At 41.6% G+C, this 129111-nt stretch overlaps 15 protein-coding genes and 1 long non-coding RNA gene across 29 annotated transcripts in view; 4 read left to right on the forward strand and 12 right to left on the reverse strand.

Moving 5' to 3' along the window:
- LOC120566885 (serine/threonine-protein phosphatase 2A 55 kDa regulatory subunit B gamma isoform) overlaps positions 1-755 on the reverse strand; it is a 34311-nt gene extending 33556 nt beyond the window's left edge. The window contains exon 1 of the mRNA XM_039813562.1: positions 661-755. The gene's annotated coding sequence lies outside the window, so the exon portion shown is untranslated. The remainder of the gene's footprint in view (positions 1-660) is intronic.
- Positions 756-7168: 6413 nt separating this feature from the next.
- On the reverse strand, positions 7169-11718 carry LOC120567342 (zinc finger protein 408-like). 2 transcript variants are annotated; one of them, XM_039814304.1, is made up of 4 exons: positions 10700-11718; positions 10322-10440; positions 10044-10161; positions 7169-9487 (listed from the first exon to the last, which is right to left on the reverse strand). In XM_039814304.1, the coding sequence occupies exons 1-4, from the start codon at positions 11103-11105 to the stop codon at positions 8496-8498; spliced, it is 1635 nt and encodes a 544-aa protein (XP_039670238.1). In that variant the 5' UTR covers positions 11106-11718; the 3' UTR covers positions 7169-8495. The 2 variants fall into 2 exon arrangements, with proteins under 2 accessions (XP_039670238.1, XP_039670237.1); XM_039814303.1 differs by having other exon boundaries at positions 10295-10440.
- Positions 11719-11889: 171 nt separating this feature from the next.
- On the reverse strand, positions 11890-19248 carry LOC120566627 (zinc finger protein 62-like). 2 transcript variants are annotated; one of them, XM_039813178.1, is made up of 5 exons: positions 17854-19248; positions 16312-16733; positions 15979-16106; positions 15178-15241; positions 11890-14202 (listed from the first exon to the last, which is right to left on the reverse strand). In XM_039813178.1, exons 2-5 carry the CDS (start codon positions 16634-16636, stop codon positions 12905-12907), a joined length of 1815 nt encoding a protein of 604 aa, XP_039669112.1. In that variant the 5' UTR covers positions 16637-16733; positions 17854-19248; the 3' UTR covers positions 11890-12904. The 2 variants fall into 2 exon arrangements, with proteins under 2 accessions (XP_039669112.1, XP_039669111.1); XM_039813177.1 differs by lacking the exon at positions 17854-19248 and adding an exon at positions 17644-17847.
- A 150-nt stretch (positions 19249-19398) lies between these two features.
- Positions 19399-21690, reverse strand: mif (macrophage migration inhibitory factor). Its single transcript, XM_039813186.1, has 3 exons — positions 21469-21690; positions 19881-20053; positions 19399-19672 (listed from the first exon to the last, which is right to left on the reverse strand). Exons 1-3 carry the CDS (start codon positions 21574-21576, stop codon positions 19606-19608), a joined length of 348 nt encoding a protein of 115 aa, XP_039669120.1. The 5' UTR covers positions 21577-21690; the 3' UTR covers positions 19399-19605.
- Positions 21691-22902: 1212 nt separating this feature from the next.
- On the forward strand, positions 22903-27135 carry si:dkeyp-121d2.7 (zinc finger protein 263). Of its 3 annotated transcripts, XM_039813181.1 has the most exons (4): positions 22960-23041; positions 24260-24313; positions 25164-25275; positions 25466-27135. In XM_039813181.1, exons 3-4 carry the CDS (start codon positions 25224-25226, stop codon positions 26476-26478), a joined length of 1065 nt encoding a protein of 354 aa, XP_039669115.1. In that variant the 5' UTR covers positions 22960-23041; positions 24260-24313; positions 25164-25223; the 3' UTR covers positions 26479-27135. The 3 variants fall into 3 exon arrangements, with proteins under 3 accessions (XP_039669116.1, XP_039669115.1, XP_039669114.1); XM_039813182.1 differs by lacking the exon at positions 24260-24313 and having other exon boundaries at positions 22903-23041; XM_039813180.1 differs by lacking the exons at positions 22960-23041; positions 24260-24313 and adding an exon at positions 24390-24555.
- A 168-nt stretch (positions 27136-27303) lies between these two features.
- On the reverse strand, positions 27304-29126 carry LOC120566535 (endonuclease domain-containing 1 protein-like). The gene is made up of 3 exons (XM_039813060.1): positions 29002-29126; positions 28604-28922; positions 27304-27976 (listed from the first exon to the last, which is right to left on the reverse strand). Exons 1-3 carry the CDS (start codon positions 29124-29126, stop codon positions 27365-27367), a joined length of 1056 nt encoding a protein of 351 aa, XP_039668994.1. The 3' UTR covers positions 27304-27364.
- Positions 29127-37368: 8242 nt separating this feature from the next.
- Positions 37369-45516, forward strand: LOC120566628 (zinc-binding protein A33-like). Its single transcript, XM_039813179.1, has 6 exons — positions 37369-37893; positions 38705-38800; positions 40847-41080; positions 41328-41350; positions 41984-42099; positions 43742-45516. The coding sequence occupies exons 1-6, from the start codon at positions 37369-37371 to the stop codon at positions 44335-44337; spliced, it is 1590 nt and encodes a 529-aa protein (XP_039669113.1). The 3' UTR covers positions 44338-45516.
- LOC120566633 lies at positions 40590-54751 on the reverse strand. 2 transcript variants are annotated; one of them, XR_005640437.1, is made up of 4 exons: positions 54669-54751; positions 51536-51667; positions 51253-51380; positions 40590-40691 (listed from the first exon to the last, which is right to left on the reverse strand). It is a non-coding gene; the product is annotated as an uncharacterized LOC120566633 (long non-coding RNA). The 2 variants fall into 2 exon arrangements; XR_005640436.1 differs by lacking the exon at positions 40590-40691 and adding an exon at positions 51029-51157.
- cabp2b (calcium binding protein 2b) lies at positions 49583-64459 on the forward strand. 3 transcript variants are annotated; one of them, XM_039813183.1, is made up of 7 exons: positions 49583-49691; positions 50376-50654; positions 61415-61445; positions 61812-61946; positions 62478-62587; positions 63792-63939; positions 64042-64459. In XM_039813183.1, exons 1-7 carry the CDS (start codon positions 49608-49610, stop codon positions 64065-64067), a joined length of 813 nt encoding a protein of 270 aa, XP_039669117.1. In that variant the 5' UTR covers positions 49583-49607; the 3' UTR covers positions 64068-64459. The 3 variants fall into 3 exon arrangements, with proteins under 3 accessions (XP_039669117.1, XP_039669118.1, XP_039669119.1); XM_039813184.1 differs by lacking the exons at positions 49583-49691; positions 50376-50654 and adding exons at positions 56823-57466; positions 58163-58348 and having other exon boundaries at positions 64042-64067; XM_039813185.1 differs by lacking the exons at positions 49583-49691; positions 50376-50654 and adding an exon at positions 56955-57466 and having other exon boundaries at positions 64042-64067.
- A 3110-nt stretch (positions 64460-67569) lies between these two features.
- On the reverse strand, positions 67570-69460 carry crybb1l1 (crystallin, beta B1, like 1). Its single transcript, XM_039813190.1, has 6 exons — positions 69351-69460; positions 69062-69159; positions 68842-68960; positions 68620-68752; positions 68355-68497; positions 67570-68243 (listed from the first exon to the last, which is right to left on the reverse strand). Exons 2-6 carry the CDS (start codon positions 69152-69154, stop codon positions 68072-68074), a joined length of 660 nt encoding a protein of 219 aa, XP_039669124.1. The 5' UTR covers positions 69155-69159; positions 69351-69460; the 3' UTR covers positions 67570-68071.
- A 79-nt stretch (positions 69461-69539) lies between these two features.
- On the reverse strand, positions 69540-78341 carry LOC120566634. 2 transcript variants are annotated; one of them, XM_039813188.1, is made up of 5 exons: positions 78097-78341; positions 76783-77802; positions 76484-76606; positions 74992-75805; positions 69540-69959 (listed from the first exon to the last, which is right to left on the reverse strand). In XM_039813188.1, the coding sequence occupies exons 1-5, from the start codon at positions 78289-78291 to the stop codon at positions 69847-69849; spliced, it is 2265 nt and encodes a 754-aa protein (XP_039669122.1). In that variant the 5' UTR covers positions 78292-78341; the 3' UTR covers positions 69540-69846. The 2 variants fall into 2 exon arrangements, with proteins under 2 accessions (XP_039669122.1, XP_039669123.1); XM_039813189.1 differs by lacking the exon at positions 69540-69959 and adding an exon at positions 71425-71527.
- On the forward strand, positions 70679-73238 carry LOC120566636 (beta-crystallin A1-like). Its single transcript, XM_039813191.1, has 6 exons — positions 70679-70760; positions 71195-71277; positions 71387-71505; positions 71916-72057; positions 72149-72291; positions 72611-73238. The coding sequence occupies exons 2-6, from the start codon at positions 71203-71205 to the stop codon at positions 72756-72758; spliced, it is 627 nt and encodes a 208-aa protein (XP_039669125.1). The 5' UTR covers positions 70679-70760; positions 71195-71202; the 3' UTR covers positions 72759-73238.
- On the reverse strand, positions 78300-87352 carry LOC120566536. The gene is made up of 4 exons (XM_039813061.1): positions 86867-87352; positions 79529-79642; positions 78453-79403; positions 78300-78334 (listed from the first exon to the last, which is right to left on the reverse strand). Exons 1-4 carry the CDS (start codon positions 86985-86987, stop codon positions 78300-78302), a joined length of 1221 nt encoding a protein of 406 aa, XP_039668995.1. The 5' UTR covers positions 86988-87352.
- Positions 87353-87452: 100 nt separating this feature from the next.
- LOC120566637 (catenin delta-1-like) lies at positions 87453-110119 on the reverse strand. Of its 5 annotated transcripts, XM_039813192.1 has the most exons (22): positions 109816-110119; positions 103408-103506; positions 101571-101734; positions 99282-99350; positions 99041-99160; positions 98136-98398; positions 96581-96862; positions 96179-96419; positions 95833-96055; positions 95350-95542; positions 95119-95236; positions 94854-95007; positions 94615-94632; positions 94186-94254; positions 93391-93518; positions 92987-93137; positions 92577-92769; positions 91671-91867; positions 91523-91564; positions 91357-91424; positions 91097-91151; positions 87453-89130 (listed from the first exon to the last, which is right to left on the reverse strand). In XM_039813192.1, the coding sequence occupies exons 3-22, from the start codon at positions 101727-101729 to the stop codon at positions 89072-89074; spliced, it is 2802 nt and encodes a 933-aa protein (XP_039669126.1). In that variant the 5' UTR covers positions 101730-101734; positions 103408-103506; positions 109816-110119; the 3' UTR covers positions 87453-89071. The 5 variants fall into 5 exon arrangements, with proteins under 5 accessions (XP_039669126.1, XP_039669127.1, XP_039669128.1 ...); XM_039813193.1 differs by lacking the exon at positions 94615-94632 and having other exon boundaries at positions 109816-110118; XM_039813194.1 differs by lacking the exon at positions 91097-91151 and having other exon boundaries at positions 109816-110118.
- A 785-nt stretch (positions 110120-110904) lies between these two features.
- Positions 110905-121063, reverse strand: LOC120567254 (zinc finger protein with KRAB and SCAN domains 1-like). 2 transcript variants are annotated; one of them, XM_039814155.1, is made up of 5 exons: positions 120528-121063; positions 120096-120414; positions 114390-114484; positions 114231-114306; positions 110905-113270 (listed from the first exon to the last, which is right to left on the reverse strand). In XM_039814155.1, exons 2-5 carry the CDS (start codon positions 120388-120390, stop codon positions 112480-112482), a joined length of 1257 nt encoding a protein of 418 aa, XP_039670089.1. In that variant the 5' UTR covers positions 120391-120414; positions 120528-121063; the 3' UTR covers positions 110905-112479. The 2 variants fall into 2 exon arrangements, with proteins under 2 accessions (XP_039670089.1, XP_039670088.1); XM_039814154.1 differs by lacking the exon at positions 120528-121063 and having other exon boundaries at positions 120096-120515.
- A 2930-nt stretch (positions 121064-123993) lies between these two features.
- smtnl1 (smoothelin-like 1) overlaps positions 123994-129111 on the reverse strand; it is a 5218-nt gene continuing 100 nt past the window's right edge. The window contains exons 1-5 of the mRNA XM_039812670.1: positions 128760-129111; positions 126364-127028; positions 126163-126277; positions 125884-126035; positions 123994-124894 (exon numbers count right to left, since the gene is read on the reverse strand). The exon at positions 128760-129111 is cut by the window's right edge and continues 100 nt beyond it. Of these exons, the coding sequence (XP_039668604.1) occupies positions 124531-124894; positions 125884-126035; positions 126163-126277; positions 126364-127028; positions 128760-128849 (1386 nt within the window). The 5' untranslated portion in view covers positions 128850-129111 and the 3' untranslated portion in view covers positions 123994-124530. The remainder of the gene's footprint in view (positions 124895-125883; positions 126036-126162; positions 126278-126363; positions 127029-128759) is intronic.

Below are 129111 nucleotides of genomic sequence, written 5' to 3' on the forward strand. Positions count from 1 at the left end.
TACTGATATTATGGAATATATTAATTATGTCACCTGTCCATAACTTTTGGTCAGATTGTCAAAGAACCCCCCCTGACTGTAGTTTTGTTGAAGGTTGTAGCTTACCCCACATCATCTGGCTAACTTTGCCCCATAGTCACCATTTTGGTAAAAACGGCCTAGCTTAGCAATTCAGGCTAACTTTTAGCTTAATGATTCACATGGTTTTATATGTTGACAAATCACCAACATGTACCATACACAACTTTAGACCTAGATAAATTTGCTTTGGCACAACAGCTAGTATACCTGCAATGCAGAAAATTTACTTTAACAAGCAAAAAACAACTTACCTCTTGTCCCATGTGCTTCTCCTCTTCACATCAAAATAAAAATGATGGAGTCCTTCAGAATGTATGCTCACATGACGCCAAATGTGCATAGTTGCCTATAAACAGGGTCAACTTACCCACTGGCTCATCTTACCCCACTCTCCCCTAAACAATTTTGGGGCAGAAACACGCTCCAAAACATGTTAACGTTAGCCGTATAGCATTCTAGGGCTAACGTGCTAGCAAACAGTTGCCTAAACTAGCTAGTTTTCGGCTTACTGTAGCTAACTTTAACGTTCGGCCACATTACTTCTGGACAAATTATGGATATGTTAAGTTAAATATTTACCGATCTTTTAACTCTCGCTTGTCCTCCACCAACCCACGGAAATACAAATATCTGCTTTAGCTTTCTAAATGTTCAACTTTCTTTACCAGCTGCAACTAACGTGATATCTTTATTTGGTGCTTGCAGGTAATGTAGCTAGCTAGCTAGTGTATAAATTAACGTTACACCAAGCTCGTTTACTAAAAAACACCTGCTGCTGATGCTGGATAAAGGGGTTCATTAGGGAAGTGAGACTGAATAATTAAACAATTGCTGAAACAAATTAAAATTTACCCGAGTGTATTTGGGTGGCATCAGATTATTTATTGTATTTGGGATGAAACAACTCTTTCGTAAGTTTTTATTTTTATTGTAAAATATGAAAATGCTCCCAGAAAGGTTTGCACAATAGATACAATTAACTACAAGTGATCAACAGCTGTTCAGAGATTGCACCAAGTTTAAAAATCCATTAATATTTCATTGTCCTAAAATCCAATTTGTATGGTAGAAAAAAATAAGATTTTAGTGAAGGAGGCACAGGAAGTTAGGCCTAGGTAGAAAGACAAGCTCACACCTAACTGTCCTCCCTCTTACGCTATAAATCCTCATAATCTCAGTTATCATTTGAATACAGTTCACGTCATCAACCCGTTGTCTTAATACATCCATTCATCACCCCTGCATGTATGTGGGAGTTCTTGTTCAGGTATATAGCTACAGTTCTGTAAATCGACTTCAGCTTGTCCTTGTTAACCTTGTTAACTCTGTGTGGCACCAGTCTCCGGTCTGTCTCCCGCAGTGACCATGCCATTCAGCCGTGATTGCTTGGCCTCTGGACCGGTCCTGATACCTTGGTGACAGTGGACCGTGACCACCCACAATCCCCAACGTCACATGGACCCGATGCCCTGGAGTGAATCTGAGCTGTATTGTGTCCTCACATAATCTCTTGATGGTGGGACACTGGTGGATAATCTTAATTTGGTTTAACATTTAACCACAACATCCAGGTTTTTATATGTTATGTTTTAAGACACATGTACCACTCTTTAGTTGAGGCAAGGATGTACTGTACTTGCTGGGTCTTGATTTAGTGAAAATAAACACGAATAACAAAAAAGATTAAATACGGCGTGAAAAAAGAGGAGATCTACAGCTGATCTGTAGAATCACTGATGACACATTTTAGTTCACAGATCAGTAATAAAAATTAAATAGCTCTGACCCTTAACATAAACAAAAGGATTGTGGGAACAAAAATGTATGACTGTTTATCCCAGAATTTAAATTAAATGGGTATATGTGCACAGGAGGAACTATAACTAATATGTTTAACTATCACCTCGAAAGTGATTAACAAAAGCAGGCCACCTCAGACAGGTATCCAAAGCCATAAGTCAAACCACATTCATTTTGTCTCAAGATAATACACAATGGGTTTTCCCATGTAGACGTTTCCCAAATGTATAACAGAAATCAATTCTTGTGACCCTCTTTGGAAACAAGGTGTCTTCCAGTCTTTGGGAATCAGATCTTTTGGCTAGTAGGCTACATTTCCTGTCATCACAGCTGATTTTATATAAGAGGGAAGTGATAAGGGAGTATAGTATTAGTATTATATATACATTGGAAAACAGGTGAAAAATAAATCTAACATGCCTAAATTCCCTGCCTATTCTCTTAACAGATTAAAAGTAGAATTTTAGACCCAGCTTGTGATACAGATAAATGAACTTCTGAGAGAGGTAGCGGACTTTGAGACTCCAACATAATTCAGGCCTACAGCCGGTCAATATGATAATGATCACCATCATTCATCAGTACCAATGTTTCCAATCAGACGCAGCAATGCTTCTTAGTGTCTGTTGACCTGGTGCTTCTCTCCTTTCCCACCCCCACTCCAATGTGCAGACACATGGTTGCTTAGCAACCCAAGGGCAGCCTATGGAGAACACACACATTCTTGCAGACACACACACACACACACACAACACACACACACACACACTTGGAAAACCCAGGAACTCTGAAGAAGGATGATCATGTACTCCTACTCCACCCCTCCATCATGCTCTGTGACCCCCAAAATGTGAAGAGAAACAGCCAACCCCACTGCCTGGAGGAGATTCAACCCAGTAAGCGTTGCCCATGACTTCTTCTCAGTGCCTTGGACACACACACACACACATACGAAAAATATGCACAAAGAAGTCCACTGTCTCTGAAGAAAGCTGTCCCTCCACTCAACTGTATGCATAACATACTGCACATACATGCAACATAATATAGTGAAACAATCCCAGTGTCTTTGACAAAAAGCCCTTGTTATCACGTCATATGCACATCCAGAACCTCACTTAATATTTTGTGATTGTGACTGATTATTAATAGATTTAAGACAACAGCCATGAAATCAGCATTTCCAACAGACAAAGAGCTTTAGAAGATGAAAGTTAAAAGCTCAGCAGCCTCTCCCCAGTCTAACAGTATTAGCACATTAAGCGAGTGCTTAAATACATTCAGCAGACGATGGATCAACGCAGTGGCTTGAGCAGGAGACAGCTCTGTAATCCTCTAAGGGGGGGGGGTTCACTACAGCAATGGCAACCAGTATGAAACTGCAGCCCCTGGGGAGTGGTGGGACTGGGTAGATTATGAGCAGCCTTGGGGCGATGCTAAACCTCTTACAGCCCCGGCACACAGAAAGGAGCAGGTAAGTGTACACATGTAAACACACCATAACATGCATGAAAACCCAAACTTAAGCATGCTGTAAAATGGAAAAAATTAAGACAGAGGTGTACTAACATACAAATAAACACCAACAATATCAGGAGTATAATTTGACGGACATACACATACATCTTGAGCTGAGTAGGGGCAAATATTTCCTCTTATTAAATCTGAATGCCATGTTTGGGGGAGGAGAGAGCAAAAACTGGGGTGTCAGGGGGGTAATTTTACTCCTGGAGGATTATGGGATGGTGATGGAATGACTCTTTGGGCCGAGGGCAAGGAGATGGCAGGAGTTTGAAAGTGTGTTTTTTTTTCTGGAAAATTAAAGCAGCAGCCTCAGGGGCAAGAGAAATAAACTGAAACATGGAAGCATAAACGGTAAAGAGCACATTATAGCCTGATCCCTGCTGGAAAACCGCATGATAAAAGTGTGGCCTGGTGATAAACACTAACTAGGATATGGTTTCCTGACAGGGATATAGTGTTATTACATGCCGACTGTGAAAACAAACAGAAAGGTCAGATTTGTACCAAATCAAATTACTGTGGAGCCATTATACTTGGATCAAAGTATTTCACCCAGTGCCAGAAGGCAAAATGTGGGTAAACACCAGAAATATTGTTTTGAGTGTATCTATAAAATTTCGACATACATGTACCTTTTATCACATAAAATCAAAGTACCCATAGTGTGCAGTCCTTCCAGCCTGGTTAACTGTTTATTTGTTGCCTTTACCCCCCGGGGAAAAGCTGCTTAGAGCAGAAAGGAGATTACACATAACCAAATATACAAACAGAAAACACTGCAAAGCCTATTTGACCCCTGCCTATGAATACACACACACACACACACACACACACACACTACACACACACACCTATTTTGAGACCCAAATCTGCATATAGATTTGGGTTTCTATCAGACCCGACGCTTTCATCCCCATATAAATACAGTATTTAGACAGTATATTCAGTTGAATGTACAGTAAGAGCCTGCAGCTTTAAGTGGTGGGGATTCAATCCTCTCACACTAACGCACGCATGCACACAAACACACACACACACACACACACACAGCCCTGTTCTGACCCATAAATCCATAAATATAAAACTTTAGAAGCAAGACAGGTCCATTCCTAGAGCCAATGTAGGTTAGGCCTTTTGATTGTGCACTCAGAAACATTTTATTTTTATATCTGTGTGCCTAAAACCCAGAGGGAGAGACAGACACAGGTGACCTTTGGGGGAGGTCACCGGAGAGGGTCACTGAATGAAATCTCTCAATGCAAACCAAGGACTCAGCAGCCTAGGGAATACATGGCCACATGGCCAAGCCTTGTTTAGCAATTGAGAGAGAGTGTGTGTGTGTGTGTGTGTGTGTGTGTGTGTGTGTGTGTGTGTGTGTGTGTGTGTGTGTGTGTGTGTGTGAAAGGGAGAGACAGGGACAAATGTCTCATCAACCTTCACACATCCCACACGCTCAAAGCATTTTTATGTAGGTGTGAGTAATCGGGCACAAAAACGCAGTCTTCGTTCTGTGTAGAAATACAGCTGGAGCTTAAATGTGGCTTCATCAGTCAATCAAATTCAGTGGGTATTTTCTTAAGTTACAAGTTTAGTCTTATAAGTACAACATGTCCTCTGTTGCATTTCCTTGCTGTGAAAGGATAGTGACACTAAGATAAAATGTCATACTAAAACCACTGTGACTCAGTGTGACACTTGATTTGACTAACTCAGGCTGCTGAAGCCTCACATAACTTCAGCTGAACTTTTTAAATTTGACAGTGCATTATATCCCTCATCACTTAACAATACTAAGACATTTTTCCTCAGTCCCTTTTTATTAGAAAGAAAGAAAAACGCTTTATTCATCATATCACTGAGTTGCTGCCCTGTTAAAGGATAGGTTTACATTTCTTCCAGCTTTTCATAAAACACTATTCTTATGCCCTCATGTATTATAGGTCATCAGTCCCTGCAATTGTTCCTCCTCTCCACATTAGCCCTGAAAACATTCCTCCCTAATGTGGTTTTATTTAACCCTTTAAACCTTGAAAAAAACAATTTTTTTCGACGTTTTTGATGCCTTTCTTTCCACAGTGTAATAGTACATTTTTCTTCTACACATTTTCAGCGCTTATTTCTACGTCCCATATTTTCTGATATAAAACAAAAATTGAAAACGGGTCAATTTGACCCGAAGACAACACAAGGGTTAACCCTCCTGTTGTCCTCGTTTTTCAAAGTTTCTACACAAAAAATATGGGTTTCTTTTAACCAAATTGCCCCAAAACTACAACACGGTTGGTTCAATACAACATTCTTCGCAATATCATTGAATTCCGGATGTTATATTATATTTTACAGCATTTAAAAAAAAATAAAAAAAACGCTTTAAAAACAACTTTTCCTGACTAAACTCTGACAAGTCTTCCTCAGATTTTAACTTAATTGTCAAAATATTTCATATTTTCTCCTTTTAAAAATCATATAAATGAGGTTTATTGACCATGAATTTTGAAAAAATTGTGAATTGTAATTGTAATAACTTGTGGTAATAAGTTGGTTTAAGGGGTGTATATACTGGCGGTTGACTGGGGGAAAAGCATAGAAAACGTTGAATAAAGCAAGAAAAAAATATTAAAGAAACATAAAAAAAACAACACACACTAAAATATAGGAGGGAAATGAGGTCTTCTCTTTGTGCTGATTAAAACAGTAACCCAAGAACTCATATACTCACAATTTGATTTTGCCTTATAAGGACATGTTTACAGACCATGTCCATGAGAGAGATGGCATGATGACATAAGTGCATACATCAGGGAAAAATATTTGAAAATATAGGGCACATGGTAAAACATGCTGACAGCAACACTTTTATCAAAAATCTATTTAGCAACGATGTCCAAAGCTTTCTATAAATCTTTTGTATTTTGACACTGCCCCCTGGTGTCTGGCAAAGAATGGTGCAACAATATTAGATTGTACTGAACCATGCATTAATATTTTAGGCTGACAAGAACAAATACTTTGTAATGACGTATATTATTTAATTTCACTTTGCAAAAACAGAATGGAAAATAAAAGCACAGTTCTTTAACAACACGGTGATGTACTTGTTGCAATAACATGTTTCTATTTTACAACACCGTCAGAATTTAAGTCTGAGCAGATGGGCAGTACATAAGCACAATTTCGAAAGACAAGACGTGCTACCTAACCTCTGCATGCCACTGGTCTAAATCTAGGGCTGGGTACTGATTTCAATACTTTTAAGGTGCCGACCGAATTGCCTCCTAAATATCGAGTATCGAAAAATGCCTCGTCATTCAATGCAAAATTTCAATACCTAAGGAGCAAATCTCATCAGCGTCAGTGAGCCAATAAGCATGCAGCATGTAATGATACTAACTGGCTGCCTAACGTTACACGTCGTAGAGTCCTGCAGGAAAAAATAAATGAAAAAGAAATGAATAGATTACTCTGTAATGTTATAATTTCTTTTTGTTAAAATGGATTTTTATAAAATTGGTATCGAAAAAAAGTATCGTTCAGCAAAAGGTATCGAAATCACACCATCGAAAAAATTTTAAAGGTCCCACGCCATGAAAATTTCACTTGATGAGGTTTTTTAACATTAATATGCGTTCCCCCAGCCTGCCTATGGTCCCCCAGTGGCTAGAAATGGTGATAGGTGTAAACCGAGCTCTGGGTATCCTGCTCTGCCTTTGAGAAAATGAAAGCTCAGATGGGCCGATCTGGAATCTTGCTCCTTATGAGCTCATTTCGGGAAAGAAACTTCAGATACAGTATTAGGGGACCACTGAGGTCTATATAAAAGCATCCAAAGAGCACCATGTCATGGGACCTTTAACAATACCCAGCCCTATCTACATCTAATACCAACTAGACTTTCTTTATTGGCTTTATTAAAAACCTGTATTTGCAGTTCTTTCACTTCAAGTCATGAAAAGGTGCTCAGATCTGTTCAGTGACTTTTCACTTATAAGGGAAGAATATCATTGGAATAGTGTCATCCTGGAGAAAAGTTATTTTCTTTACAACAACAGATTATTCATGGTTGATTATATCCAGCCATTTACAATACAGTTAATACAAAGTTTTCTTTTTCAGAGTGACCTACAATTCTTACATTGAATCATATTTGAAAAAAAAAGGGAAAAAAAAGTCACTCAAATAAAATTTACTTTGACCGTGTATTAATTACATATAACAAAATTTGATGGTGGTTAATCTTACGTTTACCCTATATCAAATTTGAAAAAAACACATATAAAACCAAAACCTTAAAGGGGCTGTAGTCACATTAATATAGCAGCAAACAAATATTTGATGTTGCAACATGTTGATGATGTAGAGATGTAGTGGAGTAAAGGCATCCTGAGCAGAGAATGAAGTCACACTGCCTCCGTGCGTGTTGCAGAGGTCGCAGTAGGCGAATATTTTCAGTCACTGATGGAATATTTTTAGCAACGACAGAACACTCGGAAGGCCATCCGTCATTTTGACAGATTACAACTCTGAGGGCGATCTACGGTAACTTTAATAATTCGAGCCTGCTTGCAACCGGTACTGACGACTTCACTTCACTTGTCTTTTCTCTTCTTCTGGCTACACCAGGCGTGAGAGCAGCACGATAGTGGTGCGTATGTGCCACAGAGATCCGCTCTTCACGTAAAGAAAAGGCTGAGTCTTCTTTTCATATTTTTTTTTACGGTGAAACAGGAGAGCAGAGGATATTAATGATGGTGTACATTTTCAAGAAATCAAGAAAGTCTAACGCAACCACTGGTGTGTAATTCGAGCAGCTCTGTTCTTTGTTTTGATAGCCAGTCCGGCCACACGTGCATGTTAGTGCATGTGGCCGCCAAAGATCGTAGGTATTTCATGTAGGCTATTGGGGGAATGGTCTGTGATTGCCATGTAGAGGCAATTTTTTTTATTATATCATATTTTTGAGTACAGCACCTTTCAATACTTATATACTCTTTTTAGTGTTTAGAAATAAGTTTAGGTGGGACCCACCGAAGTTCCTAAGGTTTATTTTGCAAACAAAATTAAAGTGCAGGGCCATCACTTTTTAAATCTTTTCAAATGGGATTGGGGCCTATGTCAGGCTCCTGCTGATCATCCATGTAGTAGGGATCTCCTTGATGGACTCTGTGATTGTGCACTCTCAGGTTCCCCCTGTGGGCAAATCTTTTCCCGCACTCTGTGCAAGCAAAGGGCCTCTTCCCCATGTGAACATCACGTTGGTGGGCTCTTAAGTTCCCGCTGCGGGCGAATCGTTTACCACATTGAGCGCAGCCAAAAGGGCGTTCCCCTGTATGTGTGCGAGTGTGCACAGTAAGCTCAGAGGGAGTGAGGAAGCTCTTGTCACAAAACTGACATGGATGCAGTCTGACTCCTGTGTGGCGTAAAAGGTGTCTGCGCTGGTGGGAGGGGTAGGTGAAACACTTGGTACAGTATGGACAGGTGTAAGGTCGTCCATTCCCTCCGCCGGGAGCTGGAGGGGGGCTGAGGGTGTTTGTATGTCGCAGCGTGAGCGACTGTGAATTGGACTGTGGTCGGAGAGGGTCTCTATTGACAAACGTTGTGACCCGCCGTGTGTGATTGATGGGGCCTCTCCCCCCCCTGTCATCTCGGGGTCTCCATGGTGATTCGCCAGAGGGGGCTTGGGGGGGCTGAACCTGCCGAGCCCCCCTATGCCCCACACCTTGGCTCTGCACTGAGTTCTGATTGGAGTTGTGGTTCTCAGGCTCCTGGTCCAGGAAAGGAAAAGAGCTATCGTCATCTTCGTTGCTGGTTTCGTCAGAGCCAAAACCTGGTCGAAAGCAGGGTGTGTCTGTGCCAGTGCTGCTGCTAGCTGGATCAGAGCAGCTGTTGCCGTCTGCCTGCAGGTTCTCCAGACCGGACACCCTACCCCGGGTGGTGTCCAACCCCGGTAACCACTCCCCTGGTTGAGCTAGGCTTGGGTCGGGCCTGGGAGAGCAACGCCCGCTCTGGGAGATGGAGAGAAAAGGGGTGGAGGCTTGATTCTGGAGGGATCTGTGGTCTACACTGCCCTGATCCCAATGAGACACTGCAGAGAAATTAAGAAGGAAAAGGACAATAAATGCATTTTCATCTCACCACCTGTAATATAACACCTTTACACTCAAAAGAATTTCAAGGTTATCTACACTACCGGTCAAAAGTTTGGGGTCACTTAGAAATTTCCATTCCACTCCATTATAGACAGAATACCAGCTGAGATCAGTTGCATTGTTTTTTTTAACCAGGGCAGCAGTTTTCAGATTACATTATGTGCTTACATAATTCCAAAAGGGTTCTCCAATGTTTGTTAGCCTTTTAAAATGATATCAGATTAGTAAACAGAATATGCCTTTGTAACACTGGATGAATGCTGATAATGGGCAATGTAGATATTGCATTAAAGATCAGCCACTTCTTTTGCAATTATGCAAGCACATAATGTAATCTGAAAACTGCTGCCCTGATTAAAAAAAACGGTATTCTGTCTGTAATGGAGTGGAATGGAAATTTCTAAGTGAACCTAAACTTTTGGCCGGTAGTGTAGCTCTAGCATTAAAAGGCTAAATAGTCAATAGTTGGAGAAGAATATAGTGACTTCTTACATTTGGCCTTGGCTTGTGTGGCAGACAGGGTATCTCTCTGCCTCTGGTCCCCAGCAGCAATGTTTCCCTCTGGGACTTGGACTGCCACAGACCCCAGGGTAGGGTGTGATCCAGCACGCTATGGAGAACAAGTAAAACTGGTCTGTAAGGCGCGGAAAAGCCAACAGCAAGGCATGTTGCAAATGTCACCTTGTGCTGGCTGTTTTAGAAATCAGAAAAATTTAAATACTTCAGTTTATTAAACAGCCAACTTTTGTAGCAGGAGGACAGGGTATGACCTCATGTTTTACTGAAGCTCCATCCTGGCCTGTGACCTCTTCTTTCAGGCTGCTGAGGCTCTGACTGAGTCTTTCTGCTGGGTCTGAATTAGAAGAAATATCCTTCCCCACATTCAGTCCTGTGGAAAAAAAAAAAGTGTAGGTGGTCAGTAAAGCCTCTGGTGCAAGTTCAATAGTTAGAGTGATGACAAAAAAAGGTTGATCTTAATACAAAATTGGGCTGATCCCTATGCATTAAAGTTATGAATGATGGATTGGTTTGCTATGCAGCCTAGGATACAAGATGATCCTAGACTATTAGCATACTTTATGCACATTTTATTACGTCTTTTTACTCTAATGACCAAACTGAGTTGTCCATGAAATATCCAGTATTACCTGATCCTGTGAGGGTCTGCTGCCTTAAGCTTCCTTCTCTGTCTCCTGATGACATCTCTCCTTCCTCGCACCCTCCAACCTTCGCCTTCTGCCTCCTCTCCGCTTTCTCCAGCTTGCCTCGGAGGATGGAGATCTCCCCTGTTTTCTGCGCTAGCTCCGCCTGCTGTTCACACAGGCTGCTCTCAAAAATCTTGGCGATCTCGCACACAGCGGCTGCCAGAAGCGAGTCCATGACGGTGGCCAGCTGAGCGTGGAAAGCACTCCTAACAGACTCCATTGCCCTTTGTTTCAGGGATAACGGTTTAATGTTAACTGATTGATGTTTAGTTCTATTGTTGGCCTCCGGAGACAGTTGAGGGGCGATGTGGCTAACGTTCCCACTGTAAACCCTCCTCTGCCCTGACATCTACGGACTGCCATGAGATGTTTCCATGCTAAGTAGCTACGCCACTTCCAATAGCCATCTATCGCTGCAATTTGCTTTTATAACCCAATCTCCTTGCGATTAAATATCCTATGTGGCGTTTTTAGATATCTCAATAGAGCTATGGTGTCAAGACTTTTATTGTACGTTAACGTTAAGCTTGCGTTACCTTTACTTAACGTTGCAGTGTTGAAAAACAATGCGGTAATTTATATTGCAGGGACCCAGTTTGCATAGTACAAGAACATAAACATAGTCAACTTCTAGCTAGCTATAAGAAAACAGGTTGCCGTTAAATAGGCAGCGCAGTCCGGGACGATGTTAGCTGACATTAGATTAATTAGCTTTAACGTTAGCTCGCAAGCTAACGTGTAAACAAGGAAGCCAACGAAGCGTAGCCAGTGCTAGCCTGCTAGCACTTAACGGTGTTCATGCAATGGAAACAACCAAATAAGCAGATGGGCAATGGTTCTTGACTCTCGGTGGGCAAATATCTCCACTGGTTAACATTAAATCCATGAAAACCCTTTAGTAACTTTCAAAGATGCGGCGACTCGTCGTCCAGGACTAGAAGCAGGTTGATGTCTGTGATGTGATTGCAAGTCTCGCGATAAGAAAGGGGAAGGTACAGCAGACAAAAAAGAAAAGAAAAATAAGTGTAGATTGTTGTATAGAATAGACATTCAGATTAATCTGTTATTTTCAATGACGAGGAGGTACTATAGTTTACTGCAAGTAAATGCACATAAAAAAATGCAAGACAATGTATAAAGTATGGATTTTATTGGGGAAATGTTGACAATGTACAAGTCTAGCTACACTATAATACTTTATTAAAGAAAATACAGAAGAGTAGGCTTGTAAACCATCTAAATCATTGTCTCCATGTGGATCATTGAATACAACCCCTACAGAATAAAAAACAACAGTTGAAACTGTTGAAACCGTAAAATATGTTCACTTTTGTTCAGGCTTGTTTCAGGACTCAAGCATCAGATAACATAACAACATAACTTTGAAAGTAAGAAGTCCTCAAGAGTTGACTATTCAGACACTCCGGGGTGATCTGAAACATTGTTTGAATGACAGACTTGATACTAAACAGCGCAATCTGTAATTAAGGCAAACAGTAGACAAATACGTGCAGATAACTGAACATTTACCTTCAGTAAATACAAAAACAGGGTTGGTGGTTTTGATATATTGTGTAATGTAAGGTAACAGATTTTCAACAGGTGGAGATTTTATAATACAGCTTCTACCGAGGCCACTCTTTTAGCGTCTATTAGACCATTGCGGCTAATACTGTAGTCAGAGAGCAGATCTGCTTTAAGGCAATATTGCATTTACCTTCAACTGACAGGTTTTCAATGAATCAGCCAAAACACCCTGTTTATCAGTGTCACTATCTCAACATAAAATGACATTAAAACAAATAAATGATAATAGTAGAAAAAGGGTGCTTGGTGGTGAACCTGACCCCTCATTAAATGGATAGAGACACTGTTGTTTTACATTTGGGCTCTTCTTTTAGATTGAAATGACAATGCCAACTACACCGGATTTTGTATTACTTGTTTTACAGTACAGTTTTAGAATTTGTCAGATGGGGAATACTTATATGATTCATATAATTATATTATATAATCTCAAAATAGAAAACAACAGAATATAAGAAGGTTAACTGCAGGGAAAACCCCCACCATCAATCAGTAAGAGCATAAATGACAACATCCAGTGCTTCAATGTCCACAGATAGGCAATGCTAACTGTATACTGGCTTACTTATGGTAACGCTCCATATGGTTCTCAAGGCGTCCCTTATAGAAGAAGCCTTTTCCGCAAACCTTGCAGAGAATGGGCAAGTCACGGCGACACTTAGACACATGCTTATTGTACTTTGCTTGTGAGCGGAATATCTTCTCACACTTCGCACACTGGGTCCCTTCCATAGGCTGACGGCACTTTTTCTTGTGTAAGCTTAGCTGTCCACGAAAGCGAAACACTGCAGGACACCGCTCACATTTGATGGGCTTCTCTCCTGTGTGGGTGCGAAAGTGTTCAATCATCCGGTATTTGCTTTTCGAGACCTTCTGACACAATAAGCAGATGAAACCATCAGGGCAGCGTCTGCCCATGGTTTGCCATCCTGGACTCGGCCTCGTGTCTGAACTGCAATCTCTCTGAACATTGTTATGGTTGATTGCTAGACTTGTGTCTTTCTTTGGAGACCTCAAATCCTCTTGATCGTCTTCAGTATCCTCTAAAGGCTCGGTCGATGCAACGTTTTCATTAGTCTCACTGGAATTCATTTGGTCTTTGTGGATTCTCATGATGTGCTTTTTGAGTGCCTGGTTAACGCGGAATTTCTTTGAGCACATGTCGCAAGGGAATGGCCTCTCGCCAGTATGAACACGCACATGCTCTTTCAGCTTCGAACGTCTATGAAACGTCTTGTTGCAGTATACACAGGAGTTTTTTTTGGTGGACCTGTCTTTCTGGATAGATGATTCACTGATGTTGCTAGAGAAAGGTGGGCTTTCCTTCTCATCGATCAGCTGTTTTTTGCTTGGTGCAGTCGGGTTTTCTTCATCACAGGACTCAAGTTTTGGAGGGTTAGTGGACTCAGCTTGTTTTGCCAACAATTGCTTGAGTTTTTTGCAAGTTTGTTTATGCAACTGAAGAGCACTCGGAAAACGGTATTCTTTTTTGCAACCTCGACACTTCTTGTGCGATCGTACATGCACACTTCGGCCAAACGGTGTATCAAATACCTTCTTACAAAACTTGCAGGAGTAGCTCTTTTCACCACCATTTTTCACCATCTCCTTTTCTCGAGACTCAGTTGCTGCGGTCTTTCTTTTCTCTTTTTTGCTCTTCGTTGTATTTTCTTGCTCTTTTCCGGTTACATTTCTCCCTTTTCCTCTATGACCTGCATTGCCTGTCAGGTCAGTATATTCCTGTTTGATATCTTCAAGTAACTGTCTCATGTCGTTTCTCATTGGTGGACGTCGAGTTCCTCGGCCGCGCATTGGTAAGGTTCTGTCCATGTGTTTGTGCCCCTCGTTTAATGAGGAACCTGTGAAAGAAAAACATAAAATAAAAATAATTGGGACCCAGTAAGAGAACAAAAATTACGTGAATATGAAAAAACAAACAAACAAAAAAACAGTCTATTGTGTAACAAACTGATTTAGGCCAGCTACTGACACATAACAATGGTGGGATGCTCAAGTGAAACTAATGGAGCTTGTTGCCACTGCCATTTTACCTTCCATAATCTCAACATTAACAATAAATAAGCTGAAATATCATCAACGTTGAGCTATGTGTACGTTGTGTAAAACAAAAACAAAAAACGTTCTTGAGGAAGATATTGTGGTGTCAGCCAGGCAGGATTCAGCCCAGACCCCTAATGCATATTCCTTTTAATCCTCCAGGTACACACTATGTATGCAGGTGCTTGTCCGCCAATCCACATATTGGTAAAGAGCAAGTACTGTATATTACTGTACTCTGGATAATCAACAGACCACCCGGAGCGGTTTTGACAAGAACACGTTTCTATTGAGGAGACAGTCCCTATAAAAACTCTTAGTGTTTTCTGTGGATTGAGTAATAGAGACATTTTCTGGAAAGAGATGATGCTGCTTCATTTTTAATGTAATGTTTCACTGCTGTTAGCACCAGAAACAAAATTCTGCTTCTTTGAGGGTGGAGGCAGAAATCTCAGAGATGGACATCTTAAAAACTGGGCGACTACAACCAAAACTATCTGTGTGGATAGAAAACCCACTATTAGTAAGTTTGAACTTTCTGCGTAACTTTGGGGAACCAACCCTTTATATTATATGGATGACAGTAAATTTAGGATTTTACCTGACAAGTTGATATAGAAAGTTACCTAGTATTTAAAGGGGACCCTGGAAATCATAAAATAGCTATCGGTGAATGCAAGTATGTAAATTAGTGAATTACAATAATCATTCTGACGTTATAATTTATCATTTACATCACAAAAAATAAATTAAATATTCAGAAAAATTAAACTCACCTCTCCTGGATCGTCTGAGACCCTCCGTTTGCTGATGAGAGTCATCAATGTCACAGTTAACCACCTTAAATACAGAGGTTTTGTTATGTCTCCACTGATTAGCAATGCAAAGTACAAAGAAAATAGGTGCATACATAGCTGTGTCTGCAAAGGAAGCAATACATGAGATGAACTTCCTTGATGTTCTGAGACTTTCAATTAGTTTGCCTAAATGTGAAGAAATGGGTATGGCAGCTCTTTATAACACAATACAGATTAGGAAAATGCAATATACTGATAGGATTGGAGGCTCTGCAGAGATGTGTTTTTTTAAAGCACAACCCCCTAAAACTAAATTAAAATTAAAAAAAAAATCAAGCTCCCCCAATGAAAGGACTGGTTGTGTTGGTCTGTAAGATTCTGAATCATATCAACAACTATCTGCTTGAGTTCTTGAGTAATATTTTCACTCCATTGCATCTGCTACCAGGATATCCCAGAAAGTTGGGAGTGATTTTTCATGGAGTATAAACAATGTTATTGCGCGCACACACACACACACACACACACACACACACACACACACACACACACACACACACACACACACACACACACACACACACACACACACACACACACACACACTTTTTTGTGTCAAAATCTGATACAACACTAGCATATCTTGTCAACTTCATACAACTGGCTGTGGTGACATTTTTTATGAGTGCCATGTAACTTTTCATGTGTATCAATCAAGGACGCACTGTATTTGATCCAGTCAAAGCACATGGCCTTCATTGGTGGGGTTCAGTTACACACCTCCTGCTTGATGATTGGAATGGGCCACAGTGGAATGGACAGCTTTCGCAGTCTTATGCTGGGACACACGCTTTCTTCTTGCTTGGCCACAGTCTCGCAGCCCAGGGGAGCACACCAGTCGTCAGGTACTGCACAAACCAACACACAAAGACGGTTAAGCTATGCTGAGTTTAAAATTGGGATTCCTTTGACTGAATGCTGTAGAAAGAAATCCACATGCACACAGTTTAAAGGCTTTATTTTTCTTAAGAAACATATTTACTCATAAAAATGTTTTCCACGGTAGAAAGCGGCATATTTTGTCAAGTTATTCACCTCATTTGACCACTATACCTTCAAAATCAATCTCAGGAACATCAGACGTTTGTCCAGGGGCGGTCAGAACATCTTCAGGCTCTCTTTGCGTTTCATTGATCGTAAATGTACTCATGTCCGCCTCTCTGTCACCTCCACACTCACTTTCTTTCAGCTTGAGCTCTGCTCTCTGTAACTTTATTTTGAGGTGAGCAATCTCTTCTCCTTTCTGCGCCAGCTCCTTTTGATGGTCATGTACGCTGTTCTCAAAGATCATCATAATTTCAAACACAGCTCTCCTCAGGACTGAGTCCATGCTTGTGGTCACCTGGGCCCTAAACCCTCTCATCAGATATTCAGACATCTTTGAAGATGGCTGGCAGTTGCGTACAGATGTCCTCAATTGGAAAGTCTTGTGTGATGCTGTACTGGTCCTTTTACTTCCCACTATCACTTACTCCCTAAACAAAGAGATAAGAGATCAGGTCAGGTATTCTTTCAACAGGGTCACTTTAGCAGGGTGGATGTTTGCGGACACAGGGCTCTAAACCCAGGGTAAAAGGGATGCTGCTCTCCTTTCCTATTTATCCACCTAACTGCCTCACAGCCTATGCAGTACCCTGGGTAGAGGTGATAGGTTTCAAGCATAACAATGTGAGTGAGTGGAAATTTAAGATTTCAATAAAGTTAACATAAATACATAATACACAATACTGTCTTTCCAATACATGTTTCATGATAGCAGTACTAACGTTACTACTAATGGGCTATTTTTAACATCACTATTCATAATCTAAAAAGTTTTTGAGGTACACATTTCAAATGTTCAATCATTAAGACATGCACTTTTAATGTCAATATCATAGGGTAAATATGGTGCCAGAGTGCATAAAAAAAGCATCAAAATACAGATTTAAAAAAGAAAAAGCCCCGAATGTCATCAAGTCCTAAAAACGCCGGTGGGGGAAACCATCAGGAATTTACGCTATGAGGTGCCGTTATGGATGATGACAATATCCGGTAATACTGGCTCACTGGTTAAGAATAAAAACCCGAATGATTAACCTGACGTTACTATGTATTCCTATAACATTTTCACGTTACTTATCTCTCTGAACCACATTAACGTTACAGTTAACGGCAGCTATGTTCATTAAGGACTAGCTAGCATCAATACATTTAACGTTAGCTTTCGACGAAAGAACAGCAGACCACATATTCGGTTCATGATACGCACACGTGACGTTATTTTAAACACTAGCAGGCGTTGCAGTGACAAAAACTGTTCAAGTGCGTTACGAGCTAGCGAAACATTAGTGTAAATTAACGTTACACATGGCAGGCAATTGATAGTCTATGCGAAATACTGACCGTTCGGCACAAGGACAACTCCTGTAATTCGTCTACGATAATTAACTTCGTCTGGACCGCAAATGCTTTACTACGTGAACAGCAAACCGGCTCATCCACATCTGATATCTAAAATGCATTTGTTTCTTGTTATTTAATCAATGTGTAGCCATCACACCGTAAGATGTCCATACGCCATTTTTACTCAACAGAAGGAGGGAAAGGTCTTACGTGAGCACGTCACTGCTTAGCTATTGCCCCGCACGTATTCGTTTTATCGTTCAATATATAAAAAAATATATATATATATTTATGGTCCAAATAGTTGGATTAGCTAGCTAGGTCCAGAGTGATAGAGAAATGGTTCTGGCTAGGTCATGGATGTATTATAAAACCCAAGGATAAAACCTGAGGTAGACATTTTCCTTAGCGCATGCGTTCCATATGTATGCTAAAACAAGCGGCGGTTACTATAGCAACCAATCTGGTACGACTATGTTGTTAATTAATCAAAACTTTGTGATTTATGTAAAGAATGCTTATATAATCAATGTACATCAGCAATACCTTTTCATGTCACAGAATCTGATAAACTGACCCTGCGTATGCTCCCCTTCAGGCCTAAAGGTAGATATCCTGAGGTGGACTCTTACTCTTTATTTACTCAGTGAATATCCAATATAATTTTTCTTCACACAACACCATTTTATGGAACAACAGATGTATTACCATAGATATAGAACAATCTATGTGTATTACCATAGCCGACTGGTATGATGATGGCCTAACTTTTGTTTATGGTTTACTGAATACAGGTTAGCCTGTAAACATTTGAAGAATTAAACACAAAGTACAAAGTATCTACGGCAAGAATAGAATATGGAAAAATGTGTAAAGCAATACCATCACCCGTACTCAAAATGATCCAAAACAATATATTATATTCTATGTTCATACTCTTCTTACCATGTTTAAAAGTCGCTCAAATTCCTCAGAGGTGGAAACCTGAACATTTATTTTTTTGGTCCGATGTCCACAGCTGGTTGTCTTTGAAAATTGACAATCTTCCCTCATTTACATACAATGTTATTTATTATATGGATACACTGAATGCTAACATCACCAATGTAATCAACCTTATTATTTTGGGTAAATATTATATTCATACTTGTAAAAGCATCCACCCCTCTTTTCCTTTTTTTATTTGTTATTTTGTCAAATGTTTTAAGTCACTATAATGTATGGAAAAAAAAAGTAATAGAACAGATAGAAAACTCTATTCTAATATGCCTAAATCCTTGCTCATTTAATTTAATAACTCTTGCCTTGCCCTTTAGTGCTCCTATGTCTGTTTATATACAACATAACATCATACCCTTCTTTGCCAACACAACATTGCTTTCTTCATCTTCAGCTATACACAAGTATTGTGTATGACATAAGCGTGTGGTGCACAGCATTCGACTCATTGTCTAGTAAAAAATAAAATACATTCTTGTTAGGACACATTGTCATTTTGGTTATTATTCCATTCATGGAAGACATTTTGACATGTCACAGTAGGGAAAGCACAGGTGTAAATACTAAAATTAATGATGACTGAATTCCATTTACTGCTTCAGTTTCAGGGTCCAGGTATTGTGCTTGTCTGCATTGAAAAAGGTGTATTATTTTTTACTGGGTGTTCTCCAGAATTGAATTTCATTTTTTTTTTTAAACAGAGCTTGTGAAATATAGTGTGTCTTTGTCAGTCTAGAAAATCAAGGAAAACAGATATGGTCTGCAGGGTTTGTTTTATAGCATTATACTGGATAAGGGATCAGTGCAAATCTAAAGGGTCCAGCTAAGTACTTTCAAGAGTCATACAGAATATTGGCCATTGAATTACCAGGTGTCTTTCCTCTTGATTTGTTTCAGTTTTAACTATGTTCGTACATAGAGGACAATACTGGAATGATCTATTTCATTTTGTTGACCTCCATCTCAGCCAAAGGTAGTGTTGTTCCAGGCCACATTGGCTGCATCCATGTCTACAAAGTTAATGTAAATCCTGAAATAGACACAACGAGAAATATGTTTATAAGATTGGACACAAACAGTGAGCAAGATCCAGGGTTATTTGAGACTGTGTTTCTGTCACCATGCTACCTTTACTTATCACATTATGTGTAGTAAATAACTGTACTGCCGTGTGTGTGTGTGTGTGTGTGTGTGTGTGTGTGTGTGTGTGTGTGTGTGTGTGTGTGTGTGTGTGTTACCTGTCAGGAGAGATGCCCAGGTGTTTGTTGAGCAGTCCACACAGGAGTTTAGAGTATTGCTTGTTGTGAGCACCGCTGATCTTGCCAATACTGTGGAGGGAGCAGAGTGCACAGGGGTCTCCCTTTCCTCCAAACATCATCATTTGGTCAGGGTTGATATGCACAGCGATGTACTGGTATATGCAATACAGAGACACAAAACTGAGGTCAGCTCACACTGGGTGGATCAACCGTGAGTGACTGGTGTCAGTTTTTGAGGATCTTCGCCTAATTGAGCCTAAATGTGACATTGTAGTTTCAGCATTATAAAAAAGGTGGATGAGCATTTTAGAATATAGCGAATGTTGTGGTGAGGTTTTTGAAATAGTGAAGTCATGAATCCAAACTACCCCACTACAACCCCACCCTGAAGAAATGCTTGCCAAGTAACCAACAATACCTGTGAAATCTTTAAGATATCATATGTATTGATTTTACTGCTTAACTTACAGTGTAATTCCCTACATAATGGTCTAAATGCTGTTTAATATTATTCTGGTAGAGAAATACGGAATCCCTTTAACATTTTAATTTTTCTTAACATTTCTTGTATAAAAAGATCAACATTTAAAATATATCCTTAACATATTAGAATCAGCATTCAAAGCCCACCATGTTACAGAACTGCTTGATGAAATCCCCATATTCCCAGAAACAATAGTGATTGCTAACCCAGACTCCAACTGAAACCCATATTTTAAATAAGGTGCAATAGTTCCTTTAGTGCTGAATATGTAAATACTATTTTAACCTATCAATGTTATGAAGTGACATAAGGAACACTGATACAAACTGTGCATTTTGATGGGAATATATATACGCATATTAGATGTTAAGGATGTTATTCTGAGTCATATTTTTTTTAAAGTATTAATTCAGTTGGTAGGACATAAAAGAAGATTAATCTTCTTTTATGTTAGGTTAGTTGAAGGTAAAAAAATTAACCTTCAGAGAACCTTTAAGGAACGTTCCCTAAAGGGTATGTGTTTGCTGGGTTTGCTTCTAACCTGTAGGTTTAATGCTCTGATGCCGCTGATCAATCATTTACCCATGCTTACTCACTCCACAAATAATGGTCAAAACTATGTTTTATAATTGCACAAGAAGCTTTAGCCTTATTTATTCAGTAGACAGCATATTGTTAATACTGGGTAGAGAGGCATATAATATTTAACTGCAGACCGTAGCCTAGAGATCATATATGACCTCTAGGCTACTGGCAGCAGTTAAATTGAAATCAGGCTTCAGATGTTGGTCGTATTGCACTCAGCAGAAATGTTAAATCTAGCAAGCTGCTCCATATGGGAAAGAATACGGAAGAGGATTAGGGCCACATGTGTACAAAATGTATTTGAGCAGTCTATGGTTTAAAGTCAGAAATCTGACTTGTTTTATGTCTAAAAAAACTCAATACATTTTTTCACATGTGGCCTGCAGTCATTGCATGTGGTCCTAATTCTCGTCCGTAAAAGAATGAGGGCAGGCAGCCCGTTCGTTTTAGTTTTATAGTGAGCGTAGATTCTGCATGAATGGCACGCCCCAGGCCTACCTTTGCAGGTTTGCCCATAGCTTTGGCCAGCTCTTCAGTGGCCTCGGACAGCATAGCCGCCGGTACATCGCTTTTGGCTACGTTGGTGTTCACCGTGAACATCGGCATGATTACTTCTTTTGAGTTGTCTTTCTCCTCTTCACAAACTGCGGATGCTGCGACTCTGCTCTGCCACCAGAACAGTGACTGTTAAAACGGAAGAAAAGATGTCTCTTCTTCTCTTGTAGCAATAGACTAGCTATATGACCACAGCACCGCCTACCATCCTGGAAGACTACACTGCTGTTGACACCATGGATGTATTAAGAGAGGCTGACACATGCTGTCAACCAAGTGAAAATATTTTTTTTGTTATTATTAATTTTTTTCACAACAGCTTAACATTACTGTTGAGACCATAGACAGTATATAGAGACCACATTAAGTACAAGGTGATGTATGAAATCTTAATTTTGTTTATGCATGTTTTTTTTCCCAGGGTGCGGCCGTTCTTGTAGGGTAATTACGGTACTGGGCATGCGCAGTGTCATCAGTGCTGAAGGAGGCTAGAGGAAAACAGAGGCAGAGAGAGAGAGAGAGAGAGAGAGAGAGAGAGAGAGAGAGAGAGAGAGAGAGAGAGAGAGAGGGGGCAGAAGTTGGATGGCGCCTTCCTTTGTCACCCTGTCTCTGTACTTATGAACATCGACCAAGCTTATCCGCGATCCGTGAAATCCTACCGTCTGTCGCCGCCGTTTCACGTCTAAATCACTCCTCCGGATTTCATCCAAGAAACGGTGCGTATGCAAAGCTATATTAGCCCGTCTGCTAGCACGATCACTTTCCAGACGTAACGTTAGAGAGGTTGCTGCTCCTCTTCTTACGTTACTTTAATGTTATATGGTGTGTCGATTACATTACAAGTTTACTAAGCCAACCTGACGCAGGTTGTGTATTTGGTTTTAAACTGCTTAGCTAATTAAAGCGGCAGTATAGTCTTTAATTAAATGATAACAGAGGTGTAATAACCATAGTGTTACTGTGTGTAACGTTATTCACTGTACCGCTGTACTGCCGATATTATAAAGATTGTGTATAGCTACAATAATATTTTTTATATACATAGACATTGGCGATATGGATACGATTGGGTATATGCTAACGTTTTAGCGTATTAGATGAAACAGTGTGAAACTTTTGTGATCTCTGTGGAAACTCATGGTGATGACCTGCTGGCGTGATAACATATCTGATTGAACCATGGTCAGGTCCGATCCTGTGGCCACGATGATGGAGGAATCGGTGTCCACGTTTGAGACGCATCTGACGTCTGTCATGGACAGTCTGATCCGAGCCTCGGTCTGTGAGATCACCAAACTCTTCCAGGATATGGTGAACGACTACCTGGTGGAGCTGTCCCTCAACAGGAAGGAGAACGACTCCCTCAAACAGCGGCTGAGGCTCACCGAGAACAAACTGAGAACCGAGCGCAAGTACGGGATGGGCTGGGCTGCCAACCGCCGCAACGCCGGACTGGCGGCGGCGGCTGCGGAGGAAGGAGCTGGAGGGCGGAAGAAACGAAAAGTTGAGGTGGCTCGTAAGTATTGCTCGAGGATGGCTTTCCCTCCCAAACAAGGTGGCTTACATATAGAAAGCTGCCTTTACATCTTAAATGTTACCTTGCTAAAACATCTTACATATGTTGTTATGTGAGATTGTGTCTATTGATGTGAGTAACAGGCTTCTTGCTATGCACTCAGGGCCTATGTGAAGACGCACTTGTTTTGTTGGAAACCATCTGGCAAGAGCTGATCTCTCCCTCCCTCCTTCCTCTCTCTCCCTCCCTCCCTCCCTCCCTCCCTCTCTCCCTTCCTCCTCCGCCTCCTCTTCATTTTCACTCCCTCTGTCCTTCACCTCCCCCTCTCCTCTCTCTCTCTCTCTCTCCGCTGCATTCTGTCCCTCCCACTCCTCTGTGCTTTTGCACACTCTATCCCTCCCTCCCTTCCTGCCTTGCTCCTCTCCCTCCCCCCACCTCCTTCACTTCTCTCTGTCTCTCTCAAACTCTTCCTCCTCCCCTCACCGCTCCTCTCTCCTTCACGCCCTCGCCTCCTTCCTCTCTCCCCGCCCTCCACCTCCCCTGCCTTGTTCTCTCCTTCATCACGTTGCACACAAACACACACGCTCCCCTCCTTCCCTCCCGCACCTCCTCCACTCCTCTCCCGCTACTCTCCACCACCATCATAATTACACACTCCCTCTCCACTTCCACTCCTCTCTCTGCTGTCTCTCTCTTCTTTTCATTTTCATCCTCAACCCCTCCTCTTTCTCCTTCAACATGTCCTCCCTCTCCTCTTCCTCCTCTCCCCAACCAACTCCATTTCTCCCTCTTGACTCTGCCTCTCTCGCTATTCTCCTCCCTTTCACGTTTTTCTCTCCTTCCTGCTCTCTTGTCTGTCCTTCTACGCCCCCTCTCTCCTCACTCATTCATCATGCTCACTCCTCCTCCCCCTGCTCCTTTTCCTCTCTACCTTCCCCCCAACCTCCTCTCTACTCCTGTTCCCATCTGCCTCTCCAATCCCCTCCTCCTCCTCCTCCTTCACCTTCTTATCTTCCACTTCTCCACCCTTTTCTCTCTTGAATCTCTCTCTCCTGGCCTTCCAATCATCTCCTCCCACTTACCTCTCTCCCCCTCATATTTCATTCGCTCTCCTTCCTGTCTCCCTGTGCCCTCCCTCTCTCCTGTCCCCCTCCTCACTTTCTCCTTACTGTCTCACCTCCCTCCCACCCTTCCCTCGTCTTCCTCTCTTCTCCACAGGAGGCAAGTTAAAGAAGGGCCCAGCAGCAGCCTATGGCAAAGGCTGGCCTGTAGGTGTGTGGGAGGAAGGAGGAGGTGGTGGAGGTGGCGGTGGTGGAGGAGGAGGAGGAGGAGGAAGTGCAGGAGCTGTGGGGATAGTAGCAGGAGCAGGAGGAAGAGGGGGGAAGGAGGCCAGGGAGATGTACCTCATCCAGTTCCCCAGGGATGAAGAGGATGAGGGAGGGATGACGGAGGACGAGGAAGGGGAGGGCAGCATCAGCGGTGAGGGGGAGGAGACGGCCAACATCAAAGAGGAGGTGAGGGAGACAGGCTTTCTCAGAGGAGGAGTAGGAGGAGAAAGTGGCACAGATTCTCTGCACTGCTCAGCAGCTTCATATAGAATGAGAAAGAACGCAGACAGAAAAAGAGAGAGTTGTGCTCATGTTTTTCAGCCATCAAATCACTGCAGAGATGTAGTGGATGAAGGGAAGGCTATTGATTGGATATTTAGCTTCCAGAAGAGCCCGTTGAGGAGGGCTCTCCACATCTCAAGTGTGGCAAGCTTATAGGTAGAAATACTACTGATAGAGGTGAAAAGCTGTTTGCTATTCCACCACATGACCAAGTGGCAGGGCAGATCCACTCTTCACTTGTCTTCTGCATTTAAATATTCAAAGCATGCAGAATGTGTGAAGTCATTACAAAGTGTTTTTGATGGCTGATAAAATAACTTTAAGTAAATGCAACCAATCAATTAGCTTTTTGTAAACATATGACTTGGTGGGGTCAGAACATATGGCTACGATGAGTGTTACATCTATGTTAACAAGCTATTTAAAAAAAAAAGCATAAAGTACAATACATTTTCTATTCTGGTTTGAGTTACCCACTTAAGTTACTATGCTCTCTGTGCTTCTCAATGCAGTTTACACAAACAGAGGGCTATCAACCCGCCTCTCTCCAGCTAATCAAGGAGGCTTTGAAGATGGACCCGTCCAACCAGAACCTCCACACTGGCTCCAGATCCCAAAGCGAAGGTAATGAGCCCAGGACACACTGATTGAGGGAGGGGAAGTTAGTGAAATGGTCAAAGACCAATAGTTTGAAAGAAAGGTGAAATGATTGCTCACGCCATATCTCTATCTCTCTCTCTCTCTCTCTCTCTCTCTCTCTCTCTCTCTCTCTCTCTCTCTCTCTCTCTCTCCTCCTCCCTTTGTCTCTACTCAGGAGATCTGTCGGGTCATCCCCCGACCCTTCATTCAGGAGAAAGAGAGGAGGAGGAGGACTGGAAGGTGGAGTCTGCAGAGCCGTCGGAGGGGGGCATGACCATGGATGAGCTGAGGGGTCTGGAGTCTGCACTGAGGGCTGAGAGAGGCCGCGAACAGGCTGCCATGACGGCCTCCCAGCCTGTCAGCCCTGACTGCAAGAGCAGCCTGGCCCCCAAGTACATTGGTCTTGATGGAATGGAGCAGGATGAAGAGCTGGAGCCACCCACCCTGCAGAGAGAGGAGCAGACAGGGCAAGGCAGGATGAAGGACGCTGTGAGGGCTGGCGTGGAGCTGAGGTCAGCCTGGCCGAAGAAGTTGAGAGAGGGCGACTCGGCTGCGGTCATGACTGGAGAGCATCGAATGGCGGAGCAGGGAGAGTCCGAGCACCTGCCCCACCTGTCTGCTCCAGGGAGTGTCGGGGAGAGCGGAGGGGAAGAGGAGAGTGGCGTGGACCTGCTCCACTTCTGCCCACAGTGTGGAGGAGGCTTCACCTCAGATGCTGAGCTGGAGGAGCACCCTTGTCCACTCGGAGCCTCTCACTTACAGAATAGTGGAGAGGACATTCTTTTCCCCTGTGCCCACTGTGGCAACACTTTCAGCCACGCCTGGGCTCTCAAGAACCACGAGTGCGCCTGTGCCGCCGAGAGGCCGCACTGCTGCGAGATCTGCGGGAAGCGCTTCACACACTCGCGCTCACTGGAACGGCATCATCTGGTGCACACGGGCGAGAGGCCGCACCGGTGCCCTCAATGTGGACGCAGCTTCAGTCGTCTAGGCAATTTGGAACGGCACCAGCGGATTCACACAGGTGAACGTCCATACGGGTGTGAAGCATGCGGAAAACGGTTCAGTCGTGTGGAGTACTTAAAGAGACACCAACTCATACACAGTGAAAGCCGACACTCTAGTGCTCTGACTGGAGAAGTGGCTTTAACCGCAAGTGTTTTTAGAGCCGCTCCTTCAAATCTCTGATAGAACTGGAAAGAAAAAGCAGGTTTTTAAATTGAACGTGGTAGAATCCGGGTGATGAATGTGCCCGGTGGTTAATTCTCAGTGACTTGACCTCTGTCTCCCCCCTCTGGCAGTGAGAGAAATTACACAAACACTGTCTACAAGAAAGCTACAGGATTCATAACGCCGGGTCGCTGTGGTCTCTCCCCCCTTCCTGTCTGTCAAGATATTGGGTAATACAAGTAAATTGACGTATCACGTAACCAATCAGAGAGCCACATTGAGCAGCTACACTGTGAAGACCTGTAGGTGAGGGAGCAAGGTTGGTTGACGGCACTTTTATATGTAAAGGTTCCGCACTCTAGCTTTAAATTTACTTCAAGATAAAGAAACTACATGTGTGGATGATTTTTGTTTTGTGTAAAAGTTAATTAAGTTGACAGGAAGTCCGTTGTAGATGGAAATAAATTTAAGACATTCAGCTATTCTCTCATTTGTATAAAGCTTGTACTTATTTATGATGATCAATAAATTGTACATGTTTGTGTTTTTATCAATAAGTCACCAATGTTGCAGCTGATGCCCCTATTTTTAGCCGGACAATATAATTGACAGCTTGGTATTTTGTACATTTGTGTTTTGGTCATATTATAAAGAAATAAATATTTAAATTCATCAGAAGGCTCTTCTTTGTTGTTTTATTGGAAAATCATGAGGTTAGTAAACATTCAAGAATATATTCTTTTCTGTCCAGAGACAGCCAGACAACATTTTAATTAAACATGTATTCATTAATTAACTAGTAAGGGAGTCTCTTTAAGACTTTTTTAGTCTTTTTTTGGGGGTATGCTGTACTTAGTGACCCATAATAACTCTGGCTATGTTTACTAGAGCTCCTCACCCTTTGTTACTTACAGTGCCCTTTAAACAGACTGACTGGCATTTTCAGCCTTGTTTTCAAGATGCCCTCTAGGGTCTCTAAGGACATCTGCCTCACATCATAGCCTCGAACGCGGGTGTCCGCTTTGGGATCCAGCGGCACAATCTCCTCTCCACTGTTGCGGTCATTCCTTCCCACAGCAGCATATGTGGGGAAAAAGGGCTTCACCGAGTCAGGGAGGTCAGATCTGTAGGACGGACAGCAGTAGGCAGACCACATGTACTCAGGAACAGACACCCTGTTATTGATCCAGCGGGATTCAGACTCATAAGGCATGGCTCCGGTGATCACATACATCGACCCCTTGCAGAAAGCCTTGAATCTTCCCAACACCTCCTTTTCTAGTGGGGCCCAGGTGCCTTCGTTGGAGCCTCTCTGCTGAGGGACAATGTTTGTCAGGGTGAAGGTGGCCTCACGGTCCACGATTGTCTTCTGGTGCATGCTAGGATTGAGATGGCCCTTGGTGAAGCCAGAGTGTGCGTAGTCCTGACTCACTGCCTGGCTCTTCATTACATCCGAGTTGACTGTATTTGGGGTTGTGAAAGGCTGCATTTCTGGGCTGGCTTTGTAAGACACCAGCTTAAAAACAAAGGAAGACAGAGATACCATGTTTTAGAGGAAATGTAAGAGTGTCTTGCTGCTTGTTGTTGAGTTTAGTCTGTGTGTGTGTGTGTGTGTGTGTGTGTGTGCGTGTGATGTGTGTTGTGTGTTGTGTGTTGTGTGTATACTTCTGTTGTGTAAACAGGTGTGTTATTGAGTCAGTCAGCTATTGGAAAATTAAATTAAAACAAAATGGATACAATGCTACTTAATTTCCTCTTAAATAAGACATAGAGTAATTTCTCTATAAAACAGTTTGAGAGAGAAAGAGAGAACTGCAATGCAGTTTTTGAATTTGCACAAGTCACACATTGACCACAATGGCACTTTGAGTATTTAACAGGAAGTGCTCGTTCTCTCTCACACATTTACCATCACCATCTTACAGCCCAATACTAAATTGCCATTAGATCGACATGCAAAGGCAGCACTTCCAACCATTTATGATTAATATACAGTAGACACTCTTAACTCTACAACACTTCAATAGAACAAATGTGAATTCATTTGCACTAGTACAAAGGATGTTTTGTGAAATCTCACAGTACAGTTAGTCTTCAAAGAAAATGGCTGCTCTTACATATCACACATAGTTTTGTTGCTTACCTGTGGTTCGTACTTCCAAATGGGTGATGGCCGTTTGCCATCTGCAGGACTGAGTATGTATGCAGAGTACAATGGGCCACGATGCTGGCGGTGATACAAACTGGCAAAGCGGTACTGGTTTTTGTAGCGCTGGCATATTGGCTGGTATCCTGCTGCATTGATACCCTCTGGAGGAGTTTTTTCATAGAAGAAATTGAGGCACTGGGAGAAGTCATCGCTGATCTCTCCAAGGACCAGGCCACCAAACCAGGGAAGGAGAAGAAGCAGAGCTCCTGTTGACATTTGCATTATCTTTCTTTGGAACAGCTTGAGCAGCAACCTGGCTGGAGAAAGAGATGCTTATCAGCAGGCAAGGAACACACAGTTTGCTCCAGATACCTTCTCAAACTCAAACTTACCAAGATGTTTTCCTACAAGCTGAGTAGAACACCGACTCCAAACCTCCTTGGAGCTCTTTAGTTAAAAACTCTCCGTTCAGCCTCTGAGGTTGGTGGGATACTATCAGCCCAAAAAAGCACCACATGATGACCAAGTACCATGTTACAGCTTCGCTCATCACTTCCTCTCTTGGTTAATGATGTCACACCCCTTCTCAAAGTCAAGCTAAAACTAACACCAAGTACCAAGTATATAACACATGGTTTACATATGTTAATTTACATTGGATTTCTTAAGTTAAATTTTTTCACTCCCTGCTCATCACAAAATGGCTACACTGACTTAAACCTCCACCACTGCCATCCACCTTACCAGCAATCCACTGGTGGCTGAAAAAACAAAGTTAATATTCTCTTTTTGAGACATTTTATAATTGATATGGCTGTGAAGAAAGCACCTGCCTCAAATTGATTTTTGTAGGGAAAACAGTGGAGTGAAGTATTATATTCAGTATATATACCAGGTGTCCCAACAGCTCCAGTCTCACAGTGTATCCACTGTTTTGTGCTGATTTAATTAAAAATGTGTTTGGGAAAGACACACCTCTAGAACACATCATCCTGCTTAAAGGGTCCCTGTGTCAAAATTGTTTGTTTACCTTATTTTTTTCGGTTTTGTGCCTAAATGTAGCATATTCCTGAATATGTTTGTGTTTATTTAAAATACCACACATCCAGCCTGGAGCCATGTGGCTTTCCACCGCAGAAAAAATTTACACATTGCATAGAGAGTGGGGTACATTCGGAGGGAATGAATAGATGCCCATTAGCTAATTTTGCCTCAGGGCCCCCCCATTAGGTTCATCTGGCAATACATGGGAGGGTAGTTGTTGCTGAGCTAAAAAAAAAAATTGGACGTTTCTTTAACACAGCACAGTAAATGGCTGCTTTTGCATGCCACACAGTATTTTTGTGGTTCATACATCCAGTTGGCCTGCTGCAGGACTATTTATGTACACATTAGTACAAAATGTGCAACCATTTTATTCGAAGGTGTTTGCATTTGTGTGAACAATGTAAGCATCTACAATAAAATGAACATGATTTGTCCCATCAGAAGGCTCTTCATCCATTTCAATCTGGTTTTATTAGTAAAATCATGATTAGTTGAACATGTTACAGGATGATGTAGACAAAGGGAAAAATATGTATTTTAAAAAACACTAATCATCAGATGAATTCAAATCAACCCACAATGAGATAATAATCATGTCCTCATTCAGTAATTAAAAATTAAGAGATGTGCTGTACGTGACTACTGCAGTAAACACCCATAGCAGGAAGCCTTTGATTTCAACAAGGAACTTAAGCTTTTCCCCTTTGCTACTCACACTGCCCATCAAACAGACTGATGGGCATGGCCAGCCTTTGTGCCAGGATGCCCTCCAGAGTCTCTAAAGACATCCGCCTCACATCATAGCCCCTGATCGAGGCCCTTGCCTTGACATTAACTGGCACAATCTCCTCTCCACTGTTGCGGTCATTCCTTCCCACAGCAGCATATGTGGGGAAAAAGGGCTTCATCGAGTCAGGGAGGTCAGATCTGTAGGACGGACAGCAGTAGGCAGACCACATGTACTCAGGAACAGACACCCTGTTATTGATCCAGCGGGATTCAGACTCATAAGGCATGGCTCCGGTGATCACATACATCGACCCCTTGCAGAAGCGATTGAATTTGTTTAACACCTCATTCTCCAGAACGTTCCATGGGCCAGAGTTGGAGCCCGCTCGCTGAGGGACAATGTTTGTCAGGGTGAAGGTGGCCTCACGGTCTTCTTTTGTCTTCTCGTGCATGCTGGGATTGAGATGGCCCTTGCTGAAGTTGGAGTTGCTGTAGTCGTCAAGCACCGCCTGACTCTCAACCACATTCTGGTCTACAGGGGTATGGAAGCAATCCATCTCTGAGCTGGCACCGGAAAACACCAACTTAATGACAGAGAGAGAGAAAGAGAGAGAGAGAGAGAGAGAGAGAGAGAGAGAGAGACACACATGTCACTGTTCAGAAGCTACAATAGAGTATTTTGTTACTTATTGATCCTGTTTGATTTGAATAGTGATGTGAATAGAAGTCTGTGTGCACCAAAGACCCCTTTGACCCCCTTCACCAACCCGTTCAGTTACTGCCATCAGGTTGACGCTATAAGTCCCACTGGCCTGGAAAAACATCTACAAAAAAATCCTCTTTCCTTTATGTTAATCACCCTGAACAAATTAAAATAGGCTCTGTACCCTGATCTATTGACGCTATTGTTGTCAACGGTAGTTTTAACAGTTTTAGTCCTATTTGACCTATTTAAATGGGTTTTAAATATGCATTGTTTGTTTGATGTTGAGCCTTGTCAAAAGGAGAAGTTTATGTTGCTTTGTCACAGACAATAACATTTATCATATCTTATCATATATGGTGTGCGACTGAATCACTCCTGTAGAGAAAAGATAATGAAAACAGAAGTTGTGAAATTCCACTTTCCTTTCTTTTTCACCTCACCAGAGAAAAGATAATGTGTGGCAGCATTTTTGTATTTACAATTTGAAAGAGGCTGCGTCCGTTTTAAGATAATGGTAAAAACGTCATTGTGCCAATCACACATAAACCACAATGACATTACAATGAAACAGAAACTTTGACTGTTCGGTCACATTTTCTTTTATAGCCTTAAAATGTCACTAGGTCTACATGGGAATGCTGATATGTGTGTATTTGTGAAATCTAAATTATTTCGACACATTAATCCCATGATAGAAAAACACCTGTGAGTTTACCAACCAAAAGGAAGTAATGCTCTGTTGCAAAATAACAATAACCAAAGAGGAGCTTTGCTTTACTCTGCCCTTGTCAGGACACAATTTTTTCCTGCTAATCTATATAATCACAGTTTACACTCAGTTTCCAGTTTATTAGGTACAGATATCTAAAAACCAATGCAGCACAACAGTCAAGCAAAATCCTATCTTCATGAAGGTTAATGATAAAGTTGAAACTTTTTTAAAGAGGTGTTGATTCAACTTTTAGCACATGTAGTTAGTGATGTTGTTAGCCTATCCTCGTTGATATAAATGGCGTAGGGGGACAAAATAATAATGATTATAAAACGAATAAACTGGCAACTGGGTGTTAATCTCAGCATATCTAAACAAATGATACTGAACAAAGTAACGCTCAACAGAGTACAGTTAGTCTTTAAAGAGAGTGGCTGCTTGTTGTTTTCTTTCTCACCTGTGGTTCGTACTTCCAAATGGGTGATGGCCGTTTGCCATCTGCAGGACTGAGTATGTACGCTGAGTACAATGGTGCACGATGCTGGCGGTGATACAAACTGGCAAAGCGGTACTGGTTTTTGTAGCGCTGGCATATTGGCTGGTATCCTGCTGCATTGATACCCTTTGGTGGAGTTTCATTATAGAAGAAATCAAGGCACTGGGAGAAGTCATCGCTGATCTCTCCAAGGACCAATCCACCAAACCAGGGAAGGAGAAGAAGCAGAGCTCCTGTGGAGAATTGCAGCATCTTCCTTTGAGACATCGTGGTCAGCTGTATTAACGCCTGCTGAAAAGAGATGCCGGCGAACACAGACTTTGCTGACAGAAATCCTCTCAGACACAAGTCCAGAGTTAAATAAAACCTAAATTTCCTATATGTGCATTCAACATCTGGAGTGAAGGCGTTTGAGGGCTGTCAAGGTTCCCTGTTATATATAGGCCTACTGACAGCAGGAACCCAGTGGGTGTCAAACTTCCCCTGTTAACAATTAGTCAGGATGCCTTCTGGGAAGCAATCACTGCATATCATTTTTTCATTAGTCAGCTGAGGTGGAGATCATCTAGTTTCTAGGGTTTAATCATTCGGTGGTTGTGGCCAGGTGGAGAAAAAGAAGATGCACTGCATAACATAAACTGACCATCAAGACTGACTGTATTTATTCTTGACTAGAATAGCTTATATCTTAGTTCGATATTTTCCAGGTCTAATGCTAGGGATAAAAAAAATAAATAAAAAAACTACAGGAACGGGCAGTGCAGTTTCTGGTTGATGACTGTTGTTGACGGTGTTGTTGTTGTCTTGTCTTGTATATGTCCCCTCCAGGACAAGGTTTTTATAGCTGGAGGGACTACAGACCTTTGGAGATGTTGCAGCATTTTCCTGCAGAGCGTCTGTCCCCAGCTTTCTCACATTCTGTCTAAAAAGATGAAGCATCATAGGAGACTTAAAGGTGTGGAAAAACCATGAGTACCTTGCATGACGCAGAGCTCTTTATGGATTGCGGTGCTGCTCGAGGTGAACACTCGTTTTGATTCTTGCATTTATATGGTGCCGTCCTAAACTGTCTCTGGGAGTTGTTAAATGCATCCTGAGATGTTTATTGGCAGTCTTTTGTTAATTGGTATCATTATACACAAACACTCCTCTGGGCAAGTCAGCAAGTTTCCTTTTCTGTCTCCCTCCAGTTTCTGTGTGGTCTCTATTTCTTCTCTCACCAAAAGTCCCCTCATTGCATTGTGGGAACCAGAAATGTTTCCTGGAAGATATATAAACGATTCATAAAGTACTTCCATTATTTCTCAACTGTTATTTTACCAAAGGTCGTGCCTTCTTTATTTCTTCGTGTGCTTGATCTGTTTGTGGGAAAATCCTCGGTTTCTGTTGTTCTGCTCCAATTTGTCATATTTCTTGCTGTATTCAGGAATAGTTAGGTTGTAGAGAGGATGTAAATATAATGGGAACCAGAGTGATGTACACTACAAATAAAGGCCAGTAGGTAGATTTGAGACCATAATGTACATCAGGGTGGGCAGAACTATACTTAAAGTACTAATACTACAGAGTCTTATTATGAGTATCAATATAGCGGCAATAGGATTGATTAAAAAAGTGTTTGTGTTAGATCATGTTAGATCCTGTTCTGGATATAATATAGAAAACTATCGCACACCAAGGGTTGTAGTGAGGTGCTGATCACTGGAAGTAGACTTGGAAGTAAGAAAAAGACTGTCCATGCCTTCTTCAAAATCAATGACTCAATCAATGATTTTGCAGAAGGCTGAAATGTTATCTACATAAAAAAAGAAGAAAAATAAATAAAAGAAATGCATATGGGGCCAGAGGGTGCGACCCTTTTTTCTTACTTTCAAGATAAAATTCTGAACACACTTTTTTGTTCATTTTTTAACGATTCTCTTGAAAGAACGACTCTCATCAACACCTCATTCACCTCTCAAAAATAACATTTAAACATGAATTTGGTTTCTATTGCAGGTGGCCACGACTAATGGTGGCACATTTAAAAATTCATAGCATATAACAATGCAGAAATTATGAACAGTGCCTGAACATTTGGTCATAAATAGGTTGCCTGAGGAGAAATTCCAGGATATGATCAGTGATAAAAAGGAGTACATACTGTATGAATCATGTATCTTTCAGTGTTGGAAGACACTTATTGTGACCCGGGTCACCCTCTTCATGGTAATTTGAATGGCAGGGTTATGGAACGTAGTGGTAGGCTAAGGCCTCCTGTGACACGAACTAAACGGTATGCTCTCTCTTTTATACCTCAGACTATCAGACAGCACAACAAGCACTTTAAACATACATTTTTATAATTTCTGTACTGTATTTATGTATTGTATTTATGCTCTATCTTTTTATGGGCATTAAGGCGAAATCGCTGTCATTTCCATTTTTATGGATGAAATAAACTTGACTTGACTGTTTATTATGGCCATCTAGTGAGCACTCAGAGACATGACACCGGGCAGCAGGCTGACTAGGACACAGAAGCTATGGGCAGGTCAGTCAAACTGGTTCGTGAGTAATAACACTGCATTTGCAGCTGGTGGTGACAGGAATTACCATAGTTTCGGTTTCCACACATTGGAGAGCTGCTGAGCCCTACATTACGGAAATATGTGGGGAGGGGGGGCTGATTCTTATATTTTAAGTTTCTTAAGTTATTTATTGTCATGTGAACAACAATTACAAGAAGCAGTCGTTGACAGTGAAATCTTGGATCTTGGGCTCCTTCCAATGATACTCATTAAGTAGTAGTAAAAGCAAAATAAAATATAAGCATAATATTATTAAAGTAATATATATGCCTATATAAGTTTGTGTAGACAGTTTTTGCAAATGAATAAACTGAATTCAACCAGAATGTAAACAGGTATGTGGTAAACGTATATGCATATATGAGAAGTAATACAAATGTATACACAAAGCTGCAAACAGTTTGTTTAACCAGTACGTATCTAAGTGACAGCAAAGTGACGTAGTGAGTAATCTACATTCCCTTACCGATTTACTCTGTGTCAGATAGTTTCCCTTCTTTTTTCTTTTGTGTTACTGGTTTAGAGGCTATAGGGTGTGTCACATTGAACATCTGGCTCACTTACCTGTTGAAATAAGTTTGTACTCTACAGCTTTATTCTGAAGCACAATTAATGAGCCCATAAAGCTGGTAATAAATACAGCATGTGTATGTAAGCAACAAATATCGATACCAACTTGAATGTGACTGTGTTAGCCCATATGCTAAAGTATAGGATAACTCAGTAAGTTTATCAGGTGTAAGGTCAGTGAGTTGTACTATGTAGGCTACTAATACTAAATCCCCAAGTTTGTGTAAAGTTTTTAATTATAACTTGACACAAAGTGCTTCACAATAAAAGGTCGCACACACGCACAGGCACACGCACACACACACACACACACACACACACACACACACACACACACACACACACACACACACACACACACACACACACACACACACACACATCACAACTGCACTGAATGCACCTTGCACAACCTTGCACAAGTTTATCTACATCCTATCTTTACTAGGGAAACAGTTGTACATTTTTACTCCCCAACTTGTACATTAACTTTATCTATATCTGTTGAATCAGTTGTACATTTTACTTCCAAATTGTATATATATATATATATATATATTAAATATTGCTCGTGTAGTATTCAATTATTATCTAATGTATATTGTTTCCTATTATTTAATGTATACTCTGTATCTGTGCTGTGTGTCTGATATTTTTGCTGCTGCAACACCATTATTTCCCATTTTTTTGGGATCAATAAAAAAAATCTATCTAATCTAATCACACACACACAAGGGACAAGTCATCTGTCATTCCTGTCTGTCAGACAGGTAAAGATGGAGGAATGCTGCTTTTTGACCAGCATTTCAGGTTCTATTCCCATGACACACACGCGCACACACACACGCGCACACACACACACACACACACACACACACACACACACACACACACACACACACACACACACACACACACACACACACGTCGTAACCATCAGAGAACATTCCCTAAAGATTTTTTTTTTTCAGTTTGAAAACAATCCTTAACGTTGAACCCTTTAACCTTCAGAGAATGTTCAGGGAACGTTCCCTGAACATTCTCTGAAGATAAAAAAAAAAAATCAGAGAACCTCCAGGGAACGTTCTGTGATGTTCTCTGAAGTTTTACATTTTTCTTTTAAAGACATACAGAGAACCTTTCGAGAACCATCAGAAAACGATCAGGGAACAATCGCTGAAGATTAAAAACATAAAATAGGCTAAACATTTACTGTCAATTGTTTATAGTAAGTAAGTAAAGTTAAATAATTAAGTAGGCTAAAGTTTATTTCTAGAGCACTGAAACACAGCTGGAGGTTTATGTTGATTCATTGATTTTATATATTATATTATCTCTATAAAAATCAACGCAGCAGGTAGACTACGCACGGACAAACAGACAAGAGTAGCTTAACCTCTCCCCTGAAGGTGTTCAGGGTTGTGCTAATTTTAACTCATTTATACTGTTGGGTAGTTCGATCTACAGCAATGTATCATATTATAAAAGATGAATTTTGTAGCTAAAACAAGAGGATTTTTAAAGACTTCGGACAATTTCCTCGACACACATATAAGGGACACTTCATCCGGTTTATCAGAAATAAATCCCTCCTGCACCTGAACTAAATAAAATATCTCTTAGAGATTTTTAACATCCTGGCTACCCAAGTTGTTCTTAATGCTTACAGGCCTAATTGTTCTTTAAAGCAAGAAGCTATAGAGACCGTAAGCTATGCCCTGTCATGTAAAGTCGCTGTAAAGTCTAGGTTGCTGCCTTATATACTGTCTATGGTTGCTGCACGCCTCCAGTCTCTTCCGTGAAAAAAAAAAACTTGGCTGTGCTGTCACTAGACCACTCCCTCTCTGTGAACGGAAGAGCAGTCTAGTCTTTCTCGTTACTTTGTTGCCATCGGACGTTTCTGTTTTAGGGCTATGTTCGCAGCCGAGAATGGCGGATGCCAACGCGATTGAGGAACTACACTCGGAGCTCACCTGCCCGGTGTGTTTGGAGCTGTTCCACGATCCGGTGATCCTCGAGTGCGGACACCACTTCTGCCAGGTGTGCATCATCCAGTGCTGGGAGGCCAAGGCGGACGAGTTGTCGAGTTGCCCAAAGTGTAGAAAGTCGAGCGGCCGTAAACTGCGACCCAACTCGCTTCTGTGCAACGTCGTGGACAGTGTGCGGAGAGCCCGGGCCATGGACCCAGCCGCGGGGGTAACCGGATGGCAATACGAGGGTGAGCTGGAGGAGCCGGAGGAACGGGAGCTCGGGTCCAGCATGAGCAGCCTGGCCTCGTCCGTCGGCCACTGGCCGCGCCTGGGTACGGGCATGGATATGTGCGAGGAGCACGAGGAGAAGCTGAAGCTGTACTGTGAGGACGACCAGCTCCCTATCTGTCTGGTGTGCGGCATGTCCCGGGACCACAAGACCCACAATGTCATCCCCATTACCGAGGCCTTTGAAAACTACAAGGTACTGTCTCATTGGCTGAGTTTAGACACACGTTCCCTTCCGATACAGCTCTGTCTGTTTAGACCGAAAGTGGCAGAATCTCATCTTAACACCAAGTTTACACGGATTTCTTTTTGAGATAAAGTAGACTTGGTTATGACTTTCTTGACATCATTATTTGATCAACGTCATTCTCGATCACTAAAGTCTAAGTTTTAAGGAGTGCCATGCTCCTCCATGCTCATCTAACACTCCTCCCCCTGATCTTGGAAAGAAACTTAGGCCTGTCTCGTTTGAAAAACATTCCTAAATGTTAAATCAAAGCTAAGTTTATTGAGATTGTATTTATTGAATAAACACATTTGCTCCAGCATTTAAAAACAAACAAACAGGGCTTTAACAGAGCAGATGCTGCGAATAGAAGTTTTTTTTTTTTCTTTTCCTTTTTCTTTTTTAAAAGCAGACTCCCTGTTTGCCCCTGGCAGCCTTAAGGTAGGAATTTTGTTTTTTTACAGGAATTCAGCAGAACAGTGTGAGCTCCTGTAACTGCCCCACACTTTTAACCCTGCCGCTGACCATCAGCAGTTTGTTTGGAGACTCCCTCTGAGAGGCCTCTCATGTTTTTCTGCTGCTGGTTCCCATTTTGTTTGAATTTGTAGGTCATAAATTCAAACAGTTTAGGAAAGGGTGGACATCATATGACTCCCATTAAAGATGATGTTGCTCAGAGAAAAGGCACCAATCTATGAACTTGTGTAAGTAGCCTATAATCTGGTTTAGCGACACCACTTTTTAACAATGTTTAACATGTGATTGTCTATTTCTGGTGCAGGATAAGCTGTCTGTCGCTCTAGAGAGGGTTCAGCTGCAGACAGAGGAGGCCACGCTCTTCCAAAGACAGACCAATGAAAAGATCCTTCTCGTCAAGGTGTGTGTGTGTGTGTGTGTGTGTGTGTGTGTGTGTGTGTGTGTGTGTGTGTGTGTGTGTGTGTGTGTGTGTGTGTGTGTGTGTGTGTGTGTGTGTGTGAGAGAGAGTGTATATGTGTGTTTGTGTGTGTGTGAGTGAGAGAGAGAGTGTATATGTGTGTTTGTGTGTGTGTGCGCGCGTGTGAGAGAGTGTATGTGTGAGCAGGTAGACATACTGTATCATGTACTGAAAGCAACATTCACCTGAATTCCTCCACCTTTATCTGTCTGACAGACAGACGGATGACTTGTCCTAATTATGACTGGTGGTGGTGACCCAACAGGTTGTTACTCAGCGTTGTTTGCTTGAACCTGGTGGTTCTCATGTTTTGCAAATGCTGAGGTCCTTCCTGATAGGGTTGGGTACCTTTCGCATCTGAACCAATATCAGTACCAATACCGGTACCTGAAATTCGGGTCCCGGTACTCAACGGTACTTTTTTCGATACTTTCCCTCTGTAATTACAAATAAATATTTCAGTTGTAAAAATAATTCCAAACCTGTTTATCCTATTTACTTAGAACATTCTGTTATTTATTTAGAATATTTTACACTGACAGAAATTTAAATAAAAATAAAACACCTCCCTCTGTCCTTCGCTTTTACGTGAACCAATACTCGGTAATACCGACATGATTCGGTCGGTACCGGTAAAAGTACCGGGTTCGGTACCCAACCCTACTTCCTGAAAATAAACAGGTGATTAATAAACATTTCATGCACGTCATGTTTGCCTTTTTCACAATCTCTCCTTTAACAGGCGACACACACACACACACACACACACACACACACACACACACACACACACACACACACACACACACACACACACACACACACACACACACACACACACACACACACACACCGAGAGATATTACAGCTGGCTGAGTTTAGGCTGGATCGCTTTTTCAACCAGATCAGCCACCCCCCCCCAACTAGGTGTGTTGTGTGTGTTTATATGTGTGTTAAACAAAGATTTGAGTGAAGGATGTTTGCTGTGTAGGTGCGTTTCTGCTGCCGCAGATAAACTTCACAAATCTCTGCTCTAGGTTAGTCTACAAACTGTCTTTCTCTATCCTGTCTGTCTCAGCGTGTATCTTTTTCTTTGTGCCTGTCTGTCTGTTTGACCCAGTTTATGTGCACATTCACAGATTTTCACTTCTCTCTTTCTCTGTCAGTATGACAGGATGTGGGTCAACAAGTTTGAGTAGAAGTTTGGCAATCTGTCTTTCTGCTAAGTATACTTTGTGTGTTTGTGTCTGTAAGTGCCTATTATTCTACCGGTCTATCTACCTGTCTTATGAATGAATAAAGTATTTCTACAGTATACTTTAGTATCCTTAAAGTACCAATACAACAATGTAAAAAAAGAAAGTGCTTCATTGATTGTATTACTTAAGGGAAACTCCAACAACATCAAATTCGGTTTACAGGTCTAGGGGAATACTACAGCATATGTGATAAAACTCGTATACACCTTTTTGTGGCTCCAGAAGGAGCTGCACAAAGTCTGATAAGTGTCCTCAACAAGATGACAAGTTTGAAAGTAAAACAAATTGAGTTGTGGAGAAGAAGTGAGCTTACCAGACCTCTGTAGTACAAGCCTACATTAGCTACTAGAATAACCCACCCGAATCGCAAACCGAACTGCGTTATTATGAATCCCACTGCTTTGCAAAATATGCCCTGTGTAGCATTCAAGCGTTAGGATTGGAAAAAACTAGTGTCAGTTCCTTATAGTCAAACAAGGCTTTTTGCTAGAATTCAACATTCTCCATTCATCTGGTTTCCAGAAGAGCAACAAAGCAGCAGTTTCCTCCCCCATGTGGTTCAGTGAAGATTTGGCCTGTAATGAAATAAGAGAAGTGGATAAATGTACACAGGCAACATTCTTTCAGTTTAACTTACATGTTTAAATAGTGAGCCATCACTTTGGCCTTGAGTAGAAATGTAACAAAATCTTCTATGTTTTTGCTGATGGGAGTCCTCCCTGTGTTCCAGGAGCGAGCAGGAGATCTGGAGGAGACGGTCACTGCAGAGTTTGGCCTTCTGAGGGAGTTCCTGCTCGAGGAGGAGGAACGCATAAAGGAGAAACTGCAGAAGCAGAAAGAGGAGAAGCTCGACCAGCTGGAGAAGGCGCTCACTCAGACCACAGAGCAAATCAGCAAAATGGAAAGTATGGCTGACCAGCTTCGCCTCAAACTGATAGAGGAAGAAAACCCAAAGCAACTCAAGGTATAGGAGAAGAGAGAGAAGAATGAATGAATGATGGTCATCATGTTAATATAGCACATTTCTGTACCTAGATAGATAAAAAAAAAAAAAAAAAGGAGTAACAGTTGCATGAAAAAACCCCAGCTGGCAACTACCAAATAATTTTGTTACTCTCTTCTAGAAGTTAGTCAGAAATGTTATCTGCATGTTATAGCAGAGACAGAAGTATTGTGTAATCATAGGCTTGTTCTGATCTGCTCTGTTTCAGGGAATCAAAGATTTCATTGGAGGGTGAGTATCATCAAGATCATTCCACAGCACTGATTTCTTGTTGAGTTACACTCCTTCTTTATCTCTACGTGACCGTTGTCCTAAATCAAATGTCTAAAGTCACAAGGTAATGGCGGATTGTTTTGCAATGAACTGTAAGTGTTGCTATAACAGGATATGTGGGTATTATTGTGGTTTAGCGCGTCATCTTTGCTACACATTGTCATGCCAACTAGTGGCCACTAGGAAGCAGAAAGTCCATTTAAAACTTAGGCTAGGACTCAGCAGTGTCATTTCTTCTTAAACAGGGGGCTTAGATAAGAATTTAGATTTAACAAAGATATTACTTAAAGGCCACAACGTGCTGTTCATGGCTTAAATCTTCACTTTTGAATGCTGTTATATATATTTTTTTACAAGAAGTTCTTAATATTTCTTAATAAGAAACCTCAATGCTTGACGGTTGTAAAATAACAAATATAAACTTTGTTTCTTGTAAGGTGTAGCGACTAAAGCAAGAACGTAGATCTTTTCTGAAGATCTCTCTCTCTCTCTCTCTCTCTCTCTCTCTCTCTCTCTCTCTCTCTCTCTCTCTCTCTCTCTCTCTCTCTCTCTCTCTCTCTCTCTCTCTCTCTCTCTCTCTCTCTCTCTCAGGGCTGAGAGCTTGTTTGAGCACCCCCCAGAGCTGGATGTGGATCTGCAGTCAGGAGAGTTCCTGGGACCTCTGCAGTATAGGACCTGGAGGAAAATGAGCTCAATGTTTCAGCCAGGTACACATACATACACACACACTTCAAAGCTCCTCCAAAGTCACAGAAGACTTGGTATAATTGTTTTCACAGGCTGAGTAATAGTTCTCCCCATTACTAGCGCATTGACTTTGACATGTACACTTGGTGGAGTGCTCCTTCAAAAAATAAAAAAGTTGGTTATAGTACAAAAGACATTTTTGTGATTTGCATTTTATGTTCCATCTCGTATCAACCCGAGGGGTATTGCACAAAACCAGGGTAAGGGATTAAGCCGGGATATTCCAGTTATCCTGGATGAATTTAGCCTTGACTTGGTTGCACAAAAGCATAGGCACCTACGTAACCATGGAGATTTAGTCTGTGCAGCTAGGAGCCAAGATTGATCAATCCTGGAGCCTTTTCTGCTCACTCAGCAGTGAGTTTACCTTATTTTTATTAGCCTGCATTAAAATACAACAGGTACATATTGCTGTTCAGTTACGCACTATTATTAAAAGTTTTGACCATTATTTTTTTTATAATTATCATTCAGTCATTGTTACTGTTATATTGCTGTATGAAAACTGCTGTTCATATTGTTAGAAGTTTGGTGAATATTTTGTGGCAGCTGTTGAGATGATTAGAAAAGGCTGATACAGTTGCAAATGTGTTTTAAATACTTTATATATTATCATTCATCGCTGACTTCATTTTACATTAGGGGTACACGATTCAGAAAATGTCACGATTCAATATCGATTTTTAGGCTAAGAACGATTGATTTAAAAAAAAAAACGATTCACAGTATGTAAATGTATTTATGTAGTTACTTTTCCCATGTGATGCAGTAGACTTACAATTTTTTTTAAATAAAAAAAATATGAATCAATTTTTGGAATTCTATGAATCGATTTTGAATCAGTAGAGCTTGAATCGTGATACGAATGTGAATCGATTTTTACATGTTAGTGGTTCTAACAATGGCAGACTGGTCAGAGACCAATACACCTTTTTAATTATTTTAGTTGATTTATTTCTTTTTGTATTCTTTAACAAAGGATCATGTATAGTATTTTCCTCTTCCATGTGCATTTAATTTGGCATTATTGGCACACAATGTGTGTTCTCTCCAGTGAACTGCAAATTGGGAGGATTGTACAATTATACAAACTGATCTAGTCGCTCCTCCTCAGCCTGGTTTGGCCTTCGTGAAACGCACAAAGCCAGGATGCACGGATTAGACTGGGTCAAGGCTCGCTTTATCGGTTATCCTGGATTTATAAATTCTACTTTTGTGCCATACCCCCCGCTCTGTCAAGAGTTTCAAACATGACTGTTTTCAAAATGTTTTTTGTCACTGGGTCAAAGTCAAGTGTGCAAAGACTTATTTTTTCGTCATTTTCCAATGACATGTAATCATACATTATTGCTGATTGTGTAACAGTAGGCTGTAATAAAGGATTTAATTAATCTATGGAGTTACATCTTGACGCAGTATCATTTATATTTTATTTGTGTCCATGGAGCTGATGCGCTTATCTAGCTCGTCTTACACTAATTGAGCAGGTAGGCATTCAGTATCTTGTTGAAGGTCACTGCCAAGTATTCTTTCTCGGGTCATTCTCTGTAAACACGCTTGTTGTTGCATTTCTAATTTAAAAAAAAATGTTGCCCTCTTTAGCTGTCACAGCGGTGACCCTTGACCCGGACACAGCCTACCCCCGCCTGTGGGTATCCCCGTGTTGCACCAGCGTCCAGGTAGGAAAAATCCAGCCCAACCTGCCAAACAACCCAGAGCGCTTCACTCTCTACAACATTGTCCTGGGCTCTGTAGCCTTCTCCTCTGGTAGACACTACTGGGAGGTGGAGGTGGGCTCCAAGACAGCATGGGGTCTGGGTGTGGCCAAAGCCTCCGTCAACAGAAAGGAGGAGATCAGCCTCTGCCCAGATGATGGTTTCTGGACCCTGGTGCTGAGGGATAACGGCGACGGCACCAGGGAGTATGAAGCATGCACTGACTCAGAGGAGAGCTTGATATATCCCTCTAAACCCCCAAGGAGGGTTGGGATCTACCTGGACTATAATCGTGGTGACGTAGGGTTTTATGATGCAGGAAACATGAGCCACCTCTTCACCTTCTATAATGCCAAATTCAAAGAACCTGTTTTGCCGTACTTTAATCCCTGGCCGATAATCAACGGACACAACCGGGAGCCGCTCACCATAGTAACCCCACACTGGGGAGAGATGTCCTCTTCATCAGAGGAGTCTGAATGAAACTGCAGAACAAGATTCAGCTGCTGATAAACTTAGATGGACTCATGTTATGAGCTTTCACACATCTACCTTGTCATAAAGACTTTGCTGTGTTAATGATGTGGTGGGATGAACACGCAGGTAACCCTGAAACATTCGTGTTAGACTTGAAATAAGAAGATGAAACTATTAAAGGACAAGACAGAGGACACTTTCAAGGCTGTTTATAGTCTACAATGTTGCCATTGTCAACAAATCCTATGAAAAGACCAAACCCAACAGTGAATTGATGATACTTACAACTGCCTGTGTAGCCAACGTCTGATACAGTATATCTTATTCCTATGTGCCATAAACCTCAATTATATTGCAAAGAATAGTGTATTCAGGCTGTTCCTTCGACCTCATGGCTCAGTTTTTGGTCTGACATGCATAGCCAGCTGTGAGACCTTCTATATAGACCGGTGTGTGTGCCTTTTTAAATCTTGTCCAATCAATTGAAGTTACCACAGGTGGACTCCAATCAAGTTGTAGAAACATCAGAAGGGTGATCACATGAAATGGGGTCTTATGTTAATGCAATATTTAACTTTTTCTTTTTAATACATTTGCAAAAACATCTGAACTCCTGTTTTGGCTTTGTTTGTATTGGGTAATTGATTATAGATTGAGGGGAAAATGCATTTAAGGATTTACACATTAAGTAGACATGAATGGGCTTTGGGGCTGAGTATTATTAAAAAGTACTGAGAGACACACTAACGCATTGTAGGTTTTAGTCTTTTCAAACAATAAGAAAAAAAACAGTAGACATTTCTATAAGATTTTCTACTGGATTTTAAATTCATTACAAAAAGTTCCCTGTGGAGTTTTTGACCTAATAGCGCTATGAATTTACTTGGTAGTAAACATGGATGTCAACAATGCCTTTGCAAATATTTAGAAAAAAAATGCATTCAACACATTTGTTAGAGCTCAAGGATACACACATAGCGTTTTAGTGAGTAACACTGAATGCATTGCATTGTTTAAAAAGAAAACTCCACAGAACTTTAACTGGTCTCTGCAAAAAGGCTTCATAATCGTATTAAATAATTTTGCTGCAATGTCTTACTGTGTGTTTTGAAGCCGTTATGTATCCAATCCTGTTATTCTAATGACATGTACAGTTTTTCTAAATAAATGAAGTAATGACTTCTATATGCCTTTCCTTTAAAAGGCACACTTGCCTCTAAATGTCCCACCACAACACAACCCTGCAAAAATGTGCCTTTGAAAGTTTTGACTAGAGAAAACACTGTCTAGATATTTGGCATTAGATTTCAATGATTACATTACAACAAGGTTGTTGTTGGTATATTTGATTCCACCAGAGGGTGCCTAACAGTAACTTTCAATGCAGCATCACTCTGCTCCTCAGTGGTCTTTATAATAATACAACTCTGAGTTTCTATGAACCATACAGAAGCCAGCCTCCTCAGCCTCAAAGCTTTTAGGGTAGACTCAAAAAGTGATGCAACGTTATTTTCCAGTCAAGTCGGTTTGATTTATACAGCCCGTTTTCACAAAGTTATGTCTACAGATTTATGTTTACAATTCTGATCCATTCTGATAAGAAAAACTCCACCCCAATAATTTGATTTCACATCTGATTGTTATTAACAAGTTCATGTTAATTTAGAAGTTGTCAAAACAAAAACTTTGCATCTTACCTAATGTAACATTAGTAGCTTTCTCCCCTGTGCCTGGCCATGATGCATGTAATCCACTCTTGTTGCCAAGAAAGTTGGTAAAAAAAACCCTCTAGGTTTTGTGTTACTGCTCTTGCTGATTGAAACAGCATTGGTAATTCACTCGTTATTTCAGGTCCAAGTCCACTTTCTGTCACGGTGACGGATCATGACAAACACAGCACGTTTGGAATCAACTTCTATGATGATCAGCCTGTCTGATCTCCACTCCGGTATCACACATAATGTTAAACAGACCCGGGACCCAACCCGGACCCAGTTGACTGTATAAACAGTGGATCCGAACCCTTACGGGTCCTGGGTCAGGTCTCGTGTTCTAGTGTTCGGGTAGACCCGTGGAGACCTCTAATGAAGGGTTCATTGCAAGATAACGAAAGCGCAACTTTATAGTTTTAGGGGATTATACACTAATGGAGCTCAGTGCAAATTCTTTTAGGAAGACTTCTAAATAAGTTCAATCACCACTATCTGTTCCTAAAACTATTCAGCTGTTAAGAAACCACCAGAATTGGCCACGAAATCCATGATCCAATCACAGCATGACATCCTGCTTTAAATGTCTTCTCTCCTTGCTATCAGCTGTCTTTTCAGGCAAACGCGCAACCCTCCTCCTCCTCCCCTTCCATCTCTGGCCATTGTCAACCACGGCAACCTGAGTCCCTTTCCGGCAGACGGCTCCTTCGTTCGGTCTCCGGGTTCCTTCTCCACCATCACCAGTGTCTAGGCTCCATCAGGTGGGAATATGTCTCGGCTTCTCTACCCCTTTAAAATATTTTTAACGATGGAGTCTAATCCCCAAAGACTCTGTACACTTCATATTATGCATATGTACAATAAATCTTTGCATATCTGCAACAAAGTCTCTCCTGATTGAATTGAAAACTAAATACCATTTCTGTCAATAGAGCCCCTCAATCCCATACAGGAGGTTGTAATAGGTACTTTAAGTAAAAGTAGAAATGCTACAATGTAAAAAATACAGGTAGACAAACAGAAGAAACAAGGAAACCATAGACACAGGGCAAGAAAGACACGGGGTGAATATCCTGGAAGACGAAGATCCAGATCCCAAACATCTGGAATGAGTCACCCCCAGCCAGGAGAGCTCGTGGGGCGAGAGAGAGAGAGAGAGAGAGAGAGAGAGAGAGATGCATGGAGAGACCACTCACCATGGAGAGTTCTGATAACATTTTACAATATAATGCAACTCAACACACCACAGGCAAGAACCTGATTTCTCAAGATAATCATTTGATTAGGCTACCTGTCGTCTGTGTTTGAGTTTGTGTTTACGTGACACGGATACGCACAAAGGTGTTTTTTTCAATGTCCAGTTAGGCAAGGTTAATGAGATCCTTTGTGCCAATTGGGCAGTGATCTGTGACTACTATTACCAACATATAAATAATGAGTAATAATGAATAATTAGTCCGACCCAAATAAAACGTATCTTTTATAAATATCAATTTAATCTCTGTGCGTCATCTGCTTATACATTAACCATGGACTGCTAGGCTAAATTAAGCATATGACTGTCAGGATTATGTCCAGTTCTTTCATCTGACTGTCCTGATCTGTAATTAGATATTATTGCAGGCCGATCAACATGCAGTAACACAAGACACTCTGCTGCCACTCCCTCTGTCATTCATCCCGGTCTTTGATCGGTTTCAGTGAGGGTCAAGTTGAAAGAGAAGTCGGAGATAAAAAAAAAAAAAAGTTCTTAAGTTTTCTCTTTTTTTTTTTTTTATCTTTGTCCATGAAAATTGTGTGATTTATTCCACCCCATCATGTCTTTTTTCATCTTGTTCATCCATCCTTTATCTTTCCTCTCTCACATGACTGATCATTTCCCAAAATACACCCCTCTATTTAACCCTCAGTGCAATGTAACTTAGCTTTTTCTGTAATGAATCTCTTTTCTGCCTCCCGCTCGAGAATTTGCCCCTTCTCTCCATCAATAATCGATGAGGAGAGGGACGACGAGAGATGCTGAAGAAAGACAGAGAGGGTGAAAGATGGGGTTGAAGTGAATAATGGAAACCTCATTAGAAACTGGAGAGACGTCAAGCTGTACATTATCCCTAAGTCTTGAACATGTACACTGTCACTGTCTGTTTCAGTTTGCAATGTTTAATGCAGGTTAAAACAGGAGATGCAGAGAGAGAAAGCAGGAGAGGCAGAGATTGAGGGAGATTTCAGGGGAGGCGAAACAGGGGGGAGTGAGAGCCTTTATCTTTATATTCTTCTTAGCCTTCTTTTATTTTTAGAGAATATGCAACATGCACCAACAACACCAAGACAAATTCCTTGTATGTGTAAAAAAAAACGTACTTGGCAATAAAGCCCTTTCTGATTCTGATCGCCTGCCAATGTCCCTGTTTTTGACTGGAAGTAGGGGAAACAAATTAATGTTTTTTTGTAGAAGCTTTTAGTGGAATCAGGTGCTTAATACAAAAGCTAAAAAGCTATACAGCGGTTTCAGAAAGCTGAAAACCACAGTGACATGCTTTCATGCTTGTGTGATCATTCATGTCTAAAAATAGAGGTCAGTGGTGACATGCTCACCTGTGCGTGCATGTGTGTGCGCTCAGCCATGCTTGCTGGATTGGATTATACATGCAGGACAGCATTGAGGGGATGTGTGATAGGCTAGTCTTTCATCCTTATCATTACATAGCTGCTGAGTTTGTTGTACCCCTCGTTCTCTTTCTATCGCTCCCTGACATTTAATAAATAGCTGACCTGGGAACCTCCAAAAGAATCCAATTTGTATTACAAAAAGGCTCGAAATATGACAGGGGATTGAGGGCGGATAGATTGAGAGAGACTGGGAAGAGGAGAAAGCATGTAGAGCAATGAGGATTACTGTTGGAGGGAAATAAAGAAAGATAGAAAGAGACAATGATGGGAGGACAAAAAAATAAGGACCAGAAATACATGACAGAAGGAGGAGTGTTCACCTGTGATGAAGGGGGAAAGGTGGAAGAAGGGGAGGAAGAAAAGGAGAGAGAGAGAGGTCGATGTGTTACAGGTAGATAACGTGAGAGAGGTAAAGCGCAGGAGGTATAGAGTATCACCTAAAGGACCAAGAGATAGCGAGCGGGGGCAGAGGTGCAGGAACTCAATCCCAGAAGCCAAGACAACAGCTGAAGATAAAAACCTCCTCACCTGAACGCACCAAGAGAGAGATATGGACAGGAGCACGGTGAAACACTGAGTAAAACAATACAAGGACAGAGAGGAGGAAGTAGAAGAACATCTGAGTTATTGTTTTTCCTTGAACTTCTTTATTCGTTCTCCTTTCATTTACCTGGAACAAAGGAAAGACTTTCACTTTATCAACACTGCCAAATTCTAAACCATTTTTTTTAAATCTTTTATAGCGGACTTTGTGGGGAATTTTAGCACATAAAATACAACAAGAGCTTCTGCAGAAGAGAGGAGAGCAGGGAAGAGGCAAGAGAGAGGGTGAGGGAGGGGGAGGGTGAGTGCGAGTGAGGGAGAGAGAGTGAGTGTATGTGAGCCTGTGACACCGAGATGTTCATGATCATTCGAGAGTCGTCCGCCGGAGGAGGCGGTGCTGGAGCGATGAGCGCGCCACAGGAGAGGAGTGCAAAACAGGTGCGTGAACACGGGTGTCTAAATGTATGTAAATATGTATATGTGGTCAAAGTATTTATGTGTCAAGCTGTCCTCTCTTCATAACACACCTTCTGATGCTTTTCTGTGTGCAAATATGCAACTGTTCTGTATGCACAAAAAGACATTTACATTCATTTAATTTTGCATGATATGATAGTTTTCCACCAAAATCAATTCCAAGATATGGTAACTTAAAGTTATTTAAGTGTGACTGATAAATGCTTTCTATCTAGTGAAAAACAATGTGTCTCCATTATTGGTGAAATGTTTTCTGATAAACTAAATTAATTACTGTAAATGACCTTTTGTTGGTTGAGAAAATTCTCCTATGTCTAACCCCGTTAGATTATTTCTGTAATGTATTCCATGACAAGTTGACATGTTGGTGAAATATTATTAGAATAACACGGTGCATTGTTTTGTTCATAGGTAATTAAAGTAAGTTAAGTTTATTTATAGAGCACCTTTTTAGAGCAGATGTAACAAAAGTGATTCACAATAAAAGACAATAGTATTTATGGAACTATTTGTAACCATATTTTGCATTTATGTACACCACTAAATATGTAAAAAATAAACATGTCCATCAGTCCTAATGTTACCATGAGTTTGAGTTTCAACACAGATTTCATAAGTCTGTACTCAGTTTCTCTTCCCCCTCAGGTACAGGCCGCTATCAAGAAGAAGATGGAGAAGCAGAAGAAGCGAACCAACGAGCAGGGAGGTGGCGTTGGAGAGGTTCAAACTGCTACACCTCAGCTTCCTCGCCACCAGAAATTCGGTCAGTTGCCCCAAACGACAGCGGCGGCCGCTGAGGACAGAAAGACCCTGGAGGAGGAGCTGGAGGAGATGATGGAGGGACCACAGGGGAGAGAGAGGCAGAACGAGGAGGACGGGGAGCCTGTCGACCTGCTGCCCATCGTGGACTCTATGTTTGGACAGGTAGGAACCATCTGGTGCAGTGTGTGTGTGTGTGTGTGACTCATAAGTTCACCTTTGTGTGTCCGATGCTTTTGTGGGTTCATGTGCATCAGGCTCACCGGCTTGATTTAAAACCCTAAGCCTGGCTGTGGTCCAGTTTTTGTAAATATCTGTCTTTCTCACAACCCTGACCTCTTTGATCTCGCATGGCAGAAGGGCATAAAGCTGCAACAACAACATTAACCATTCTCCCTTCCCGTTTAACCCTAAATTCTTCTGGAGATGGCGGGGGCAGCAAAGCACAAGGGCTAAGCTAAGGATGGAGCTAGCGTGTGTTTGAGAGGTTTAAGCTCCTTTACTTTGGGAAACATTACGACAGAGTAATCCGTAACAGATACGGCCATAGTCAGCCAGAGATCTGATGAACACCTTATCTCAGTATCGCATCACATCCCATCACTCACACGGTAAGCAGTGAAACAGGACACGGCACGGTAGGCTACGCCATCACAGCATCTGTCACCCTGTGGTCAGACATGTGGGATCATGGTGTGAGAAAGTGGTGGCTTTGTGTATGACAATAAAATCAAAAGAGATTAAACCAAAGTTAAAGCCCCACCTGCTTCATGTTTCTGATCTCAGCTTGTGAGTCATTCTTGTTTGGTTTTTTTTTTTTCGACATGAAGAAAGAGTGCACCTGATCACGTCAGCAAACTCTGAAGGGGGGGTTGATGATGATGAGCGTGGCTGAGGTTAGAAGGAGACAAATCAATATAGAAAAAGGAAAAAAAAAAGAAATGTGATGTCAGTGGTGATGCAAGTGAGCCAAAATTAGAGAGACCGGCTGATTGAGTGGGAGAGAGGAGCATGTTGGCAAAGTCTGAAGAGAAGAGAAAATGTACCTTGTTTCACTGGAGGGTGCCTCGGGGTCCCTGAACCTCACTTTGACAACCGTTGCATGAGAGGAGGAAGCTTGTGTGTAACAGGCAGCAGGCCACAGACAGCAAGACCCTCAGCCCCCACATAGTGCTGAACTGAAATCAAACAGACGGAGCTTGAAGAGGCTTGCACACTCTCATCATCTTAAAATTATGTTTCATAACACAAGCTCAGTTACACAAATTACATCAGAATGTGACTTCACCAAGACAACCGTTTCAAATCTGACTGCTTTAAAAGATTTGACTATTGATTGGTAGACTTTTGGCACTTTAAGGTACATTTAGTGTCTGGTCACCATTTTGCACATTTGAATGTGTTTAGGTTATTTCACTTCTGAACTGTAGACCTTTTACACTTCAAGATGTGTTGTTTTTGCTCATACTTGAGTTATTTAAGTATGTGCTTATTTATATGATAGTTTTATTATTAGTATGTTTTGGTGAATGCAAAGCAGACAGGACTGCTCTGCACTATGAGCTCACCCAGGCAAGTACCTAACTTAAAAATTAAATCAACTACAAATCAACATAATGTGGTACTAATTATAGGGATATAAAGACAAACTTTAAGTTGTTGTTCACAGTAGTTAGTTGAGCTCATATTTCCAAATAACTTTGAACCCACATCCATTCATTATTTATTTATTATTTTTACCACTGCAAACGATATCTGCAGAGGTGAAAAGTAGTACTGACGTACAATTTTGACTTGTAGTTTACTTGAGTATTTCTATTTTATGCTACTCATACTCTACTGTATTTCACAGGGAAATGTGCACTTTTCCCTCCAATACATTTGACTATATTACTTTCAACAAAAATATTTCAAATCCAAACATATGATCAACATATAAAATATGATCAATTTTAATTGATTACATTCTCAATAAAGTAGTTAAAACTCACTCCACCTTGATCAACTACATTAACATGCTTCTTCCACATTTATGCATCAGTACTGTTAATCTAATAATCTGACATATGACACAGACAGTGTTGCTGATAATCCCTTCTTTAGTACCTGTACTTTTATGTAGGACTTTAACTTGTAATGGAGTATTTTTACATCGCTGTATTTCTATCTGAATACTTCTTCCATCTACTCCTCTCATGCTCCATCTATTCCGTCTCTTCTAGTCTTTCTCTGATTGACAGCTCGCGTCACTAGACACCAGCTGATGCACATCTGACACCAGATCAGTACATGATACAGTATGTCTACCTGCTCACACATACACTCTCTCACACGCGCACACACACACAAACACACATACACACACACACACACACACACACACACACACACACACACACACACACACACACACACACACCTAGATTTGGGACAGTTGCAGGAGAGTACACTGAGTCCAAAAGAAAGGACAGAGTCACATTACCCGAGTAACACACACACACACACACACACACACACACACACACACACACACACACACACACACACACACACACACACACACACACACACACACACACACACAGTTAGTGTGTGGTGCTAAAATCCTACAACTACTACTGTGACAGTAATCCAATGCTGATACTTGGATACAAGCAAATGTAAAGTAATCAAAACGGAAACCCAGTAACATAAATAAGCCTGAGTGTGTTTGTGTGCATGCATCATGCAAACACACACAAACACGCACGCATGCACGCAGACACCCAACAGCATCTCATTGGCGTGATTAACTGGAACCATCAGTAAGGGAGAATCAGCCTGGTAATTAATCAGGCTTAATGGTATTGGTTGTGTCTCGGGTTATTCATGCAGCTGCTGGTGTCAGTTATGTTATATTATGAAGGACCTCACAGAAAGACAAAGTTAATTTGGTTGATAAAGTTATGTTGTTTAGAGTTTGAATTTAACTAATTGAATTCATATACTTATAGATATGTTTAAGTCATTAATAGGTGGTGGATATGAGCAGACGGACTGATTGATGGGAGTGTTTTTGTTTGGAGTTGGACTAAAACTTGCTAGCATTTGAAACTTTTTCCCATCACAGACCCTCAGGGAAAACACAGTCGTGATGTCAAAGAACACGAGTAGGTTTTTAAATATGATCTGACCTCATGTGTCACTTCATGTTTCAGATGTCATTTGAAGTTCAGATGGGAGAACCTCCATTACATTAGACAGTATTTTGGTTTCACATAGGATAAATAATTAAACATGCTCATGCAGCTCGCAATGTGACTTTTGTATATAAAATATTTAAATATGTTTTTAAACTAACCTTTGCTGTGAATTTGCATGCACATTTTCAAATTCTGGAGAAGTTTGAAGGTGCACAATATGATTTATTTGATGCCAAAGTATGTGATGGGGGTTTGTTTGAGTTAGTCCACTGTCCCTGTACTTCATTTGTTATGTTTTGTCTTCTTACGTAAAAATATTTCCATGAAATCTAAATTACACTTAAGCCAAGACTTTGTGGTTCTGCTTTATTGAAAGAAAACTGACTTAGTGCCTTGTCAGTGTCACTAGCAGCAAAACATATTGTAGCAGGCTGGGAGAAAATGTAATTTCTGATCTCTTACATGAGGATCAGATTAGTGAAAGATACTGTAGTCTTATTATACCCACCGACAGCACTCATATCTGTCTGCATGCCCACCAGATCACCCACAATTAAAGTGTTAAAGTCCAAACGGTCTGTTTCTACTTAAGAACCTTTTCCGGGTACATTTTAAATTACAGTGGGCATTACTCTTAAGCTGCACAATCTGCCAGGAGGTTCTGCAAAAAATAGGGGTTGTATTATTACTGTCTCAAATCTTCACTGCAGCAGCTGTCAGATAACACTCAGCTACATTAGACCTGACTGTCCTAAAGTGGCCTCCAGTGGTGACTGCTGATGATTGCAACAGAATATTGACCAAACGGAAAGAGATGTCACCATTGTGTTTTGTTTTAGGAAGATCATTTGACATTTAAATCCAAAATAGATTCATGAGCAAATCAGTTCAGACCACGCATCTTGTCTTGTTTGACGAGAATACTGGAGCTTTCACAAAATCACACCATCACATTATTTTTTTTTTTAAATGCCCTGCACGTTCTTGCTTAACCCACCTGATTAGAGCTGTTCTCAGGCGTGTGTGACCATGGCTGTGCTCGAATGACATCTTTCTCCTTTTACTTCTGTTGCACCGGCAACGAGCTCTAATCAGCCAAAGTAATTGAAAACACCTGTGTGAGTATATCAAAACTGGCCAGTGCAACCCACCCCAAAACCTATTATAATTTCGTTTCCATAACTCAAGACATATTGCACCATAAACTGATGCAGAAAAGTCAGAAATTGTTGCAGAAAAATTCACCAGAAACTGAAATGTTTGATGTTAAAAATATTAATTTTGCTAAGTGGAGATCTCAACCCCCACAATGTTGAAGCCAAAGTTACGCCCTTGATTTGCAGCAATAAAAATGTTTCCCCTCGTGCATTTACGAAGAATATGTGCTTTTTGTTGTATAATTGATTACTTGTGAACAAAAACAGTGAATTATAGAGTCATCAAAAACTAAATGATAGCATATCATAAAAACTGATTTTTATTATAGAAACACTTTTATTTTACCAACAATAAGACTTATGAGTGAACTGTTTTAATACAGACTGTGTAGTAAACTAGCATTTTCTAACATAACCAATAACAACATCACCCATCACCAATTCAATTCAATTCAATTCAATTCAATTTTATTTATAGTATCAAATCATAACACGAGTTATCTTGAGACACTTTACAGATAGAGTAGGTCGAGACCACACTCTATAATTTACAAAGCCCCAACAATTGAAGTAATTCCCTCAAGAGCAAGCATTGCGACCAGTGCGACAGTGGTGAGGAAAAACTCCCTCTTGGGAAGAAACCTTGGACAGACCCAGGCTCTTGGTAGGTGGTGTCTGACGGTGCCGGTTGGGGATGTGATGAACAGTGGCGATAATAGTCACATTAATAAGCCAAGCAAGCATTTACTTGTCTTACTGTTTCTATATGGTGTATATTAGAGTATATACTGTTATCCTATATTATTTAGTACAAGAGTGTGTTTCAATTTTAGAGAAAAAAACATGCAAAGCCACACACACACACACACACACACACACACACACACACACACACACACACACACACACACACACACACACACACACACACACACACACACACACACACACACACACACACACACACACAAAATCTGTGCTCTCCATATGGATGCTCTGTAGTAAGCAGCATGCCAAAGCTTTTGGAGAGATTTGTTGACAGATGCTTTGTACGCGCTCAGCTGACCACTTAGCATCGCACTCATAAGATCAAATTGTGACTTCAATGTCGTCATCATTTTAGACAAAACTAGTTCTGGGATGTAAGAGGTCAGACCTTCTTCCACAAAGCACTTTTTGGCACTTCGAGCCGTTGCATCCTCCCAAGTGTGACAGATACTGTGGGTCTCATTTGCTGAAGCGTAACGGCTCACTTGGTTTTTAAAGTTTAGCATGATTTGAACTTCTAATTCTTCATGGAAAACACTTACAGTAAAGATCACAGCACATAGATGAACTCTGTATCTCCAAAACCTGTCAGGAATTATAAAAAGTGTTTGATCTCCCAGTTAATCAGAATAGATCACAAAGAAAATCAATCCCCTCTGTTCTAGTTTAAAGCTATATGTAGTGTGATTGATTTTTCCACCATGGACTGCACGGACAAGTCTTTTGCATCATATTAACCGTTTTTTTATAGGGTTTGTGATTTATATTAGTGCACATTTCCCAATTAATTTTTGCTTTATACAAGTGTTTGTTTTGGCATGCAAAATTGATGTACCAGTTTCATACTGTACGGTCATATACATTTTTTGTTTTAAGTGTTCTAAATACACACTTTAATACTCGGTGTCCAGTCCAATCTTTACCAAAGAAAAGGCAAACATCTATTCATTTAAGTATCATCTAATCAACATGGAAATCATGGTTTTGATAATATGATAGATATTAGTTTTTATTCACTTTTAGTTTTAGAAATCTATCCTTGACAATATGGTCATTTTCATTAAAAGACCAAAGCTGCTGCAAGAACCTTATTTCAACCAATTAAGAAGTATAGCTTCAGTTTATGTTCAGATTTTACTCACACCAAATACACACTCTTTTTTTGTTTCTTCTTTTCTATCACGTTACTTTCTATTTTTTCTTTTCATTACCCTATCTCCCTGTTTAATCTCAAATGGAAGGGATTAATCCATCTCTTAATCCTCCATCTAAAACTCCTCATACTGTAGATGAAGTCATTTGAATGCTGCTGGTGCAACATGTGAACAAGAGGGAGGAGAGAGAGAGAGAGAGAGAGAGAGAGAGAGAGAGAGAGAGAGAGAGAGAGAGAGAGAGAGAGAGCGCTACTGAAAAGAAATAGAGAGGGGGATTAAAAGGGTGGATCCGTGTGAAGAGAAAGCAACAGCGATGCTGCTGCTGCGAAGAGAATCACCAGTAAGCTGCTTCCAGTAGAAAGCTCAGTTTGGTTTGGTTAGTTTGTTTTTGATTGGTGACGTCTTTTGACTTTGGATGGTATAGAGACGGGTGCAGTCGGTCAGGATCGCTCATGCATGGATTAGAGCCGTTTACTTTTTGTCTCTGTGGTATCAATTATGAAGACTGATAACCAGCATGGGACACAAGTTTCCACCAAAGTCAGAGCTCTAACCTGAGCTGGACCTCTGAGAAGTCCAGAGAGAGGAGAGCAGAGAGAGAAGAGATAAAAACAGACAAATAAGATCAGAGAAAGAAAAAAGATTTTTGGCAGCTGTTGACCAGAGAAGGTTGGGTAATGGGCAACTGCACCAATCCGAAAGACAAAATGAAGAAGGTAAGAGCACTTTGTCTCTTGCACTTAGTAATTCCCACTTTTGCTATTTTGCATCTGTGTAGGTTTTTAAGTGATGTGATTGATTATAAAACATCTCAGCAACTTTGAGCCAATAACTTTATTCTTGTCATCTGGGACAAGAATGAAATAATAGTTCAAAAGACCACTTACCAGCTTTCAAAACTTTCTTCACAACTTGCTTTAATTATTGAATCCCTGGATAATAGTTTTAATAATTGTAAAACTTTTTTTTATTTTTTTTTTAAATGGAGGAAACAGTGATTGCAGCACTGGTTGTAATACACGTTTCCTTTAATGGGGAGTTCCAAGAAAACTTATATTATTCTAAATGTTCATCCAGGACGCAATTTCTTACTGTAACAGGGTTACATACTGACACAATATGTCAGTCATTAGACCAGACAGTTACCAGAATTACCTCAGTAAGTGTCAGCAGGATGGAGACATAAGGAGAATGTTGAGATCAAAACGTGTTTTAAAGTAAGGATAATAGTTGATGTGAGTGGACTGCCTTAAAACAATAATCATTTTATGTAATCCAGACTTACTGTGTGTGACTAGAAAACACTGGGTGTTAACCTGGGCGTTCCTTGAAATGTATTACTATGTTTTAAATGTGAATGCAGACAGTTGAGGATTGCAATGGTGAAATAACAGCCTGGTCTGCCTCTAAAGGGAGTAATGGATGGGTCCCTCAGGGGTAAGGTGAGGGCAGTGGGCCAGGAGGGAGAAGAGGATCAGGACGTGGAGGATAAGCCGTTCAACGATCCCTTCTGTATGCTGGTGAAGAACTGCAACATGCTGCACAACATCGTGGGCCCGGCCTGCATCTTCCTTAAACATGGCTTTTCACAGACACTCGTATGTAACAGAACACACTGTGGTCCTCACACAAGCCCCCGGTTCAACTTTGTCCGCTCGTGTCGATTCATTTTCATCCCTGCATCGTGGTTGAACCCTCCTGCTCTCCACCACACCAGCTGTGTCATCCCATCACTGATCCGGGTCAGACGATCAAATCTGCTGGCACCGCACATACTCAGAGGGGTCGATCATTCATTTCCATAGAAAATGATTGACCGGCTTTGTGGAGGTTTGTGGAGGCACAGGATGAGGTCAAGGCTGAATTTCCAACCAGGCAGTGGAAGTTGGCAACTGCCCCTGGGCTCCAGAAAAGCCCCCCTGAAGACCTCAGGTTCACTGCATGCCAATTAGCTTGCTCTTTTTTGTAATAAAAAGTAATGCAACACTAAATGACAATGTAAACTGAAATGAAAAGGACCTTAAGATGTCCCTTGCCTTTTTCACCCTATCTTGAGGCCCTGTCGTATAGATGGGCCCTGTGTCAACATCTAGTTGGAAATTCTTTTACTATTTGCATGCACACATGTTGCCGTTTCCTAAATAAAAATATGTTGAATTGAATTAGCACAAACCAACTGATATACAGAAAACTTGGGCAACGTGGGTAGTATTGTTACGGCACAGGTAGTACCGGAGGAATGGTTTGTTGTAGCCTGACAAGCCAGACCCACATCAAGATGTCGGGTCTGGGAACTCACCATTGGCAGGGCTCAATCCGAGGGGCGGGATAAACGGTTGTCTTTCAAATTCCCTCTGCACGCAATAGGATAGGTTACAACCAGGCAGAGCAACGCTAGTTGATAGATTAAACTTTTGCACACATCTTCCTTTTTTAAGAATGACTTCAGTGCCGTTCTTTGTTCTTTTCTCAAAGAAAAGCTTAACTCCAAGTCTTCCAGAGTCGCGGCCAAAGCCGATTCGAAAGACCGCTGTTTGCCAGCGGCAGCAGCCATCTTCTTTAAGTATCAGGGAATTCACGCGGAACCGTCGAAACTCTGCTGTCATTATGTTAAGCCCGCCCACCGACTCTATACACGATTTGATTGGCCTGACTAGAGTTTTGTTTTTTGCAGCTCCCAAGCCAACGGAGAGTTGCTAGACGGACCCTGGTTGCAAATTACATTTGCTGTCGCTAGGGTGCGTCTAGATTTCTAGGCTAGGTTTGTTGTTATGTCTAGGGGAATTAATAAACACTAAGCCTTGCTGCTATGCCAGCTAATAGCAGACCGCTTATACTGAGTTCCTGTCTGGGAGAAATGGGGCATACACTATGGACCCACAGTTCATTTTTACTCTGTGTCTGACCCTTTGAAAATGGCTGTACAAAAATGATTAACTGTGTCTGTGGGTTTCCCATCTAGCATAGACAATACACATAGAGAATCTCAGATTAAAGGAGGTGTGCAACACCTTGAGCATGATCTTTCTGTTTGTATGAATATGAAACTAACCAACATGCATTCCAGTTACTTTGGTAGTGTGTCCCATTGTAAGGAGGATGTCTACTCATATTGTAATTTGGTTTGAATTTGAGGCATTGTGCATTTAGTTTGTTGCGGACTTTTTTTGATTTTTTTGTGGCCCAAAAAGCTTGATTTCACGGGAGCTTTTGTAAAATTTGCAATAAAAATGTCTTTTGTAGGTTTGTTGCAATGAAGTTGCAGAAGATAGTTCTTTAAAAATAAAAAGGAAACTTGTTTTGGGTAGAATAATTATTACTATTAATTAATTACTCTGGGCTGAGATTTCCTAGGAACCTTACCAAAAAGGCTCAGGATGCTGCAAATGTTGGTATAATATGAAAATGGCTGGTGGAATTAAGACAAAAAATTATAATTTATTGAATTAATCAAATATGAACATATATGTCACTGTCAGTGGCTTGTTGATCTTTACATTGTTAGTTCATTTCCTATCCTGGCCACACACACATTCATACGGTTTGATGAAGTACTTATTGGACTTTAACTTATCATTGCACTTACAATAACGAGCGTAGCTGTCCTCAATTTAGGTCATTGTGTCGTCTCATCTGCGTTATTTCCTTCATTCACCGTGTGTGATTGTGTGTCTGTGTGCGTGCGTGCGTGCGTCAGTCGCGGGGGGGAATGGAGCAGCAGCCCCGCCCGCTGCAGAGAGCCGACAGGATTCAAACAGCAGTCGCTTAGGTGACTTTATAGTGAAAAAACGTTACAGCGTGCATTGATGTTAAAATGTATACAGGTTGGCAGGACGGTCTGAAATGTTTCGCTGTACGTTTTTGTTGGTCAATGTGAGATGTTCGAGTCGCACACACGTCTCGTCTTCATAACAGAAACAAGGAAATTAATTTGACCCGTTCTCTTGGTCAATGGCTGTACGTGGGACTGCTGGGATTGTTGCTAGTAATGAAGATGCGATAGGCTGTCAATCAATATCTTCGAGTGATGCGGGCCCCTGATTGGTCCGGGCCTGTAAGCACCGCTTACCGATAGTTACGCGTCTGCTTTGTTGTGTGACGAAATGAGGCTGAGGGCAACTAAAGTAAATAAAATGATGCCAGAGGATTTGCCCCATATTGTTGTCTTGTAAATAGCATGCGAGCATATATATATATATATTATATATATATATATATATATATATATATATATTTATTATCATAATGCTGTGTACAAGTTAATCAAAATAGATTTAGACTCTGAGCACTGGGTTTGTATGTAATACAGCTTACTGAACACCTAAAGCATATTAATCACTTCTCTACATTTGCAAATAATGTTAAAATCCTGACTATAACACACATGGGCTCAGATTTGAAGCAACGTAAATGGACAGTTTATATTTTATACCATCCTCACCACATAAAGCCAAACTCCATTAATCATTACTCTCATTTTGGTTTCTGTTTGTGTAGCATCTCTTCCCTGTTCAGTGGTTGTCTGGGTGTTTTTGCAATGATGTTGCTTTAAATTTGACTGTTTATATCTCTGTACTATGCCTGTATTAACAAGCTCTGTAAATATTTTCAGCAAGAGAATTATGAAGAGAGAAGCTAATGTGTGTCTCTACTTCCCCCAACAGGACAGAGAGCTGAGACCAGAGGAACTTGACGGTGAGGTGATTTCTCTGCAGCAAACCTCAGTGTTTTTTTTAATAGAGCTTTATTAAAATTTTACAAAATACAAGTTATAACTAGACAAACAGTAGGCTACATATCATACCAGAAGAAAAAAACTAACAAACAAAAATAATGAATAAAACAATAACAAACTTAACTAATTAACAGACCAGTGCTAATGAGCTAATAAAGTGCATCCAGTGCATAGAGTCCTCCTGTTTACACACATCGTCACTGTTTACTACAGTCTGTTATAAGACCATACAGCATCTCTTCCATAATTTCTGCTCTACAACATGTTAATATAACAACTGACTGAAAAATTCTAACATGTTTTCTGTTTGTTTTTTTTATTATCAGAGCTCCGCGAGGCGTTTGTGGAGTTTGATAGAAAAAAAAAAGGCTACATCAGTCACAACGACCTGGGGGAATGTATGAGGACCATGGGATACATGCCGACAGAGATGGAGCTCATCGAACTGAGCCAGCAGATCTGTGAGTGGAACAGAAACCTGAAGCATTTAAGAGAACAGAACAGAGTAGAACCCAAAGATCAGAAGAGGAACAGAAACAAGACCAGCAATAGGACAGAAGAGAATAGAATAGAAACAGAAAAGAAGAAAAGTAAAGACTGGATGAAACGTCCATGGTTTGACTCCTGGTCAGACTACCGTTGTTGCATGTCAGAGCCCTCTCTATCTTTCTGTTTGTTAGTGTCTTTCTCTACAGTGACCATCAAATAAAGGCAAAATGCAATAAGAAAGAAAAAAGGAATTTTAATTTTAATGAATAAAATAAAACAGAAGAACTGTCTAGTTGGCAGCAGAAACATCGTGGAAGTTGTTTTAAATACATTGGTTATTTTTGTTAAAATGATTAAAATAAAATAGGATAGCTTGTGTTTACTGTTAATGCAATTGGTTAACAATAATTTAACACACTCTTTACTGTTGTAATTTAATGGAGATACATGGACATCAGAGGAAATGACTGGCTTTTTTTGTTTATATAACTGGTGTGTTGTAGGTGGAGGTAAAGTGGACTTTGAGGACTTTGTGGAGCTGATGGGACCCAAGTTGCTGGCAGAGACAGCAGACATGATCGGAGTCAAAGAACTACGAGATGCATTCAAAGAGGTCAGCATATACATGTGTTACTTAGAGCTGTTCATTTATCCCTGCAGACATTTTAACTCATCAAACACAGGTGTAACTAATAACGTCACTAATTGCTGCATTGCAATAGTTGCTAGCTGTCGTTAGTGTGATTAGTTCGCACCTGTGCCTTTCCTGCTATGACAAGCCAAAATATCTGCTGTATAAATCTGATTTACTGTGCAACAATAAATAAACTCGAGTTTAAAAAGACAGCGGGGCGGGGTGCTCAGTGGGTAAATCTTGGGATATATGTAAACAAATGCCGATGCTCCTGAAGAAAAAGGGTTGAAATCTTCAAACGTGCAAAAGAGCAAACTTCAGGCCCTCGCATGTAGAGGAGCAAGAGCGTGTGAAGTTTTGATTAAAAGCCTTTATTTTTATTACAGACTATCCTCACCCAGAAAACGACCGTATAGGGTGATTGTGCAAGCAGCTCGTAATGACCTGTATTTACGTTTGTTGTTCGGCGGTGACCTCTCGTGTCTATAATAATTATCGTGAGAGCAAACCTTTTTTTTTTTTGGAGTCATTGGAAATTGACCTATTCTGTCGTTTTGGTATGAGGATGTGTTGTTTCCTTTATTTAAATTCTTATTTTTTTCCTGCTATGATGAGTCAAAATGACTGCTGTTAAAAATAAGTCTATTGGGACAACAGGTGGGAGCTAATAAGTGCCCTTCAGACATTTGCACACATTTTGTGCATTTTTAAAGAAACTGGAGTTCTCTGATGCTGGCAAATACAAATCTAACAAGATTCATGTTTAGCAAGCGTTATTCAGAGAGAAAACAAAATGGAAAGCATAAGATGTTCAGACGTTTGACAACGAAGAAAAGTTTACCTTTCAATTTAAATTGGTACAACAGAAATAAATGGAAAAAAATTTTTTATTTCAATTAATCAAAACCTTTCCTCCTTTTGTTTGTACTGTCGCTTCCTCGTGTTGTCGCTGGTTGATCAACCACTTACGTGAATTTCTTTCAGCTTCCAAAGTGGGTCAAGAGGGCACAATGTGAAAGTTTCGAAAATGTCTCACTTTGGTGCCAACCAGTGGTGGTCTGACACAGTCAGAGATTGTAATGCAGGCTGCATTAAATGCAAACTACTGTATTTCTTAACAATGTCCCTGTGTATTCAGTTTGATAGACATGTGACCCTTAGCTTCTGTCTCTCTCGTTTCCAGTTTGACTCTAATGGTGACGGCCAGATCAGTTTAACTGAGCTACGTGAAGCCATGAAGAAGCTGATGGGAGAACAAGTGACCAACAGAGAGATTAACGAGATCCTCCGAGATGTCGACCTCAACGGAGATGGTCTGGTGGACTTTGAGGGTGAGAGAAATTCTATTTGACTTTATGGGATCTTTTGGGCAACTACATTCATCCTCATCTTCCTCCCTCTCACTCCTTTCTCTTGTCTTTTTCTTTTTAAAGAGTTTGTTCGAATGATGTCCCGCTGAGCCGCCCACATGTCGGATGGACAGACAGACATTATGCAACTGCTGGATTAGAGAACACACTACATCATAGTGGACATCCTTCATCTGCTCTTATGAGCACACATCTAAAATTGTATTTTTATATTGAATACTGAAAAAAGAAAAAATAGACATATATTTGAATAGACATATAGTATCCAGCCTACAACTAACATGACTATCCACATCTGAACTCCAGGTGCAACACAAAGTTAAAGCACTTTAACATATCAAACGCTTCATAGACAACATTTATGACTTTGTGTTTTTTAGATGTATTTTTTTGTATATCAATGTTTGAGCTTTGACTGTAACATCTGGTTTGTTAAACTGTGAAAAAAATATTTTGTTAATTAAAGAAATGTACAAAAATATTGATGGTCAACTTATTCCAACCAGGTAAACTCGTGCAGGATGTGACATACAATCCCATCATTAAATAACCAGTCCTTAAATATGGATTTTATAACATGAACTGCATACAGTACATTGATGGTGAAATGATTTGTTGAATCGTGACTTGGCAAGAGAGAGGCTTCAAGGCTTAAAAGGGGATTCAAGAAGAACATGCACTGTTTGTGGCGAGGTAAACATAGTGTGTAGGAAAATATTAAGAGGACCAACTAATCCAAACAAGTCAGATGGCATGCATAAACATCACATTTTCCTAATAAATATATAAACAAAAACTTTCATCATTTAAGTCAAATGTAAACTTGAAAGTTTTGACAATTTTTTGTTGTTGAAATGTTTATGTTACCTTTAATGCCTTTTATTTGCTGCAAACAATAACTAATATGTAGCATGAGTATAAGGAGCTGCTTATCAAAATTAAATTTTGGTTAAAAGAGGTCTCCAATGATTTAGCGCTTATAACACCGTCTGACTCACGATGGACGATTAAAAAAAAAAGGATTAAAGTCGATACAGCAGAACCAGAGATATTACACAGCCATCCATACATTCATCTTCCTTGTCCAAATCTGGTGCACACATACCCACAATGCAAATAGACTACCAACAGTTCGGTCAGAAAATTGGGTGTGTTATGCCCTACGGCAGGGATCTTCAACAGGGGGTCCGTGACCCCTAGGGGGTCCTCAGAGTCAATGCAGGGGAGCCTCCAAATTATTGTTGTTTTTTAAGTTTTTTTCAAAAATTACAAAGTCCTAAAATTAATCCAACATATTATCAAATATGAATCCCCACTGAAGATAGGGTGGTGATGGCGCAGTGGATATGACACATGCCTTTGGTGTGGGAGATCTGGGTTCAATTCCCACTGTGATGCATCAACCAATGTGTCCCTGAGCAAGACACTTAACCCAGAGGTGTGCGACCTCTGACATATATAACAATTGTGAGTCGCTTTGGATAAAAGCGTCAGCTAAATGACATGTAATGTATGTAATGTAATTATAGGTTTACCTCTCCTATGGGTAAGGATGTCACTGAGGCCATCCCCAGATACAGTATAAGGATTGACAGTGCTACATGTATGTTTAACATTAAAACATGATATATAAAATCATGTTAAAAATGAACAGGCTATTTTAATATCTTAGTATTCTATGCAAAAGTATATGTATAAAGGTTTTAGGTGGCCCCACAGGTTATTGTAGGCCCAGTTTAATATGCAACTTCATTTTCTACAATATATGTAATAGGGAGTCCCTGCTCCGTCTTTCTTTCAGTTAAGGGGTCCTTGGCTTGAAAAACGTTGAAGACCCCTGCCCTATGGTTATGCTGGTGTCGTGCTAAGCTAGTTAAGGTAGCATCATCACAGGGTTGGTTGGCACAATGTTGAAATACTATAATTACAAAAAATTAAGCAACCAATAGAAAACGTTTGGTTGAACATTTAATCCAAAGAAGAACCAGAAAACATTAACATTTAATAGAATATCTGCCCCTTTTTAAAACCAAACAACATTTAAGCAATGTATCAGTAGGAATGTCTAATTACTTTTGCCACTGACCATTCAAGATAATAATAATAATTAATAATTAATTAACCTCTTAAAATACCCAGCCTAAATATACAGTAACAGTTACAAGTTAATGAACAAGAAAACTATCGTTGGCACAACCAACCCCACTCACATTTGACCCAACGTTGTGATGGCATTAGCCAGCTGCCATCACTCTTCCCAGACTTTCAAATATTATATCAAAATGTAGCTGATTCCAATGTCTATTAACTAGAACACGTTTTCCTTTTAAATGTTAATGTTACCCTCACCAAAAAAGTTAGTGACTTTCAGATGTTTTCAACATGAGTAACATTAGATAAGTGCAAGTCAAGAAAGCAAACATTTTGATGTTACATTTTTGTTTGTGGTCTAAAGGACCAGAAAATAGTTGTGTGCCAACCAACCCCAGTCTTCCCTACACACACACACACACACACACACACACACACACACACACACACAAAACGCTACGTTGATAAACACCAGAAAGGTGTGTTGTTGTACTCACCTGTCTGAACTTCTTGTGCACCACAAAGTCTCCTCCTTAGTTTGCTCTAGGTTCAACTTCTCTGCTCGTTTATTCTCAGTGATACTATAACCCGTCCACTGAGCCTCTCTGGTCCCACTACGCTCCTCAAAGTGTTCAAACATTTTAAGATGAAGGAGGCTCTGCAGGGATTAACAGGCACACACACAGCAGAAAGTCCTCACACACCCTCACTGCTGGAGGATCCACCATGAGCATTTTAGCATTTAGCATGTTAGCTGCACCCAGCATGCACCTGTTCATCAACATCATGGGTGTGTTTAATTTGGGTCTCTTAGCTGCTTGCTGGGTGAAGCATTAAATTAGTGATTAAGTAAGGTAGATTCTTTTTACCTACTGTATGCCAAGGAATAGGCCTAATGCTAACCTTAACCCATGAAGGAATTATTTACCATACTGCATCTTCTCCCCCAGGTCAGCTGCTTTTGGCCCTAGCGACTTAGGACAGTAGGAGTGTATCTTTTTTAACTGAAAATACCAGTAGATATGAGGCTGAACATCAGCAGAAATGTGGGTGTGTCCTGTTGTTATAACAAAGCCTGTGTTACACAATGCAGCAGGCTCCTCACCAATATGGAAACTGGCCTGTTGGACAACTTTCTCTTTTTTCTATACACTGCACTTTTTTTTTTTACAAAGCATTGTGTGACTTTTGTGTGTGTGTGTTTTTTGTAGCTGACTAGGCAAAGCTTTCCAATCCCCATTCAGCATGACACAATAGCGTTTACTCGCTTTAAATTTTCCCAAAAATACATTTAACAAAAGTTTGACGACAAGCATGACACAATATTTGGTGTCCAGCTAGCAACCAAAATACAGATCTTCAGAAAAGCAGTGATTGATTAATGAAAAATCAGAAAGGATTCATCTCACATTTGTATTCATCTTATTATTTTATTTATGTTTGGTTCATTAACATTTTGATTTAGGGGATTTTTCAGTAGTAAGTAACAACAACAACATCTTTGAAATCAAGATTTTCCTTTTTATTGAAAACTTGGCCAGGATTCTGTACAGCAGAGAGGGTGTGCAATGCACAGGGGCAAGAAGTCGGGGGGCAGGGGGCTCTAGGGACTCAGTTTCCCATGGTGCATCATACCCTGAGCCGAGAATCAAGTGTGTAAAACAGCAAGAGGTGTCGTGTTCCCTCTTTGGTGTCTCAGAGGACTGTGGAGGGGAATGAAGTGAGGGATTAAAAAAGGGAGAAAAGGGGGGAAAGCAAAGCTCAGCCCATAGGGGAGAAAGAGAAAAGAAGAGACAGGGAGGAATGGAGGGTGGTCCAGCTGGACCTTCCACTGAGGTGTCCAATCAGGGACAGATCTAGATCCTCACTCTTCCCCTCACTGCGTTAGATCAAAGACCGTTTAAGGTACTGAGGTAAGGCCTCAGACATCTCTCCCCCTTTCCCTCTTCCTCCGCCCCTCTCCCTCACTTCCACTCTTTCTCTTTCTCTCCTTCCCTGAGCCTCACTTGCTGGCCATGGTGTAGCAGCCCTGTTGGTGCCACTGCATGTCGCGGATACGCCTCACGGACTGGAACTGAGGATGGCGGGCGCCATACTCGTTGAAGTGCCTGAAGTCGCCCTTCTCCAGCAGGTACTGGCTGCCACGGTATCCAGGGAACTGGTATCCCACCCAGCTGGAGGAAAAAAAGAGGAAACATGTCAGTATAGGATTGATTTTAAGTGGATCTCACTTCAGCCCTGTCTTCGAGCTCTATCAGTGACACTTGCAGCCACTGTGTACTCACGTTCCACAGCTGACAATGATGCTGCCCACTCTGTCGGTGAAGCCGTAGGAGAACAGGCTGGGAACGTCATCATCCATGATCTCCATCTTGCGGCCCTTGAACTCTCCCACCTCGTACAGGCAGATCTTGTGCTTCTCAGGGTCCTGGAAGAGTGAAAAACAGGGAGATACACTAGTTCAGGGAGAAGTTGAAAGCAAAAGAGAAAAGGGAGACTTGAGAGTATCAAACCAAGCGTGTTTTTGTTTTGTTTTCTCTTTCTTTTTACCATTCTGACGGGCCTGAAGGACAGCAGGTAGTCGTTCTTCTGGCAGTTGCTCCAGGAGTCCCAGCGAGGATACTCTCCCTTCTCCAGGATGTACATCTCACCGCAGAAGTTCATCTGCTCGTAGCCCACAAAGCTGTAACGGAGACAATATTATGAAGTATCTATGCAAAGACAAGTGTTTTAAATATATATATGTATAAATATATGTATTTTTAAACTTACGGTCCACACTCAACACGCAGGGAACGCACACGGTCCATGCCCATCTCACACACATTCATGCACTCGTTGCTGATCTCGATCATGCGACCCTGGAAGTTCTCCTGGTCGAACACGTACATCTAGAGGGGGCAGATGCACACAGATGAGTCAGTACAACAACAGCAAGGGTCTGCGATATGATAAACTGAATTTACAGTATCTCAGTGTGAGAGCCACCCACCTTGTAGGCCATCATTCCCATCTCAGACTTCTTGCTCTGAGCAGCCTTTCCGTCGGTCTGGGAAGAAGTCTTGGACTTATCTCCACTGGACATGATTGCTGGGTGGAAAGAGAGGGAAAAAACACTGAGAGAGGATACATTTATGCGACAAATTTAACCTGTTTTCACTGGTGTATGAGTATTGAGATCTTAAAAGGTATACAGAATAATCTGTATATTTTGGTCTAATCTATGCCTCCTCCTCTGGATTTGTATCTCCACAGGTTCACAGTATGTGCGTGTACCTTACCTGTCTGTGTGTGCGATGCCTACGACGAGCCTCACTCAAAGTGTGTGCGGCTCGAAGTGCGCCCGTCCCTTTTATACTCTGGCGCCCATGGGAGAGGGATTATGGAGAGAGAAACAAACCTGCTGAGGTCAGAGACGCGAGACAAAAGAAACCCCACATCATCAGAGAGGGACGGACAGAGGGGATGGGCGGACGCAGAGGAGGAGAACAGACTGAGGACCAGTTACTAACAGAACTAATGAAATACAAGCTGATGTTCCTGGCATCAACTTTTAGAGGGCAAATAATGTACCCTAAATCATAGTAATTTAGTTTCATGTTTCATATTCTTCATTCTCCTGTCAACACACCAATCCACTTCAAATTATCAAAATTACTTCAGTGGGGATTCAAATTATAAACCAGTATACTTGGACAGGCTTGATTGCATTCGTGGCTACATTAGTGTGTGGCTTTGAAACTGCATGCACATAAACGGACGTTAGTTAAATGTAATTTAATAGAAATGTTCCAGGCTACATGATAATGTCAGTGAGTAAAATGCATGTGTGATACATACATCTGAATGAAATTCTTCACTTGAAGGTCTGAGGTTCCCAAACCTTTCATCTGGAAGACAGACGCCCACATTTGGACATAAAACCACAGACCCACGTTTGATAGGATAGGATTTCTTCAACCAAACATAATCTGAGGTGATTTATTTTGGTATGTTTGATTTAATTTGTGGGATGTGAATGCAGGGAAACTTTCACCAGAACCTGTTGCATTCACTGCACAAACGTGCGATGGGAGTGATGGACTCCACTTTGGAAACCATTAGTCTAGCTAAACCACACATCTGTGTGTGTACACAGGTGTGTGTGTGTATATACCTGCATCCTTGAAGGACCGCACGCAAGATCGTTTGGTGACATGCCATTGTCACTAAAATGAAACTTATCGCTCTCTGGCCTTTCTATACATAAATACAGAGCCACCCGGTTATCTCCTTCTGTCCCCCCGCGGTGCCTCTCTGCTCCGCCGTTAATCCCCATATTCTCCTCCCCGACCCCGGCCCTTTGTGCCTGGGCACGCGCTGGACTGCTGACCGGGATCCGAACATACCGGAGCGCTTTTGTTTCGGAGCCCCAGCAGCACTATGGGATCTGCTGAGCTGGCCCCGCTGGAGCAGGACAACAGCATCCAGCAGCCACGCAGCCAATCAGGGAACGCGCCTCGCTGCTGGCGCTACCGCTGTTCCAAATGGGCGGTGTGCATGGGCCGAATCAGAACCGTGGACGCGCACCAGCAGGCGCGCTCCCCGACCGTCGGTATAAAACTGAAGCGCCAGGTTCTCTCAAAGCTCTACGCGAGGCAGGCCGTAGGCGCGTACCACTATCGAACTCTTCCAATAAAGTGCCAATCTAGGTAAGGATGCATCTCTGCTCTCAACACAGCTCAGGATCAGACAGACAGGTGCACTCCAGCTGCTTCACACAGACACCGAAAACCAAAAGCACTTTCTGAAACACCTGTACAACACATTTAACTGTTATCAGAATTGTATTTCATATTTCTGATATTTTTTTTAAAGTCTAAAAAATGAGTACATTTACTGTTTTTGGCCTCCAGATTTTTGAGTTCAGATGAGTTATAGCTGCCTATATCAGCCAAATGATTTCTGTGGTGTTCCTGTGTTTTTCAAGTGGAAATTGAACACCAACATGTTTTACACTAAGAAAAATATGCCAAACAGTGTTTCTAATAGACATTTCTTCTATGACACTGTTTCCCCCATATCTTCTTGCTTATTACTCTACCTTAAATCACTGTAATTTTCTCTGTTCTCATTCGAACCTCAGGAGTAAAGATGTACAGAACTACAAGGTCCCCAATGATGCAACCGCTGGTCAACTCAGGAATGGGCATGGCTCCTTTCTTCAAGGTAAACACTCTTGAGCGCAGCTTCTGCTCGTTACTGAGAGGTAAAGGAGGATGAACCGAACAACCTTATTGCCAACTAATACTTACCATCCCCTGCTCCTCGCCTTCAGGTGACTGTGTTCGAGCAGGAGCATTTCCAGGGCAAGTGCCTGGAGTTCACCTCTGAGTGCTGCAACATTCAGGATTGCGGACTGGACAACATCCGCTCCATCAGGGTGGAGAGCGGAGCGTAAGTCTCTCAAACTTTCACTCTGGTAAAAACAGGACAAAAATGAGACTCAGTATTCCGATTGTACAAAACGTTAATGAAATCCACTGATCGGATGAATCAAGGAAAACGATTAGCCCCTTTTGTTTCCCCTAATACATCCATCCCAAACAAGAGGAGTCATGTGGGAAGCTTTAAGCAATGAGACATTTGAGTTGCTACCTATGCAAAGGGAGCTGCGTGGTTTTGTACTGTAGCTCTTAAGCCTGGTACAAAAAGAGATGTGTTAATTCTCCAAAATCCATTTTGGTAACGTCATTTTTTTGGTCTTCAAAATATCAAAGACGCACACTGTTAGGTTACAGAAACAAACGTCTTCAGATGGACATACAGCAAAGGATGTTAACAGCTCTCTCTCTCTCTCTGAAAAGCTGGGTGGGTTTTGAGCACCATGACTTCCAGGGGCAGCAGTTCATCCTGGAGAGAGGAGAGTACCCCCACTGGGACGCTTACAGCGGTTCCCTCTCCTACCATGTGGAGCGCCTCATGTCTCTGCGCCCCATCTACTGCGCCGTGAGTACATCCTGTCTCTCAAGTCTTCAGGTGACAATCAACAGTTAACCTCAGGAGTCCAGAATCCAACCGTTTCTTTTATCTCCCGCAGTCCCACCAGAGCAGCCGCATGATCATCTTTGAGAGGGAGAACTTCATGGGCCGCAATGTGGAGATCTGTGACGACTACCCCTCTCTGCAGGCCATGGGCTGGATGATGCCTGAAGTTGGCTCCATGCACGTGCAGTGCGGCGCGTAAGTTACAGTGAATCGGATTGTGTGAACAGCGCTGATAAGATGCCCTTAATCAGGACACACTTTTCCAAATGCTCCTCCACTTTCCAGGTGGTTTACACTGAAGCATCCATTTCAAATCCATCTTAGTTTCTGTTCTATGTCCAACTATCACTTGACAAACAAACATGTACATTGTTTGTCACTAACGGTCCCTCTTTAGCTTGTATTACACGCAACAGACATTCCAACTGAAAGCTCCAAGTGTGTACTAAATTCCCACATTTGTCACAGCAGCTCTTAAAATAGTCCCACTAACCCTCGTTTCCTTCTCCCACAGCTTTGTGTGCTACCAGCACCCTGGCTACAGGGGCCAGCAGTACATCATGGAGTGTGAGAGACACAGTGGAGACTACCAGCACTGGAGGAACTGGGGCTCCCACTGCCAGACCCCCCAGATCCAGTCCATCAGGCGCATCCAGCACTGAGAGAACAACAGGCTGAGACTGAGACAGCAGCTCCCCCTCGACCCCACTCCCTTCACCCTAAACCCCCTTCCTCTTTCTTTCCTTCTCTCTTCAATCCTTTCCTTCCTCTTGACTTGAGCCGCAACAGCCGCCCCAACACCACTACTGATTTACAGCCGCAGCCAGAGTGTGATAAAAGACAATATCGCACTTTTAAAGCACAGGGAAACACACGCTCCACACAAACACATTGCTGACATAACGGACACTCACACAGTGTCTTTTTATTTGGTTTGGAGGTCCCTACACACTCACACACACCTGCGCTGTACTCCTCACCTGAGCTGGGCGACGACTAGAGCAATTCTTCAGTGCGCTGGATCCAAACAGAGGGGAGATGAAGCTACAGCATGGCGTCCCGGCCAGGTCTCCTCAGTGCAGCTCAGATGTGTTTTGTTGTTGTGTAGGAGGTTGATAACTAATAAACTAATTTTCACTTCATCTAATCTTGTTTTATTAGTCTATATAAAATATGCAGGGTTTAAAAGGTGCCTGTAAACGTAGTTTTTCTCTTCACAGAGAACAGGGGTTGTGGTTGCAATGAGTTTTCATTGTGAAAGTTTTCACAGTGGGGGAAAAAGTGACAGTCACTACTCAATATGTTGCAGGAGTAGTTTCAGAAGTTTATATTGATGTCTTGCTACTGAAACTAAGTCCAACAAGATTTACAGCCGCCTTTCAACTCAGGGGTTAAGTGGTACTTGCAGCCACATGATTATCGGCATTTAAAGGGTTACCTGCCAATCTAAGGTGCTAATTTAGGCAGACAGCATGATGTAAAGGAAGGGGAGAACTAATGGGAAGAGGACAGAATAGGAGGAACATCTTCAGTTATTCCTCTCAAAGACATACAGTTTGTTACTGACACGGTCTAGTATGGTGGCTGAGAGAGCTGAACCCAACAACATACAAACGGACAAAACACAACAACATGAAGAAAATAGCTTCACCACTCTGACAAAACAAAAAGGTTGCAAATAAATAAAATTGAGAAGCATGTTGAGACATTTGCCATTTTGACAATATGCAACATAAAGAAATGTGCTACACACAGACAACACAAACATGTCCAATCCAACGCAGCAGAAATGTCCAGGGGGACGCTCAAACTGAAACCAAATATGAGCTAACAATGCGCATTTTAGTTGTAACACTCTGACTGTGTGATTCCAGGATTATTGGACATTTTGACTTAAATACATGTTGTGTTGGTATTTTAAATTCTTTATACATTTTAAAATGAAATCTACACCCTGAAGATCAGCCTCATTTCCAGAGATGTGCATTTGGAGTCACAGAATAGAGCGGCTGCAGGGACTAGAGACAACGTTTTTATTCTAGAAATCAGAGTCCGAGACTCAAAAATGCCACAGGGAACATTATCAAACATAACCTGAGAGTAAAACTAGGAAGACACAAGTTTTCCTGGAACATTTAAAACAAACTGTGGCAAAACAGAGGCTGACATTATCAATCATATTTACAACTAATACAGTCATAGTCATATTCACAACTAATAAAACACTCTTAATTCCTTTGACGGTACATAAACCTGATTTTCTTTGCAGCGAACCTCTTTCTAAACTGCTTGGTTAGTCTTGTTTTCAACACTTGACAGTTAAAACAAACTTTGCTGAACATGTCTGCTTAACAATCACAAATTATTGAACATAGCAGTAACAACTCTGTAACTCTACGTAGTCAGTGGCTAAATATCTTTAAAGTGCAAAAAGAATGAACGATTCCAGTCACCTTTAGCAGTTTGACAATGGTTAAATCTGTATACTCAACTCAAGAGCTGAAACTGAATAGCTGCATATAAACTGTTACTGATTAAAGTGTGTTTATGCATCATGATGCACGTTCAAGATTTAAAAAAACAAACTTTCTCTTCGTTCAATCCAAACAAATAGCTAACATGTTGCTCACAACTCTTCTTTTCCTAAACATTGGTAGAATAGGAAAACAAAAATCCTTCACGTGATTGTCAGTGTGTATGATGAAACCACGTTTTGTCTTGATCTCTATCTCTCTCCCCGCCGTGCAACTCACTAAATGAAAGAAATTCAGGAATGTCTTCTGGGAAATGTTGGAAATAACACAAACTAAGGAAGACGGGTAGAAAAGAAAACTGCACGTCACAGAAGCTAACGTAAGAGCACCTCGGTCTGATATTTTCTGTTAACAAGCTCACCTTTACTCACAGTGGACAACACCGCCGATGAAGCGTAGTCTGTCTTTTCACCGACAACATCAACATCCTCATCTCCTTCCTCTTCTGAAGACTCTGTCCAGCTGATAATCACCGGATCAGGGGCGGGACTGGCACCGCCAATCACATCAATGTCCTCGTCGTCGTCCTCTTCCCAGCTGCCCGTCGACCCCAGACTCAGCTCTTTGGCTGAATGTGAGGAGGGTGAAACAGAAGGCTTCACTTTGACAAAAGGCGACAGAGTCGGTCCATCCACGTCGATGATCTCGTCATCGCTGCTCTGTATCTCTTCACCCATCAAACTTCCCCCAGTTTCCCTGAGTTGGATTTCTCTCCGCGCTGGTTCTTCCTCCCGTTGTTCTCTTTGTATGCGATGCCCTACACTGGAAACGTCCTGTGGCTCTCTGGTTGCTGGTTCAGAGACAAAGTCTGGAGATTCAGAGCTTGGTGTGCATGTTTCAGAGGTCAGCTGGGCCATTCGCTCAAAGCAAACCCTCTTGGCCACAGTGGCCACGTCACTGGTCTCCTTCTCGGACTCTGCTCCCCTCTTCTCTCCCCTGCTTGTAGGTGCCTCTGCCTCTTCCTGTGGCTGGACACTCAATTCTTCTTCATGTCTCTCTTGGTTTCTCTCTAGTTGTTCATCGACGCAACAGGGCTCCACAGGCTGTGGCTGAATAGGTGGTGCTGAACTCCCACCACTAGAAAAACTGAGAATTTGTCCATTTTTCTTTGGCCTGCCTCGCCTTGGTCTTGGTAGGCCTGCTGAGGGTGGCTCCTCAAGAAAGGGTAGGCTGTCCTTTAAAACACATAAACTTCATAATTAATAATTATACTTATACAAAAACAAGACCAATAGTTTACAGCAATGCTAACAGCTCCGCAAGGCTGTACTTATGCACAGTGGTGCTTTAAAGCTAAACGCTAACGTCATTATACTAACATGCTGATTTTTCAGCAGGTATAACGCTTAACATGTTGCCCATCTTAGTCTATCGAGTTAGCATGCTAACGTTTGTTAATTAGCACAAAACATAAAATGCAGTTGCTGGGAATGTCTTTAATTTTACAGGTATTTGGTCATAAACCAGAGTATTGGACGAAGTTTTGACTGATGATTGCGCTACACCAAAAGATAAAGGATCTCGACAGCTAAGCAGGCTTCTTGGCCTGGGAGCCGTCTCATCCTCAGATGTCTGTACAAAGTTTGTGCCAATCTATTTAGAGAAATATCTCATATTTCTCAGGATAAGTGAACACTTTGGCTTGCTGGATGAGGAAAAGTAAGGGTTAGTGTCAATGTCTGTACAAAATTTCTCATGGCAATCCATCCAATAGTTGTTGACATATTTCAGTCACTGCCATCTTGAGAACCTCGCTGCCAGTGTGGCTCAAAACATGGTGCCGCTTTCTTTAAAGAAAAGATGTTTGGAATACACATTTGCCTAAGGTCTTAGAAGGAAAGGTCAATGCTCACCATGATATGTGCTTCTCTAAACCTACTCCTGATTGGGTACATCTTTGTGCTCCATGAGAACGGCTGAACCATTTCACGTGGGTATTTCCGGGATGATGCACCGGTCTTTGTTTTTGCCAGTTTCTGAAAAATATATACGGACAGACAAACCATTTGATACATTTTCTTTCTCATTCTATGGCTGTCACAATCCAATTACCCTCTTCGATTAATATCAGTTATCCGACTTTGACTCGAATGACCGTGACAGCCGACATCACCAGAAGCATTATCTGAGAGTAGTTAGAAAAGTTTTTCACCTGGACTTCCGGACAGCTGGGTTGGTGCAGTTTAACTTGGGCTGGCAGCGGGACACTCCTCTCCAGTTTCACCACAGGCATCTGCTTTAGCTGCTTGTCTCCTCGGTCATGAATGCTTTTGGTCTTTGCGTCACTTGATGACACTGGTTTCCTCGCCCTTTTCCGTCGTTTGGCTGGCGCTCTGACTTTCCTCGGTGATGCTGTATGTTTCGGGGGAGCGGCACCGCAAGCAGAAGCCTTGCATGGCTGTGAACATCTCCGCAGTGTTTCAGTTTCATCACTCTGTTGCAGTTCAGTTATTTGAGAGTGTCTGGGTGGATGCAGCGTGTGTGTATTCTGTAGATGAGGGGTGTGAGGGGTCTTGGTTTTTCTGTATTTGCGATGGACCGTGTGAGGCTGGCTAGCCTCTGTGCAGTTTTGACCACACATCTCCACCTCGTCCCTGGCAGTACAGCTGTCAACGTGCTGCTCAAAGGACTGGAGGAAGTGGTCCAGCATCTTGTTCAGCTCTCCCTCTCCCTGCTGCTGCAAAACGGGCATCTCACTGACTGCAGAGCTGGAGCTGCCAGCTCCTCTTGCTACAGAAACAACATGTGTGGACCCGTGAAAACCTGTATTTGCCTCCAGGAGGCCAGTGGTACAGCCTTGTTGTTTGTTTTGGGCCAAAGTATTGCCACAGGAGCCATAGGCATAACGGCTGCTTCTGGTTGGAAGAGGAGGCTGAGAATGCGGAGCACCGTCGTCATTGTTTGGTAAAATGTCGAGGCCCATCATCACTTCCTCCAGCAGACGATCAAAGTGTTCGGGATGATCCTCATGAGTTGGAGGAGGGAGGGAGGTGCTGTGGAGGAGGCATGAAGAGGCTGCAGACTGCAGGCCAGGTGATGGAGAAGGCTGTAGGGCGGGGCTGAATGCAGATAAGATTTGAGCGCTGGAGCATGTGAAGCGAGGGGAAGAAAAGGAAACCGATGTTGTTGGTTTGGCCCTCGCCCTCCGACCTCTGCCAACAGGAAGACCATCCTGTAACCGGGGAGAAAAGTATGTTAATTACAATACAAAGTGCAGATGTACAAGGAAATAAAAATGTGTCAATAGTGAAAACTTCTGACTGAATCTGAGTCAATTCACAAATCACTGAGTAGAGTTGTGATCCTCTTTAAACTAAATGATTGGTCAGAACACTGCTGGTACATCTTAATTAACCAATCAGAGCTGGACCCAATATATTTTCTAACCAACAGGTCGGTTGCAGAAGCCACTTTGTAGATATTATATCATATTACAGCATATTAAAACCACTGCGTTATGTCTCACCTGGTTAAACTGCTGCGTTGTACTCCTCCCCCCACGCTGCGTGTTACCTCCTCCCTCACCGTACGGCGGCACATCTCCACTCTGGCTGAACTCCCACACTTTGCTGCGTCCTCTTTTCCCCTTGGCTGGCTTCAGAAGCTCTCTGGTCTTCAGGTACAACTTCCTGCCTGCAGCTCCTCCACCCTGACCCGTCATGGATGCCCTCAGCCCCCACCTCTGCAGGAACAATTTCTGCAGCCTGCTCACCCCCACCTCTTGCACATCCACTGTCTGAGTTAACCCTCCTCTTCCCCTCCCTCCTGTTCTTGCTCGTGGTCTCCTGGCTCTTCTCTCGCCCGTCCCGGCTCTCCTGGCACCTCCCACCCCTGCTCCCCGCCTACTCCTTGCTCGCCCCCTGCGGGAGCCCTCCTCCTTGTCCGGTTTCAGGAAGTAGCTGATGTATCCTGGGATGTTGCCTTGAAACTGCTCTAACTGCTCATCCTCCCAGTCTTCCGCTGCTGCAACATTTCTGGAAGCTCCCTTAGGGGCAGCCCACCAGCTCTGAGAGGCAGCACCACACGAGGTCGCTTGGCTGGTAAAAGGAAGGAGGGGTGGGGGGACAAAGGCATGCGGCGGCGCCACAACAGGAACTGATGTGTGTTCAGCTGCTGTGGATTCTTGCATAGAGTCTACGAAAGCAGATAGGGGTTGGTGTGTTTGGTTTTCATCTGGTGGGTAGACGAGGGATATGGGAATGTAGGGAATTTCAGGGGGAACAAGATGGGAGCCCGTCATTCCAAAACTCTGGAGAGCAGCCATATCAATGGTCTCAAAGGAGGCTGCTGGGTGAGAAGGGGGACCCGTGTTTACCTGCTGCTCCTCTGTCTGAGTCCATGTTTCTTTTTCACCATCTGACAGTGTCTCTTTCCACAGGAAGGTGCTCCCATCCCTCACGTCTCTCCTCCACCTGCTCCGTCTCCCTTCATTCTCTTCAGGCATCAGTGGCTCCGTCTGCACACCTACCTCCGTATGGCAGCCTTCTCCTTCCTCTTTTCTGCTCTTACGATCTCTTTTTGTGACCTCCACAAGCCCATGGATGCCCAGCTTGGCTGCAGCAGAAATAGCCTCTTGCTTTTCGTTCTCCCCCTCTCCTGCCATCTCCCCACAGTACAGCAGTCTGACCATGTGGAGCAGGGTGCAGGCGCCGAGAGCCCGAAACTCCAAGAGTCGACTCTGTCCTGCAGGGGGCGGGGGCGCGGAGGACAGAGCGGAGGAGATGTGGGGGCTGACAGCTGAGAGAACGCAACTGTGTGCTGGTACGGATATGCCTGGAGGAGAGGAAAGATGTCAGTAATGATAATAGCCCCCACAACTACATGAAACTAGAATAAAGGATAAAGGATGTTTGTTTAATGTGTGTGTAATTTAGTTGTTGTTATTAGAGTATTGATACCTTCTGTCTTGAGCAGAGTGTCACAGAACTGGCTGCACTGTTGCTGTTTCTGCAGCTCAGCGATGAGGAGGGCTTCAAACCCCGGTTTTTGGTAGCACCACATCTCCCCATTCACTTCAGAGGAGGAGCAGAGAGGAGGAGAGCGAGGGAGAATTAATAAAGATAATGACAGGTTGTATTTGGTGCAAATATATCTTTTTACACAACTGTGACTGCAAACATTAAAACACAGGTGTTTTGCACATGCAGCCCATAAAAGTACATGGTCAAAAATATTTTATTAACATTGGCATGAGCAACACAGTTTTTGCTTAGTGCTCTATCAGGCTCATGAAAGGGTACAACAAACCAAGGGCTTCAATAAGACATTTAATACGATTTCATACACTAATTTATTCTGGTACCCACGTGTGAGAAAAAGGCTCGACTTCGAACTGATAGCAATCAATACAAACATCATCAGTCCATATGTATACAATATTTATTTATTTTAGAATTCACTTAGCAGATTTCTGACTCTTGCTCTATATTGTATTGATCAGATTTATTATGTCTCAATCAATTCTTTGATAAGACAGGCTAATATGAGTAGGATCTTGTCTGTGTTTTGCAAATTTTCTTCTTTCGGTTAATGCTGAGTTTGTAGTGTTGGATGTATTAAACTTATATCATACATTGAAGTTGTGTACTTGTATTATTTGTATACAGATTACTTGAGTAAGTACTGTAGCTATATTTTGATAGGCATTGTTTTCTGGCTTTAATACGTATTTTGAAAGAGAACTGTGTAATTAGTAGTATTACATTTTGCCCATTTAATCCAACACTGAGTACTTCTTTACGGATATTAACAGCCTTAAATGTCGGTTTATTTCTGAACCCCATTGTTTGAGGAGCATTTTGTTCATTACAAATGATATTAAAACTTTATTTTCTTCGATGATAGTAACGTTAGATGTATAGCTAGTTCTCTGTAACGGATTAAATCAAGAACTGGTGCTTTAACGTTTAAATTCTAATCTGCACACCTGCAGGTTAGCATCACTGCTGACCGCTAGCAGCCAGCTAGCTGTGCACAACTCAACCAGATTGTAAACTAGTCATAACAGACCACCTGCTAGTTAACATGGCATGCACTTTACAATATGGATTCTAAATACACTTCTGAGGACAACCTGAGCAGTTTAAAGTAAAGTTACTTTCTCCAGGCTGGTTGAAACGGTGTGAACGCGGGCAGCTGACGGGCACCTTCACTCACCGTCTCGATGCTCCTTATAAATCCGTCAAATAAATAACATTAGTTTAAAAAAAAACTATATATATCACATATATCAATGTGAGATTGACAGACAGTATATCGTTTTGTTTTTCAGTAGTTTTTTCTGTCCGTTTTGGGGAGGTCATCCATCGTGGTCAGCGTGGTCATCAAACAGCAACGGTGTCGCTACGCCACCAGGGGCCGGGAGTGTCACCACACAGCCGACACACACAGGTACAGCAACGGACAGTCAAAGAGTACATACACAACATTAAACACAAGATAGTTCACTTCTGCTACTTCCCTTTTCGCTTAAAAAAGATTAGCCTCTAGATTTGTGGCGTTTAACAGTCTATGGTTCAGACCATAGGTGGAGAGTAGCTAAGTACATTTACTCAAGTACTGTACTTACAATTTTGAGGTACTTGTACTATACTTGAGTATTTCCATTTTATGCTACTTTATACTTCTACTGCACTGCAATTCAGAGGCAAATATTGTGCTTTTTACTCCACTACATTTATTTAAAAAATTTAGTTACTATGTTGCTTTGCATATTTAGATTATTTATAAAAAATTTGAATGAACTAATACATTTTGATATATTGTAAAATTAGCAGCAACATTAAAGTGATGTTCACATAAATTGGGCAATTGGGAGTAGGCTACTTTTGTTTTTAGTACTTTAATATATTTTGATACTAGTACTTGTGTAATGTAATTTTACCCAATTAATATTTTGAATGCATGACTTTTACTGCTGTAACAAGCAGAAGATTTATACACTGTAGTACTGCTACTTTTACTTAAGTAAAATATCTGAATACTTCTTCCACCACTACCTAGGTAAAACTACCATCATGAATGTGGTTTGATTTTTGTTAGCGAGGTGTCGATTCAACTTTCTGCTGTTGAATTGTATTGCATTGAACTTTGAGATGTTTCTTTAAAATATTACAAAATGCACCTCTTAAAGGTGCTCTAAGTGATGCATGTGACGCGTTTTTTAGGCTACAACATTTTTCGTCACATACAGCAAACATCTCCTCACTATCTGCTAGCTGCCTGTCCCCTGAACACACTGTAAAAAACGTGGTCTCTGAAGACAGCCCAGGCTCCACAAATGGCAACAAAAACAAACTGCACCAACCTGCCCCACGAACCATAACAAACAATGTTCCAGCCAATAACAGACAAGAAGGAGCTGGTTGAGCCATCACTGCAGCAGCGTTAGCATATAGGCTACTTACACAATGCATATTCATGACTCAACAAACTCCTTCTTGTCGGTTATTGGCTGGAACACTGTTTGTTATGGTTCGTTGTGCAGTTGTTTTTGTTGCCGTTTGTGGAGCCTGGGCTGTCTACAGAGACCGCGTTTTTTACAGTGTGTTCAGGGGACAGTTAGCTAGCGGATAGTGAGGAGATGTTTGCTGTATGTGACAAAAAATGTTGTAGCCTAAAAAAACTAAAAAAGCGCCACATCACTTTGAGCACCTTTAATATAGCAGAACCACAAACTAGAGCCTCTTTGCTGCTACAGCCTTACTTGGTCTTATGTGACTTATGGTGGCTATTAGCTAATGTTAGCAAAGTTTTAGTATGTATTTCTGTGTAGCTGGGACTACTTAGCTGGTTTGATGACTTCTCTATGTGTGCTACTGTTACACTACACTTTAATGTCACCATTAACCCACAGTGGTTATTTGTGGCCACAGTAGCTGCTGTTCAGCAAAAGTTGCTTTGATAAACTAGCTTTAATCAAAATGGGGGTTAGCATTCACTTAAATAGTTACTAAGAAAAATAAATGTTGCAATTTTTTCTGTAGAAGACAGCAATACATTTCGGAAAAATGTTAAAGTTTTAACAACTGGAAATCTGAAGGATGTTTTTAGTTTCTTTTGTGGCGTGTGGTGAAACCCTATACATGGCACATTACTGTGGCTGAAGACACGCCATACTGTGACACAAGAAAACATAAACCTGTGTTAGTTGTTACCATCCAACTCTGCCACAGTAAGATCTTCTTTGGGGTAAACAATTTTAATGACCGACCTTGGATATCCTGTCCCTGTGTAACATGATTAAACAAATTAACAAGGCGTTATTTTTATCCACCTGTTGTCTTGTTCACAGTCTGAATGTCTACTGCCTGCATCTCTGTTTGATCATTGGTGTAAACATATGATGATACATTGTTACAGGCATCTTAACGAGTTTTACGATATGTTACGTGCCTGTCGACTTGTTAGACATCACAAATGATTTCTTGTACATCAGACGAATTCTGTCTTTAGCTTATAGTAGTTTATAGGGGACACAATCCTCCACAGTCCTAGCTCTGTGCAAAACAACCTCTGAAGTTCAGCTGAAACTAATATGAGTCTTCAGCAGTCTGAATTACTCAAATCAAGTTGGTAACTTATAAAGTTACTGTCTTTTCAGTATCTGTTTCCTTCTCAAGCCATGGTGGAGAGATAGATTTTGAACTACCGTATAAAGACAGTAACTTTGGAAGATTCCCACTCCATTTGTCCAACACAGACTGCTGAAGCGTCATATTAGCTTCAGGAAAATAGTGTTTGCTCAAGCGTTAAAGGTGTCCTGCCACACGTCTTTCATTACTTTGTGGTAATGTCTGAAGTTCTACCATGGACTCTGTAACATTTTTTGTGGAAAAAATGCCTTGGTTTCAAGCCATTCTAGCGTGGTATAGAAAGCCTGCAGGAAGACTCAGCTCGAGTTGTGCCAGTTCTCATTAATATTCAACAAGCTAAGCTGCTTGACTCTGACTGGCTAACAGCTAGCCGATGAGAGCCTGGCTATCAGCATCCTTTACCCAGCGCAACTGGGCGAGCTCATGAATAGTAATGAGCTCAGGCAACACCACGTCACGCTGACCAGCTTTTGTAATTGGCCTGATTTCTCAACTTATTTATTTTCAGTGGCTAGAGCTGACAGAGGAGGTAGCAGTTCATTTTCACATTCACAACATAACACAAACACATACGGACCTAACATATTTCAAGAAATACAAGTAAAAACGTTTTTTTGTGGCAGGGCACCTTTAACATCTACTATCACAGACCGAAATACAGGCCAAACGTATAATGATGTAATTGGTGCTTTACTGTACATATCAGGCAGACACTTTCTAAATAAAACATTTAAAAAGTTACTACAGAGACAAACTATGTTAATAATGTGCAGCACTGTGGAATTGAAAAGGTTGTTATATAATCATGGCCCAATCACAAAGAGAGGACTGGAGCAAACCATTTGTTTTCCTTGATTTGAGAAGCACAGCTGCACATTGGTGGAAGATGTTTTCACCCAGTCTTACATGCCATTTTCCAACCCGTAACATAAGTAGTCCTGGGGTAAAAAGGACAAGTAGGTTAAAGCTGTGGTAGGCACTTTATTTTTTGTGTTGCAAAAAAAAAGCAAAAGTTGCATAATAATAATCTTTCAGCATATTGTACTTCAAGTGGTCTGAGAGAAAACTAGACTTCTGCACCTTGGCTCCGTTTTCAGGCTACAAAAAAGAACTCGGGAGACTTTGGTCGATCACAGGTCATTTCAGAGAGAGAAAGCGTTCCAACTGGCTGTTCTGGGCATGCATTGCCTGTGCGACAAATTGGGGAGAGGGAGAGCTGCAGGAAGAGGTTTCACTCTACTTCAAATTCTGCCGTTTTTGTTTTGCATTCTACCCATTGCAGCTTTAGCATATACAACATTCCACATACAGCCAATAATAAATTACTCATAAACATAATCAACGTATCAGTCTGTGTGCTTTAATTAGCACTAAGAGCTGGTGAAATCCCTAGTGAGCTCATATCCACGGAGAAAAGAAACATTTCCTCCAGTTTCTGTAATCAAACACTTCACGTTGTCTCGTTGTCTCTGTGCAGTTCAAAGAGGACTTGCTCGAAGGATGAGGAGGGGACCGGACTGAAAAATTTGGTAGGTGTCGGAGAGTCCTGTTGGCCCGGAGTGGGCCGGGGCCAGCGCTCGTTGAACTTGACAAAGAAGTACGGATCCTTGAAGGGCCCCCCGAAGATGATGGCCTGCATCAGGTAGACGAGGGCCACGACCATGAAGCTGATGAGGAAGAAAGGTATGAAGGGCCTGAGGTGGTCCCAGGCTACCCAGACCCCGTAGCTCAGGCAGCTCTGCTTCCCGGTGTGGGAGGTGTGACGGGAGGAATCCGGGAGCTGTGTGCGATTGGGGGTCTCGTCATCTGAGTTTGAAGAGGACGGACAAGGGACACCGATGGAACCCATGAGTTACAATTTAAGAATGAGCAGCTCTTAAACTGATCAGTAAGTACTCACTTTCCTCCACAAATCAGCTTCAGGGATCATGTGGAAGGAAGCATTAGGCCTCACATTATCTCCCTGTGGTGTGGTTTCCCAGAGACCAGGTGCTGTCCCGAAAGTGGACTCTGGCTCGCTGTGACGAATCCGGTGCTAAATTCCTTCCAACAATCATTCCTCTCTGAACAAGTGTTATATTCCTTTGGTCTTATCCTCCCGGCAGTTTTTCCCGCATCTTGTGTGCTGGAGTTAAATGTTGCTGCTTCTATTTGAGCTTGAGAGAGAAATTGAGAGGAAATGAAGAACAGCGGGGGAGCCCTAAATAGATATGACACCAAATGACAGGACACAGGGAGGGAGGGAGAATCTGCTGCGCTAGGTGGTCTCAAATTTAAGGAAGGGTGTGTGCATGTGTGTTACAAACATTTCACACATTCAGTGACTAACACAGACATAAGCACGCACTTGTCACTCATATGAGTGTAGCAGCTAGAGGACAAAACCATTAATGTTTCTCTGCAGGTTTTTACAGCTCTAATGATATAACGGTGCGGCAGGTGCAGCTATAGGATTTTTATTAACCTACAGATACTTTACACTTCACATCTTAGCAGGGCTGTAGCCAAGGCTTTAGATGCAGTATACTGGGGTCATGAGTCCAAGACCCCCCCAATGTACCCCCACCTCTCGGCTGTTTTATTATTTGGATCTTTCATATTTATATATATTTATCAGTCAAAAGTTTGGGGTCACTTAGAAATTTCCATTCCACTCCATTATAGACAGAATACCAGTTGAGATCAGTTGCATTGTTTTTTTTAATCAGGGCAGCAGTTTTCAGATTACATTATGTTCTTACATAATTGCAAAAGGGTTCTCGACTGTTGTAGAAAGAAGTGGCTGATCTTTAATGCAATATCTACATTGCCCATTATCGGCAACCATTCATCCATTGTTACAAAGGCACATTCTGTTTACTAATCTGATATCATTTTAAAAAGGCTAACTGCAAAACATTTGAGAACCCTTTTGGAATTATGTAAGCACATAATGTAATTTGAAAACTGCTGCCCTGGTTAAAAAAAAACAATGCAACTGTGCTCAGCTGGTATTCTGTCTATAATGGAGTGGAATGGAAATTTCTAAGTGACCCCAAACTTTTGACCGGTAGTGTATATCCGTAGATGAAGGTCTAAATGCTGTTTCAAACCTTTACCTACACTCCAAGGAATAACAAGGAGAAACTTGATAAGGAAACATTATACTTTATAAGGCTGAGTAGCAAACCTAAAAAAGTCCCACCCATGAGAGAGAGAGACATCATGGCTTTCAAACGAGCAAAGTGGCAGTTGGTCAAGGCCCCCCACCCACGATTTATTGACATTTCAGACTAAATCAATTACTCAGGAAAATCAACAGAATAATTGATAACATTTAGTCTTCCAGATCAGCCTATAAAATACCTTCCACGTACAAGTTTATAATTGCAGAATATAAACTCCCCCATGTTGCTAAAACACCCAGGATATAGCCATGACCCTCAGGATCCAAATGATTAGCTACGGCCCTGCATGTTACACACTAATCTATATCACACTAAAGTAGTTCTGCGTGTGAAAATGTTTTGTTCTTTATCAACATTTACATTTAATAATTTAACACTCAGTGAAATTGTGTGACTTCATATGCAACACAGGCCGACACATACTCATTATTAAAGACCAATACCAAACTTTCACACTCTGACATCATGCACTTACAGCCCTCGTGATCCAGCAGCTGCTTCTCCATCTGCGTGGGATGAATTTCACATGTGTTGCAAACTGGAAACGCCGAGACACTTTCACGTCCATGTACAACCCTCGTGTGTTCCTTCGACATGTCACGCACGCACACACACGGCAGCTATCCTTCTCAGCATGTGTAACCGGAGACCACAGCAAAGCTGAGAAAGTCAACACTTAACTGTGCTGAGGTGTACGCCGTGTTTGCAAATTAATAGTCACGCAGAAAATGAACCTGACCACAGTTTAAAAGTTTGGAAATTAATGAGTTTGTAACGAGTTTAAAAAAAAAAAAAAAATAGGTTGCGACACAAATTACTTAACAGATAACGAGCCTTTGCAATTAGAGACTCCAAAATGGAGGACATTGATGTTAGAGAGTGAATATCTGAAATAGTGTCAAGTTTGTGCGTTTGCCATTTGCCTTAACAAGAAGGAGAGGATGAAATTACCCAGCCAGCCGGACAGGCTGCCTCACTTTAATTAGACGCGTTTATCTACCTGATACAGCAGTCCTTCCTCACCTCACCACACAGCCACATCAATCACACGTTGCCAAATCTTGTCTAAGAAAAGATTTTTATTTATAAAAACAACAGTTTTAACAGTTACATACTTTACTGAAAAAAGCAACTTCTCAGAGCCAAGGCAGGTATGAATGGTACATCATAATTTTACATGGATAGGCAACATTACAAATATACTGTGGAGAGTTAAAAAAAAAACTAAAAAAAAACTAAACAGATGATTGGTCTCTTCTGCCTTAAAAACAACTCAGAAGTAAAACTGGGACTAAAAAGTTGAACAAATTGCATAATGCTCTCACCCACCGCTCCCATACATACAAACCCGAAATAAAATTTAAACAAACCTGACACAAAATGAAAGAAACAAAATGGATCATAAACCAAAATGTGCTTTTATCCACTTCCCAAATTAAATTATAAGTCAGTATCTCTCCCCAATTGGTCTGTTAAAAATCGAGTGTCCTCTGAGTGAGGAATTGTCCCATATTTGTGTGTTTTTTGTAAAACGGCACAACAAGAATGTCAGTATGAACGATTATATTCCAACAAAAAAAACAAAAAAAAACAGCAAGTAGTGATTTCAAAAAAGAAGATTTAAATAGGAGATAATTATTCCAAAAGACCCTCCTGAAGTGTTGGTTACTTTCTAAATAAAGAATAAACCATTAAGTAGGTTTTGTCTATAGTGTGAATGTTTTACAGTTGGGCCAGGAATGGTTTCTGAAGCAGGATGTCACAATGTTTCAGTGGTTTAGTAGTGTACGATGGTCCCAGCTTCACATTTCAGTGCCAATTTTGTGTTTGAAAAATTAAGGTGTCAAACACAAAAAGAGGCAAAACAAAACTGCTTTGTTAGAGGAGTAAACGCACACCAAAAAAACAGACAACATGAGCGGATGAAATATTCATCTTATGGGTCTGGTCCGTGCACACACGCACACAAAAACAATCACTCCAAGGTCCATATTCATTTTCCACACACACATACACACACACACGGTAACAGGCTTACTGTATGACAAATATACACACACCTGCCCTTTTCTTGTCTACACCTGTGCTCATCCCAACCAAGAGAAAATAACTCTAGACAGGAAAATAACTCCTATATAAACAACATTCTCAATCTAGAGGGCGGCAGTCAGTCTGTCAGCCCAAACCTCCCAACAATCCCAGTAAAGGGATGATTTAAATTAATGAGCCAAAACTAATGCAGTCATCCCATTTTCTTTTTATATACAGTATATACCCTACATAGAAGTCTACATAAAAATTCATCATCAGGATGCAGGTGTTGGCATGACAATTTACCAAAATGTTGACAATAGCGAAGAAAAATAAAAACAAGCAGGACAACACCGGAATTAAAAATGATTGTCAACAGGTGATTGCCTTTACAGGAGAATTATAATTTAAAAAAAAACTGAATTTATTTCTGTTGCTACAATTGAATGAATTCGTAAAAAGTAGGTGTGTATGTTCTGTAGGTGTGTGTGCGTTGCATGAAACGTTTCTGCCTGCAACACGGCCACTTTCTTTGGATGCCAACCCTCATCTTCTAATCCCATCTGTGTGGTGATAGAGATAGAAAGAGAGGAGGGGAGGGGGGAGGGGGGGTCGAGAGGGAGAGTCCGTCCATCTAGATCTTCTCTCCTCAGTAGCAGTGGTAGGGCAGGGACGGCCCAGTCTGGGTGATGCACACTATAAGTTTTTCTAGACGAACAGAGAAAAATACTTTGATTAAAACCAGACGCAAAATGTGAACACAGAAAATAAAATGCGGGTAATTTACACAACGTGGAGGCAACACAAAGACTGGTATAGATATGGCACACTGCACAGTAGTGCAGTCACAATAACCAGATGTTCAATCTAAAATTAAATATAGTTTGAATCCAGTATTGAATTTTACTGTAACCTTTGAATCAATAGCTCAGAAAGCTTATAAACACTGATGGGGTAAACATTATACATGTGTTACTTTATCACATTAGATTTCCCTCTAACACCCCTGTGTAAATCACACTGACGCGTTACTATGGAACCCGCGCAACTTCTAGGAAAGGCCCGCCCTTCAATAGCATTCACACACACTACTATTGGCCAGGCGTCCATGCTTACGCAAGATAACGTAACCCGATTTGTTCAGGTCCTATCCCCTAACCTTAACCACTCGAGGTCAATGCCTAACCCCAACCAATCGAGCTGCTTCGTAGGGGGGGGGGCCTTTCCTAGAAGTTACGTGGGTTCCATAATAACGCCACACTGACAGTTACTACTAAGACTACTATCACAGCCTTGCTTGATGAAAACTGTGCAACACATTGAATTTAAAACAGTTATCCTGTTGCACGTTGAATTAAAATGTGCATGAATATATGTCAACAAAAAAAAAATGTTGTGCATCCAGCATCAGCAACTGTACTGGAGGAAATGCTGCATGTGTCCACAGTAGAATTACAGGTCAGCCAGACAAAATGTGTATGAGATAACTTCAATACAGAACAATGAGATGTGACTTTGTTACAATTTTAGAAAAGTAACAAGTAATCAATAATGGATTATTATTTCAGAGTAACTTCTCCAAATTCATTCTTCCAACAAGTTTATTTTTTTTATTAATACTAAAAGTGATATGAAGTTACTCAATAGCAGGCAATAAAAAAAATAAATTAAAAAAAATCTAATTCATTAAATCGGTTTTTATTCTGGCTCATATGTTGTTGTAATACCCTGCAGAGCCACCGGAGTGCACTGAAACAATTCTAGACCAATGGAAACAGGTGACAAAAGATAGAGCAGCAGCTGAGTACCTGATTGTTTTTTTTCTCCACTATGGCCACGCCAAGACCCGCCCTTCAATAGCTACTATTGGCCAGGCATCCATGCTTACGCAAGGCAACGTAACCTGATTTGTACAGGTCCTATCCCCTGACCAATTGGCTATCCTAACCTTAACCACTCAAGGTAAAATGCCTAACCCCAACCAATCGAGCTGCTTCGTAGGGCGGGTCTTGGCGTGGCCATAGTGGCATTCGTAATTTTGCATCCTGGACACATGCAAAATTCAGTGGAGTCAAATATTTCACTATGTGGCGGCAATACACACTACCACTCTGGCAGTTGCCACTATGAAAAGATACACACATTATTTTGAGAGGACAAATATCACACCGAGTGTCATGTTAAAAACCCTTTAGCAAAAGTTACAACGCTGTTTTAAGTAATAGTTTCTCTGTGACATTACTTCTATTCGTTGACATTGTGTTTAGTAATTATCATATTTTTATACTAAAATTAGCATTGGTATCAAAGTCAAAGTTCTGGTATTGTGACGACACTACTGCACAAACAACAGTTTTCATTCTGAGGATTTAAATCTTAACGATCAGCCTTGGGGTTATCTTTACACTGGCAGACTGCATGGACCACTATGCACAAGGTGCACCTTGCAGCATACTATACCATCAGGTACACATGTCGCATCGGGCCTCATATAGTTAAAGATCAGCACGGCGTTTCAGTACAGCATCATAGACGTAGACCAGGTTTTACTGAGGGTCGAAAGTTATAGGAGACAAAGGAACAGAGCTCATAGAGTCCATGCAGGACGAGAGGTGAGTTGGACATACCATGCGGTTACATGCAGAGGGGGGTAGAGGGGATGGGGAGGGCTAACCATCGTAGGAGTCCAACAGGGGCAAGGAGCCCTTTCTGCCCCCATACACCCCTCGCTGAGAGACAACCAGAGAAAGAGAGAGAGAGAAGAGGGAGAGGACGTGAGTGTGAGAAAAGTGTCAATAACTGTGAAGTTTTAAAGGCTGCCAAAGGAAAAGGTTAAAGTATGCATAGTGGTGCAGGCAGTTAGGGGTTAGTGTAGTTAAGTGAGCAATCCAACATGACAGACATGTGAATGTGCACGAGAAAGATTTAAAATACCGGTAAAGTGTCTGTGGTTTCATCCAGAGTGTGTCTCCTCTCCCTCTGGTCCAGTGTTGAGTAGGCATCTGAGGAAATAAGACGACAAGGAGAAATAAATCCTACATCTCATCATGATCTTGATGAATTTGTCTTGATAAAAAGCAGCGATGATAAATGTACTAACCAGGGCCGAGGTCATTTAGTGGAATCATGTCCCTCTTTTCCCCTGAGATGAAGTAAAACAGAGTCACAAGTTAAAACTAAACTTTCCAAATGTTGGGTTTAAGGCTGCCAAAATGTTTTCAGCCATAAATTATGTAATGCACACTGACCTCTGTCTAGCAGTGGCGTGGTGCTGTCTTCATAGGTGCCGTTGGCTCGTGTGCTCGGGCCGTTTGTGGTGCTGAGATTGACCATGAAGTCCGTCTTCTTCCAGCCGTCTTTCTCAAGAGGCTTGCGCAGCTCTTTGTGGGCCCAGACAAGCTGCAGCACCTGGCCGGCCCCCCGCACCTCACGCTCTGAGCGCTTGCTGTAGGACACACCGAGATATGTTCACATATTTACCAAAACTCAGACACTGTCCTCATCAACATCTAAGAGATATTTAACTTCAGGAATGTGTGACCAACAAATCAATTTATTTCAGTCAAGCTATTTTCTGAGTGACTAGTATCTACCCATTCAACAGGGGTTGGCCAGCTGGAAAAAATAGACCGTACCCATTTACACATTTCAGGGTTTTTTGCACCACCCAAAAAGAGGTTTTAGCGAGCGCCAACGGAAAAATCACCAGTGCCAAAACGTCTTTGACTTCCAGCAGTCAACTCCCCTCTCATCCACAGCTGCTATATTTTACTCATATGGCTGGCGCTGATAGCCAGCTAAGCTGCATTGTTTTATAATGGACCTGAACGCTCCACTATTAAGCTAGCACTAATGGGATCTCTTCAAATAAAAAAAAGACGTTTCCATCATAAATTGGTGCATAAAAGTCAGAATGCTGGAAATTAAGTGTTTGACCACATATTTCCTGAGGGAGGTGGCTCCATAAAATGGTATGGGAATATCTTTATTATAAACTACAAAAGTATTTGTTTTGCCATCATAAAAAGCATTGTTGTATATGCAGCACTCGGTTTATTTATAGCTATAAATGATATAAGCACCAGAAAACACACAGAGCACATTAATGACTTACTATTATTATATTCTTAGCTCACTTTACAGAACACACTTACCCGTCCTTGTTGATAAGCACCAGCCTCTCAATGCCCTGGGAGGCTCGGAGGGTCTTTGCTGCTTCCACACTGTTGCCTAGCACCTCCGTGAGCGTGCTCAATACAGAAACCACAGTCTCCTCGGATAGATTGCGCCCTGACTGATTCTGGCCTCCAGGCAGGTTGGCCACAAGGTGAGGCACTGCATGCAAACCTGCAGGAGGCACGCAGTGAGGTAAGAAAATGTATCTCTAGCGATCGAAATGCAAACATCCAAAATGTCCAACAACCTGTACACACTTGCCATGGTGCATTCATTATTGCATTTAAAATACATGCAAATATCCAGCACAATGCAAGTGGAAGTTATACTCTTTGAGAATAACGGAGTATTTCGTAGCTCTTCTGGAGACCCAATACAACATTCTTACCGAGCAGTTGGCAGTTACGGTTGTCGATGGAGAGGTTCCTCAAGGCTCCGGACATTGCCCGAACCACACGGTCATTGCCATGAGCCAGTAGCTCTGCCATCATGGGAAGACCCTTCTCCAGACGCACAGTGGCCCTGATATACCGACCATACTGAAGAGCAAGCAGATAGAGAGGGAGCAATTTATATCATTTACATTGACAGCAGTATTCCAGTAACTTCACGAAGACAGACAACATCACGGCCCTTATCACAACTGACTAATCCGATTAAAATGACTTCAACAGACCCAAAATGTTTATTCAGATTCAGTTTAAGAGACTTCACCTGAAAAACATATTTAATAATAATTTCCCCCCATTTTTTCAACAGCAGAGATTCAGTTTGTCAAGAAATGGTACGTACAGCCCATCGGCCGGCACACAGGTTCTGGATGGCACCGGCAGCAGCCTCAAGCACCGAGGGGTTCTTGCTCTCTCTGAGCAGCGATGTGTAAACACGAACCACCTCTGGTTGGAACAACAGCTCATAACCTGAGGTCGACAGAGGGAGGGAGAGGGAGGGAAGGGGGGGGGTTAGTTTCACAACAAGTTTGACAAACTTCAACATTTGTGCTGGACACACAAAGCCCTTACCAAAGAATTCTTCTACCAGCTACACCTGGTAGTTTGACAATTTTCAATGTGTGCGATTACATGATGTGTGATGACACACACTATTTTAAAGGTTTCGGAGAATCAAAGAAGAATCCCAGAAAAGAATCAAGCCATTTCCTAGACGGATACAAAACTTAATGCAGATATCTGGTGAAAAGGGTGCTTAGTCCAGAACTAGATCTTATCTCTTTTATCTTAGCTTGTGTTTAGCAGTAGCAAATAAAGCTTGACAGCAGAACAAAAAGAGCTAAATGGGACAGGAGACATTGTAATTTGGCATATAAGGGCTTGAGTATATACGGTGGAATGGATGCGTACACAGACAGCTGCGGACACATAGTAGGTCTGTTTATACTATGTGCTTGGAGGACGCGTTCCACACATGCGCAGTAGATCGCTAGTTCGCAAAGACCCTACTTGTATAACCTCTGATGACATTTACGTCACGCGGATACTCAGAATAATTTTGGCATAAGCATGCTTCCTTAAAGACTGATCAATGATTCATCTGATCAAAGGGAAAAGATACTACATGCCTACATACCTTTGGCAGGTGTTGTCCTCTTCGGAATGTCGACTTGATCTCCACTCCCATCATCTCCATCCTTCTTTCCTGCAACGAGAAATGAAAAAAAAGAAAAGAGAGAGAGAACATTAAAGATTGAGCTGAAGAAATAACAGATTATGTGAAGCTGGTCGAGATGAGCAGTCAGTGATCCTCATTCCTTAACTTTGGCACATTGTTATGTGAAATGCGACCATGCAACCAGTGGAACAAGCACTGTTCGTGCAATGTAATTTGCGTGACAGCAGGTGACCATGCTCATGAACTGGATGTGAATTCAAAATTATCAGGCATCCTTATTGCTCTAGCAAAAATATTCTGCATTAGTAAAATTATTGATGGCAGTGAGTGAGTGGTTGAGTGGTCAATAGTTTCAAAAGTTCACCAACACCAAGAGGAGAATCTTACCTTTTGAAAACCACTCATCTAAACACAGCAGAGAGAAAGGAGGAAGTGAAGGAGGGGTTGGAAGAAAGACGGGGGAGAAAGGTAAGAGGATGGAGGGAGGAGAGAGAAGGGGAAAAAGAGGGAAACAGTGGTAGAGTGTGAAAAACAGCGACACCAACAAGCTCAAAGCCACTAGCAGCTACCCATCTTTCAACAGCAAATCTCGCAGACATAGTGCAACTTAGCTGTCCGACACGGACCTTTGCCCTTTCGAGAGCCAAAGCAGCCTCCTTTGTTAGCGGTGGCCGGCCCCTGGTTGAGGGGTGTGGTCTCTGCGTAGCGCTCACTGCCGGGGACTTCACGGTGAACGTGATAGGACAGATTCCTCAGGAGGCAGACACAGTTCTCCACCAACTGCAGGAAGAGAAGATAAGGGAATGAGATGATCAAAGATGGAGACAGAGGAAGATAGGTGCTTTGGTTTCATAAGATAAAATATGTCATCTGGCTTAAGTGAACAGGTACCTTGTTATCCACATCTTTGCGGTTGATCTGTGATTGCACAACGTACATGAGCGAATCCACCAATCCTGTGCATTCTCTCAGCTTTCGCCTGGCCTCGCTGCGTTCTGAACTCACATTCCTGTTGGACAGAGGGAGATGTTGAAGCACAAAATTGCAGGTTGCCTTCTCAAAATAGTCACTCTTTCTCCTTCTTTGACTTTCTGCTTTCAATCGATTGATCCCCTTGTGTACCTAAGGCAGCCAGCAGTGTTGGTCAAGGCGGTCTCCCACTCCAGATGGCGTGGTTTGCAGCTCTCCTCTCCTCCATTGCTCCCACGCTCCCAGCCGGAGTGAGGAACAACCACCTCGTCAACTAGGGCGTGCAGGGCGTGGTCCACAATCTCCATCTTTACGGAGTCATGGGATGAGAGGTTCCACAAGGTGCCTGGGACGATATAATACATACTGTTACCATCACTACAATAAGACCCTTAAAACTATCAAATATAACCACTAAGACCTTTTGTCTCATCCATGTTGGATTAAATGATTTGTTTTCTTCTTTTTTGTTCTGTGAATATTTGGACGTGCGTGTTATGTGTAGGTTGTTAAGACCAAACTCATCGTGTGTGTGTTTGAATGCTAAAGTAATAAGTAAGAACAACAACTTATAACAAAGTACATATTTAAAAAAATAAAATAAAAATCAATACAAGCACCAGATGATGTTGATACCTGTGATAGTGTCAGTGAGGTCCTGGTCGTGGGTTTTTCTCAGTAACCTAACCAGAGCAGGCACTCCATCGCAGTTCTTGATGGCAATCTTGTTTTCTTGGTCTCGCCCATATGAAATGTTCTTCAGTGCTCCGCAGGCCGAGTGGTGCACATCCTTGCTGGGGTGGTCCAGCAGTGACACCAAGGATGGGATGCCTTTCAGGCGACGCACCTCCGACTTAACCTAGACACACGAGCGCAAAATGATCAAGCTCACGTCAAGGATTTGCCAAATGACAATACAAAACGATAAATAAGCATTTGTTAAATACAGTTATTCTGCATCTGAATGCGACTATTGTTTCACCTTATCGTTTTTGAATGTGAGATGCTGGAGGAATGCGGCTGCGTTGGTCTTGACAGGGTCCAGACGGTAGTTCAACATGGCGATGACCTCAGGCAGCTCTGGCTGTCTCCATGAACCAGGAGGAGCCTTCCTCAGCGTGCTGTCCAGTGAAGCCATGCTGCCCCTCTCCATCGGCACGGGAACGCCCCAGGTATAAGGATCAACTCCTCCCATGTCGCCGTCCAAAGTATCCTCACAGCTCCTGCGTGTCGCAGAAGGAGATAAATAGAGAAACATTTGTTGGTTGTGTCTCTAGAAACAGATTCACAGATGTTTCATAGTGCTCACATACATGGTCGCATTGAAAAAAAACAAAAAAAAACAAGTGTGATATGAAGGCACAGCAAAGCTGGTGTATTTTACCTGAGTCTTCGTCTGTCCATACCCCCGGGGCCGGGACCTAGGCGTGGCATGGTACCGTAGCCTCCAGGGTGCATGGGTGGAGGCCCCATGCCATAGTCATCATATCCTACACTGCGCTGGTCATCCTCCAGGCCGTAGTGGCCGTGGCCGTACCGCACCTCCAACGCTGAGCCCAAGGCCCTCATTCCGCGGCTCACCTGGGGCTGTGCTGCATACGGGTCAAGCTGCTGGCGGCTTGGTGCCCGGTAGCCAGAGTCCAGGGTCCTGTAGCCGTCAACTGGCCTGGGGTAATGAAGGGAACGAGAGAAGTGAGAGAGATGTTGAAGTGAGATCCTGTGCCGAGTGATCCCCTTTCCGACTGAAAGCGATTTAAGATTCATTTCTAATTTAAGTTGTATGAACATATCTGGCTTCACAGTCCTGATTCTGAACAGGATTAAAAGCAGGACTGACTGGTGTGACTGCGGGAATGTGTCTCTACAGTAACCAAATGTTAAAAGTGTTTTCTCTCAACCATCAAATCTGCCCTGGTCAATCTCAGACATAATTAATGATTAGAGCACACAGGTTATTCCATTAACTTTTTCCATAAAATATATAATATAAAAGGAAGGACATCAAAGTTAACACTTAGACATCAATTGTTAAAGACACTTTAACAATGTCTGTTAAATCTTTTGAGTAAATATTGTAGGGACTACTAAAAGGAACTGAAACATCAACAACTCTGTTTAGCAAATATACAGTGCTTAGTTTAGTGTTATTGTGTGTTGTGTATGAATAACAGTTGTAAATCCCGGTCTTGTTTTAACAACAGTGATCACTGATTAGGGATGTGGCAGCAAAGAATCTGGTTCAAATAGTTCAAACACAGATAGAGCATGTATTCATTACCTTGTAAAACAGAGTTAGCGCGTAAGAGACGTACAAATGGGACAGGGCAGTCGGACTCAATGGCCAATCCGATTGGTGGAGCGCTATCCCGGAAATGACGAGCGGGATGAGCCTGACTAACTCCTCTCAAAATCTGACGAAAATCTTTTAAAACTGACCTTTGTCGATCTGAAATGAAGACAGATTCAGCAACTGCATGGCCTATTTCTCGCTTAAAATGTTTTCAGAAACACTCGAACTATCTTCGAAAAACATGAGATTGTATTCCGAACGAGACGCCATTATGCTCCGTTGTAAAATCCGAGAGCAGCCAGACCCACGTGGCGCGTTTGTCCAATCAGCTGCCGGTTTTCATTTTTTGGGCAACAATACAGATTAGCGCCGCCTGCTGTTATGGAGACGTATTACGTCTCGCGCAGAACGTACACTCAAGTCGGCGTCGCTTCGGTGTGTTCCGAGGCACGTTTTTGACCAACTCGGGGAGACAGTCAGTCCGCGTGCCTTTTCTGCCGAAGGTCGGCCGTCGGGTCGGTGTGTCAGAGCCTTAATGAAAACCAAAAACTACAGTTACAGTTTGGCTTAAAGACAACATATTTCAGAACGTAAAATCAACAATCAAAAGAAAGGATTCACAGCACTCATCCATGCAGGGGCCTCGTACCTGTAGCGGTCATCCATGTGTGAGCCCCTGCTCAGGCTAGTGTACGCCTCTGATGGTGGGCCTCCCCGGTAGTCATCGTAACCGCCAACAGGGGCATAGTGGTAGTTTCTGGGAACTGTGGCCGTGGGGTAATCTGCTGGTCCAGCATGTCTGTAAGGACGGTCCAGTGTGGCGCTGTAGCCGCCCATACCAGACACCGACAAGCCCCCGTCGATGGACATCGAGTCAGAGGGCAGGACTGTGCGTGAGATTGGTTTCTTCATCTGAGGGAGAGCAAGATGGTACTAGATGTATCAAAATAGGTTTATAGCAAAGGATAATCAAGTGGTGTAAGATCCTTGGATGATTCCATAACACCAAGTTCAGTCTAGAGATGGTCCGATACCACTTTTTTGCTTCCCGATACCGATTCCGATACCTGAACTTGCGTATCGGCCGATACCGAGTACCGATCCGATACCAGCGTGTCATATATTTCATTATGTTTTAACATCTGTATACTACTATCTCTGTATGGATGTGATATGATTTCTTTCTTTGTCGTCGGTCTGGCTCAGGTTAAACTCTTTGTGAAACATGAACAAACGCAAACAAGGAATGCCCCAGAACTTTCTTTTATAGTTTTAATGAAAAAGAACATAAATAAACTACTTTAACGTAGATTTTCTTTAGGGCTTCATTACGTGGTATCGGATCGGTGCATAAACTCCAGTACTTCCCGATACCGATACCAGCGTTTTAGGCAGTATCGGAGCCGATACCGATACTGGTATCGGTATCGGAACATCTCTAGTTCAGTCACGATGACAACAAGAATACAATTTATCAACTTGATTATTACACAAGCCTTTGCAAGAAAACAAAAAGTCTGATGATATCACGGTGCATGGGTTGTAATCACTTACGCCATTGTCTGGCCGTCGGGTGGTTCCGTCGTCAGAAAAGACTGAGCGCACTTCCTGGGAGTCGTCCTCTGGTGTGTAGCTCTCATCCAGAGCGCCGTGTGCAGGGTCCACCATTCTGTACTGCAGTGTAGAGGGACACCACACATTTAAATTGGGTGCGTTTTTTTTTTTTAAGTCACTGGCTCTTACTCCGATGAATACAAGAAAAACAAAATGTACACAATAAACTAAACACACATACCTGTGTGCCGTTTATGTAGGAGTCAGTCAGTTTCAGCCGTTCTATGTCTGCATCCCCTAAACGCCCGTTCTGGGATAAAAGAGAAAGATACAACTGTGAAATAGATGTTGGAAAAACAATTTTGCTGGAACAACACACACAAGTGAGGTGAAAGGCACGTCTCCCAGTAGCCAGTGCGGTCTACTTTCTTACAACCTGCCAGATGATATTACTGCTGCTGAAGCACATTCACTGCCAAACTGTCCCTGCATGTTTATGGTCTGTGAATCACTGCCAGACATGAGGGAGGACATTTTGGAGTGAAGCCACTCATCCTCACACCCTACTTCCTCCTGCTGTAATCGGTTACATAACCAATTGACTGTCACACTGTATAACTTGGGACACTTTCTACCTAACCCTGAGTAACACACTCGGTTTCATGCAATACAAGCCACCTCAGTTATCAGTATTAGCGTCAAGCTGAATCACATGGGGAACAATGAAATATTTTCCAGCAACCGTTTTACCACCCGCAGTTACTCATAGTTTCAGACTATGTCAAGAGAAAACAATGTTATGAACCTTATCAACTACCAACTCCCACTTCATATTATGTCCACAAGGAGGCAGGGCTGTTTTTCAAAAGCAATGGGAAGTGCAAGTGTACATTTACAATAATAAGGGCACATTTCCTCTACAACTGGTCCTTACTTATTACCTCCTCATTTACTAACAACTCTATCATGGTCTTGGAGCAAGGCTCAGACTGTGAGGCTCGCAAAGCTTGAGTATCTTCATCAGCATTTATAATTTTAGAAATAAAACATGGGCAGTTAGCACAAGGCCAAAAACAGATTCTCGCTTTCTTAGCCTTCATCCTCCAGATGCCACACACTAATCAAATAAGTCCCTTCCAAGGATTCACAGAGACAAAACATAAGATCTAATCTAGGTCAGCGAGCCCTTAATGAAAGGAAAATATTTAGTAACAGATTTAAAACTATTCTACTCCGTGTACACAATGCCAAGTGCTGGGAAGTATGCTTACATGTCATCCTGTAAATATGGCACTGCCTGACCTTCTGTGTTGAGGATAATGGCTCTGCTTTAATTGTTATCCCAAGCCTACAGGCAACTAAGCACAGTGTATCACTCTCTCTGATTGTCAGGTCTTTTGGTAGAGACAACAACATGAAACAAGAAGGCAACAGTAAGACCTTGTCCAAGCAAACAACTGAGTTCTGAACAAAATGAACAGTGAGAGCCTTAAAACTAAACACAGAAAAAAGGAAAATCAATTGAGAAACTGTATAATCACCTTGCATATCAATGTACTTCATCACATTGACTTGAATACCATGAATAAATAAAACTACATATATTTGACAGACAGAAATCCTGCTCAGTTATTTGCAACATTGTCCACAATGGTCAAACACAAGATATTAAATTCACAGTTAACTGGGATTAGAGCTTAAATGATTGAATTATCAATTAGTCTATTGACAGTCTGCAACTATGTTGATAATCGGTTAAACTTACATTAGTCCAAGTAATATTTGAAGTAAAGGTGCCAAAACCTCACCGGTTCTGACTCAAATGTGAATCTAACAGATTTAATTACACCATTTCTTCAAGGAGCTTACATCATGGATGTTTAACACACAAAAAAGACAATTGCATGCATAAGAATTCTTAACAGAAGTAATGAGTAACAGAAGTAATACATTTAAGTGCTTGATAAAGGATTTAAATGCAAGTAAAAAGACAAAATCCTTCATGATGGATAGGAAACTTCACTGGATGGAGGACTTTGCGACACATGCAAGACAGATGACCGCACTGCATAACATGACATGCTGGAACATGGAAGACGGGGGGAAATAACTGAGATTCCACAGCAGGGGCAGACAAAAGGTGATTACGTGTGTGCCAGTGTGTATCCGGTAAGTGAGTGAAGACATGCAGAAAATGTGTGCTGATGACCATCTCAGGCACGTTGAAAGTAGTGGAACTACGGGCAGGAATGAACTGATATGTTTGCAGATGAGCGCTGAAAGAGAGACACTGGGTCAATGAAGATAGACGTTTAATGACGACCGACAAATATATACACACACACTGGCCAAGCGCTGATGGAGAGGAGGCAGGCGGAGGCAGAGAAAGCATGAATGATGGATGGATGGATGGATGGAGAGAGAAAACTTTGAGGATTGGACGGAGAAAATGATGATCCATGGATATGGATGTTTAGTGAAAGACGGGGGGTGGGGGAGGTAAACGCCAACGAGAGACTCTGGATGTTACCTGTGTGTGAGGGAGGGGGCGACCCAGGGCCGAGGGGCTGGTGGCAGGGAGGCCCACTCTCCTCCTCTCCTCCTCCAGCGCCCGGGTCAGCTGTTCAAACTGCACCTCCTGCTCCCTGACCGACTCCAGCAGAGCTGCTGCGCTCTCACACTGCTCCATACACACTACACGGCCCCAAGGGGAGACAGGGGGGGGGGGGCGTTACACACATCCATGCAGCCTCATACACACTAAAGCACAGGGAGTCGGTGTCTAACAAAAATATAATGCAGGATTTTCTGGGCTGATATTAAGAAGGAAGTGTTATTTCACCTGTATCTGATTTGTTTGGGAACTGAGGCTGCAATCCCTTTTTGGTAATCGGCACCGTTGGGATTGCACAACACATCCTTTGAACTCAATAATGAAGCAGTCGCAACTGTAAAGACATGTTTCTGGCTGAAACTCAGACATGAGTAAATCTACACCGGATTCTTTTGTACAACATATATTCCTTTGAAAGACTGTCAAGTTGTAATGACTCATCCATTCAAGTTGTCCCAGCACAGAGACTTTAATGCCTGTTCAGACTGCCTGCGTCGGCCGTCCGACAAACATGCGGGTATTTCCATTATTTTTGAATGGAGGTAGTGCGTTTAGTCTCCGGCGGGGGTTGCTGTAGGGGCACACTCAAAAGAAAAACACAGCGGGCGTGCAGCGAAAAGTTGAGACAGACTCAACTTCTGGAGAAACAACCACCACGTCACGCTGCGGTGGCAGCAACCATGTAACCGATCAGACTTGTCAGTGTGTTTTGAGATACGGTTTGAGGCGGAGTGAGAAACCTTTAGGAATACCTGACCATGCCAACACTAGGCTTGCCGTGATAGTCAGAGTTTCCGGTGGTCGGGCCTACACCAATTACATTACTTGCCCTCACCATCGTCTTGTTTTTATAAAAAAGAAACCCATTTAAACAGCCTCGCAGCCTGTGCCCAGCTCTGCATGGGAAGCTCAACCGGAGATCAAAGGAAGCGCTCTGCAGATATTGAGCGTTATTGACAAACATATTTTCTTGTCAAATGTCCGGTCTAATCAGTAACACCGGTGTTGTCATGACTGACGGGTGTGGCATCCCTAGTTAACACTGAAAAGACTTTTATCACAAGAGGTGCTGTGTTTAACGCATCACTGCAGGGTGGCGCTATGTGAAAAGAAAATACAGCAGAATAATAATCTACACAATTAGTGCCTTATAAGGCATAATTCACATGGCACACAATAGTACATTTAGGTCCGACAGTCGACAATAGAAGACAAACGCTGCAGGAGAAGGGTAGGGATGATGGAGGGAGGAGAGTCTCAAACCCTGGTTGTGCATTGATCATTAATATTGCAACCCACCGATCATAATACGAACATGGATATTTCAACATATTGGTCAATATTATCACCCCCTGCATGCAGATCAAGTTATTGCCACTTAAGGCATATATGGGTCCTCTGGGCTTTTTACCCACTCAGACACCACACCAGAAACTACTTTATTAAATACAAAAGGGCAGACAAAGAGAGATTTTTGGATAAATCCTTAGCAGTGTGTAGACTTTGCAAAGCAAAACAGCATTAATGTATTGCCAGAACGCTACAAGCTCAAAAAAGATCTATAGTATACAAAAACTGTAAAACAAAAAGAGAATGAGGCCTGTTTCACATTAAGAGAAGCACCCTTTATACTTTTTAGGAGGAAGCTTAACACCCCATTCAGTCCAAGGAGAGCTGAATACTTGCCTTTACGATTTAAGCACAAAAATACTCTCAAAGCACATTTTAGAAAGAGAAAAACAGAAATACACACCTTCACCTGTGGGCGTGGTTTGGTAGTAGAGGTGAGCTCTAGTTGCTCATGGATAGAAGGTCACCGAACCACCAAGCCCAGAAAACAGGGAGGAATGGACTGCAGGGAGAGAAAGACAGAGGTGGAGGGAGCAGAATAATAAAAAAAAAAAAAAAAAAAGAGGGAGAAATGTTATAGTGAAGAATGAAGGCACCTGTGTTTGAAAAACAGCAACATAGTGAGAATACCGTACAAGTGTGTCAACAGGGTTGCGTTTGAATTTGTGAGCAAAAAGACACAGCAAGAGACAGAGGCATACAGTAGCTCCAGCCTTCAGACACACCCTGTATTTATTCAACATTTGGCCCGAGTACGGCAGCAAGCTGTGGGAAGTTGACAAAGCTGCAGCTCTTTCTGGGCCAGAGAACATTGAACGTCAGCATAAAGAGAAAGAGGGTTTTAGAGATAGTAACATCCTTCAAGAACCATATGTTCTCTTATCAATTCATTTTCTCCTTCTTAACCTTGCCTTTGATTCCAGCCTTTCCTCTCTAATCTTCATCTTTCAGTCCGCTACTCAACATAACTGCCTTTTATCCCTCTCTACGTCTCTTTGTTATCTTGGCTGTGCTCTGAGAGAAAGACATTGTTATAGCAGAGACAAACAAGTGGAGACAGACACACAGACACACACAGACACACAGTGTACTTTTACAACAAGAAGAGCACATTTCCTCAACAGCTGGTCCTTACTTATTACCACCTCATTTACCAACAACTCGGTCATGGTCTTGGGGCAAGGCTCAGACTGTGAGGCTGGCAAAGCTTGAGTATCTTCATCAGCATTTATAATTTTAGAAATAAAACAAGGACAGTTAGCACAAGGCTAAAAACACAGATTCCTGCTTTCTTAGGCAACTTAACTGCCTTTTATAACCCTCTCTCTCTCTCTATGTCTCTTTGTTATCTTGGCTGTGCTCTGAGAGAAAGACATTGTTATAGCAGAGACAAACAAGTGGAGACTCAGATCCTCTTATCCACACACACACACACACACACACACACACACACACACACACACACACACACACACACACACACACACACACACACACACACACACACACACACACACACACACACACACACACACACACACACACACACACACACACACACACACACACACACACACACACACACACACACACACACACACACACACACACACACACACACACACACACACACACACACGACCGGTTGGACAAGGTAGAGGTGGGGTGACCAAATTTCAGTTTCTCATACCTCTCTCTGTCTCGCCAACATGCACTTTTCTGACAATCTGGAAAGCCAGTACATGGCGATTTGGGCAACAAACACTGACCTGCATTTACATTTCAGGCAGCAGGTGTTTGTGTGCAAGACAGGTAGAGTGTCTTGCACAAGCATAGGTGCAAATGGAGCGATGGTGACAAATGACTCACAGTTTAACCAGTTATAGATTGTGCAAACAAATAAGAAAAAACTAAACAGACACGGTGATATCACATAGACAGACTATTACGACACCCCTTAGCTGGTCAAGTGAAGCCTGGAGAGGTCTGCGTCTGTTCCTGTTAAATGAATGACTAACACACAAAAACACACACACACAAACACACACACACACACACACACACACACACACACACACACACACACACACACACACACACACACACACACACACACACACACACACACACACACACACACACACACACACACACACACACACACACACACACACACACACACACACACACACACACACACACACACACACACACACACACACAAAAACACACACACACACACACACAGGATGAGCTCAGTGTGGGAAAAAAGGGAGGAAAGTGGGTTGTCCTGATGAGAAAACAGGGAGTGGCTGAAGTTTATTTCACAACACAAAAGGAATTTGTCACAACCAAAACCAGGATTTGCATGCAGGATAAGGCTGACTGTCAGGAAGACATGATGTCACATAAACCCACTCACACTATCCTTTAGTTAGTGGCTGTGGCGCCCCAAAGCTATATCCTCCCACCTGAGCAAATCACACACCGCTGTCTTGTACCACACATGACTATATATGGTCATAGCCAGGACAGGGCTGATATTATCCACTACAGACATACACAGTGCATTTACATGCACAGCAGTAACCGGGGTTAATAAGTGAATAACCGGGTTATGCCAGTTGTCCCCGTATACATGAGCAGGGAAGAACGGGAAGAATAACGGGAGTGACTCTACCCCAGGTACAGTAGGTGGCGCTCTGCCAACGTACAACTGGTCAGAGAATGGCTTTTTCCTCTGGTTGACCTTTGTAAAAACTACAACAACTTGGAAAGCAGGAAGAACATGGACAGCTTTTCAGCGCTGTACATTTCGTTAATTCTCTATGCCTTACTTCTCGTTTTCAGTGTTATAACTGTACCGGCCTCGCAGGCCGCCAGCCCTCTAGCGAGCGAGCAAGCTAACAGGCCGACCAATAATGTTAATTTAGTAAAAATTGAACTAAATGTTTCATCCACACACTTTAGTCACCGCGTAGGAAAGCACAGTGCTCTTGCCAGATGAGTGACAACTTTGTTTGACTTCTTTTCTTTAACATTAACTAGTGTCGCATGAAGACATGTTGGGTGGAATTAGCAAACTAGCGTTAACGTTAGCCAGCGACCACAACGAGCTGCTTGGTCTCTCCACTTCTTTGCCGATGCGGGCAACAATGTTTTGTTGCACCATTGCAACAGGTTGCATCTCCACCCACAGCGCTGACGGATTATTTCCGGGTCAAAAACCACTGCAGCGGATTGGCAGGGGCAGTTATAACCCACTGAGCAAGAGCAAAAGCGTAACCTGATCTTACCCCGGTACGCACGAATACCCCGGTTACTAAAGGGGTTATCTAGGTCTGTTAACTGGGTTATGAGAACTACAATTTTAACCAGGGTTTACATTGCGTTTGAGAAACGAGGGTATTGCCTTAACCTGAAATATAATCGTTTTTTTTAAACTGCATGTAAACGCAATAAACAAGAGCTGCAAACAAATAAACAAAGGCGAAAGACGGGCAGTGAAAAACAAAAGAGGAGAGTGTAAACTGGAGCAAAAGAGTGGGGTAGAAAGATAAGGAAAGGAGTGCTGAATAAAAGATTATCTTGCATTCCTGGCATTGTCTCCTGCCAATTCAGCACAGCAGCCCACCCACTCAGCCGCTGTAGAATGACCTTTCAGGACACTGGCTAATAACACAGAGAAAGACTAACTATTTATTTCAATCTCTTCTCATCTGGCATCATCCATTATTTTATGCCACATCATGCAGGCTAAACACTGCCTTGCGCCTCATCTTATCTCAGAGCAAAATAACCATCATTAACTCGCTACAGGCTATCGTATATCACTAATAAGTGCAACTGTCATTCATGCCAGATGAATTATAAACTGTGATTGATATTTCTTGGCAAGTGTACTTGGGAATGTAATTCTAAGTCTGTCTGTGTGTGTTTTAACCACAGTCAGAGGAGGGAATTTGCAGCTGTCAGTCCGGGAGGTTGGTGGAACAATAAGTAGTTTGTGCAACCGAGAGCATGAACGCAAGTGTGAAAGAGTTGGATAGCAAGGACGATATTATTGGACACATTTGAGTGCGAGAGCATCTGTGTTTGTAGGTGTCTGGAGGGGGTCGAGTTAATGTCGCTTTTAACCCGCTCATGACTTCTGTTCTCCCCCGGTCTTCCCCCTTTCACAGCTGTTAGTTTTGGCCTTGAAAGTCAGCGGTGAGTTTCGTTGAACAATGAAAACAATCAGTGGTGTCCCATTGCCGCTCCCCTCCCCTTTCCCCTATAACCCACTTCCTGAGAAACAGGATGTTGTGGATTCTACATCAGAGATGAGTAAAGGGACAAAACGGATACTTAAGGTCACCAAAAAACCATTTTCCTCAACATAACTGCTTGCACAAAAATCCATGAAGGTCTATGATGTACACTTTAATAAACCACATACTGATGGTTGGAGGAAGTTTTTTTGCGGTGAAAATCCCCCATCAGGTCAATATGTTGATCACACGACCACAAGCCACTTCCCATTTTGCTAATCTTGTTCTCCATCTACCCTTTTCTGTTCTGCTTTCATGACCTTCCAGAAGCAATCTTTGTAAACCTGTGTGGCCGAATCATCACATTTTCATAGTTTTTATAATAAGTTATTATACTTTGGTTTGCTCCCATAGTCTAACTACTAAATCCTGATATTTTACATGTATTTATTATTAAATCATACAATTAATTTTTCTAAGCAAAAATAAGAAATATAATAAAAACAAAACAAGCAAGACATCACCTTGGGCTCTGGGAAATTGGGATTTTTCACTATTTTCTGACATTTAATCAAGAAAATAATCCTTAGCTGCAGTCTTAACAGCAAAGCACAATGCTGCGGTCAAAAGGTCAAAATCTAAAAGCACAGTGCTTTTAGGTCAAACACACCCCCACACACACACACACACACACACACACACACACACACACACACACACACACACACACAAAACACATATACACACACATACAGCCGCACAACACACACACACACACACACACACACACACACAATGACATACACACACACACACACACACACACACAATAAAACCTGGATGCATAGGCCTAACCCCACCGCGCATCCCTGATGAAGCTTCCATTATAGCGCCACAAAACCAACTGAAACAAACCATTCACTGTCAAAAAGCACCTATGTTCATGTAGCTCGAGGTAAGGGACACTGCAGTTCAGCTGAAAAGTCAGTGTGATGCCACCAGTGCTGGTTTAAACTGAGCCTGGCTTGTAATGGGATTGAAGCTTTAGCCCGCTAATCCACTTACCTCTCAACACATACACACATGATGTTAACATGCATGCACTAAGTAGACACACATACAGGTTAGGCCCTTTTTGGATTAACCTGCACACCGCAAGGGAGCAGACACAATTACAGCTGGTGTTGGGAGCATGCATCAACAATCAAATAGCTTGAGACAAGTAGACAGGAAAGGCTGATACATGGTTGTTCAATCACACATGGTGTTATTAGTGGTGGCACCTGAAGCACATCATAAATCTACAGTGATACCATTACCTACACACATACTGTATTAACCAGAACAGTCCTAAAGCTCACAGGGAAGGCACTTAACTACACTGCAATATTGTGCATGTGCCTGCATGAAACCAGTTTTAAAAAAGGGGGAAAAGGTAGTTTATTTGTTCACACTCAGGCTGACAGTTATCCCCACCCAGACATTTTCCTTCTACAACAAGTTCACACAGGACCCACCCAACAGGTTCACAAGCGGACAACCTTAAAATCCCAGCCTGAATGACAAGACTACAACTAGAGGACCACTACCCCTTAGACAAACTCAAATACAACAAAAAACAGGCTCAACGTTTAAATGTGTTGTCAAACAAGTTGCGGGGTGTACGATTACCATGACCTAGCTACAATGTTCTCTCCGGGGCTCCTTGCCAATGATAACCGCAGACGTGAGGAAATCTACTTATCTGCTTAAACTGATAAAACTGTCTGCGTCCGACATAGAGGCGGTCTACTTCAGTATTGTTAACACGTCTGACCGTTACATGGTCATACTTTTTTGTATTCCCTGTGAAAGTCCAACACCTCTCCTTCTGAAACCGCTAACAGTTAGCATTTCCCTGATCTGGATCCTGCAAAACCCCCACAAACTGATTTGCTAACGTAATAAAGCTAACAATCTAGGGCAAGCGCAACGAGCAGAGCTGCCAGTGTTGGGCACTATCAATAAGACGTGGGTATAAAATGACTCTCACGAACAAAGACTCGCGTATTTGAGCATGGTTTATCGATGCTTGTGCTAACGTTACTGCCCAAATAAATGACAATGTTGAAGATCAAATCAGCCCAGTTGGTCGGAATGCTCGCTCAGCAGCACCCGCATGACCTGGTTTGGCTGTCTTGCTACGTTAGCATCACAATAACCCACATAGCCGACAGAGAGACTAGTGCCAACAGCCAGGCTAGCGTTAGCATCGCAAACAGATTAGCAGCAAGTTAGCGTGCGTTTGGCTAAGAGGTATTTTAAGCTAATTTAGACGGTGTTCTCAGTTGGTATCAGGGGCTCTTTTGAATCAGTTATAACAGTAGGCAACGGAACCGTGGGTCACGTTATGAACTTTTAACGTTAGCATCGTTAGCTAACATTAGCCTAGGGGAGTCGTGTTGCGATCTGTCGATGATGTGACCACTCCTTGCCAACGCTGCAGTGCACCCACTATCTGTGGGGGGAAACCGCGGCCCCCACTGTATCAACCATCTGGTAACATTTATTAATTAACTCACCTTGCTCGTTGAAAACCTGTCCCGACCCCTTCCAGACTATTCCGTTTTTAGTGTGTTTTTTTCCCCTCCTTCCCTGGGTTCTTCTGGGTCAAGCTCGTTAAAGACGAAGCGACATCACAGTTTTCTATCAAAGAGAGGGCGGGATCAACAAGCGGCTTTACCGTAAAGACGGCGCACGTAGAATTCCCCTTCTCATACAGGTGTTTTTTTGTGTGTTTTTTTAAAGGTTTTAGTCATGTAGCCGGACTTAGAAAACAGATAGACACACACGGTGTGACATGAGGAACTCTATGCTTATAAAAGAGGAGTAGGGGGATTTACATTCTGCTCCTCCCATAATTTCCGTCCAACGCTCACTCTCCGTCTCCCAAACACACACACACACACACACACACACACTGATGTCATTTCATTGATTGCCCAAGAACAATGGCCTGAGAGGAAGCAGCATTTCTTACGGAAGTGCAATAGCATTCCACACCAACACGATAAAACTATTGGCACATGAAACCACTAGTGATCACATCCCGCATGTGCCCGATCAGTAAATAGACTGATGGTCTGCAATCACTTGATTTGTATGAATCATGCGTCACCACTGAACTATTTAGGTACTGCATGACTGCAACTTCTACAAAGCACCAAGTGTTAAACCATGTTTTCACTTGATTTTACAGTAATTATTGTACTTGCAGTCCTCCTATCTATTAGTGTTGTGAGTTATTAGTGTGATATATTTCTTACTTTATAGATCTTGGGTGAAACCAAAACCAAACATGTAGGATCCTGATATACAATAATTAAGTGTGAGCATGGTGGAAAGAGGAACAATGTAAGGAATCCCCCTTATGAGTGCCCCCACTGTGCTACAGTATGAGTAAACCTGAGTCACAATAATTACTGGGAATACAAACAATGCTGCACTCTAGAGGTGTAAAATGACAGAGATGTATCGTTGAAAACTTAAAAAAAAAAACTATATTTATTCATAATTGCATATCCACATTACGAATCCACACTAAACTGATTATTGCTGTGTCTGAAACTATATGGGGAGTACAAAAAGAGGAAAAGAGAGACAACAGTGGAGGTAGTTAATTTGCTTTTTAAATGTAACACACTCACACAAATGAAAAACAGTTAAAGGTGTATCTCCTTTTGTCAGGTATGCAGCTCAGTAAACAGTAGGCTAAGCCAAACATTTGTACTTCCTAATAAGTTAGGTTTATATTGATAAATCTAGGTCTGAAGCTTAGTCAGTGCATGGGAATTTTTGTCAATGTTGTGATGTGAGAATCTTTCAAGAACACTTTACATTAGCATTCTGGTAAATGTTTTATTGTACCTAGGGTGGGGCACTATGGCAATATATACCAATTTATACCAAACATTTGCAAACCATATCATAACTGGATTTTGCAGACCAGTTACAAAATGTGATCCCTTTAATATCTGCATTAGGCCACTGTGGGCAAACAAATGTGCATGACTGATTTATGCCAATATTGGAAGTGAATACCTTAATGTAGGGCTGTGCAATTATTCAAGTTTTGATCGCAATTTTGATGCCGGCTCCCAAAGATCACAAAAACAATGTAATTGAAAAAAACAATAATTTTGCACATAACATTTAGCAAGTACACTCTTATATAGTTTTCACTTTTGATCTGTTTTTTATTTATTTATTTCAACAAATGCAACATCTTTCCAAAAGGTAATAAGTAATCATGTGAAATAATCATGATTTCAATATTGACCAAAATAATTGTGATTATGATTTTTTTTCCATAATTGAGCAGCCCTACATTCATTTGTCAAGCCTTAAATTGTGTTTAAGATAAACAGTTTCTTGAGTATTTACTATATCACAATATTAATGTGATACAACACAATTGAGTTTAATTCATAACGCCATCAATAACTGTATTATTCTTTATTTCAATGTCACGGTTCATGATTCTGGCCACTTTAGCTTCCAGATTTGCATCTGTGGCTACTATAAAACAGCCATTAGCCATCCCCATCCCTCTCTGACCTGCAAATGCTTTCCTCCAAGTGTTGATGGTGTCAAATCAGTCAAGATAGCGTCTGAGGGGTAGCTCACCTCGTGGAGCAGGCGCCCATATATAAAGCTTTACTCCTCGACCCAGCGACCACAGGTTCGACAAATTGAATAATTACTTCTCTAGCATTGAGCTACAGTTGTATAATTTGCAGAGATGGTTGTGTCATAGTCATTTTTTTTCTTTATGAAGGTATTGCATATTTTCATATATTTCATTCCTTAAATGATGAATAAGGCATACGTTTGTCTGCTTTTCAGACTGTATTAAAAAAGGCAAAGATAAATAAAAAGGCATTTTTGAATGTTGTTTTCCTATGGCGGGGCTTATTTAGAATTAAAAAGAATGTACCACAGTCCATTGATTTTACTGGAATGTTGTCAAGATATGCTGGTGTACTAGTAGTACTTCATCAAGTACATTTGAAGCATGACAAGTTCCCTGTGCAGTTCCAAAACTAGAAACACAAAAGGACAAGAACATAAGCTACTGGAGGAAACACACATTCCCCGAATACACACTGACACAAGTGTCAGTAAAAGTAACATGCTTAAAAATGTAAAAGCTTTACATTAATCTTCAAACTTTGTATCTTTATTGGTCATAGCACTCCATTAGGGTTGTGTGTGGTCATGTGCCTGCGCAGGTTGCTGGGGTTGTTGAAGCTGGCACTGCACTGATTGCAGGTGTATGGCTTCTCTCCAGAGTGGGTCCTCAGGTGGATCTTCAGGCTGCCGTTCTGCGTGAAGCGCTTCCCACATTGCGTACAAGCGTACGGCTTTTCCCCAGTGTGAATGCGCATGTGGATACCCAGTGTATTCTTGTTGATGAACGACTTACCACAAAAGGTACAAAGAACGGGCGATTCTCCGGTGTGACTTGCCCTGTGCACAATCAGGTCTTCACGGCTGAGGAAGCGCTCGCCACAGAAGCTGCAGTCCAGAGATTTGTTGACACTGTGAGGGAAGACATTCTGCTGCTGGGCAAACTGGCTGACAAGACAAGGGTGCCCCACTTGACCATCAGCTCCTACTATTTGTGTATTTATTGCAGGATTAAATGCTGTTGAAGCCATTTGGGTGGAATGATTTTGTTCCAGTTGGCTGTTTCTGTTATCCTGCATTCCTCTCATCGGGGCTCTGTCATTGGCACCAGTGGTGAAATTCTGGAGACTGTCATGAATGACGTTATGGTCAGGAGACAGAGAGCTAAAAGCCTGGAGTTCAGAGACAGTGAAGAAGGTGTCTCTCTCCTCCTGCAGAGGCCCTTCCCCTCGTCCATGAACACTCACGATTCTCAGCTCCTTATTATCACTAGTCAGGCAGGACTCTAAATTCTGAGTCCCTGTAGAAACATCACCCTGCATACTGGGGTTTCCAAAGTCATTCTGACCTAAGAAGACACAAAAAAAAAAGACATGAGGAATCAGTGTTTGAGTATGAAACCTTAGACTGTGAATTATTTGCAACAACATTACTGTAATAAGTGGCGTCAACAACGTCTACATGTGATTGTAAAGTACTGAATGACTGACTTAAATATAATAAGTACAGTGATGTTTACCCAAAACGCCCTTCCTCTTGGACCAAAAACAGTTACGTGTCATGGCTGAATCGTGCCGTTCATCATTTTTAAATACACATGGTGTTGTAATAAATCACCCTGAAAGCCTACTCATTGACATCCAACCTGACATATGCTTCAATATATTGAAGCATGCATAAAAAATATTTTGTATAAAGATATTTACTTGTAAAAATAACAACACCAGGCATGCATTTTGGGATATAAAAAAAACAACATATTTTCAAGTTTTCAGTGATGATGATCTGTCAAAGTGTGCAGTGATTGAAATTAAATACATGTAATTTAAAAAGTTCAAGGCAATTTAAAAAAAATGTTTCTCGTTTTCCAGAAGAGTGTAGAATTTGACCTGAAAATCAAAATGCTTTCAATAAAATGTCTGAGGAATGATACATGTTTTCTTTCAGCTTTGACGTACACGTATATATTTAAAAAGTCTATTTTCTGCTAATAGGTTTCCTCAAACATTATTTATGTCAACAAATGTCCTACAAAGGCTAAACCAATAATGACCTTGTCCACTAATAACAATACCAAGTATTAAGTAACAAAAACATGCCGGTGCAACACAGATGTCTTCTTACTTTATAGTTTTATTTTTTAAGGTGCATAACAGTGACTAACGTTTCGATGTAAGTTCACATCTTCATCAGAGTCCTAAGTATTGTACTGTGTGGCCACTGTCTGATATCATATACTCTGATATCATATGGCTTAATGTCAATATCAACAAAAACCTATATACTATTGCATCTGCTGTATACCCACCTACAACTGGCCCACATCCTCCGACGTCATCTTCATCTTTGATCAGGATGACATCTGGGATCTCCCCGCCTGCACACTGACAAATAAGAAAACATATGTATGAGCAAACCACATTTTTAACAAAACCATAGTTCCTGAAAGTACTTGTACTGTATTTACCTCCAATGGAGTGGCAGAAGTCTTGTTCTCTGATTGTAAAGAAATAGAAGCAGCTTCCCCACCCGTCTTTTGAGCCACTGGTGGCTTAATGACAACTAGAGGGGGGAAAGAGACCAATATCCAAAAGCGTCAATGTTCTAAGCATGCAGCACATTTGACAATTGGAATCATGCTTCCAGCTGTAAGGTCAAATATTTACAGATTAAGAGCTTTATAACTGGCCACATGGTGGCACTCTTTATAAGATCTTTCAATTTGTTGAGCACTTCCCCATGGGGCACCTGCGTACCAAGTAGTATTTATTTATTTATTTATTTGTAGTATTTGGTATGCCATCTTCCATAGAACTCCAATAGACCATCCCATCACAGAAGGCTTGTATCATGTGGACACGCCAACAGTTTTGTTGGCATTACTTAGAATTCCTCATGGGAGCAGCAGAAACTACGCACTATAGCTTTAAAGCACAATAAACTAGTTTTAATTACACTTTATAGCCTACCCTTAAGGTGCGGGTATACCCGCGCTCGACACCGTGTGCGGACCGCCATAGATGTTGCGCGCCCTCCGAGCACACACAGAGACATTTATGCTCAATGCATTGTTTGTTGCACTACTCTCTGAAACACCTAAGGGCGTACAGACAAAATAATCTGTGAATGAGCATGAAGTAGTAGAGAAAAAGAAGCAGGAAGTTAAGGAAAGCAGGCTGCCTGGCAACAGTAGTAAACACATCCATGTTTATACCATTGACATATATAAAATGGACCAACAGATCCCGTTGCTCTGGACGGAGACCAGTGAAGGATATTAGAAGCACTTTTCCGGTGATGGCTGAGCGTTACTGCACAGCCTCCAACTGAGCTCGAAGACGTATACGTGACGTGAGCAACGTGTCTGAAAGTTGTAAGTCTTCTGGTAGCTGTGCCAAGAGAAATCTCAATCATTCCCAGTCTTGCAGAGACGGAGAGTGTAGGTATATGTAAGGAGATAACATAGGCACAGGCTAATTATTGCTAACTAAAATGATAGTTAACATTTTTAATTAAACTTAAACAGCGAATTTAAGTCGAAACTGCCTGCGAGCTTCTCCTGTACTATACAGTAATTCCTCTACTATGCAACAGTAAGTCGCGTGGTTATGACACAATCGTTAGCCTATTTTTACAAAAACGTTTACTACAGAGCCATAACGTGAGATACAAGGCAATGGAGCCTTTTATACATGGTCGTAAAAAAATGGACAAATAGTCTTTAAACGCTGAAGATGTAAAGTTATTCGCTGTAGAAGTGGCGCCAAAATGAATGGCAGTCAATGGAATGCTAACGGGAGGTGATGGCTTGTTAGCATCAAAATGGCGCCATAGGAGCTACGCGTTCCGAGGAGAAGTATACCCCCTTTGTTCAAACACAGACGTACCGCGAAACATTAGCGTCACTGTGTCCACGTTTGGACACCACTCGCTGCTATTGGCCATATTCGGACACTTCCGACCTGACGTTTCTGATCATCACCAAAAATGTTAGCAGAATTGATCTATACCCATCTAACAATCTACGTATGAATTTTCATATATGTACATGGACATTTACATGTCTAATTAATACATGATAGTGATTTTGATGAGGGAAAGAAGTAACAAAGAAGTAAGAAAGAAGTAACGCTCAGGTGACGATCTTTCCCTCTAAAAAATTTCTATTTTTACTGTACTGGAAATTAAGGAGCTTTTATTGCATAATTCAGAGTTGTTGAAGAATGTCATTTTATTACGATCCGGTAGTTTTGACAGCATTGATGGGACTTAATACCCCCGAAAAACTTCACACAGGACCCACCCAACAAAAGTTTTTTATTTTTTTATTTATTCAGAATACAGATAAACAAGCAAGGCATTTTTACAAATCCACTTCAAAAATAGATCTTTTGCCTCAGGTCGAGCATACAAACAAAACCTAGGAGCTTATTCATAATGAATCAACGTAAATAAAATAAGAGAAAATAAATAAAAAGGGCTGTCTCAAATTAACTCAAGAGTTTCAAGTAAATAAATCAATTTAAGGGCTTTTTTTGTCCATAACCCGTTTCAATGACTTACACAAAAGATTTAACTAATTCTTCCAATGGATCAGGGAGGGTTTGGTCTTAAAATATCTACATTTATGTATAAAGTGTTTTCCTAATAGCACCAAATTGTTGAGAACAAAATCGACCTTCTTATCTTCAACAAAAACACCAAACTTTATAGTCTTCACTGTCAGAGGTGGTATTCTCAATTTTCCTGGTCTGTAACCAGCTCTGCAGATCTATCCAGAAAGATTGCACTGACTCACCCAGAAAAAATACATGTTCTAGATTTTCAATTTCCTTTTCCCAAAAAACACTGTTATTTGTATCAAAATTTTATTTCAATCTTAAGAATTTGTTTGTTGGGTAGATTTAATTAAAAAATTTTAAAGTTGTCCTCTTTTACCTTCAATGAAAGAGGAAATGAGATATAACGTTTCCTTATTTTCTTAACCTCTCCATCTCCAAATTCTTTCTCTCAAATTTTCTTCTTACTGGGTTAGGGTAATAGTCCTTTAATAGAATATTTCTAATAACTTTGTTGGTAAATTTATAGTCACAGAAATCAATTCCTTCGATGCAGAGCTGCCTCAGACCAGGAGAAACTTTGGAGTACATAATGTCTTCTCTCACCATCGATTTTAGAGACATTGGTATAGCTTTCAGGGATGTAACGATTACCGGTGTAACGGTATACCACGATAAAAATGTTGACGAGAACAATTACCGTTTTCATTTAAAATATATATTATATAATATATTATACATTATTATGGAGGATTAGGTGCTGAAACGATTCCTCAAGTAACTCGAATAATTTGATTATTAAAAATCCTCGATGCAAAACGATTTGCCTCGAAGCTTCGTTTAATTAATGTTACCAACGTTGTATCGCTCACGGTGTTTCCGCACGGAGGATTATTACTGTCGCACACCGGGCTGACGCTGCTGGCGACACATGCCATGAAGACTGATTACAAAATGAAGAAAGAGCGTAAGGGGCTAAGAGAAGAGATAGGCTGGAGAAAACGACAAAGTGTCCAAAGTTTGGAATCAGTTCAAACGTAATTAAAATGAAAACTCTGTACAGTGTGTCTACTGCAAAATCAAACTAGCTTAGCACAATAATAGCACGACGTCAATGCTTCAGCATCTCAACAGAAAACATAGAGTCTAACTTAATCATCCATTCCACGAAGCGGACCCGACAAAAGTAAATCACAGAGTCGTATGGACGATGAAACTACACCAAAACACCACAACTACCGAAATCAAAGACAAGAAAATACGTAGTGGTGACCGCAATTTGATCTAAAGAGCCAGAAAAACAGCAGATTGTTGCGCACCATTTTCTCTCACTCGCTCTCTTCACGGAGAAACAGCTGATCAACGATCTACTAGCATAAGTGTAACAGAGCTGTGTAGCATTGTAATCAAATATATAAATGAAAATTGGTTGAGTATAACTAATATTTACATATATGCCTTTAAACAGATCAGTCTCAGGTTGAAACTTGTAGTTCTGAAAGTTAAGTTGCACAACTTAAGGTAATGTTTATGTATGTTTAATGTATGCCTTAGTTTGAGGTTGTTATTGCATTTCAGAAAATGTTTTCTTTAAAAACAATGTAATATGGCACTTAAATGCACTTAATACGTTTAGTTTTTTGAGAGATGATATTGTAAGCAATGTAGGCAATAAAAATGTTGCCTTTTCCGAAAATTAAACCAAACTATTGTATATTACTGCTCTTCAATAAAACAAAAGTACTTCTTATCCGATTACTCGATGGAATAATCAGTAGAATACTCGATTACTAAAATAATCCATAGCTGCAGCCCTACGGTGGATTACCACGGTGTGGAAACCGCGTGTTCCCAGCTTCATCCGAGTCTCCTGAAGTTGCCGCACAGGCGCACTGCGTAGCCTACAACGTGCGTTTCTTGAAGTTAGAATCATGGCGGAACGAGGAGATGACAGCACTCAGGACATTTATCAGCCTATTGCCTATATTTTTGTAATATAATAAACAATAACACTTTTTAAAACTATTTCAGCTTGTGTAGGCCTATCAGTGCTTTCTGAACATATTGAACACACTTTTAAAAATACCGCGATAATGCAAAAAAACGTGATAATTTTGGTCACTATAACCGTGAGGTTAAATTTTCATACCGTTACATCACTACTTTCAACCATCTAACCCTTGACATTACATTGAAGTTGATATTTCTCACAAAACTCCTCATGCTGTAACAAGATTCCATTACGGTCCATTAAAATGAGAAATTGCCCAGATTCCTTAGGATTTCCATTCCTCCGTGTACACAGATTTTCTGCTTATAAATATGTATCTATTATTCCAAACTGGAGTATTATGAGGTGTAAAATTATGTTTGTAGATTAAATACCAATAGAGAAGGACCTGCTGATGGAAAGCAGAAAGTTAGGCTGGTAATGAATTGCATTCAAAAATCACATCGCAGGAGAAAGTGTATTCCACACATTTTTGAAAATATTAAATTGGGGACAGTAAACCAAAAGGACTGCCTGTTATTAATACAAGATTTTACCCATTTAAATTTTAAAGACACCAATCATCATATCAAAATCAATTGCATTCGCACCTCCATCTTCATAGTTTTAAACCATGTCAATTTTCCTTATGTACTGACGCTTGTTTTTCCATATGAATTTCAAATTGACCTTGTTTATGGCTTTGATCATATTTGTAGAAATGGGTAAAGGAGAAGGCCGGGTAAATAAGTCTGGATAAGCGGTCCATTTTGGATAATAACACTCTCCCAAAACTTGTGATATCTCTCTGCAGCCAACTATTTAAGATTAATTTACACTTGTCTTGATTATTCCATATATTCATTTTGTCTTTAGTTATCTTATCCTTGGAAATAACAATCAGAAGTATTTAACTTCTGACTTGACCTTTATGTTAGTTGCAAGGGATAATCATGTAATGTTAAAATTTTACATTTATCTAAATTCAATTGTAAGTCTGAAGCTCTTAAAAAATGGTCAATAATTTGTAAGGCTAAGGGAATTTGATTTTCTTTCTCTTTTTTAAATAAACTTTTGTAGTCAGCCAATTGACTTATGGTAATTTGTCTGTCACTCACAACTAACCCTTCAATGCAACTATTCTGGATCAAAATGGACAACATTTCAGCTATCATTATGAATAAAAGTGGAGAGCTGCTGCAACCCTGACGATTTTCGTTTTTAAATGAGTATTTTGACAGTCAACCTGTAATTAGAGATATCAGTTAGCCTTAAAAATTGGCTTAACTTAAACTTAACCATCATAAAGTTAAACATGTCATGCAAAGTAAATCAGAAACTGAAATAGGCTACCAAGATGACAAACCATGTTGATGTAGCTATGTGCTACATGATAAGCAGTTTATAGACATTTTCTTTCTGTACGAGAACCATTAAAGCAACTGTTACAGCACGCTTTAATAACAACAACAACAACAACAACAACAACAACAACAATTGGTTGGAATCTGAATCGAGCAAAAGTGGTTTTTTGATGTTACCTGCAGGAGGAGGAGCGTTAGTCTACTTGTTATTCAAGTATTAAGTTTTTTTTTTTTTTTTTTTTAAAGTGAATTCTCGTTACCTTGGGGTTTAGCCCGTGGTTTGGGTGTACTTCCTCTGATCGGGGAAAAGCGGCTCGCCGGTCGGTTGGTCCTAGTCTGCAGCTTGAGAGAGAAGAGCTCGCTCCTCATCACCTTCATCCTCATCCTCAGGGCTTCGTTTTCCTTCAGGCTCTGGGTTAGATTCAGGCGGAGAGACGCCGAGCTCACCGAGAAAAGCTGACTGATTTCCGCCACCGCCGCTTTAACCAGCTCGTCCATTATGGACAAAAGCTGCGACTCCACATTCAGACTGCCCGGCGGCATGTCTGTAGACATGTTATACTTTGCAGCCACCGAGAACTATGATGGAAAAAAGAGCGACACAATCCTTGGTTACTCACAAAAGCGACAACACAATGGCCTTTCCGGTAGCATGGCGCTGGTTACCGTCATAGACAGATAGAAACGGTTACCGTAATCCCTAGAAAGCAGGGTCTTCTTCTTCTTTTGATTTAATGGCGGGTTGCAACCATTACCTAAAATGCATACCGCCACTACTGTATCGGAGTATGTAGCTAACCAGACTACTTTACATCACAGGAATTCTGTCCTCAAAACAAAACCCACTAAATTCTACTAAATAGTACTATCTCCTTCAAACATTTGATTCTACCACCGTTTTCTGTGTGTCCTGTACCCCACTACCTGTCTATCCACAATGTCCCATTCCCTACACTGCTTTACCAATCTCAGTTGTTCTGGACGGATTCCAGGAAGGATCACAGAGATTTTAGAGATGTATTTTGAGGCCACGAAATGATATTGTGTGCCCGCGAGATACAATTCGTTCGCACGATTTAATTAACTCGTGGCAATGAGATACAGTTCATTCGTTTTAATGAACTCGTAAGCACGTTTTAATTATTGTGGCCACCAGATAAGTGTAGCAAAAGAGCCAGCACGGACCAGCTTTTCTCCCCAAAGCCAGTGCACAGCGTCTGCTCTAGCCGCCACCTGCTTAATTAAGGCGCTCTTGGTGATAGCTAGGTATGGATAGAGTTTCTTGTTTTATTTTGACTTATGGATGAGTTATATATCCCAGTAAGCAGTGGCGGCTTGTCAATAGAGGGCGCTGGGGCACCACACCCATCAAAATTCCAGAAATATAAATGTATACAAAAATGATATAAAAATGAAATAAAAATAAAAAAATAAATAAAATAGTTTACTCATACGATGTGTCGGCTGGTAGTAAGAGCCTCAGCATTTAATAAAAACTGGCTTTAATTGGTTAACTATTTTCTATGTTTCAATATGTTTCCTGCGGTTTCATGGGCAGGGACGCCGGCCAAATGTCTATGGCGCGTTCATGCCACCTCGGAATAACAGGGACCGCCCCCCTGGTTACGTTGTTTTTCCGACTGGCAGCCAGAGCCTGTCTATGGAGAGCCTGTTCACTCCCTATCTCACTCCCTATTAGCCCCATTGTACCAACCCGGAATTTTCCTGAGAGTGGAAGTTCTCCCCTTACTAGACATTCTCTGCTGGCAGCATTCGGTTCAAACATAGACAGTTCAAATGGTCGGGATGCGTGTTCTTCTTCTTCTTCTGTTATATTGGCGTTTGGCATAACAACTTTTGCATGACTGCCACCAATGGTTGGCCGTAGCCTAGAGCATCAGGTGGGTGAAAACATGGAGGCCACAATAACAAAAGATTTTCTGCTGTTTTCTTATGCCAGCATACAAACAGCACATCTACAGGTGTTTGTTTGAGTTATCTGCATCGGATAATGTTTTTTTTTTTATACACAGGCCTATTTATGAATAGCCTAATTTTAAACATGTTATGTCTGTGCATGTTTCTTGGCAGAGGCATTTGTCCACAATAAACAGTTTATTGTCACTGAAATATGTTCAGTGAACCAAAGTCGCCTACATCAAACTAACGTCAGTTGTCAACAACGCGTCACCAACTGGGAAACTCGGTTAGCAAAATCGAGCCCGAGTTTCCCACCTCTGATTCCCACAGGAAGTTACATGAATGGTGACGTTTTCACTCGGAAAACGTTTTTCCGATGTCCATGAACATTAAACTTTCAGCCAGCATGTGACCTGAAGCTGGTCTCCTCCGGGTGGCAAAATTACGAATCCCAATATGGCCACACCAAGACCCGCCCTACGAAGCAGCTCGATTGGTTGAGGTTAGGCATTTGACCTTGAGTGGTTAAGGTTAGGATAGCCGATGGGTCAGGGGATATAGGACCAGGATACATGGATAGGACCATAGACAGTATATAAGAATGGACCAACAGATCCCGTTTCTCTCTGGACGGAGACCAGTGAAGGCTATTAGAAGCACTTTTCCAGTGATGGCTGCGCAGCCTCCAACTGAGAGAGACAACGTAAATGTGACGTGAGCAACCTGTCTGAAAGTTGGAAGTCTTCTGGTAGCTGTGCCAAGAGAAATCTCAATCATTCCCAATCTTGCAGAGACGGAGAGTGTAGGTACTGGTATATGTAAGGAGATAACATAGGCACAGGCTAATTACTGATCCCTAACATGCTAGTTAACATTAGCCATTAAACCTAAACAGCTAACATAAGTCGAAACTGCCTGCGAGCTTCTCCTGTACTATACGGTAATTCCTCTACTATGCGACAGTAGGTCGCTTGGTTATGACACAATCGTTAGCCTATTTTTACAAAAACGTCTGCTACAGAGCCATAACATGAGGTACAAGGTAATGGAGCCTTTTATACATTGTCGTGTTTCTTTAGAAATAAACAACGGACAAATAGAGTCTTTAAACGCTTCAGATGTAAAGTTATTTGCTGTCAAAGTGACGTCAAAATGAATGGCAGTCAGTGGAATGCTAACGGGAGGTGATCTCTTTGTAGCATCAAAATGGCGCCATAGGAGGTTTGAGTTCTGAAGCGAAGCTTACCCCCTTGGATAGGACCTATGGATAGGACCTGTACAAATGGGGTTACGTTACCTTGCGTAAGCATGGACGCCTGGCCAATAAATGCTATTGAAGGGCGGGTCTTGGCGTGGGATTCGTAATATCTCCTCCGGGCGCAGGTCGCTGCGTCCCTGGCGAATCAGAATTGGATACAAGTTATTTTATCCAATCTGATTGGTTCTCGACACCTGTCATTCAACTTTACGCTACTCGCGCAGGCGATACCGTCACTCCACCAAAACCTTGCAAGCTGAGAAATCACACAGTGACACAGATCACTTTTGTAGAGAAATTCTGTCATTGATTTACAAAAAAAACCCTCTCACAAGACGTTTGCTGGAAGAAAAAAAGAGAATAAAAGATTTTGGAGTGGACAAACCCGATTTACAAATCCAGCAGCAGGCTGAGGCCATTGACCAAGGGCGAAGCTACACCGGAGCTACAAACGGAATTGGCTAGCTGGATGGGATGTTAGCAATGCCTTTTTTTTTTTTACTTTCCCTGTCTTTTATTTCAAAGTGTCAGTACTGAGGTTTTGTAGACAACAACGGGGATAAGAGTCGGAGGAAACCTCTCTCTGAAAAATGCAAATGTCATGAAAGTAGTCGCAGACATCCTGATAGCATGAAGGTAAAAGTAACGTTTTTTGGCAGAGTAAGCATTGTCTAACAACTAGATGAAAGCTACAGGATTGCCTAATAAGTCTTTAATAAGTCTTAAAGTCTTTAATACATTTTCAATAAGTCTTTAATAAGTCTTAATAAGTATTTAATAAGTGTATAAGTATTTAATAAGTCTATAAGTCTTTAATAAGTCTTTATATCTTTAATAAGTCTTTATTAAGTCAATAAGTCTTTAATAAGTCTTTACATATTTAATACGTCTTTAATAAGTCTTTAAGTCTTTCATAAGTCTTTGAGTCTTTGATGAGTTTTGATGAGTATTGTATATACTCTACAATGGATTTAAACTTTTTAATGAAGTGTTGTTTACCCATTTTAAATATGTTCATAATTTTTTTAAGGCAAATGTCTCATGTATACAGTAATTCACAACCTTATACATTTCTTGATTTCTCACATACTTTCATTATATTATACTACTTTAGACGTCTCTATAGAATGAAATATAATTTGTCTCTCTGGCGAAAAAGACAGTCTGTTTCCATTGTGAATACATCATCATCGCATTGTGGTCGTAATTCATTCCCATTCATCTTGGCTGAGTATCACATATCCCTTCAACACAGAGATTTACAAGTCCATCATATTATACATATTATACATATTTGTATCTATAAACACACAGCAAATTAAGGAACTGAACATTTCTTTCTTTATGTGCTCAAAACAAACATATGCAACAAAAACACAGCATATACACCTTCAAACATTATATCATATTGCCAGTAGTTAATCCAACACCAAACTAAGACTTAGTTCATTGTAGTACCGCAACCATCAACAATCCTTTTGGTCTTTTCAGTATTTCTGTTTGCCGTCAGTATTTTTCTAGGACTCGGCCTGGACTAACGCTCCCCCATCTCCCTCCGTCTCACAGCTGTTTGGTGCATTTTCTTCCTCATCAGCAACCTCTGTAACATCTCCCTGTTTCTCTTCTTGGCTTTCCATCGTCCCGTTCTCAGAAGACTCTCCCCCGTCCTTCTTCAGTGATTCCTCTCCTTTGTCTTTCTCCTCTCCCTCATTACCAGCCTTGTCTTTTTCCTCCTTTTCTTTGTCCTTCCTCTCTTTCTCTATTTTGGAGAGGCTGTGGCAGAGGGACTGGACGTATGTAAACACACACATGGGGTCCGGGTTTTTGCCCATCATGATCATGTCACCCACTTCCAGCAGAGGGCAGCAGTCGGCCATGGACCTGCCAGGGAGTAAGGTAACAGGGACAGAGGAAAGGAAAGGAAAGAAAAGGCGAGAGCTGAGATAAGACAAAGCAGCGACATAGTAACTACTGTACATATCCAGAGAGAGAGAGAGAGAGAGAGAGAGAGAGAGTCCTGACCTTCTCACTGTTTGGGTATGGTCATTTTAAATGTGCAAAACAGGAATCAACGGGGCAACATTGTCAATGTAGCGAAATATTTGGTGAGCAGACTTTCATCCAGAAAATTGCACTTAAAGCAAAATTCAACATAGCCAATTCAAACTATCCTCTCTGAGAAATTTGACGTCCTTTCCTCTAGCCAGATACCGTTTTGAATAAATAATTGCAAGGGGTTCAAGTTTTCATTTATTCCATGTACAAAAAGCACTCCTAAACCTACAATAGCTAAATTTTGGCCACTTGGGGGAAGTGGAAACAAGTTATGAACACAACATTGTTGTACCATCACATTTTAAGTTAAAATGGCAAACGTGTCCAACAACATCCAGCTGTCACGAGCAACATTATCATTCATTTGGAGTTGTGTTTTTGGCCACCCGTTAAGTCCAATATTTACTCTCCTTTTAGCTCTGTTTTTATTTTATTTTTTTATTTTTAAATTTAAAATATCTAGCTCTCTAATTGCTAAATGCTCCACTGTGTTCACCAGCTGCTAACTGTGTCTGTCTGATTTTTGCTGCTAAGCAGGCAGTAACAATAAACTTGCAGCCGAACAACTAAACAATGAGCTGAAACTCACTATAAAGCTCTGTAAAGCCTTGAAGAGCTGCCGATTCAGGTGATAATTCTCTGTAGGTTTATCATTACGAGCAACCCCTTTCACATTATATTGTTTTAACATTGTCATTTCATATAGCTTATTGTTCCAAAATATTGATTATAACTGCTTTAATTCAAATACACTAAAAACTGCTAAAACTGAACAGAGAGATGGAAATAAGGGGAGAGAATCAAATATTCCATACTCTGCAGTCTGGAAGGCCAGAGTGAAGTTTTTCTCCCTTTCATTTGGATTCAGGGAGCTGTAGTCAAAAGCATCAGGAAAGAAACGATGGATCAGAGCACAGAATGCCAGCCCATCACACCAGGATGAGGAGAAGTTTTCTATGTTGACACCCTAAAAGGTCAAAGGACATGAAGGTAGACACACCAAGGCTTATTTATATTATTTTGTAAGTTCTCTAGTCCCAAATCGAGATGACAATTCTTTAAATTTGGTGATTAAGATTATGGGTTGAACTCACCTCATAGTTGCGAGTCTTGTTGCGACACCACTGAAGCATCTTCTGTTTGATTGAAGCTCCTGTTGCCACAGCCGTAGATGACCTCTGAATTTTGAAGTTGCGGGGTGTTGGTGTCCTAAAAAGATGTCACAATATTGCAGATTTTCTAATGAAACCCTGCTGTCACTTATATGAGGTACTGGGTATCGTACAATGACTTACTCTGGTGCACCTTGCTGGAACTTGGCAATGATGTCGTTTTTAGCAGCTGCTCTAATAGAGCGTGCAGAGGGTCTTGGTCGGGAGAGAGAAGAAGAGGGAGGACCACTCTTTCTTTTGGGTTTCCCTTGCTTTTCTGCCTCCTTAAGCTTGTGTTTGTCTTTGGTTTCAACATTCACTTCCTCAACTTGTTTTTTCTTCTCTGCCCCTTTTGCTACTTTTTCATTCACGTCTTTTTCTGCTCCTTTTGCCTTTTCCTCTGTTTTGCTCTTCTTTTTCTCTTTGATTTTGTCCATAATCTCCTTGCCATCTCTCCCAGTCTCACAACTATTCTCCTCTTCCACCTGCCCACCTTTCTTGTCTTCCTTCCTCTCTCCCTCCCCATCTTTTTCTCCACTTGTCGGCTTAGGATCCTTCACGTCGACATCAGTGGAAGCTTTGTCTTTGCCGTGTCCAGCTTCTTCAGCGTCACCGTCAACATGTTTTAATGGAGGAGTATGGGACTTGTCTGTATCTCCAGCACTTTCCTCCCCTTCTCCAGCCTGCTCTGGTGCTGAATCCTCCTCCCCCTTCTCCCCAACTTCCATTACCCCCTGACCTTCCACGGTCTCCCCTGCTGGAAGCTCTCTCCCTGGGTCTTTACTCTCCTCGAGCTCTGACTCAGCTGTCTGCAGGAAAAGCAAAAAATAGAGCATCAAATCCATCTGATAAAAGTTACAACGAGTGTTTGTGCTTCTGCGCCGTCTGCACACATTTCTGTAGATATGTGCAATTCACACTTGCACATCTACTTCTAAACTGTACATCTGTTAACAAATATACCTTGACCTTTTCATATTTTAGAGTGTCTTATTCCAATTTACAATATAATCATTCTCCCTTGGCCACAGCTGTTTCTGGTTAAAGTTATTGGCCAAATGGCATACTAAAACATTTGTTTATTTATTAGGATGATATATCTCACATCTGCTTATAAACTCTACATCACCTGTTCACTCATCAATGTGTCACATGCAAATCATTCAAAATGACCCTGACTGGGGCAGCTGTGGCCCAGGTGGTAGAGTGGTCGTCCACCAATCGGAAGGTCGTTGGTTCTATTCCTGGCCCTGCAGTACCATGTCGAAGTGTCCTTGGGGCAAGACACTTAATCCCGATTGCTCCCGATGCTGCCCCAATGGTGTGTAAATATATGTGAATGTTAATCTGATGAGCAGCCTTGGCCACCAGCGTATAAATGTGCCTGAATGTACACTTGTACAATGTAAAAGCACTTTCAAAAATTGTTAAGACTAGAAAAGCGCTATATAAATACAGTCCATTTACTAAGCCATGGCAGAAGTATATTCTGTAGCTCACCACGACCTCTGCCACACTTCATTTATTTATAATAAACATGTTTATTAGTCTGGGAGCTAATTGAAGTTTAATTAGTGGTGTGCAAACAACTACAGAAAGTTTTCACTGAAGCATGTTTGAGATATTTACTATTCCTACACAATGCTGACAATAAATGATCTAAAACGTTAAGTATCAATGTCAATTAAAGGGCATACATGAGTGCATTCGGTTGTTATCCTGCTCCAGTTTCACTGCAGAGATACATTTAGGTTTCTGTTTAATTGAATTCAAAAATAAAAAAGATTTTTAATAAATCTGGTGACAATCTTGTTTGAATTATTGAGAACATCACATCTTTTTGAAAGGTAACCTTATGTAAGATGTGCTAAAATTAGTGTCCACACTTTATTATAAGGATAATGTGGTCCTCAAGCCAAAGAGCATACTGTAATCTGAGCCCTGAAGCTCTACTCTGGGACTTGTTGAGTATTTCACTTATTTGAATACAGCTGAGAGGTTGAACTCACCGATGGAACATTTGCCTTTTGTAGTTTTTTAATCCCAACCGAACCGAAAATTCAGGTCAACTTAATCCCAATGAGAACTTTTAAAATCCACAACTAATCAACAAGCAAAACCTTGTGTTGTGTTACCAGTTGCGGGTCATACAATCTTTTTTGAAACTTCACTCAAATCTTCAGTGATTTCAGATCTCATCAAAACAACATGTGGCATACAGACTTTTAATTTTTTAAATCAATGTGATCATAGTTGAAATACTGTATATCTGGTGACATGTCACTGCAGGAAGAGTCACACCAGGTCAGGCCTTGCACCGGTGACTCATCAGAGGGAATAAGAAACTCCACGTGTGTGTTTGTGTGCACATGTGCATTATACTTTGCATAACTTGTGTGTGTCTCTGTGTGTCCTGCTGTCCTAACACAACACATCCATTGTCACAAATACACTCACTGCCTATTCCTGGAATGGACTGTAAAACAATTTGACTTTCACGCTGCAATTTAATATAACATGCAAAAAAAGACGCCACAGACCTGGTTGCTGTTGTTGTTGTTGTTGGTGTCAGTGTGGCTTGTCGTCTCTGTAGACCCAGATGTCATCTGGTTGGGCGATTCTCCGTCCATGATGTCCAGAAATGTTTGTTTATCCACTGGATCGCAGGTCAAATCAGACTTTCTTTTCAACTAACGCCCCAGGACTCTAAAATGATCACTTCTATCTTTCTTAGAACGTTTTCATTCAGTCAGAGGTGAATCCTCTTCACAGGAAGCCTGCTCAATGTCTCACTCTCTCCTTTCACTACCCTGCTTTGCTTTCCCTGTCTCCCTTTTTCTCCCAGTCTCTGTCAGCACTGCCCCTGTGTTCGGGATGTGTGTGTTGGTTTGT

Source organism: Perca fluviatilis, chromosome 10 (genome assembly GCF_010015445.1).
Source record: "Perca fluviatilis chromosome 10, GENO_Pfluv_1.0, whole genome shotgun sequence".
Classification (NCBI taxonomy): Eukaryota; Metazoa; Chordata; class Actinopteri; order Perciformes; family Percidae; genus Perca; species Perca fluviatilis.

Coding starts and splice junctions, on each gene's coding strand:
- LOC120566634 (XM_039813188.1), bottom strand. CDS start 78,291: ATGACGGGTCAGGGTGGAGGAGCTGCAGGCAGGAAGTTGTACCTGAAG. Junction 77,803..78,096: donor CAACGCAGCAGTTTAACCAG/GTGAGACATAAC, acceptor CCCCGGTTACAG/GATGGTCTTCCTGTTGGCAG. Junction 76,607..76,782: donor CCAGCTGTCCGGAAGTCCAG/GTGAAAAACTTT, acceptor TATATTTTTCAG/AAACTGGCAAAAACAAAGAC.
- LOC120567254 (XM_039814155.1), bottom strand. CDS start 120,390: ATGTCTACAGACATGCCGCCGGGCAGTCTGAATGTGGAGTCGCAGCTT. Junction 114,485..120,095: donor ACCACGGGCTAAACCCCAAG/GTAACGAGAATT, acceptor TCCCCCCTCTAG/TTGTCATTAAGCCACCAGTG. Junction 114,307..114,389: donor CTTCTGCCACTCCATTGGAG/GTAAATACAGTA, acceptor CTTATTTGTCAG/TGTGCAGGCGGGGAGATCCC.
- crybb1l1 (XM_039813190.1), bottom strand. CDS start 69,154: ATGTCCAGTGGAGATAAGTCCAAGACTTCTTCCCAGACCGACGGAAAG. Junction 68,961..69,061: donor TGGGAATGATGGCCTACAAG/GTGGGTGGCTCT, acceptor TGCCCCCTCTAG/ATGTACGTGTTCGACCAGGA. Junction 68,498..68,619: donor CCTTCAGGCCCGTCAGAATG/GTAAAAAGAAAG, acceptor TCACTCTTCCAG/GACCCTGAGAAGCACAAGAT.
- LOC120566636 (XM_039813191.1), top strand. CDS start 71,203: ATGTACAGAACTACAAGGTCCCCAATGATGCAACCGCTGGTCAACTCA. Junction 71,278..71,386: donor GCATGGCTCCTTTCTTCAAG/GTAAACACTCTT, acceptor CCTCGCCTTCAG/GTGACTGTGTTCGAGCAGGA. Junction 72,292..72,610: donor ATGCACGTGCAGTGCGGCGC/GTAAGTTACAGT, acceptor CTTCTCCCACAG/CTTTGTGTGCTACCAGCACC.
- LOC120566627 (XM_039813178.1), bottom strand. CDS start 16,636: ATGTCTGAATATCTGATGAGAGGGTTTAGGGCCCAGGTGACCACAAGC. Junction 15,242..15,978: donor TTCCAATCATCAAGCAGGAG/GTGTGTAACTGA, acceptor TCTGTATTTAAG/GTGGTTAACTGTGACATTGA. Junction 14,203..15,177: donor TCTCAGACGATCCAGGAGAG/GTGAGTTTAATT, acceptor TTTCTTTCACAG/GTTCCTCATTAAACGAGGGG.
- LOC120567342 (XM_039814303.1), bottom strand. CDS start 11,105: ATGTCAGGGCAGAGGAGGGTTTACAGTGGGAACGTTAGCCACATCGCC. Junction 10,162..10,294: donor CCTGTCCTCCTGCTACAAAA/GTTGGCTGTTTA, acceptor TGTTCTCCATAG/CGTGCTGGATCACACCCTAC. Junction 9,488..10,043: donor CACACAAGCCAAGGCCAAAT/GTAAGAAGTCAC, acceptor ATTTCTCTGCAG/TGTCTCATTGGGATCAGGGC.
- LOC120566628 (XM_039813179.1), top strand. CDS start 37,369: ATGGCGGATGCCAACGCGATTGAGGAACTACACTCGGAGCTCACCTGC. Junction 38,801..40,846: donor AAAAGATCCTTCTCGTCAAG/GTGTGTGTGTGT, acceptor CCTGTGTTCCAG/GAGCGAGCAGGAGATCTGGA. Junction 42,100..43,741: donor GAGCTCAATGTTTCAGCCAG/GTACACATACAT, acceptor TGCCCTCTTTAG/CTGTCACAGCGGTGACCCTT.
- LOC120566637 (XM_039813192.1), bottom strand. CDS start 101,729: ATGGAGCAGTGTGAGAGCGCAGCAGCTCTGCTGGAGTCGGTCAGGGAG. Junction 92,770..92,986: donor CCGTAACTGCCAACTGCTCG/GTAAGAATGTTG, acceptor TGCCTCCTGCAG/GTTTGCATGCAGTGCCTCAC. Junction 91,565..91,670: donor CACGCCACTGCTAGACAGAG/GTCAGTGTGCAT, acceptor ACTTCATCTCAG/GGGAAAAGAGGGACATGATT.
- LOC120566535 (XM_039813060.1), bottom strand. CDS start 29,126: ATGTGGTGCTTTTTTGGGCTGATAGTATCCCACCAACCTCAGAGGCTG. Junction 28,923..29,001: donor GCTTGTAGGAAAACATCTTG/GTAAGTTTGAGT, acceptor TTCTCCAGCCAG/GTTGCTGCTCAAGCTGTTCC. Junction 27,977..28,603: donor TTTGGAAGTACGAACCACAG/GTAAGCAACAAA, acceptor TTTGTTTTTAAG/CTGGTGTCTTACAAAGCCAG.
- mif (XM_039813186.1), bottom strand. CDS start 21,576: ATGCCGATGTTCACGGTGAACACCAACGTAGCCAAAAGCGATGTACCG. Junction 20,054..21,468: donor CTATGGGCAAACCTGCAAAG/GTAGGCCTGGGG, acceptor TGCATATACCAG/TACATCGCTGTGCATATCAA. Junction 19,673..19,880: donor CTGGGCATCTCTCCTGACAG/GTAACACACACA, acceptor TGTCTATTTCAG/GATTTACATTAACTTTGTAG.
- cabp2b (XM_039813183.1), top strand. CDS start 49,608: ATGTTCATGATCATTCGAGAGTCGTCCGCCGGAGGAGGCGGTGCTGGA. Junction 49,692..50,375: donor AGGAGAGGAGTGCAAAACAG/GTGCGTGAACAC, acceptor CTTCCCCCTCAG/GTACAGGCCGCTATCAAGAA. Junction 63,940..64,041: donor TGGTCTGGTGGACTTTGAGG/GTGAGAGAAATT, acceptor TTCTTTTTAAAG/AGTTTGTTCGAATGATGTCC.
- si:dkeyp-121d2.7 (XM_039813180.1), top strand. CDS start 24,439: ATGTACCTCATCCAGTTCCCCAGGGATGAAGAGGATGAGGGAGGGATG. Junction 24,556..25,163: donor CGGCCAACATCAAAGAGGAG/GTGAGGGAGACA, acceptor TTCTCAATGCAG/TTTACACAAACAGAGGGCTA. Junction 25,276..25,465: donor CTCCAGATCCCAAAGCGAAG/GTAATGAGCCCA, acceptor GTCTCTACTCAG/GAGATCTGTCGGGTCATCCC.
- LOC120566536 (XM_039813061.1), bottom strand. CDS start 86,987: ATGTCGAAGGAACACACGAGGGTTGTACATGGACGTGAAAGTGTCTCG. Junction 79,643..86,866: donor GCTGCTGGATCACGAGGGCT/GTAAGTGCATGA, acceptor CCTCCTCTGAAG/TGAATGGGGAGATGTGGTGC. Junction 78,335..78,452: donor GCGGGGAGCAGGGGTGGGAG/GTGCCAGGAGAG, acceptor GGGGGTGAGCAG/GCTGCAGAAATTGTTCCTGC.